The following is a 119122-nucleotide window of genomic DNA, read 5'->3' as shown; positions in this document are numbered from 1 at the left end:
TGAGGCCAATTTGGAGCCACTAGGACAAGCCTATTTCCTCCATTCTCTCTCTCTGCAGGAGAGGTGGAAGGAGCATGAATGTGGGGAAAGCCTAAAGCAGGGCCTTTAGCCATGGGTGAGCAATGGCGTCCACTCCCAAAGGAGGACTGTCTTTCCCTAGCGAGAAGATCAGGGGACAGTGGGTGGATTCCTGCAATGCAAACAGATCGACTGCGGCTCGTCCAAAGTGGTGCCAGATACCTGCAACCAACTGAGGGTGTAGTCTCCAACCTCCTGGGTCTGAACCCCCCCTTTACGACAGCAGAAACACTTTCCAGCAGCAGGACACGTGAACTGAGCACAGACCTACTATAAACACACAATGTTTCAATACGTGATAAATATAAAAAAATTAAATTCATTGTAAAATTCAAAAGCAAAAACTCTATTAATTATAAACATATAAATACAAAATTATAATAATGGGCAAATTATATTTTTATATTAACCTGTTATCCTCTATGCCTCTAACACTGGGATATGGCCAAAGCCACAGCCGGTGTGCCAGTTTGCACAGGCGTGGGGAAGACAGGCCACCCTGCCTGTTGATGTAGGCTGATGCGGTCACATCGTCTGTCCTCACCAGCACATGCTGACCTTGAAGATGTGGGAGGAAATGGTGAAGGGAAAGGTGGACCACCTTTAGCTCCAGCATGTTGATGTGACTGCCACAACCTGTCAGCGAAGCATCTGTCTCCAGTAGCTGGTGATGTGTCACTGGGCCCAGTATGCTTCCCCTGCAAATATTCGCCCTGCTCTCCCACCAACGGAGGGCCAACCGCATCCGTCTGGTGACAAGCACAGTGGTATGCAGCTGTGGCTCAGTTGGTAGAGTCGTCATCTCTCAACGGGAAGGTCGACGGTTCGTTCCCCAGCTCCTGCAGCAACAGGTCCGATGTGTCCAATTGCTCCCGCTGCTTCGGTGGTGGCGTATGAATGTGTATGAATGGGATTAGTTACTTTTGATGGTCTCACTACATAGCAATCACTGCCATCAGTGTGTGAATGGGTGTGAATGAGTAGGTGTGAAATGTGGTGTAAAAGCGTTTTCAGTAGACTAGAAAAGCGCTAGCTCAAGCCCATTTACCATTATGCAGATGGCTTCCGGGGCTCAACCCTAGACCCAGGAGACACCTCTGCACTGGGCGCATATGCAAAAGGGCCAATCCTGGACCTATGATGCCATAAGCCCCAGGAGGCGGAGAGACAGTCCCCATGTGACCCTTGCCCCCAGTTTGAAATGTGAGAGACATCCCCTGAGGGCCACCTGTCTCTCCTGACTCAATCAAGTTGTGCAGTCTGGTAATCCGTTATGAGGCCCAGAAACTGCGTCCTTTGTGGTGGCTCCAGCCTGCTCTAATTCCAGTTGAGATGCAGGCCTAGATGCTGTAGGTGATCCAGGAGCAAGGACAAATGAGCCCGACATTGCTTCTCAATTAAACATGTGAACACCGCGTGCTGAACACTCAGCGCAATACATAATTAGACCAGTAGGTGTCAGTAACAGAGCATAGAATCTGAACACATTTCAAAATAAAACATATTCTGTGCATTGTGTCATCATGACTTCAAAATGGAAAACAATAGCTTCCCGCTTATCTCTACTAACTCACCAAGAAACTACCCAAAGCTCTCAAACTCTCAAATTTTACTGAGGGAGAGATAGATTCAACAGTAGAGAACTGATATTGATAACACTCATTCTTAAATGCTCTATGCAGCTCACTCACCCTTGACTATTGTTTTGTAGTCAAGGGTGAGTTTATTTGTGCTAGTTTATTTGTGCTAGTGTATAGTTATAGCAAATTATACATTTGTCTAATAGTTCAAATGTCACCCTTTAAGTCGGGGTGAAGAAAAGAGCGGGTTATCGCAATTACATTCTTGACAGCAAGAGAATTAAAGAAAAAGAAAAACATAGATGCTCCTAAATCTGAGCCTGTTTATTAGTGTATACTATAAGAAAGCAGAAAATCATCATGGTCCCCTGAAAAATAGTTTTTTAACAACCAAAGAATCTATTCAGTGAAATTTCTATTTACTATAAACATTAAGTCAAAGGTTAAGCATAAGCAGGGAGGAAGGGAAGAAATAGCCCAATAGCACAATCCATTAGTCTAATTGTCCTGAAACTCCTCATGCACGCTCCTCTCCGCCTTGTATCTTTGCTGCCGTTCCACCTTGGATGCATGCCTTTTAGAACAATGACATATCTCTCAGAAATGTTTTTGAATCCTCAGGGTTTCTTCTGAAAACTGTTATGTTTCTCAGAGACTGAATTGAATATACGTTCTGTCTGTAACATGGCTATACAGAAGATTGTTGTTTTTTTCCCTACAGGTCTAAAGCACAACAATTCTTTACAGATGTAGTTGCTATGCTATTAAAGACTGTAGGGTTTCAAATATAAACTCGGATCATTAACTTTGGTGACACCTTTGCATCATATCAGATATGTTATACTTTGATGTGCTGCTGACTATGTAACTCTAACTGCTGGTTGATCTACAAGCACTCTACAGTTCACACTTCTTGTGGTAAAGAAATTACAGTGTGTCGTACTATATGTGCCAGCCTGCCTATTAATACACACACAAATATCACCATAAATCATAACTCACAATAACCAGACAAATGTAGGCAAGTCTTTTGGGTAAATATTTATTCATTAAAGTCTTTCCAGACGACTAAGAATCTGGGACAAGTTTTGTCACTAAAAGGTGAAAAATATTTTTCCATGGTCTAACATGTTTTTTTTAATGAAATCCTTGTAAGAGATTAAATGCCTTTCCCAGTTAAATTTGTGTAACGATGAACTCATTTATGGGTCTCTGTAAGGCGAACTCAGAGGGCACAGACCAGCAATCCAGTGTCAGAGCAGAGGCGATACTGTAGTCAGCAGTTGTGGATCTTCAAATAAAAACATAAAAGATCTTATATTAGTGTATTAAAGCACTCTCAAATAAATCATTTTGTTCATAATAACACAGAACAATGGTACTTTTCTTAATGTTGCCAAGTCCTGGGCTGGATTAATGTTGGGGCTTTCTGAATAATATAACAAAGAATATGTACTTGACATCCTCTTTTTCTAAAGTGTCTTGAGATAACATTTATAAATTGGAACAATGGAAATAAAATTGATTGATTGATCGATTTAAATATTGATTGATTGATTGATTGATTGAACAAAACGTACCTGGTAGCAATGACCTCCATGTTTTGGATCTTGAGTATAGTTGAGGGGGTTTGCTGTACCTCTTCATAAACTGCTGGCTTTAGAGCTAAGGAAAATCAAAAAATAGCACAATATATTAGTGAATAATTATAACCTCAATAACAGCGAGTGAGTGCAAACATTGATTGAATATTTTATGTACCTGATATTAAATCATGCAAACAAATCCACCCACCTAAAATCCCTGTAACATTGGTGTCCATTGGCTGTTGTCTTATAACAGGCCAGAGATAAAAGTTGCCTTCCTTCTCATGAATCAGGAAGACAATACGTGTGTCTCCACTTACAACATCTATTTCTTTGGCCCGCCTGATCACTGTCACACTAGAAAAGAAAGCACAGATCTTACATTTCTAGTGGATTTGCGCCCCTGCTCTTGTTTGGGCCAATTAATGGTGTGTGCAGAAATGTTAATGTAAACATCAGTTATTAAGTGTAATCTACCTTAGTGATGACCATTTTAAAACTATAATTATTAGTAAAGCTACAGCCAGCGGCATAAAGACTGGAAACAGGTGGAAACATCATTCTGAGCACTGTTCAATAGTGACAGAGCTCATTTTGTAGCTCATAAGAGTTAAAGTTTTCCTTTAAGACCAATTGGTGACATCATGGGGGGCTACATTTCTTATTTAAACACGCTATTGTGCAAATTCAACAAAGTACTATTTATTTCTCTTTTGATCCTCTCCTCTACAAGTCACAGCAACGTCTCAATGAAGTTACAGTTTTCCTTTAAGAGTTGCTCTGATTTGATCTTAAAACCTGTCTGTGCACACAGACAAAGCAGTAACCCTTATGTATTATCATCTATGCAGGTCAGAAAGTCTGTTTGATCATGGTGTAATCATAACTGAGATTATAATACAAAGTCACCTATTACGAGAAACAACTATATCCTGTTGAAGGTACTCTACTGTGGACTGTCCATCTTGTACAATGGTTTTCATGGCATCAAACTCAAAGTGTGCAGCAGCTGTATGTATGGCAATCCTTTTGAATCCTCCAAGCAATACTTCATCAAGCTCACCATTCACAAACAGCGCTAAAGCAAAAGAGAACAACAATGTAACTCAACATTATAATCAAAACAAGCAGAGGTGGAAGAAAATATATTTTGGACTTGGATAGAGTCAGATGGGACGTGTACACTAACCACTATGCTAACGTCGCCCCTGTGAGGGGACTTAAAGTAATACTGATGCCTCTGTATGACAAAAGCAAACAAGACTATCAGAAAACAAAACTGAGTATTCCTATATTTGCTTTTTCTGACAATTAAGTTTAATATAGTAAAAGTATGAAGATGCTGAAAGTACACATAATTTATAACTGCTGCAAGGATACTGAGGAGAGGCAAGAGAAGAAAATTCTGCTATTACAAAGGTTGTAAACAAAGGGTTGAAATATCAAAGGTTTATTAACCAGACTGTTTTTGAGGCTTTCTAACAATTTTCACAAAGAGAAAAATGACTGACCTTTATTGGGATGGTGAAGAAGTTTAAGGCTGACAACTCCATAGACACCATAACAAAGTGGGAGAGACAGGCTCTCAGTTTTAAGCAAAAACTGGTGGACAAGCTGTCCAGGTAAGATAGAAGGATGTAAATCATTGTAGACAACACTGGACACTGAGGAACCTCGAGATAAAGAGAGCAACATAGTCATACAGTAAAGCCACAGGAAACACTGAAAACAAACATCAAACAGCATCAAAACTAGCTCCCCGTACTCTGACAATACAAAAAAGGTTTTAAAAAAAATACATGCAATGGTTTAAATAAATTTGACAAATTTTCCATTGAGAATTTCTCCATTAAAAGATTAAAAACTATCTTTGGCCACTGATGAAAAGACATTCTTAACTGAAAACTTTTATTAAACATCTTTGTTAAGAGTTCACTGGAAAATCTGTTTCTGTCATAAGATACTTCGCACTTTCACTCACATATCAACAGCAGTTTTCAAGTTGCATCTGAGGTAAATTGGATCACTAATGCAAACAAAATGTATGAGATTTAAGTATTTGTTGTTCAAGTATTTGTTTATCTGATGCACTCTGTGAGCCGTGGTTTGTAATTCTCAGGCAGTAATGGTAAACTGAACATAAGATTATGTACCAAAGTTAGGATGTTTGGAAACATCTGGCTAAAATTGTGCAGAGTGTAAATGTAGTTGTTTGAGTGGTCTATTGTTTGCATCTAACATGTTGCAATAACAGGCAACTTCAAATATGTAGTGATGACGCCATGAGCTGGATGGGCTACGATAACTTTGGCTGGACAGTAGGGGCGGATACAAGTGGAGGGCAGGGTGGCCAGGGCCCCAACAGGCTGCGAGGATAGTGTTTAAAAATACAAAGGTTTGAAAATTGTGATGAACTGGAACTGATAATCAAAGCCTCTTTTGTTATTGATCTTTGTTTTTGTTTTTTAAATCAATGACAGCACAATTTAAATAGGAACATGAATGACATCTATTTAATATTCCACTGTACCTATAGTTGTTCCCATAGTAGCAGTTGGTGGCCCATATGTAGCATGGATTTCTTCTTCTAGTTCAACAGGAAAATCTGCTCACACAAAATAGTTACACTTTAAGCAAGTAAAATGGGATTTTATGACAAATCTTAATAATAATCAAAGCCTCTTTTGTTATTGATCTTTGTTTGTTTTTTTTAAATCAATGACAGCACAATATGAATAGGAACATGAATGACATCTATTTAATATTCCACTGTACCTATAGTTGTTCCCATAGTAGCAGTTTGTGGCACATATGTAGCATGAATTTCTCCACTTCCTTCTTCTGCTTCAAGCAAATCTGCTCACACAAAATAGTTACACTTTAAGCAAGTAAAATGGGATTTTATGTCAAATCTTAAAAAGATTTCAGGTGTTTTTCCAAACTGCTTTTAAAGTGGTCCATTTAGAAAAAAAAATGTAAGGATCTTTTGTTTTATAGTTCTCAAACTGAAATGCACAAATTTTTACAGCCTTCTCAGCAAAACAATTTGCACATGTAAATCTATACATCTCATTTTTTGAGTCTGGTCGAAAAAACAGGATGTTTGGTGAAGGGAAGCTGACATTAGAGTGTTCTTCATAACATCTCGGTGTTCTGCCCTGTAAGTTTTTCTTTGAGCGAAGTCTGTGTAATCATCTGAAACTGGAAAATGAGATTTTTTGTCTTGCATGTAAATTTTATTTAAAGGTTCCATATTATGCTTTTTCTGGTTTTATATGCCCTTTAGTGTGTTTTCCAAGTGTCCTGTGCATGTTTAGGCACATCTATGTGCAAAAATGCAAAGTCTGCGGAAACGCGGCTTCTCCTGCGTCCTCCTGTTAGCTGTAGCATTAGCTGCATGTAACGCTCGGTTCTAGCCCCCCTCGAAAAAAATGTGTCAGTCCGACGTCATTGTCAGTGTGAGATCACTGATCTAAGCACATTGGCTCGTTGTGGCAAGCCCTGCAGCTCATGTTGTACACCCGTTAACTTCTGTAGCACGCCCACGATATGCCGTAGCCTGCGGTAGCACAGTAGTGCTAAATTGCTAATGTTTATGCTCCCCTCAGACGGAGCCAGTGGCTGCATTCCCAATATGTTAAAAGAGGCGGGACATTTCCGAGAATCGTGCTGAGCGACTGACCAATAACGACAGAGCGGATCGGCAGACCAATCAGAGCAGACTTGGCCCACGTGGGGTCTAACAGTGTGGGCTCAGCAGAGTGTAGAGGGAGCAAGGAGGAGCAGTACATGAAAACAGACATGTTTTTTGGACTTTACCTATTGTGAACGTACAAAAGTAGGTACATAGATTAAATATACGAATCCCAAAAAGGGCATAATATGGGCTCTTTAAAACAAATATTTGTTGATGCTTTGTTCTAACAATATAGAAATACCAATTTCAAGTGACTGCAGTCTTTCCTTACATCAGTCCCATGTGAGTTGGATTCAAAGGGGACAACAAGGGATGTTTTTACTTTCCTTTTTTTTTCAGACTCTTTTCATGCCAAGAATTATGACGTCTGAACTTGTAATTGGCACAGATTGTTAAGAAGCATTTTGGGTGAAAGTCTAAAACTCGCCTTGCTACACAGAATGAAAACAACGTTTGTGCTGACATGATTCAAAGAATAAAATTATTAATTACAGGCTTTTAAATGAATAATCACATTGTGTGAATTATTGCATGACAGGTAGACTTACTGCATTAGCCTATTTTTTATTTCTAACTTCCTATGACTTTATGACATTTTCACTGTTCTCTTTTTTCCTACTTTTCATCTTTATTAAGATTTAATAATAATTCAACACAAGAAAGGAGCTGTAAGAGTCATAAACAAAGCTGGTTACTATGATTCTACTAATCCATTGTTCATAAGGTCTTCTACCCTTAAATTTGTAGATATCGTGTATTTCAAAACATTAACAATACTTCATCCATCTAATAACAAAAGTCTTCCTGTTGTTATTCAACATTTTTTTAAATTACGGGAAGGCAATTATAATTTAAGACGGTCATGTGTGTTTGTAACATGCAAAGCGAGAATCAACATAAAATACATAGATGCGCCTCAGTTTGGGGAGTCAAATTATGGAACAGCCTTAGTGATGAGTTGAAATTGTTTAGTTCTCTGTTGAGTTTTTAAAAAACTTAAAATGCAAATTAATTCATGATTACAACATGAAATTATGAATAATTAAGAAATACTGCTTTTGTTTTTGTTTTGTTTTTGTTGGATTGTTTATGTTCTGACTTATATGAAGGATTTTTACAGGATAGGCAGAAATAAACCTTGGGCTTCAGCCTATTCCTGTTTTGGTCATTGATTTATTTGAATTTTAATGTGTGAAATGGACAAGTTTAAGCATGTGAAGTTTTTTGTTTCTGTTTCTGTAAGTTGACTATTTACATAAATATTTTTAACTCTTGATATTCTTTAATGAATGACCAAAATAAAAAAAACATTCATTCATTCATTCAATTCATAAACTTCTTCAATCTGATTAGTTGATTAGCTTCAGTTTGACAACATAATCTGAACTAAAAGCCAATTAAATTTGTGGGAATGAGTTTCCTTTTTACAAAACGGTGGCATATGATCAGTGACATGTGTAAAATGTTAAAAGGACTTGAACTTGTGTAGCGTTTTTCTAGTCTTGTGACTGCTCAATACACTTTTTACAGCTCAGGTCACATTCACCTATTCACACCACATTTACACACTGAGGGCAAAGACTTCAGGGTGTATTAACTAATCTCACAGTGGGCACAATGGGGTTAGGTGTCTTGTCCAAGGACACTTTGAAATTTGACTGCAGGAGCTGGGGATTGACCCCCTGACCTTCCTGTTGAGAGATGACTGACTCTACCGCTGAGCCAAAGCTACCCCATATAAACATCATGTTCTTTTTGATCTTTTCAATATGTCATTAACAATAATCCTCCTCAGCTAGCATGTGTGTGTATGTGGAGAGGAAGGTTGGTAAGGTAATCCGATTTTAGATACAGTTTCAGGGAATAAAGGGAGCATTTAAGTGAACACTTAATTAAGAGAAGAATAGAGTACAATTACATTATAAAGGTAGACATAACCAATTGTAAATAGTGTTTAAATTTGCGATTGAATAATCACAAAGCCTATCATTAGATTTTTTTATTTGCTAAAAAGAACTTGTTATCAAATATTTAATTGAAAACTGTGAATTAATAATAAATTATTTAATGAAGTGTTTATTAATTGTCGATTAGTTAAGTCACATAATTTATTTTGTTGAAATCCACACGTACATTTGAAATTATATCTATACAATTAATTTACTGTTTTGCACTGTGTTTGCTGTTCTGTTCACATTTGTGTTACTCACCATCATAAGCCATGACAATATCACTTACAGTAGGCATGAGTCCGTATTGCCTCGCATTAGAGGTTGGGGTCTGAGGTGCTTCACCTTCCTTGGGTTTATGGAGCACATCTGAGCTCTCCCCAGGAGGCTTGGTGACCACCATGGATGTGAGTGGGGTCACAAAGCTGTATTTCAGCGACAGCTCCAAGGCCTCTTTCTTAGCGCTCTCCTTCTCAGGTCCAGATAACCGCAGTCTGTGGCACAAGTTGTGTATGTTTGAAATCAAGAAGAAGAAGAAAAATGCTGGGGGTTTCCAGTCACCAGTATCGTTTTACCACCCAGAACACCCAACATATACCTGTTTTTTTTTAACATTTTACAAACACTGTATTCCACTTCCACATCCAGTAAAAAAGTTTTTCTAGGTTTTGCTTTTGTATGCAAAGCTCTTGCATTTAAGTCGCTGAACAGTCAGTTGCCCTGCAAGGTGTGAAATAGCCATAAGCCTGCAGGCTACTACATGTCTGGTAAATTCTGTAAGGGACAGTAACGATATTTGCCACCAAATTAAAGTTGTCAACCGTGTATATCTACTTTTGTTTGGCTTCTATGGCTAAAGTGTAAGACCTATTTTTAAAATTACACTTTAAACTTTGGAATTGTAAATCTTCTTACCTGTCCTGTGAAGACAAAAGGCTTGACTGACTAGTAAACAGTCCCAAGGGCTTAGGTAATGGTTGAATGAGTGACAGCTAGTTAATAAGATGATGTTTCAGTACTTTCTTTTTTCAATTTCATTACATTATATTATGTAGAAAACAGGGTTTGCATTTAATTAATCAAATCAAACTATGAGGGGTTGTAGCCCTCCAAAAAAACAGTTGTTGGAAATAATGGATAAATAATATTTATAAAAGATGTTGGACATCACACTCACTCTTTCTCTAGAAGCTGTTTCACTGTGAGGTAAGCCCAAACTCTCTGGATGTTACTGTCAGCCACATCGGCTGACTCCACTGTAACATTTGTTCCAGGAAACACCACCTTTCTATTTCTCTGTTATTGAACAAATACATTCAGATGTCAGTTATTTTTTACATTTTACATAGTGCTAAGAAATTGAAAGCTCATGTGAGTGTGGATTTGTCCTTACCGAAACGGCCACAACTTGTGGAGTGAAGGTTCTGATGTCGTTGTCAGTGATCTGACCTGCCACAACAATCTCAGAGCCATTATAATACTGGCTGAAGTTAGTCTGGGTTAGATTAATCCCACCCTCATAAACCATTGTCACATCTGTTAACAAAGGAGTTGCCACCTCTTCATAGAAACCCTGTTGACATACAGTTTGGACTCTGGTTTAATGTCTAGTTTTGCCACAGCAGAGTAAGAGCAGTTTTTCCATTGAAATGTAACAAATATTTATAGTGTGAGGGATTTAATTGACCTTGAGTTGTAACTCAGCATCAGAGTCTTCATAAATCCGTCGAGCCACACCGTTGTTCTGCAGTGACATCTTTTCAAGGAACTCAAAATTGACATCAAAACCAAAACCGAGGCAGTAGAGAGGGAATTCACCTGCAATAGCCTTTCTTACATTTGACTGAATTACTTCCAGATTTGTCACCCCTGCAGACAGAAGACCAATATGAAGTTTGACGATTAAAACTGAACTCAATTTCCCTTTGACAGTAAAATCAAACCACTAATCTGTGATGAGCTCATAATGGTGTCATCACAGAATGCAGTTGTTATTATGAACATCACACTGTAATAAACACAAGTCACACAAGTATGGAGTTTAGCCAGCAGAAAGAAGATGTCAAGCCATTGATTGTCATCTTAAAAATGTAAGATAGTATTTTTAGAACGCTCTTAATGCAATGCATATATCTGACATGCATGTTTTTTTTATTATAACCTGAGGTTGGGTCTCCATCTGTGAGCAGTATGAGAATAGATGCTGAGCCTTCTCTGGGATTTGCATTCAGCATTCGTGCTCCTTCTAAAACTGCTTGGTTAATGTCCGTGGCTGAAATAGAACGACAACAAAAATGCTTTAACGCTAACATTCTGCTGTCAAATGTGACTGTTTCATAAAAAAGTATTTTCCCTACAAAAAAAACCTCACCTCCTCTATCTTGAATCTGCAGTGCAAAGGTTTTGGCACTAGCCAGGTTTTCTTCCGTAGCCTGAACAAGTTCTCGTTTCCAGTGAAAAATGGAGCTATCAAAAGTGATCAGACCAAAGTGGTCTTCTTCTGCCAGGTCATTCAAGATACGAATCAATGCAGTTCGGGTCTGGTTAAAAACAACATTCAAACATTACAGCTTTTGTTCATCTCAGAAGATTTTTATTTGTAGTCGGTATATTAAATGCCACAGGCTGAAAATTAAAAAATGCCTCAAAGTTCTTGTAATTTGTCACAAAATCACACTCTCATAAACTGTACCTGTTGTATTTTTCTGCCATGCATTGAGCTACTTTGATCAATAACGAAGGCCACATTTTTTGGTATTCGGGCGAGATTAGATGGAGCAAAGTGATGAACGAAGTACCCTGATGATTTCTAAGGAAGAGTAAGATGAAATTCCGGCTGGTTAGAAAAGATTGTTGGTAAGGCAAAGGCAAAACTGCCATACATATGAGATGCTGCGAACAGTTTCATTAAAAGTCTAAATTCTTCAAAAAAAAATATAGGACTCTTGCTGTACCTTGATGTCTCCAAATGAGTTGTCCCTGTTGACGTCATAAACAATAACCAGATCTCCATTCATACCTTGCTCTCCACAGCGGTCACACGTCTTTTGTTGGTCCTCAGTTGGGTAGAAATACACCCACGCCTGGTAACAGCAAAATTCAGATTTATTCACCCTTGACAGGCTGAGAAATAGGCCAGAATAAATGTCAAATACCATCAGAAAACCATTGGGGGCAATGGGTTGAACAAAGATCAGACTACTACCTGTGTGTCTGAATGTGTTTTGGTGATGGCATTAGCCATGGCATTGGTGCTTAGTCCACCTTTAACCTCCATGATATTGATTCCAGCTTTCTCATGTATGTACACGTCAACCTGATTTAGAGAAATAAATGAAATAGTTATGGAGATGTTATCACTCAAGTATTGTTTTCCTGGTTCATCCATGAATAAAATACCAACAGAATGTTCAAACCTTGAAGTCTTTTACAGGCTGCATTGGTCGGGCGTGGATTTGCAGCTCGTACTTGCCCAGTTTGCGTTTCAGTAGTTCCTCATATGTAAGTTCAAAAGTGACCTTTTTGTGAGCTGCTACATTCACAGAGGTCTTGAATTCTTCGAGAGTCCTCCCTACAGAACTTTTACAGAGAGGATTATCATGGCATTAAAGCAGTGGGTCCCTTAAATTAAAACAGTTCGTACATCTGACCCTTCATCAGGAGTAAAGCAAATGGAAGCAATTACAATTATTCTTCTTAGATTGTTTAACTTGAAGGATTTTAACATCAAAAATACATATCTAAGAAAAGTCAGAAAAATAACTTTTCTTATATTTTCAAGAATATTTTTCACTTTGTTCCTCTTTAATCAAAAGGACACACAAGATCTTATAGGGTATATAATCTAGAAATCATTTGCAGAAGACCTGGCAATATACTGTTTCAGTCTATTGATCCATGTACCTGACAATCCCAGCACTCTGGCCTTGTGACACAGCATCAGTGTACTGCTGTTTAGCCGCCCCCTTAGATTTCACAACCCCATCGTATGCCTGGCCATCTATAAACCTGAAGACCGAGGACAAGCTTATATTAGTATAAATATTAATAATGACCCATGATTTATTTCATGATTAAACGTTTACATTTGTTGTTAATGAATTAGTCATTATGTACACACATTCTGAATTTACTGATGAAGGCATTCTTGGGAATCCGGACTTGAAATTCTATTTCCTTTGACTCGTCCATTCGATTGGCCACACGGCTTGTGATGACTGTGGTTGCGTAACGACTGCTCACTGTTGAGTTGATGTGAAAGCTGTAGATGTCCCAGTCATCCTGAGCAAATACAGGAGGCCCATTTCACAATCAAGTAATTGGCTTGTTTAATCTCTCTGGCCGAGGACCAACAAACCAAAGATCAGATGATGATGTTAAGCAAAGGCAGACGGCATTGGTAAAATGTTATTGGTTTAAATGCTGAAACACCCAGTTCTTTTTTTCCATCCAGTAATTTCACATGGCACACTTCCTTTATCCCTTAGGTCTTACTTAATGATTAACATTATGGGGGAATTTTTATGTCTTTAAAAAGGGGGATTAGACCCCATAATGTGACTGTATAAACATATTCACACACACGCACACACACACAAACAAACCAACAGAAACACATTTTTGTAACTTATCTGAACTTTTAAATGTCAACTTTCAACAATTCCTTTTAGCATAGTTACCAAACCTTACTAAATGCCAAGTCAGAAACACACAAACATGAAGCAACACTCAAGTTATTGAGCCTGCAGGCATTTATCAGGACAAAGTTTAGTGTGATGTAACATACAGAAAAATAAGAACACCAAAGCCTCTGAAATGTATAAATTCATTGGTTGGATTGATTGTATAGTTTCTATGCAGCTCTTTTACACTAGGTAATATAAGTATCTTACCTTGTTTGGTAGTGTGGTTACCAAAGCCAGCAGCAGCCCAAAGAGGGTGACTTGCACCACAGCTCTTGCCATGATCGGGCTTACAAGAGTGTAAGCAAGACAGCTGAAATGGCCTTTTAAACTCAGATGGACAAGGACAGCATTCGTAAATATTTTTTTAAAGCTCAAGCTGTTCTCTTCTCTCTCTCACTGGTACACAGGATAAAAACACACCCACCCACAAAAACACACTCCCGCCCACGTGAACACATTGCATACTGCCGGGAATCACACACATAACTAACCAAAATTAACAAGTTCAGTGAAATAAATAAATGAATTCAATGCCATGGTGTCAAGCAAAAAAAAAGTTACTGCTACCTGATTCCAAAGCACGAGACGCTACCAAGGCCAACCAGTCTGAGAGGTTTCCACTCCGAACAGCCACATCAGGCTGACAGACAAGGAAAAATTACACTTTTGGGGAGAAATGCTGGATTCAGCTGCAGGACCACCCCTGACCCCTCTGGTGGGATCCTGCAGAGGTCCGCATGAATGGAGAAAAGCCTGAAGCTCTCCAATCCGCCTGGTGGTGGCCAGTGCCAGCAGTAGGGCAGACTTAAGGGATAACCACTTCAAGTCAACAGGATCCAGGGGCTCGAACGGAGTTCATTCCACAGCCTTTAGAACCAGCTCCAAGGCGAGAGAGAAGATCTACACTGATGGCCAATATGCCTTCTGGCCCCCTTGAGGAATTGGGACACAAGGTTGCCAACTTCCTCAGATAATTGGCATCCTCCTATACGGGCTGCCTTGATAGCCGCCACCATACCCCTTAGGGTGGAGGGTGACTTCACCGCATCCCTGAGCTTCTGCAAAAACCGCAGAATCTCCAGGGGTGAGCATGCCAGAGGATCTACCTGATGTTCCCTGTAACATGTCATAAAGACCCTCCACCTGTGACCATAGAGCGCTCTCGTTGCGCTTCAGAGTTTGGTCCACCGACTGTGACAGCCGTATGGCTAACAGCTCTTTTCCTCTCAAGGCATTGAACAGAGTCCTGTTTGGCAGCAAATCCTGCCGCACTGGAAGTTCCCAAGGAGTCCTGTCTAGCAGTGGCGGGACCATATCACGTGAGGCCAATTTGGAGCCACTAGGACAAGCCTATTTCCTCCATTCTCTCTCTCTGCAGGAGAGGTGGAAGGAGCATGAATGTGGGGAAAGCCTAAAGCAGGGCCTTTAGCCATGGGTGAGCAATGGCGTCCACTCCCAAAGGAGGACTGTCTTTCCCTAGCGAGAAGATCAGGGGACAGTGGGTGGATTCCTGCAATGCAAACAGATCGACTGCGGCTCGTCCAAAGTGGTGCCAGATACCTGCAACCAACTGAGGGTGTAGTCTCCAACCTCCTGGGTCTGAACCCCCCCTTTACGACAGCAGAAACACTTTGCAGCAGCAGGACACGTGAACTGAGCACAGACCTACTATAAACACACAATGTTTCAACACGTGATAAATATAAAAAAATTAAATTCATTGTAAAATTCAAAAGCAAAAACTCTATTAATTATAAACATATAAATACAAAATTATAATAATGGGCAAATTATATTTTTATATTAACCTGTTATCCTCTATGCCTCTAACACTGGGATATGGCCAAAGCCACAGCCGGTGTGCCAGTTTGCACAGGCGTGGGGAACACAGGCCACCCTGCCTGTTGATGTAGGCTGATGCGGTCACATCGTCTGTCCTCACCAGCACATGCTGACCTTGAAGATGTGGGAGGAAATGGTGAAGGGAAAGGTGGACCGCCTTTAGCTCCAGCATGTTGATGTGACTGCCACAACCTGTCAGCGAAGCATCTGTCTCCAGTAGCTGGTGATGTGTCACTGGGCCCAGTATGCTTCCCCTGCAAATATTCGTCCTGCTCTCCCACCAACGGAGGGCCAACCGCATCCGTCTGGTGACAAGCACAGTGGTATGCGGCTGTGGCTCAGTTGGTAGAGTCGTCATCTCTCAACGGGAAGGTCGACGGTTCGTTCCCCAGCTCCTGCAGCAACAGGTCCGATGTGTCCAATTGCTCCCGCTGCTTCGGTGGTGGCGTATGAATGTGTATGAATGGGATTAGTTACTTTTGATGGTCTCACTACATAGCAATCACTGCCATCAGTGTGTGAATGGGTGTGAATGAGTAGGTATGAAATGTGGTGTAAAAGCGCTTTCAGTAGACTAGAAAAGCGCTAGCTCAAGTCCATTTACCATTATGCAGATGGCTTCCGGGGCTCAACCCTAGACCCAGGAGACACCTCTGCACTGGGCGCATATGCAAAAGGGCCAATCCTGGACCTATGATGCCATAAGCCCCAGGAGGCGGAGAGACAGTCCCCATGTGACCCTTGCCCCCAGTTTGAAATGTGAGAGACATCCCCTGAGGGCCACCTGTCTCTCCTGACTCAATCAAGTTGTGCAGTCTGGTAATCCGTTATGAGGCCCAGAAACTGCGTCCTTTGTGGTGGCTCCAGCCTGCTCTAATTCCAGTTGAGATGCAGGCCTAGATGCTGTAGGTGATCCAGGAGCAAGGACAAATGAGCCCGACATTGCTTCTCAATTAAACATGTGAACACCGTGTGCTGAACACTCAGCGCAATACATAATTAGACCAGTAGGTGTCAGTAACAGAGCATAGAATCTGAACACATTTCAAAATAAAACATATTCTGTGCATTGTGTCATCATGACTTCAAAATGGAAAACAATAGCTTCCCGCTTATCTCTACTAACTCACCAAGAAACTACCCAAAGCTCTCAAACTCTCAAATTTTACTGAGGGAGAGATAGATTCAACAGTAGAGAACTGATATGTCTCTGATATATCAATGATATTGATAACACTCATTCTTAAATGCTCTATGCAGCTCACTCACCCTTGACTATTGTTTTGTAGTCAAGGGTGAGTTTATTTGTGCTAGTTTATTTGTGCTAGTGTATAGTTATAGCAAATTATACATTTGTCTAATAGTTCAAATGTCACCCTTTAAGTCGGGGTGAAGAAAAGAGCGGGTTATCGCAATTACATTCTTGACAGCAAGAGAATTAAAGAAAAAGAAAAACATAGATGCTCCTAAATCTGAGCCTGTTTATTAGTGTATACTATAAGAAAGCAGAAAATCATCATGGTCCCCTGAAAAATAGTTTTTTAACAACCAAAGAATCTATTCAGTGAAATTTCTATTTACTATAAACATTAAGTCAAAGGTTAAGCATAAGCAGGGAGGAAGGGAAGAAATAGCCCAATAGCACAATCCATTAGTCTAATTGTCCTGAAACTCCTCATGCACGCTCCTCTCCGCCTTGTATCTTTGCTGCCGTTCCACCTTGGATGCATGCCTTTTAGAACAATGACATATCTCTCAGAAATGTTTTTGAATCCTCAGGGTTTCTTCTGAAAACTGTTATGTTTCTCAGAGACTGAATTGAATATACGTTCTGTCTGTAACATGGCTATACAGAAGATTGTTGTTTTTTTCCCTACAGGTCTAAAGCACAACAATTCTTTACAGATGTAGTTGCTATGCTATTAAAGACTGTAGGGTTTCAAATATAAACTCGGATCATTAGCTTTGGTGACACCTTTGCATCATATCAGATATGTTATACTTTGATGTGCTGCTGACTATGTAACTCTAACTGCTGGTTGATCTACAAGCACTCTACAGTTCACACTTCTTGTGGTAAAGAAATTACAGTGTGTCGTACTATATGTGCCAGCCTGCCTATTAATACACACACAAATATCACCATAAATCATAACTCACAATAACCAGACAAATGTAGGCAAGTCTTTTGGGTAAATATTTATTCATTAAAGTCTTTCCAGACGACTAAGAATCTGGGACAAGTTTTGTCACTAAAAGGTGAAAAATATTTTTCCATGGTCTAACATGTTTTTTTTAATGAAATCCTTGTAAGAGATTAAATGCCTTTCCCAGTTAAATTTGTGTAACGATGAACTCATTTATGGGTCTCTGTAAGGCGAACTCAGAGGGCACAGACCAGCAATCCAGTGTCGGAGCAGAGGTGATACTGTAGTCAGCAGTTGTGGATCTTCAAATAAAAACATAAAAGATCTTATATTAGTGTATTAAAGCACTCTCAAATAAATCGTTTTGTTCATAATAACACAGAACAATGGTACTTTTCTTAATGTTGCCAAGTCCTGGGCTGGATTAATGTTGGGCTTTCTGAATAATATAACAAAGAATATGTACTTGACATCCTCTTTTTCTAAAGTGTCTTGAGATAACATTTATAAATTGGAACAATGGAAATAAAATTGATTGATTGATCGATTTAAATATTGATTGATTGATTGATTGATTGAACAAAACGTACCTGGTAGCAATGACCTCCGTGTTTTGGATCTTGAGTATAGTTGAGGGGGTTTGCTGTACCTCTTCATAAACTGCTGGCTTTAGAGCTAAGGAAAATCAAAAAATAGCACAATATATTAGTGAATAATTATAACCTCAATAACAGCGAGTGAGTGCAAACATTGATTGAATATTTTATGTACCTGATATTAAATCATGCAAACAAATCCACCCACCTAAAATCCCTGTAACGTTGGTGTCCATTGGCTGTTGTCTTATAACAGGCCAGAGATAAAAGTTGCCTTCCTTCTCATGAATCAGGAAGACAATACGTGTGTCTCCACTTACAACATCTATTTCTTTGGCCCGCCTGATCACTGTCACACTAGAAAAGAAAGCACAGATCTTACATTTCTAGTGGATTTGCGCCCCTGCTCTTGTTTGGGCCAATTAATGGTGTGTGCAGAAATGTTAATGTAAACATCAGTTATTAAGTGTAATCTACCTTAGTGATGACCATTTTAAAACTATAATTATTAGTAAAGCTACAGCCAGCGGCATAAAGACTGGAAACAGGTGGAAACATCATTCTGAGCACTGTTCAATAGTGACAGAGCTCATTTTGTAGCTCATAAGAGTTAAAGTTTTCCTTTAAGACCAATTGGTGACATCATGGGGGGCTACATCTCTTATTTAAACACGCTATTGTGCAAATTCAACAAAGTACTATTTATTTCTCTTTTGATCCTCTCCTCTACAAGTCACAGCAACGTCTCAGTGAAGTTACAGTTTTCCTTTAAGAGTTGCTCTGATTTGATCTTAAAACCTGTCTGTGCACACAGACAAAGCAGTAACCCTTATGTATTATCATCTATGCAGGTCAGAAAGTCTGTTTGATCATGGTGTAATCATAACTGAGATTATAATACAAAGTCACCTATTACGAGAAACAACTATATCCTGTTGAAGGTACTCTACTGTGGACTGTCCATCTTGTACAATGGTTTTCACGGCATCAAACTCAAAGTGTGCAGCAGCTGTATGTATGGCAATCCTTTTGAATCCTCCAAGCAATACTTCATCAAGCTCACCATTCACAAACAGCGCTAAAGCAAAAGAGAACAACAATGTAACTCAACATTATAATCAAAACAAGCAGAGGTGGAAGAAAATATATTTTGGACTTGGATAGAGTCAGATGGGACGTGTACACTAACCACTATGCTAACATCGCCCCTGTGAGGGGACTTAAAGTAATACTGATGCCTCTGTATGACAAAAGCAAACAAGACTATCAGAAAACAAAACTGAGTATTCCTATATTTGCTTTTTCTGACAATTAAGTTTAATATAGTAAAAGTATGAAGATGCTGAAAGTACACATAATTTATAACTGCTGCAAGGATACTGAGGAGAGGCAAGAGAAGAAAATTCTGCTATTACAAAGGTTGTAAACAAAGGGTTGAAATATCAAAGGTTTATTAACCAGACTGTTTTTGAGGCTTTCTAACAATTTTCACAAAGAGAAAAATGACTGACCTTTATTGGGATGGTGAAGAAGTTTAAGGCTGACAACTCCATAGACACCATAACAAAGTGGGAGAGACAGGCTCTCAGTTTTAAGCAAAAACTGGTGGACAAGCTGTCCAGGTAAGATAGAAGGATGTAAATCATTGTAGACAACACTGGACACTGAGGAACCTCGAGATAAAGAGAGCAACATAGTCATACAGTAAAGCCACAGGAAACACTGAAAACAAACATCAAACAGCATCAAAACTAGCTCCCCGTACTTTGACAATACAAAAAAGGTTTTAAAAAAAATACTTGCAATGGTTTAAATAAATTTGACAAATTTTCCATTGAGAATTTCTCCATTAAAAGATTAAAAACTATCTTTGGCCACTGATGAAAAGACATTCTTAACTGAAAACTTTTATTAAACATCTTTGTTAAGAGTTCACTGGAAAATCTGTTTCTGTCATAAGATACTTCGCACTTTCACTCACATATCAACAGCAGTTTTCAAGTTGCATCTGAGGTAAATTGGATCACTAATGCAAACAAAATGTATGAGATTTAAGTATTTGTTGTTCAAGTATTTGTTTATCTGATGCACTCTGTGAGCCGTGGTTTGTAATTCTCAGGCAGTAATGGTAAACTGAACATAAGATTATGTACCAAAGTTAGGATGTTTGGAAACATCTGGCTAAAATTGTGCAGAGTGTAAATGTAGTTGTTTGAGTGGTCTATTGTTTGCATCTAACATGTTGCAATAACAGGCAACTTCAAATATGTAGTGATGACGCCATGAGCTGGATGGGCTACGATAACTTTGGCTGGACAGTAGGGGCGGATACAAGTGGAGGGCAGGGTGGCCAGGGCCCCAACAGGCTGCGAGGATAGTGTTTAAAAATACAAAGGTTTGAAAATTGTGATGAACTGGAACTGATAATCAAAGCCTCTTTTGTTATTGATCTTTGTTTTTGTTTTTTAAATCAATGACATCACAATTTAAATAGGAACATGAATGACATCTATTTAATATTCCACTGTACCTATAGTTGTTCCCATAGTAGCAGTTGGTGGCCCATATGTAGCATGAATTTCTTCTTCTTCTAGTTCAACAGGAAAATCTGCTCACACAAAATAGTTACACTTTAAGCAAGTAAAATGGGATTTTATGACAAATCTTAATAATAATCAAAGCCTCTTTTGTTATTGATCTTTGTTTGTTTTTTTTAAATCAATGACAGCACAATATGAATAGGAACATGAATGACATCTATTTAATATTCCACTGTACCTATAGTTGTTCCCATAGTAGCAGTTTGTGGCACATATGTAGCATGAATTTCTTCACTTTCTTCTTCTGCTTCAAGAAAATCTGCTCACACAAAATAGTTACACTTTAAGCAAGTAAAATGGGATTTTATGTCAAATCTTAAAAAGATTTCAGGTGTTTTTCCAAACTGCTTTTAAAGTGGTCCATTTAGAAAAAAAAATGTAAGGATCTTTTGTTTTATAGTTCTCAAACTGAAATGCACAAATTTTTACAGCCTTCTCAGCAAAACAATTTGCACATGTAAATCTATACATCTCATTTTTTGAGTCTGGTCGAAAAAACAGGATGTTTGGTGAAGGGAAGCTGACATTAGAGTGTTCTTCATAACATCTCGGTGTTCTGCCCTGTAAGTTTTTCTTTGAGCGAAGTCTGTGTAATCATCTGAAACTGGAAAATGAGATTTTTTGTCTTGCATGTAAATTTTATTTAAAGGTCCCATATTATGCTTTTTCTGGTTTTATATGCCCTTTAGTGTGTTTTCCAAGTGTCCTGTGCATGTTTAGGCACATCTATGTGCAAAAATGCAAAGTCTGCGGAAACGCGGCTTCTCCTGCGTCCTCCTGTTAGCTGTAGCATTAGCTGCATGTAACGCTCGGTTCTAGCCCCCCTCGAAAAAAATGTGTCAGTCCGACGTCATTGTCAGTGTGAGATCACTGATCTAAGCACATTGGCTCGTTGTGGCAAGCCCTGCAGCTCATGTTGTACGCCCGTTAACTTCTGTAGCACGCCCACAATATGCCGTAGCCTGCGGTAGCACAGTAGTGCTAAATTGCTAATGTTTATGCTCCCCTCAGACAGAGCCAGTGGCTGCATTCCCAATATGTTAAAAGAGGCGGGACATTTCTGAGAACCGTGCTGAGCGACTGACCAATAACGACAGAGCGGATCGGCAGACCAATCAGAGCAGACTTGGCCCACGTGGGGTCTAACAGTGTGGGCTCAGCAGAGTGTAGAGGGAGCAAGGAGGAGCAGTACATGAAAACAGACATGTTTTTTGGACTTTACCTATTGTGAACGTACAAAAGTAGGTACATAGATTAAATATACGAATCCCAAAAAGGGCATAATATGGGCTCTTTAAAACAAATATTTGTTGATGCTTTGTTCTAACAATATAGAAATACCAATTTCAAGTGACTGCAGTCTTTCCTTACATCAGTCCCATGTGAGTTGGATTCAAAGGGGACAACAAGGGATGTTTTTACTTTCCTTTTTTTTTCAGACTCTTTTCATGCCAAGAATTATGACGTCTGAACTTGTAATTGGCACAGATTGTTAAGAAGCATTTTGGGTGAAAGTCTAAAACTCGCCTTGCTACACAGAATGAAAACAACGTTTGTACTGACATGATTCAAAGAATAAAATTATTAATTACAGGCTTTTAAATGAATAATCACATTGTGAGAATTATTGCATGACAGGTAGACTTACTGCATTAGCCTATTTTTTATTTCTAACTTCCTATGACTTTATGACATTTTCACTGTTCTCTTTTTTCCTACTTTTCATCTTTATTAAGATTTAATAATAATTAAACACAAGAAAGGAGCTGTAAGAGTCATAAACAAAGCTGGTTACTATGATTCTACTAATCCATTGTTCATAAGGTCTTCTACCCTTAAATTTGTAGATATCGTGTATTTAAAAACATTAACAATACTTCATCCATCTAATAACAAAAGTCTTCCTGTTGTTATTCAACATTTTTTTAAATTACGGGAAGGCAATTATAATTTAAGACGGTCATGTGTGTTTGTAACATGCAAAGCGAGAATCAACATAAAATACATAGATGCGCCTCAGTTTGGGGAGTCAAATTATGGAACAGCCTTAGTGATGAGTTGAAATTGTTTAGTTCTCTGTTGAGTTTTTAAAAAACTTAAAATGCAAATTAATTCATGATTACAACATGAAATTATGAATAATTAAGAAATACTTTAGAGTTTATCTGCTTTTGTTTTTGTTTTATTTTTGTTGGATTGTTTATGTTCTGACTTATATGAAGGATTTTTACAGGATAGGCAGAAATAAACCTTGGGCTTCAGCCTATTCCTGTTTTGGTCATTGATTTATTTGAATTTTAATGTGTGAAATAGACAAGTTTAAGCATGTGAAGTTTTTTGTTTCTGTTTCTGTAAGTTGACTATTTACATAAATATTTTTAACTCTTGATATTCTTTAATGAATGACCAAAATAAAAAAAACATTCATTCATTCATTCAATTCATAAACTTCTTCAATCTGATTAGTTGATTAGCTTTAGTTCGACAAAATAATCTGAACTAAAAGCCAATTAAATTTGTGGGAATGAGTTTCCTTTTTACAAAACGGTGGCATATGATCAGTGACATGTGTAAAATGTTAAAAGGACTTGAACTTGTGTAGCGTTTTTCTAGTCTTGTGACTGCTCAATACACTTTTTACAGCTCAGGTCACATTCACCTATTCACACCACATTTACACACTGAGGGCAGAGACTTCAGGGTGTATTAACTAATCTCACAGTGGGCACAATGGGGTTAGGTGTCTTGTCCAAGGACACTTTGAAATTTGACTGCAGGAGCTGGGGATTGACCCCCTGACCTTCCTGTTGAGAGATGACTGACTCTACCGCTGAGCCAAAGCTACCCCATATAAACATCATGTTCTTTTTGATCTTTTCAATATGTCATTAACAATAATCCTCCTCAGGTAGCATGTGTGTGTATGTGGAGAGGAAGGTTGGTAAGGTAATCAGATTTTAGATACAGTTTCAGGGAATAAAGGAAGCATTTAAGTGAACACTTAATTAAGAGAAGAATAGAGTACAATTACATTATAAAGGTAGACATAACCAATTGTAAATAGTGTTTAAATTTGCGATTGAATAATCACAAAGCCTATCATTAGATTTTTTTATTTGCTAAAAAGAACTTGTTATCAAATATTTAATTGAAAACTGTGAATTAATAATAAGTTATTTAATGAAGTGTTTATTAATTGTCGATTAGTTAAGTCACATAATTTATTTTGTTGAAATCCACATTTACATTTGAAATTATATCTATACAATTAATTTACTGTTTTGCACTGTGTTTGCTGTTCTGTTCACATTTGTGTTACTCACCATCATAAGCCATGACAATATCACTTACAGTAGGCATGAGTCCGTATTGCCTCGCATTAGAGGTTGGGGTCTGAGGTGCTTCACCTTCCTTGGGTTTATGGAGCACATCTGAGCTCTCCCCAGGAGGCTTGGTGACCACCATGGATGTGAGTGGGGTCACAAAGCTGTATTTCAGCGACAGCTCCAAGGCCTCTTTCTTAGCGCTCTCCTTCTCAGGTCCAGATAACCGCAGTCTGTGGCACAAGTTGTGTATGTTTGAAATTAAGAAGAAGAAGAAAGATGCTGGGGGTTTCCAGTCACCAGTATCGTTTTACCACCCAGAACACCCAACATATACCTGTTTTTTTTTACATTTTACAAACACTGTATTCCACTTCCACATCCAGTAAAAAAGTTTTTCTAGGTTTTGCTTTTGTATGCAAAGCTCTTGCATTTAAGTCGCTGAACAGTCAGTTGCCCTGCAAGGTGTGAAATAGCCATAAGCCTGCAGGCTACTACATATCTGGTAAATTCTGTAAGGGACAGTAACGATATTTGCCACCAAATTAAAGTTGTCAACCGTGTATATCTACTTTTGTTTGGCTTCTATGGCTAAAGTGTAAGACCTATTTTTAAAATTACACTTTAAACTTTGGAATTGTAAATCTTCTTACCTGTCCTGTGAAGACAAAAGGCTTGACCGACTAGTAAACAGTCCCAAGGGCTTAGGTAATGGTTGAATGAGTGACAGCTAATTAATAAGATGATGTTTCAGTACTTTCTTTTTTCAATTTCATTACATTATATTATGTAGAAAACAGGGTTTGCATTTAATTAATCAAATCAAACTATGAGGGGTTGTAGCCCTCCAAAAAAACAGTTGTTGGAAATAATGGATAAATAATATTAAAAAAGATGTTGGACATCACACTCACTCTTTCTCTAGAAGCTGTTTCACTGTGAGGTAGGCCCAAACTCTCTGGATGTTACTGTCAGCCACATCGGCTGACTCCACTGTAACATTTGTTCCAGGAAACACCACCTTTCTATTTCTCTGCTATTGAACAAATACATTCAGATGTCAGTTATTTTTACATTTTACATAGTGCTAAGAAATTGAAAGCTCATGTGAGTGTGGATTTGTCCTTACCGAAACGGCCACAACTTGTGGAGTGAAGGTTCCGATGTCGTTGTCAGTGATCTGACCTGCCACAACAATCTCAGAGCCATTATAATACTGGCTGAAGTTAGTCTGGGTTAGATTAATCCCACCCTCATAAACCATTGTCACATCTGTTAACAAAGGAGTTGCCACCTCTTCATAGAAACCCTGTTGACATACAGTTTGGACTCTGGTTTAATGTCTAGTTTTGCCACAGCAGAGTAAGAGCAGTTTTTCCATTGAAATGTAACAAATATTTATAGTGTTTGGGATTTAATTGACCTTGAGTTGTAACTCAGCATCAGAGTCTTCATAAATCCGTCGAGCCACACCGTTGTTCTGCAGTGACATCTTTTCAAGGAACTCAAAATTGACATCAAAACCAAAACCGAGGCAGTAGAGAGGGAATTCACCTGCAATAGCCTTTCTTACATTTGACTGAATTACTTCCAGATTTGTCACCCCTGCAGACAGAAGACCAATATGAAGTTTGACGATTAAAACTGAACTCAATTTCCCTTCGACAGTAAAATCAAACCACTAATCTGTGATGAGCTCATAATGGTGTCATCACAGAATGCAGTTGTTATTATGAACATCACACTGTAATAAACACAAGTCACACAAGTATGGAGTTTAGCCAGCAGAAAGATGTCAAGCCATTGATTGTCATCTTAAAAATGTAAGATAGTATTTTTAGAACGCTCTTAATGCAATGCATATATCTGACATGCATGTTTTTTTTTATTATAACCTGAGTTTGGGTCTCCATCTGTGAGCAGTATGAGAATAGATGCTGAGCCTTCTCTGGGATTTGCATTCAGCATTCGTGCTCCTTCTAAAACTGCTTGGTTAATGTCCGTGGCTGAAATAGAACGACAACAAAAATGCTTTAACGCTAACATTCTGCTGTCAAATGTGACTGTTTCATAAAAAAGTATTTTCCCTACAAAAAAAACCTCACCTCCTCTATCTTGAATCTGCAGTGCAAAGGTTTTGGCACTAGCCAGGTTTTCTTCCGTAGCCTGAACAAGTTCTCGTTTCCAGTGAAAAATGGAGCTATCAAAAGTGATCAGACTAAAGTGGTCTTCTTCTGCCAGGTCATTCAAGATACGAATCAATGCAGTTCGGGTCTGGTTAAAAACAACATTCAAACATTACAGCTTTTGTTCATCTCAGAAGATTTTTATTTGTAGTCGGTATATTAAATGCCACAGGCTGAAAATAAAAAAATGCCTCAAAGTTCTTGTAATTTGTCACAAAATCACACTCTCATAAACTGTACCTGTTGTATTTTTCTGCCATGCATTGAGCCACTTTGATCAATAACGAAGGCCACATTTTTTGGTATTCGGGCGAGATCAGATGGAGCAAAGTGATGAACGAAGTACCCTGATGATTTCTAAGGAAGAGTAAGATGAAATTCCGGCTGGTTAGAAAAGATTGTTGGTAAGGCAAAGGCAAAACTGCCATACATATGAGATGCTGCGAACAGTTTCATTAAAAGTCTAAATTCTTCAAAAAAAAAGATAGGACTCTTGCTGTACCTTGATGTCTCCAAATGAGTTGTCCCTGTTGACGTCATAAACAATAACCAGATCTCCATTCATACCTTGCTCTCCACAGCGGTCACACGTCTTTTGTTGGTCCTCAGTTGGGTAGAAATACACCCACGCCTGGTAACAGGAAAATTCAGATTTATACACCCTTGACAGGCTGAGAAATAGGCCAGAATAAATGTCAAATACCATCAGAAAACCATTGGGGGCAATGGGTTGAACAAAGATCAGACTACTACCTGTGTGTCTGAATGTGTTTTGGTGATGGCATTAGCCATGGCATTGGTGCTTAGTCCACCTTTAACCTCCATGATATTGATTCCAGCTTTCTCATGTATGTACACGTCAACCTGATTTAGAGAAATAAATGAAATAGTTATGGAGATGTTATCACTCAAGTATTGTTTTCCTGGTTCATCCATGAATAAAATACCAACAGAATGTTCAAACCTTGAAGTCTTTTACAGGCTGCATTGGTCGGGCGTGGATTTGCAGCTCGTACTTGCCCAGTTTGCGTTTCAGTAGTTCCTCATATGTAAGTTCAAAAGTGACCTTTTTGTGAGCTGCTACATTCACAGAGGTCTTGAATTCTTCGAGAGTCCTCCCTACAGAACTTTTACAGAGAGGATTATCATGGCATTAAAGCAGTGGGTCCCTTAAATTAAAACAGTTCGTACATCTGACCCTTCATCAGGAGTAAAGCAAATGGAAGCAATTACAATTATTCTTCTTAGATTGTTTAACTTGAAGGATTTTAACATCAAAAATACATATCTAAGAAAAGTCAGAAAAATAACTTTTCTTATATTTTCAAGAATATTTTTCACTTTGTTCCTCTTTAATCAAAAGGACACACAAGATCTTATAGGGTATATAATCTAGAAATCATTTGCAGAAGACCTGGCAATATACTGTTTCAGTCTATTGATCCATGTACCTGACAATCCCAGCGCTCTGGCCTTGTGACACAGCATCAGTGTACTGCTGTTTAGCCGCCCCCTTAGATTTCACAACCCCATCGTATGCCTGGCCATCTATAAACCTGAAGACCGAGGACAAGCTTATATTAGTATAAATATTAATAATGACCCATGATTTATTTCATGATTAAACGTTTACATTTGTTGTTAATGAATTAGTCATTATGTACACACATTCTGAATTTACTGATGAAGGCATTCTTGGGAATCCGGACTTGAAATTCTATTTCCTTTGACTCGTCCATTCGATTGGCCACACGGCTTGTGATGACTGTGGTTGCGTAACGACTGCTCACTGTTGAGTTGATGTGAAAGCTGTAGATGTCCCAGTCATCCTGAGCAAATACAGGAGGCCCATTTCACAATCAAGTAATTGGCTTGTTTAATCTCTCTGGCCGAGGACCAACAAACCAAAGATCAGATGATGATGTTAAGCAAAGGCAGACGGCATTGGTAAAATGTTATTGGTTTAAATGCTGAAACACCCAGTTCTTTTTTTCCATCCAGTAATTTCACATGGCACACTTCCTTTATCCCTTAGGTCTTACTTAATGATTAACATTATGGGGGAATTTTTATGTCTTTAAAAAGGGGGATTAGACCCCATAATGTGACTGTATAAACATATTCACACACACGCACACACACACAAACAAACCAACAGAAACACATTTTTGTAACTTATCTGAACTTTTAAATGTCAACTTTCAACAATTCCTTTTAGCATAGTTACCAAACCTTACTAAATGCCAAGTCAGAAACACACAAACATGAAGCAACACTCAAGTTATTGAGCCTGCAGGCATTTATCAGGACAAAGTTTAGTGTGATGTAACATACAGAAAAATAAGAACACCAAAGCCTCTGAAATGTATAAATTCATTGGTTGGATTGATTGTATAGTTTCTATGCAGCTCTTTTACACTAGGTAATGTAAGTATCTTACCTTGTTTGGTAGTGTGGTTACCAAAGCCAGCAGCAGCCCAAAGAGGGTGACTTGCACCACAGCTCTTGCCATGATCGGGCTTACAAGAGTGTAAGCAAGACAGCTGAAATGGCCTTTTAAACTCAGATGGACAAGGACAGCATTCGTAAATATTTTTTTAAAGGTCAAGCTGTTCTCTTCTCTCTCTCACTGGTACACAGGATAAAAACACACCCACCCACAAAAACACACTCCCGCCCACGTGAACACATTGCATACTGCCGGGAATCACACACATAACTAACCAAAATTAACAAGTTCAGTGAAATAAATAAATGAATTCAATGCCATGGTGTCAAGCAAAAAAAAAGTTACTGCTACCTGATTCCAAAGCACGAGACGCTACCAAGGCCAGCCAGTCTGAGAGGTTTCCACTCCGAACAGCCACATCAGGCTGACAGACAAGGAAAAATTACACTTTTGGGGAGAAATGCTGGATTCAGCTGCAGGACCACCCCTGACCCCTCTGGTGGGATCCTGCAGAGGTCCGCATGAATGGAGAAAAGCCTGAAGCTCTCCAATCCGCCTGGTGGTGGCCAGTGCCAGCAGTAGGGCAGACTTAAGGGATAACCACTTCAAGTCAACAGGATCCAGGGGCTCGAACGGAGTTCATTCCACTTTAGAACCAGCTCCAAGGCGAGAGAGAAGATCTACACTGATGGCCAATATGCCTTCTGGCCCCCTTGAGGAATTGGGACACAAGGTTGCCAACTTCCTCAGATAATTGGCATCCTCCTATACGGGCTGCCTTGATAGCCGCCACCATACCCCTTAGGGTGGAGGGTGACTTCACCGCATCCCTGAGCTTCTGCAAAAACCGCAGAATCTCCAGGGGTGAGCATGCCAGAGGATCTACCTGATGTTCCCTGTAACATGTCATAAAGACCCTCCACCTGTGACCATAGAGCGCTCTCGTTGCGCTTCAGAGTTTGGTCCACCGACTGTGACAGCCGTATGGCTAACAGCTCTTTTCCTCTCAAGGCATTGAACAGAGTCCTGTTTGGCAGCAAATCCTGCCGCACTGGAAGTTCCCAAGGAGTCCTGTCTAGCAGTGGCGGGACCATATCACGTGAGGCCAATTTGGAGCCACTAGGACAAGCCTATTTCCTCCATTCTCTCTCTCTGCAGGAGAGGTGGAAGGAGCATGAATGTGGGGAAAGCCTAAAGCAGGGCCTTTAGCCATGGGTGAGCAATGGCGTCCACTCCCAAAGGAGGACTGTCTTTCCCTAGCGAGAAGATCAGGGGACAGTGGGTGGATTCCTGCAATGCAAACAGATCGACTGCGGCTCGTCCAAAGTGGTGCCAGATACCTGCAACCAACTGAGGGTGTAGTCTCCAACCTCCTGGGTCTGAACCCCCCCTTTACGACAGCAGAAACACTTTGCAGCAGCAGGACACGTGAACTGAGCACAGACCTACTATAAACACACAATGTTTCAACACGTGATAAATATAAAAAAATTAAATTCATTGTAAAATTCAAAAGCAAAAACTCTATTAATTATAAACATATAAATACAAAATTATAATAATGGGCAAATTATATTTTTATATTAACCTGTTATCCTTTATGCCTCTAACACTGGGATATGGCCAAAGCCACAGCCGGTGTGCCAGTTTGCACAGGCGTGGGGAACACAGGCCACCCTGCCTGTTGATGTAGGCTGATGCGGTCACATCGTCTGTCCTCACCAGCACATGCTGACCTTGAAGATGTGGGAGGAAATGGTGAAGGGAAAGGTGGACCGCCTTTAGCTCCAGCATGTTGATGTGACTGCCACAACCTGTCAGCGAAGCATCTGTCTCCAGTAGCTGGTGATGTGTCACTGGGCCCAGTATGCTTCCCCTGCAAATATTCGTCCTGCTCTCCCACCAACGGAGGGCCAATCGCATCTGTCTGGTGACAAGCACAGTGGTATGCGGCTGTGGCTCAGTTGGTAGAGTCGTCATCTCTCAACGGGAAGGTCGACGGTTCGTTCCCCAGCTCCTGCAGCAACAGGTCCGATGTGTCCAATTGCTCCCGCTGCTTCGGTGGTGGCGTATGAATGTGTATGAATGGGATTAGTTACTTTTGATGGTCTCACTACATAGCAATCACTGCCATCAGTGTGTGAATGGGTGTGAATGAGTAGGTATGAAATGTGGTGTAAAAGCGCTTTCAGTAGACTAGAAAAGCGCTAGCTCAAGCCCATTTACCATTATGCAGATGGCTTCCGGGGCTCAACCCTAGACCCAGGAGACACCTCTGCACTGGGCGCATATGCAAAAGGGCCAATCCTGGACCTATGATGCCATAAGCCCCAGGAGGCGGAGAGACAGTCCCCATGTGACCCTTGCACCCAGTTTGAAATGTGAGAGACATCCCCTGAGGGCCACCTGTCTCTCCTGACTCAATCAAGTTGTGCAGTCTGGTAATCCGTTATGAGGCCCAGAAACTGCGTCCTTTGTGGTGGCTCCAGCCTGCTCTAATTCCAGTTGAGATGCAGGCCTAGATGCTGTAGGTGATCCAGGAGCAAGGACAAATGAGCCCGACATTGCTTCTCAATTAAACATGTGAACACCGTGTGCTGAACACTCAGCGCAATACATAATTAGACCAGTAGGTGTCAGTAACAGAGCATAGAATCTGAACACATTTCAAAATAAAACATATTCTGTGCATTGTGTCATCATGACTTCAAAATGGAAAACAATAGCTTCCCGCTTATCTCTACTAACTCACCAAGAAACTACCCAAAGCTCTCAAACTCTCAAATTTTACTGAGGGAGAGATAGATTCAACAGTAGAGAACTGATATTGATAACACTCATTCTTAAATGCTCTATGCAGCTCACTCACCCTTGACTACTGTTTTGTAGTCAAGGGTGAGTTTATTTGTGCTAGTTTATTTGTGCTAGTGTATAGTTATAGCAAATTATACATTTGTCTAATAGTTCAAATGTCACCCTTTAAGTCGGGGTGAAGAAAAGAGCGGGTTATCGCAATTACATTCTTGACAGCAAGAGAATTAAAGAAAAAGAAAAACATAGATGCTCCTAAATCTGAGCCTGTTTATTAGTGTATACTATAAGAAAGCAGAAAATCATCATGGTCCCCTGAAAAATAGTTTTTTAACAACCAAAGAATCTATTCAGTGAAATTTCTATTTACTATAAACATTAAGTCAAAGGTTAAGCATAAGCAGGGAGGAAGGGAAGAAATAGCCCAATAGCACAATCCATTAGTCTAATTGTCCTGAAACTCCTCATGCACGCTCCTCTCCGCCTTGTATCTTTGCTGCCGTTCCACCTTGGATGCATGCCTTTTAGAACAATGACATATCTCTCAGAAATGTTTTTGAATCCTCAGGGTTTCTTCTGAAAACTGTTATGTTTCTCAGAGACTGAATTGAATATACGTTCTGTCTGTAACATGGCTATACAGAAGATTGTTGTTTTTTTCCCTACAGGTCTAAAGCACAACAATTCTTTACAGATGTAGTTGCTATGCTATTAAAGACTGTAGGGTTTCAAATATAAACTCGGATCATTAGCTTTGGTGACACCTTTGCATCATATCAGATATGTTATACTTTGATGTGCTGCTGACTATGTAACTCTAACTGCTGGTTGATCTACAAGCACTCTACAGTTCACACTTCTTGTGGTAAAGAAATTACAGTGTGTCGTACTATATGTGCCAGCCTGCCTATTAATACACACACAAATATCACCATAAATCATAACTCACAATAACCAGACAAATGTAGGCAAGTCTTTTGGGTAAATATTTATTCATTAAAGTCTTTCCAGACGACTAAGAATCTGGGAGTTTTGTCACTAAAAGGTGAAAAATATTTTTCCATGGTCTAACATGTTTTTTTAAGGAAATCCTTGTAAGAGATTAAATGCCTTTCCCAGTTAAATTTGTGTAACGATGAACTCATTTATGGGTCTCTGTAAGGCGAACTCAGAGGGCACAGACCAGCAGTCCAGTGTCGGAGCAGAGGCGATACTGTAGTCAGCAGTTGTGGATCTTCAAATAAAAACATAAAAGATCTTATATTAGTGTATTAAAGCACTCTCAAATAAATCGTTTTGTTCATAATAACACAGAACAATGGTACTTTTCTTAATGTTGCCAAGTCCTGGGCTGGATTAATGTTGGGGCTTTCTGAATAATATAACAAAGAATATGTACTTGACATCCTCTTTTTCTAAAGTGTCTTGAGATAACATTTATAAATTGGAACAATGGAAATAAAATTGATTGATTGATCGATTTAAATATTGATTGATTGATTGATTGAACAAAACGTACCTGGTAGCAATGACCTCCATGTTTTGGATCTTGAGTATAGTTGAGGGGGTTTGCTGTACCTCTTCATAAACTGCTGGCTTTAGAGCTAAGGAAAATCAAAAAATAGCACAATATATTAGTGAATAATTATAACCTCAATAACAGCGAGTGAGTGCAAACATTGATTGAATATTTTATGTACCTGATATTAAATCATGCAAACAAATCCACCCACCTAAAATCCCTGTAACGTTGGTGTCCATTGGCTGTTGTCTTATAACAGGCCAGAGATAAAAGTTGCCTTCCTTCTCATGAATCAGGAAGACAATACGTGTGTCTTCACTTATAACATCTATTTCTTTGGCCCGCCTGATCACTGTCACACTAGAAAAGAAAGCACAGATCTTACATTTCTAGTGGATTTGCGCCCCTGCTCTTGTTTGGGCCAATTAATGGTGTGTGCAGAAATGTTAATGTAAACATCAGTTATTAAGTGTAATCTACCTTAGTGATGACCATTTTAAAACTATAATTATTAGTAAAGCTACAGCCAGCGGCATAAAGACTGGAAACAGGTGGAAACATCATTCTGAGCACTGTTCAATAGTGACAGAGCTCATTTTGTAGCTCATAAAAGTTTTCCTTTAAGACCAATTGGTGACATCATGGGGGGCTACATTTCTTATTTAAACACGCTATTGTGCAAATTCAACAAAGTACTATTTATTTCTCTTTTGATCCTCTCCTCTACAAGTCACAGCAACGTCTCAATGAAGTTACAGTTTTCCTTTAAGATTTGCTCTGATTTGATCTTAAAACCTGTCTGTGCACACAGACAAAGCAGTAACCCTTATGTATTATCATCTATGCAGGTCAGAAAGTCTGTTTGATCATGGTGTAATCATAACTGAGATTATAATACAAAGTCACCTATTACGAGAAACAACTATATCCTGTTGAAGGTACTCTACTGTGGACTGTCCATCTTGTACAATGGTTTTCACGGCATCAAACTCAAAGTGTGCAGCAGCTGTATGTATGGCAATCCTTTTGAATCCTCCAAGCAATAGCTCACCATTCACAAACAGCGCTAAAGCAAAAGAGAACAACAATGTAACTCAACATTATAATCAAAACAAGCAGAGGTGGAAGAAAAGATATTTTGGACTTGGATAGAGTCAGATGGGACGTGTACACTAACCACTATGCTAACGTCGCCCCTGTGAGGGGACTTAAAGTAATACTGATGCCTCTGTATGACAAAAGCAAACAAGACTATCAGAAAACAAAACTGAGTATTCCTATATTTGCTTTTTCTGACAATTAAGTTTAATATAGTAAAAGTATGAAGATGCTGAAAGTACACATAATTTATAACTGCTGCAAGGATACTGAGGAGAGGCAAGAGAAGAAAATTCTGCTATTACAAAGGTTGTAAACAAAGGGTTGAAATATCAAAGGTTTATTAACCAGACTGTTTTTGAGGCTTTCTAACAATTTTCACAAAGAGAAAAATGACTGACCTTTATTGGGATGGTGAAGAAGTTTAAGGCTGACAACTCCATAGACACCATAACAAAGTGGGAGAGACAGGCTCTCAGTTTTAAGCAAAAACTGGTGGACAAGCTGTCCAGGTAAGATAGAAGGATGTAAATCATTGTAGACAACACTGGACACTGAGGAACCTCGAGATAAAGAGAGCAACATAGTCATACAGTAAAGCCACAGGAAACACTGAAAACAAACATCAAACAGCATCAAAACTAGCTCCCCGTACTTTGACAATACAAAAAAGGTTTTAAAAAAAATACATGCAATGGTTTAAATAAATTTGACAAATTTTCCATTGAGAATTTCTCCATTAAAAGATTAAAAACTATCTTTGGCCACTGATGAAAAGACATTCTTAACTGAAAACTTTTATTAAACATCTTTGTTAAGAGTTCACTGGAAAATCTGTTTCTGTCATAAGATACTTCGCACTTTCACTCACATATCAACAGCAGTTTTCAAGTTGCATCTGAGGTAAATTGGATCACTAATGCAAACAAAATGTATGAGATTTAAGTATTTGTTGTTCAAGTATTTGTTTATCTGATGCACTCTGTGAGCCGTGGTTTGTAATTCTCAGGCAGTAATGGTAAACTGAACATAAGATTATGTACCAAAGTTAGGATGTTTGGAAACATCTGGCTAAAATTGTGCAGAGTGTAAATGTAGTTGTTTGAGTGGTCTATTGTTTGCATCTAACATGTTGCAATAACAGGCAACTTCAAATATGTAGTGATGACGCCATGAGCTGGATGGGCTACGATAACTTTGGCTGGACAGTAGGGGCGGATACAAGTGGAGGGCAGGGTGGCCAGGGCCCCAACAGGCTGCGAGGATAGTGTTTAAAAATACAAAGGTTTGAAAATTGTGATGAACTGGAACTGATAATCAAAGCCTCTTTTGTTATTGATCTTTGTTTTTTTTTTTTAAATCAATGACAGCACAATTTAAATAGGAACATGAATGACATCTATTTAATATTCCACTGTACCTATAGTTGTTCCCATAGTAGCAGTTGGTGGCACATATGTAGCATGGATTTCTTCTTCTAGTTCAACAGGAAAATCTGCTCACACAAAATAGTTACACTTTAAGCAAGTAAAATGTGATTTTATGACAAATCTTGAAAAGATTTCAGGTGTTTTTCCAAACTGCTTTTAAAGTGGTCCATTTAGAAAAAAAAATGTAAAGATCTTTTGTTTTATAGTTCTCAAACTGAAATGCACAAATTTTTACAGCCTTCTCAGCAAAACAATTTGCACATGTAAATCTATACATCTCATTTTTTGAGTCTGGTCGAAAAAACAGGATGTTTGGTGAAGGGAAGCTGACATTAGAGTGTTCTTCATAACATCTCGGTGTTCTGCCCTATAAGTTTTTCTTTGAGTATGGGCAAAGTTTGAACAACTAATTTAATTGACGTAAAGCCACTTCATAGTAACTCATTAAATATGAAATCAATCCATTTTTTTATTTTTTTCCCCCCTACAGTAATGTCTCTTACAAAAAAAATGTGTGTGATTAAAGATGAAATACTGATTTTACATCAACATTTGTATAGACCTTTTCTATTTAGTTATTTGATTCTTGCACATATGAATTGTAACCTTTCCCTTTGTGTGTTACGATACAGATACAGGAAGTTTCTATTCATTCACTTTTCATGGGCCAAATTAGGAGGACACACAAATTGATGGAGGTATGTGTTGACTTCGTGCTTTTTGTCAGAAAGAAATAGAAAAGAAAAATATTACCAAAATCCATGATCGATCGGGAAGCCAAGTCTGTGTAATCATCTGAAACTGGAAAATGAGATTTTTTGTCTTGCATGTAAATTTTATTTAAAGGTCCCATATTATGCTTTTTCTGGTTTTATTTGTTTAGGCACATCTATGTGCAAAAATGCAAAGTCCGCGGAAACGCGTCATCTCCTACGTTCTCCTGTTAGCTGTAGCATTAGTTGCATGTAACGCTCGGTTCTAGCCCCCCTTGATAAAAATTTGTCAGTCCGACGTCATTGTCAGTGTGAGATCACTGATCTAAGCACATTGGCTCGTTGTGGCAAGCCCTGCAGCTCATGTTGTACACCCGTTAACTTCTGTAGCACGCCCACGATATGCCGTAGCCTGCGGTAGCACAGTAGTGCTAAATTGCTAATGTTTATGCTCCCCTCAGACGGAGCCAGTGGCTGCATTCCCAATATGTTAAAAGAGGCGGGACATTTCTGAGAACTGTGCTGAGCGACTGACCAATAACGACAGAGCGGATCGGCAGACCAATCAGAGCAGACTTGGCCCACGTGGGGTCTAACAGTGTGGGCTCAGCAGAGTGTAGCTGACAGACTCAGAGCGTAGAGGGAGCAAGGAGGAGCAGTACATGAAAACAGACACGTTTTTTGGACTTTACCTATTGTGAACGTACAAAAGTAGGTACATAGATTAAATATACGAATCCCAAAAAGGGCATAATATGGGCTCTTTAAAACAAATATTTGTTGATGCTTTGTTCTAACAATATAGAAATACCAATTTCAAGTGACTGCAGTCTTTCCTTACATCAGTCCCATGTGAGTTGGATTCAAAGGGGACAACAAGGGATGTTTTTACTTTCCTTTTTTTTTCAGACTTTTTTCATGCCAAGAATTATGACGTCTGAACTTGTAATTGGCACAGATTGTTAAGAAGCATTTTGGGTGAAAGTCTAAAACTCACCTTGCTACACAGAATGAAAACAACGTTTGTACTGACATGATTCAAAGAATAAAATTATTAATTACAGGCTTTTAAATGAATAATCACATTGTGAGAATTATTGCATGACAGGTAGACTTACTGCATTAGCCTATTTTTTATTTCTAACTTCCTATGACTTTATGACATTTTCACTGTTCTCTTTTTGCCTACTTTTCATCTTTATTAAGATTTAATAATAATTAAACACAAGAAAGGAGCTGTAAGAGTCATAAACAAAGCTGGTTACTATGATTCTACTAATCCATTGTTCATAAGGTCTTCTACCCTTAAATTTGTAGATATCGTGTATTTCAAAACATTAACAATACTTCATCCATCTAATAACAAAAGTCTTCCTGTTGTTATTCAAAAATTGTTTAAATTACGGGAAGGCAATTATAATTTAAGACGGTCATGTGTGTTTGTAACATGCAAAGTGAGAATCAACATAAAATACATAGATGCGCCTCAGTTTGGGGAGTCAAATTATGGAACAGCCTTAGTAATGAGTTGAAATTGTTTAGTTCTCTGTTGAGTTTTAAAAAAAACTTAAAATGCAAATTAATTCATGATTACAACGTGAAATTATGAATAATTAAGAAATACTGCTTTTGTTTTTGTTTTGTTTTTGTTGGATTGTTTATGTTCTGACTTATATGAAGGATTTTTACAGGATAGGCAGAAATAAACCTTGGGCTTCAGCCTATTCCTGTTTTGGTCATTGATTTATTTGAATTTTAATGTGTGAAATAGACAAGTTTAAGCATGCGAAGTTTTTTGTTTCTGTTTCTGTAAGTTGACTATTTACATAAATATTTTTAACTCTTGATATTCTTTAATGAATGACCAAAATAAAAAAAACATTCATTCATTCATTCAATTCATAAACTTCTTCAATCTGATTAGTTGATTAGCTTCAGTTTGACAACATAATCTGAACTAAAAGCCAATTAAATTTGTGGGAATGAGTTTCCTTTTTACAAAACGGTGGCATATGATCAGTGACATGTGTAAAATGTTAAAAGGACTTGAACTTGTGTAGCGTTTTTCTAGTCTTGTGACTGCTCAATACACTTTTTACAGCTCAGGTCACATTCACCTATTCACACCACATTTACACACTGAGGGCAGAGACTTCAGGGTGTATTAACTAATCTCACAGTGGGCACAATGGGGTTAGGTGTCTTGTCCAAGGACACTTTGAAATTTGACTGCAGGAGCTGGGGATTGACCCCCTGACCTTCCTGTTGAGAGATGACTGACTCTACCGCTGAGCCAAAGCTACCCCATATAAACATCATGTTCTTTTTGATCTTTTCAATATGTCATTAACAATAATCCTCCTCAGCTAGCATGTGTGTGTATGTGGAGAGGAAGGTTGGTAAGGTAATCAGATTTTAGATACAGTTTCAGGGAATAAAGGGAGCATTTAAGTGAACACTTAATTAAGAGAAGAATAGAGTACAATTACATTATAAAGGTAGACATAACCAATTGTAAATAGTGTTTAAATTTGCGATTGAATAATCACAAAGCCTATCATTAGATTTTTTTATTTGCTAAAAAGAACTTGTTATCAAATATTTAATTGAAAACTGTGAATTAATAATAAATTATTTAATGAAGTGTTTATTAATTGTCGATTAGTTAAGTCACATAATTTATTTTGTTGAAATCCACACGTACATTTGAAATTATATCTATACAATTAATTTACTGTTTTGCACTGTGTTTGCTGTTCTGTTCACATTTGTGTTACTCACCATCATAATCCATGACAATATCACTTGCACTAGGCATGAGTCCGTAATGCCCCGCATTAGAGGTTGGGGTCTGAGGTGCTTCACCTTCCTTGGGTTTATGGAGCACATCTGAGCTCTCCCCAGGAGGCTTGGTGACCACCATGGATGTGAGTGGGGTCACAAAGCTGTATTTCAGCGACAGCTCCAAGGCCTCTTTCTTAGCGCTCTCCTTCTCAGGTCCAGATAACCGCAGTCTGTGGCACAAGTTGTGTATGTTTGAAATTAAGAAGAAGAAGAAAAATGCTGGGGGTTTCCAGTCACCAGTATCGTTTTACCACCCAGAACACCCAACATATACCTGTTTTTTTTTAACATTTTACAAACACTGTATTCCACTTCCACATCCAGTGAAAAGGTTTTTCTAGGTTTTGCTTTTGTATGCAAAGCTCTTGCATTTAAGTCGCTGAACAGTCAGTTGCCCTGCAAGGTGTGAAATAGCCATAAGCCTGCAGGCTACTACATATCTGGTAAATTCTGTAAGGGACAGTAACGATATTTGCCACCAAATTAAAGTTGTCAACCGTGTATATCTACTTTTGTTTGGCTTCTATGGCTAAAGTGTAAGACCTATTTTTAAAATTACACTTTAAACTTTGGAATTGTAAATCTTCTTACCTGTCCTGTGAAGACAAAAGGCTTGACCGACTAGTAAACAGTCCCAAGGGCTTAGGTAATGGTTGAATGAGTGACAGCTAATTAATAAGATGATGTTTCAGTACTTTCTTTTTTCAATTTCATTACATTATATTATGTAGAAAACAGAGTTTGCATTTAATTAATCAAATCAAACTATGAGGGGTTGTAGCCCTCCAAAAAAACAGTTGTTGGAAATAATGGATAAATGATATTTATAAAAGATGTTGGACATCACACTCACTCTTTCTCTAGAAGCTGTTTCACTGTGAGGTAGGCCCAAACTCTCTGGATGTTACTGTCAGACACATCGGCTGACTCCACTGTAACATTTGTTCCAGGAAACACCACCTTTCTATTTCTCTGCTATTGAACAAATACATTCAGATGTCAGTTATTTTTACATTTTACATAGTGCTAAGAAATTGAAAGCTCATGTGAGTGTGGATTTGTCCTTACCGAAACGGCCACAACTTGTGGAGTGAAGGTTCCGATGTCGTTGTCAGTGATCTGACCTGCCACAACAATCTCAGAGCCATTATAATACTGGCTGAAGTTAGTCTGGGTTAGATTAATCCCACCCTCATAAACCATTGTCACATCTGTTAACAAAGGAGTTGCCACCTCTTCATAGAAACCCTGTTGACATACAGTTTGGACTCTGGTTTAATGTCTAGTTTTGCCACAGCAGAGTAAGAGCAGTTTTTCCATTGAAATGTAACAAATATTTATAGTGTTTGGGATTTAATTGACCTTGAGTTGTAACTCAGCATCAGAGTCTTCATAAATCCGTCGAGCCACACCGTTGTTCTGCAGTGACATCTTTTCAAGGAACTCAAAATTGACATCAAAACCAAAACCGAGGCAGTAGAGAGGGAATTCACCTGCAATAGCCTTTCTTACATTTGACTGAATTACTTCCAGATTTGTCACCCCTGCAGACAGAAGACCAATATGAAGTTTGACGATTAAAACTGAACTCAATTTCCCTTCGACAGTAAAATCAAACCACTAATCTGTGATGAGCTCATAATGGTGTCATCACAGAATGCAGTTGTTATTATGAACATCACACTGTAATAAACACAAGTCACACAAGTATGGAGTTTAGCCAGCAGAAAGAAGATGTCAAGCCATTGATTGTCATCTTAAAAATGTAAGATAGTATTTTTAGAACGCTCTTAATGCAATGCATATATCTGACATGCATGTTTTTTTTATTATAACCTGAGGTTGGGTCTCCATCTGTGAGCAGTATGAGAATAGATGCTGAGCCTTCTCTGGGATTTGCATTCAGCATTCGTGCTCCTTCTAAAACTGCTTGGTTAATGTCCGTGGCTGAAATAGAACGACAACAAAAATGCTTTAACGCTAACATTCTGCTGTCAAATGTGACTGTTTCATAAAAAAGTATTTTCCCTACAAAAAAAACCTCACCTCCTCTATCTTGAATCTGCAGTGCAAAGGTTTTGGCACTAGCCAGGTTTTCTTCCGTAGCCTGAACAAGTTCTCGTTTCCAGTGAAAAAGGGAGCTATCAAAAGTGATCAGACCAAAGTGGTCTTCTTCTGCCAGGTCATTCAAGATACGAATCAATGCAGTTCGGGTCTGGTTAAAAACAACATTCAAACATTACAGCTTTTGTTCATCTCAGAAGATTTTTATTTGTAGTCGGTATATTAAATGCCACAGGCTGAAAATTAAAAAATGCCTCAAAGTTCTTGTAATTTGTCACAAAATCACACTCTCATAAACTGTACCTGTTGTATTTTTCTGCCATACATTGAGCCACTTTGATCAATAACGAAGGCCACATTTTTTGGTATTCGGGCGAGATTAGATGGAGCAAAGTGATGAACGAAGTACCCTGATGATTTCTAAGGAAGAGTAAGATGAAATTCCGGCTGGTTAGAAAAGATTGTTGGTAAAGCAAAGGCAAAACTGCCATACATATGAGATGCTGCGAACAGTTTCATTAAAAGTCTAAATTCTTCAAAAAAAAAGATAGGACTCTTGCTGTACCTTGATGTCTCCAAATGAGTTGTCCCTGTTGACGTCATAAACAATAACCAGATCTCCATTCATACCTTGCTCTCCACAGTGGTCACACGTCTTTTGTTGGTCCTCAGTTGGGTAGAAATACACCCACGCCTGGTAACAGGAAAATTCAGATTTATACACCCTTGACAGGCTGAGAAATAGGCCAGAATAAATGTCAAATACCATCAGAAAACCATTGGGGGAAATGGGTTGAACAAAGATCAGACTACTACCTGTGTGTCTGAATGTGTTTTGGTGATGGCATTAGCCATGGCATTGGTGCTTAGTCCACCTTTAACCTCCATGATATTGATTCCAGCTTTCTCATGTATGTACACGTCAACCTGATTTAGAGAAATAAATGAAATAGTTATGGAGATGTTATCACTCAAGTATTGTTTTCCTGGTTCATCCATGAATAAAATACCAACAGAATGTTCAAACCTTGAAGTCTTTTACAGGCTGCATTGGTCGGGCGTGGATTTGCAGCTCGTACTTGCCCAGTTTGCGTTTCAGTAGTTCCTCATATGTAAGTTCAAAAGTGACCTTTTTGTGAGCTGCTACATTCACAGAGGTCTTGAATTCTTCGAGAGTCCTCCCTACAGAACTTTTACAGAGAGGATTATCATGGCATTAAAGCAGTGGGTCCCTTAAATTAAAACAGTTCGTACATCTGACCCTTCATCAGGAGTAAAGCAAATGGAAGCAATTACAATTATTCTTCTTAGATTGTTTAACTTGAAGGATTTTAACATCAAAATTACATATCTAAGAAAAGTCAGAAAAATAACATTTTTTTATACTTCCAAGAATATTTTTCACTTTGTTCCTCTTTAATCAAAAGGACACACAAGATCTTATAGGGTATATAATCTAGAAATCATTTGCAGAAGACCTGGCAATATACTGTTTCAGTCTATTGATCCATGTACCTGACAATCCCAGCACTCTGGCCTTGTGACACAGCATCAGTGTACTGCTGTTTAGCCGCCTCCTTAGATTTCACAACCCCATCGTATGCCTGGCCATCTATAAACCTAAAGACCGAGGACAAGCTTATATTAGTATAAATATTAATAATGACCCATGATCTATTTAATGATTAAATGTTTACATTTGTTGTTAATGAATTAGTCATTATGTACACACATTCTGAATTTACTGATGAAGGCATTCTTGGGAATCCGGACTTGAAATTCTATTTCCTTTGACTCGTCCATTCGATTGGCCACACGGCTTGTGATGACTGTGGTTGCGTAACGACTGCTCACTGTTGAGTTGATGTGAAAGCTGTAGATGTCCCAGTCATCCTGAGCAAATACAGGAGGCCCATTTCACAATCAAGTAATTGGCTTGTTTAATCTCTCTGGCCGAGGACCAACTAACCAAAGATCAGATGATGATGTTAAGCAAAGGCAGACGGCATTGGTAAAATGTTATTGGTTTAAATGCTGAAACACCCAGTTCTTTTTTTCCATCCAGTAATTTCACATGGCACACTTCCTTTATCCCTTAGGTCTTACTTAATGATTAACATTATGGGGGAATTTTTATGTCTTTAAAAAGGGGGATTAGACCCCATAATGTGACTGTATAAACGTATTCACACACACACACACACAAACAAACCAACAGAAACACATTTTTGTAACTTATCTGAACTTTTAAATGTCAACTTTCAACAATTCCTTTTAGCATAGTTACCAAACCTTACTAAATGCCAAGTCAGAAACACACAAACATGAAGCAACACTCAAGTTATTGAGCCTGCAGGCATTTATCAGGACAAAGTTTAGTGTGATGTAACATACAGAAAAATAAGAACACCAAAGCCTCTGAAATGTATAAATTCATTGGTTGGATTGATTGTATAGTTTCTATGCAGCTCTTTTACACTAGGTAATATAAGTATCTTACCTTGTTTGGTAGTGTGGTTACCAAAGCCAGCAGCAGCCCAAAGAGGGTGACTTGCACCACAGCTCTTGCCATGATGGGGCTTACAAGAGTGTAAGCAAGACAGCTGAAATGGCCTTTTAAACTCTGACGGACAAGGACAGCATGTGTAAATATTTTTTTAAAGGATAAACTCTTTTTTTCTCTCTCTCTCACTGGTACACAGGATAAAAACACACCCACCCACAGAAACACACTCCCAACCCACGTGAACACACCGCATACTGCCGGGAATCACACACATAACTAACCAAAATTGTCATATTTAACGCAAATCTCACTGCCAATGAGAGCTTTGCCATTAACATTGACGGTCCAGTGAACTCATTGCATGGACTTTGACATCAAATTTAAGTCTTTATGCAAAAAAAGACAGCATTCGAAGGAAAGTTACATGTTCAGTGAAATAAATAAATGAATAAAATGCTGTGGTGTCAAGCAAAAAATTAATTTATTATTTCTTACTTCAAGTATGTACAGCTTTTGTGAGAGTAGGCCTACACCATTCTGATAGGGTCGGGAAATGGCTGAGAACAGGCGATACAGCAGGCAAAAGCAATCAACTACCAGGCTTTCGTTGCAAGCACTAAAGAGATCAAAGACAAGAGCTGTGAAAAGCACAATAAAAATAGCTGAATAGAAGATGAATATCAGGGAAATAAATGTAAATGTCATCATGGAAAGACTTCTGCCTTTAAAACGATGGAGTGGAATCAAAAGATTGTCGCATTTGTGCAAACATGGAAGTGTTTAAAGAGGGGGAATCTATTGATTATACACTCAAAATTGTTTCTCTTACTCAAGCAGAGTTATTTAGCTGGTCTTACCTTTTTGCTTTTGTTAATTGTCTTCTGTGGCTCTGGAAGGAGCTTTCAAAATAGAAAAAAATGTCCTTACTGAATAATGCATCTAGCTTCCAAGCTTCTCTGCTCAGGATATATTGGCCTCTGCTGAATCATTTTTTTTAATCTGTCTCTTGTGAAATTGCCGGATTAACCCTTAAACATATGAGTTAGGAAACTAATCCCTCTACTATAGCTTTCTCAGTTTAAAGACTCGACTAAATAGATTTTTGCCATTGCTTGGTTTTGAAAATACATACAACACTGATGCATTAATCAAACTATTCTTTAGAGGGAGTTATACAAGTTTTAAAGAGAAGTACGTATCGAGTGTGTTAATTCTGAGGCCATACTGCTGACATAACTTAAAACAGTGGTAGCACAATATTTCTTGGACATATTTGGATTAAGTCAGCCATTTTACATACAATAAGCAGTAAGTGATAGATGACGCTGTGTAGCCAGTATCTAACAAACAAAATTTAGAAAATCTACGCGTTGTACAAATAACAGTTGTGGCTTCTCAACAATTCACATTCTTCACGTGTCCTCTTACATCCCCATATCATTTATCAAACAACAACCAACCTCACAGTAATCTCTTAAAAACCACAAAGGCAACAATATGTAAAGCTACAGATTGCATTAGAAGAGGTATGGTATGATTATGATTTTGACTCCTATGTTGAGTACTTAAGCCCTCCTTGTTGTTTGGTTCCATTGCCAGTTTCTCTAAACAGTTTCCTCCTCTAACACACCACATCAACCTGAGCACATTCAGAATATCAGTGTATTCATGCAGGCGGTGGTGTAGGTGTTCTTTACAATCTGTGATATCTCGTGAACTTCAACACCACCAGATTATAGTTTGATAATGTTTTGTTGCTAAATCAAATACGTTTCAGTCCACATTCATTATTCAAATCAAATTATTTACCATTGAAGGTGAATGCATATACAGAATATCTAGTTTCTGCTTTGAATGTAGATGCTTTTCTTCATAAAATTGAAACTGATATTCAAGGCACTCTCACAGGTGTTCTTTCACCTGCAGATAAAGTTCAAGTTCATTTAAATCTCTTAAGGAATATTTCAAGCGCTTGTGCTGGAAGCATTCATTGATGAAGAATGAAACCTTTCCCCTGACAGAGAGCAGAATACAGCAGCTGGTCCTAGTGACCAGGATGTCAAGTCCTCACAGTGACGGCATGATGGTGGCTAATAAGGTGTTGCACTAAGACACATATCTGCAGCACCAACTTATAGATTATCTAATGTTATCTGTACAAACACAGGCGCTCCTATATACAGACTGACAGGAGTTATTATATACAGATGGCAGCTTATATATGTGGGGTGATATGAGCAACACAAACATTAACTACTTTTATAAACACAGCATAAATAACAATACAATATGTACATTCAATGTGTAAGGTACATACATAAGCAATGACAAAAATCTGCACTTTTAAACCAAATTGGCTAAGTATGCATCATTTAATGTACTACCACCTTTACACTGCACTCAAGGATTTTGTACTGTAACATGGACATGAGGTATGTTGCTGCAAATGAAACAAAAATTACACATTACTCATGACTGGAGACAAATATGTACATATGGTTGAATTCATGCTGGTTAAATATACACAGCATATGCACATACGATTGACTAGACCTATAATGAGATTTCTTTTTGGTAAAAGAATTGGAAGACACAATGCTACTCAAATTAGAGAGTCCTGGCTTTGGGGTCAGGTGGCTGATATGATGGAGCTGGAGTGGTGCTTGGGGTGTCCTGGGCTGAGGGCAAAGCAGGAAAGGCAAAAACTCCTGAAGGAAGTGGGGAGAGAAACCCAGGCCACTGGCCAACGGACACATGTGAGGACAGTGCCCTGAAAGGAGGGGCCAATGGCAGCTGATCACATGGATGGGGCCCTGAAGAGGGGCAGGTCTTCATTGTTGACCCTGGACTGTCCAGCCATGACAGGGGAAGACTGCAGGCCTCTCGATCAGCGACTGTCCATGATGTGGCCTAAGAGGTTTACAGTAGATGTTTGAGTAAACAACAATGCATAAAAACATAAAAATATAGCTGGAAGCATTTCAAGCGGCCCATTATAAACTTTGAAATGTAAGTCTTTTTTTTATTTAATTCAATGGAACAGCTATAACTGTAAAAGAAAGGGTCCCTGAAAGTTAAAATTATCTTTAAAATAATAGCGTTGGTTGCATGATGTGATTTATTTTAGCTAGTTCAAGTGCAGTTATTTAGGTTTCTAGTGACAGGGGCATCACTTAGAAACAAAAGAGTAAGGGCTGAGAAAGCTGGTGATGACAAACGTGGGAATCCTCCTTGGAGCAGGCCTACTTATTTAAATTGAACCTGAACGTTCTCATAGTGCGTAGAAGCTATTTTTATTTCTATACATGGTTAATTTTTACTGTGTTTGTTATTTAATTTTGTGTGAGCCCTCCACAGGTGGTGAGAGCACTAGTGTATAAGTTGCTGTGCATAGCACACCTGGGCGGAAGGAGGATGAAAGCGCATATTGTCATTGCAACATCAGAAGAGTAATGTTAATGATAGGCATTTGCATTAAAAGGTTTAAGAACATTCCAGTCATATTTTCAAATGTAGCTATAGTTCTTGTTGCAGTATACCACAAGCAACTTTAACCTCCAACTCTCACTGGGATAGTCTGTGGGTGTGATGAACTGTACTTGTACTTTCCCTGTGGGAAAGTCACAAGGACAGTTACAGGATGGACCTAATCTTTTTTGTTTTTGCCACTTCATAAAATCCTAGTTGCCTCTGACAGTTTAACTCCACAGCTAATGTTAAGACTTAACCTTCATCAGAGGAAAAAGGCAGCCATGTGAATATGGTTATTACAATGTAGAACTACTGTTTGACCAACAGCACACTAAAACTTTTCTGTTTTTGAAAAGCTTTTGGGTATCTACTTTGTATATGTGTATGAGGTTCTTTACAGTCATTTGAGGGAAGGTTCTGTTTTGGTATCAACTTCCCCCCCTTAAGGCCTTAGCTAACCATTTAGCAAGTAAGCAAGCCACACACTGCACCTCTTTAATGAACTAAGTGCTAACAAAAACTGCTAAGAGTTAAACCATCTTTTAAATGACCACAGGGTGGAACCCAAATTGATTCATGATAGGCATTAAAAACTCACATATCTAGCACTAGCCAGTTGCTCTTGTGTTCGAGGCACAACATGATCCCAAAGCTGCTGCCCGCTGATGCTCAGAGAGTCAGTGCCTGGCCTGTGGGTGACAATCAGGACCTCCTGGGCCCAGTCCTCCATCAGCCGCTGCAAGTCCTCAGGCAGGTTGTTCTCATTTGCACACATGGGATAACCAGTGTATGTGGCTGTTTTGTTGTTGCTGTTATTGGCCTGAGCCTGAGCCAGTCCCATCACTGGCTGATGAGAAGGAGGAGTGGCACCCATAGGCGGTTGCTGTGATTGATTAGAAGCCCCCGAGCTGGCTCCAGACCCTGAGAGGATACAAAGACACACGCTACACAACTGATACGACTGGTATTAACTTAAATGATTGATTTAATTAATTTTCCTGAGTGGTGTAGATTTACATACTGCCACGCTCTTTGCCAAGACACAGTCGCTTCAGCGTTGTCCCTGCAAGACAAAACATTTTTTTTTTAAACGAAAAGTCATTCCCATTAGCTGGTTATAATGTTTAATAACAGGATGCAATGCAAAGCAAAGCTGCTGAAGACTGCCACAACATAAAGGACCAAACTAAAAGCTAAGGTGCACAATGCAATCACTCCCCTGAAACAAGGCAGAACATTTATTAGCAAACACATGCAGATGATCCAGGTGAGGACCAAAGTTCAGAGTCAGACAAAAGAAGGCAGAGAAGAGAGAGGGAGAGATAGAGAGAGAGAGTGTTAGAAAGAAAGAAGTTAAGAAAAGGATCAGAGATTAGAATAGAAATCAGATTGAGCTGCATGTGACATGCAAAAGGCAACTGCTTAGAAATGCTTAGTGGATAAGTCACAAAAATATGTATGTATGTAAACCTGCCATGTGAGATGATGTCCATTCATGTTTATATTATGAACCTTGATTATCCAAACCTCAAACCACTGAAACGAGGCAAACTTTCCAATGAAAACAAATGTTTTACTAACTGAAAATTGAGTAGGGCACAATTTGGTGTGTGAAAGAAGATGTATTTAAAATTATATCAAAAATACTTCCTTATGATATTTCACTCTTCATTGGTTTGAATAAGCAACATATTTCTGTGCAAAAATACGAGATTAAGGCAAAAAGTGATGACGGCGCGGCAAAGCAAAAGACACATGGTGAAGAGAAGTTTTGCAAAGACAGAGAAATAGATATCAATGAGATTAAAGTAGAGAAATAGAAAACATGGAAAACAAAAATGTGAAGCTATGCTGGAAGAGAGAAGATACAAACAGATAGACAAAGACACAGGCCCACTGAGAAATCTAGCTCGGGGCTTGCTACTCGATTTATTGGTCACTCTCTCAGATGTTTGAGGGTAATTAGACCAGCCTGTAGAGAAGTATAACCAAAGAGGGAAGGAGAAACTGTGATTAAGAAGGATAAAACAAGTGAAAATATCCAGTGTTTTTATGACTTTTCTGAATTTTGATGTTCATTGCGTAAGTAAAAGGTTGTTAAGAGGATCTGTTGTGTGCTGCTGGTGGTCACCTTGTCCAAGGGGCGCTTGTGTGCCGGTGCTATCTCCATGCAGTCCGGCGTAAATATTATCAGAAGACAAAGAGCCCTTAAGGGAACAGGGCTGCTGAGTCTGAACAGGCTCTGAGGTAGAGCTGGGAAGGTGGCTGGTGCATGAGCCCGTCCTGCCGTGAGTTGGGAGAGAAGCTTTTGCTGGAGAGCCGTTTAAACTCACAGTGGGCTCAGCCGTTCCTGTAGCAGCACCTGAATACACAGAGAAGCATCAAAATGGTATACTCATTGTTCTTGTTATTTACATTGAATTTGTCATTGAGGAGCTAATGAAAAGTTGCTTACTGGATTTGCTGGAGTCACTAGATCTAGTTGTGACATTTCTAAACTGTTGAACCAGGGGGCTAAGAAGTTTGCCAGGCTTCAGTCTGTGCTTGCCGGACCTTTTTCTGCGGCTGGTTTGTGGTGCAACATGCGAGAGTCCCAGGCCAGACGGAGGGGCTTTACCAAGACGGTGATACAGCAGCTCAACTTCCCCTCGCTGATTGGCCTGCAGCTCAGAAATTTCCCTCAGGTGTCTGAGAGAAAGGACGCAGGGATAAACTTGTCATTTTCAAGCTAAATGACAAACATTTTAATGAACAGAGGCTAAATAAGGCAAAAAGTAAAGCACTGGCTCTACTAACTTCTCCCTGAGTCTCTGCAGTTCCCTCTTCATGTCTGAATCCTCCATCTCTGAGTCATTATCGCTGCTGGCATAGGCTGAGCCATGCACTCCTCCATGCCTACTCGGTGAGTCAGAGCTCTGCAAGCTGCTGCTGCGCCCTGAGCGGCGGAGGAAGGCCACCGCCCTCTTCATAAGGTCGCTTCCTCTGCGCTCAGAGCGAGTATGCTGAGACGGGGTAGCGGGAGCCATTTTTGCAGGGCTGCTCTCAGCCCCTGAGTCCGAGGAGAGGAAACGAGCATGGACCGTGACATCCACAGGGACAGAGGGGGAAGTCAGGGCGCGAGGCAGAGAGCCCCGCTTGGCCATAGAAGGAGGCGTGTCCAGATAGAAATCAGGAGGTGCAGAGTAGCGGCTGCATCGTGTCCTTTGGGTAATGTCATCTTCTGTGCTGACCACAGAGAAACGGCCAATAGTGGTGGAGGCAGCCATGGCCCCGGACTGAACAAGGTCCTCAGGGTATCCTGAAGGATGTGCTGGTGATGCAGCGCTGCTCCAGCTCCTTTGTTTTACATCTCGCCTGTTGGCCACTTCAGGAGGAACGGAAATTAGCTGCAAAATATAAATCAGGTGGAAACAGAGTATCAGGTAGTGATCTGTGACAGCAAATGCCGATAAAGTCAAATGTGAGAAAGATTTCCCTTTTTTACCTTAAACCTTCCTCTTGTTCCAGAGCAGGAAGCAGAGTGAGGAACGTGTCTTCTTGACAGGGACGCTGCAACAATATTAGCAACCATGAACAGGTTGGCACTCACATAATCAGCAAACAGTTTCACTAAGTTAAGTTAGAAGTTAATGATGGCAGTCTTGTCATATTGATTAGTGTATGCTGTACATACCACACACGGCTGAGTCACTCAGTGTGCTCAAACTATCCATTCTCTCTGGAATTTGAGGCTATTAGAGGTGACAGGGTGAGAGATAACCAGAACAGAGTCATAGAAAAACTTCACTAGAATCAATTAACCATTGTCCTATTATATAACTTATATTTATAGACTGAATGTTGATGACAATGTCTAAATAAATGTGATCAAAAATATTCTACCTGTAATTTCAGTACAATTCGGCTGTACTTTTTTTCTTAAAATACCGTATTCAACCTAAATTTCAAAGCTTATAAAATAAAAATAATACACATTTATATTAACACTATATCTATCAATATGGAAAACTAAATATTTAAAACCAGCAATTGATACTTCAGAAGCACTAAACATAGAATTGCCTGATTTGCAACTTATATGAAAAAAGTGTCATTAAAATACTGCACATCTAGACAATTAGACAACCAAATGTGAAGTACCTGTATTCTAATGCTGCGGAAGGTTGCTTTCTAGCAAGTTTACTTTTTCAATAAAACTCTTAAAGATTCACAGCTTTAAGAGGTGACATTATTTTTGTCATGTGCAGAATTTGAACTAAATGAAAAGTTTATTTCTTTCAGAGTTTTTGGAGTAGTTCTCTCCATTGTTTGCTTAATTATTAAGGGTTTGTAAATAATGAAATGCAAACCCCACCTGTTGAGGAAGATTGTGTTATATCACTCGAAAGCTAAGGAACAGATGTCAACAGACCTTGGTGCGTGATTATTTTGTCAGCTGCTGTTTTCATTTTCAACTGTATGTGAAGAGACTGCAGCTTTAGTTCATTCAGAATATGTACATAGTTTAATAAGTAACTGATTAATGTTCTAACCAGTTGCTCTCCTGCTCTGTAGCGTCCCTCCCCCATGGGCCCTGGGGTGCTGTTTCCTGACCCCCCTGTGGCGCTTTCTGGACCAGGAGGAGACTGGATGTACTCGGTGCCGGAGCCCGGTGTCTCTGCAGTACTTCCTGATGGATACATGGGGGCGTACTCCTGGTAGAGCAGATTCCTTAGTTTCTCATCCAGTGTTTTTATGGTGCTATCCACAAAGCCACCACGGCCCAGGCGTCCCTCTCCGTCTGACTCTGCAGGCCCAGCACCATGCTGGGAAGGTGCTGGACTCTGGGGCAGTGAGGGAGCTTTGGTCCCACCAACAGTGGAAAAAGGCTGGTGGAGAACCACAGGCTGCTGCGAGCGCTCGCTCCGCGTTGCAGAGGTGTAGGAGACTGACAGCGGCTCTTTGGCTGAGCCGGATTCCTGGAGGGGCAGAGGAGTGAGTGGAGACCCCACCTGTAAAGCGCTCACATCCAGGGACAAGGGCATCACTAGGGGGCAGCATGGCATCTCGCCTGCCATAGATACAGGACATGTCATGTTGGGTAGCTGCTGGGCTGCATGGATCGGAGACACGGAGCCCAAAGGGGATCCATGCGACTCTTCAATCGGAAAAGATGTATGTCGGGACGATGGAGGCAAAGTTTGAGCTCTGGCTGGCTGCGCCTGATGAATGCTGGGCTGCATCGCGCTGCCTGTAGGCTCCACTGAGGACACTGACTGAAGAGTGGGGGGAGCAGACACAGGGGGAGACAAAGTAGCTAGGAGTAGAGGGTCTGTGTTCGACATTATAGGAGGGCTGCAGAATCCATACACATCGTATGTGAAGCCTCCACTTCCTCCAGACATTGTTGAGGATGACCCCTCTTCTGGTGGAAAAAAAATATAACGAAAAGAAAAAATATAAAAGATTCATAAGTAGACCAACTTTTCTATTGACATTTCTTTTTAGATAAAAACTGCACACAAGGGTTGTGGGATATAATTCTCTTAGTTGCCACAAGGTGGTGCTCTTGTTCTGTGAAATGATCAGATTTTGGCTGAATTTTTCCTGAAGAAACAACAGTCACCTCTGGATGCAGATGGCCTGGCAGTGCCACTATCAGCAGGCTGGGTAGTGGTAGAACTCCCAGGAGACTGTGTGGTTGTACCATCAGACGGGGTGTCCTGGCTGGATGTGGGCGTTTCTTCTACGGGGCAGATTATGAACCATCTCTTTCCTGTGTGGAGAACTGCAAACCAAGAGTTTGGATTTACATTCTGTTAGAATATTGCAAAAAAACTGCAAAGATGTCAATGACAGAAATTGAAATAAAATCATAGAAAGAGATATTAGATTTACCATTCTGCTGATAGACGGGCTGATGTGCTCCTTGCTGCTGACTCTGTGGAGCGATGGATAAATGTTGGCAAAATGAATATGCTACTGGCTACTTTGCATGTATTTATTTAGAGTCATTTCCATTGGTATGTCTCAGATCATGTTTTAACTCTGTATAAGCATCATAAGATGGTCTGCAGAGTGTATATCTATATCTATCCTGTCTTACCTCTCCTACCAGCCCTTCAGAAATAATGCCTTGCTGAGGACTGCAACTCAAAGTGGAAGCTCTTTCACCCTCCACGTCTTCATTCAGCATGTCCTCAGCTTTATCAACAATGTCCTTTAGCTGGTCGATGAAGATCTCCTTCTCTAACAGCAGGATGAAGCCATTCTCTACCTGCAGGACAATGTTTTAATGATGTTAACTAATGTTATACATATAACCAACAGACAACAAAAACTGCAAAAAGGTTGAACTAACCATGTATGTAGCTATTTCCTCTGGAGCATCTCCATCCAGATCAAATTTAAATGTCACCATTTTGTGGTTGTGAGTCTCCAGCTGGCATTCCACCATTTTATCTCCAGTGTTGCAAACCTGTGAGGACATAGGTGACCCTTTACAATCAGACATGTTGAGATTTTTTTAAACATGTGCGAATGTGAGAGATAACACCCTGACTCACGTTGAGCATGCTCAGTTTGGGTTTGCTGGTCTTCTCTTGTCGGGAACGCGTGCGGGCAGACTTGCGGTGGTGTTTCCTGGGTTTCCCGTCCCCCTTCCCTCCACTTGCCAAGCTGTCATAGCCATCGCTGGTTTCCTTACCAGACGCTACATCAGAGTTGAGACTATAAAAGGAAGAGATGAAAAGACTTAACCCCCCACAAGGACGGTGTCACAATGTCAAAACACAAAGGATAAAGGAAAGGGAACCTTTAAAGATCTTAAAGTTAGTGAAACTGTAGCACAAACCTGTCATAGGCATAACTGGGTAAAGATAATGGTTTGTCCTGAAGTACATCCTGATGACAAAAAAAGAACAAATGCACACATTTGGAATCTTTGAATACAGTTATTGTGGGCTATAAGGATGAGATTTGTATATAAAACATATGTGAATGTGATGTAAAGACCAAATATTTGTCCATAAAGTCCAACCTAAACTTGATTTTTGAAAACATAATTTGACAGATTACTGGTATGGCTGGTGATATAGTGACTTTTTTGAGCTGGGATGAAACAAACCTTTTTTTATGTGTTGTCCACCTATTTTGCACCAAGATAATATTACATATACAATGTCAACCTGTTCACAATGTCTGCTCTGCTGTGACACTTTGGAACACTGCTGCAGACAGTGCAGACGGTATTGTTAACAATACAAAGCTTAGCAAAATATATCAACATCATTTCTAAAATACCTAAAGCATTATATATGCCCTGTCAAAAAAGTTTTTTTTATCAGAATCAGATTCAGAAATACTTTATTAATCCCCAGGGGGATTATAATGATAGAATTATAGAATATATTATATTAGCACATAACAGGAAATATATGTATCTTGGATATGCCCACATTGTCTTAATAATAATTAATAATATTGTCATATAGATCAGGCAAACTCTAGATTTTTGAGTAACTTTAGATGCCACTGATTTGGGTCAAAAAGAAGATTTTCTGAAAATGCATATTGTTTAAAATCAGTTTTATAATTGAAAATTGACAAACTTTGACTTAAACAGTACCTCTAAGCAGGGCTCTAGATGAAAGGGGCTGGATGTAGATGTGGACTCCAGGTTTTGCTGAGCTGCGGCCAGGCTTGCACATTCAGACACCGAGCCTGCTGTCTGAGTGCCATCAGGCTGCAGAACTGGAGCCTGGTTTGAAGCTGCGAATGGAGCTGGAGATTTAGCAGCAGCTGCAGACTGAACAGAGGCTGCTGGCACTGGGACTGGGGCTGAGGCTGAGGCCAAGCCAGATATGTCCGAGCTAGTAGAGGGGCCTTTTGGTGGTTCATAAGAGTGGCCTGGTGCAGACACAGGTGCTTGAACTGTTGTGAGGGTTGAGGCTGTAGTCTCATGGATGGCTGTGGCTTGAGGAGACACTGGGACTGAGGGTTGGTATTGTGCTGTGACCAGAGCTGGAATATCTGCTGGGGCTTGAGCTCCAGGTTTTTCTTGAGCTGAAGCTGAGATAGAGTCAGGGGCTGGAGCTTTTCCTGTCGATGCTACAGGTAAGTCCTGGCCAGTTGCAGACGATTCTGTGTCCACTCCACTTTCCCAGAGAGGAGCCTGAACAGCAGGCAACCCATGCTGGACCATAGTCTGAATCTAGAAAAAAAAAAAGCCAAATATAGGGAGTTTTCAATGGGTAAAACAAATATTGAGCATCTCTAATCCCTTTATGCATGCCTGCCATGCATTATATTAATAGTAAGACATATTGCCTCCTTAAAACTACAGATTTCCCATGACCACAACAGTGAGAACTGAGCTGCATATTCACCTGGACAGGCTGCTCAGCCAGTTCCTGCTCAGAGTAGGGGGTGGGGTATGGGGTGGGTTGTACCTGGGAGAGAGGTAAGGGATGCATGGTGTGGTAGCTACCAAGGTTAGCCTGAGATACGGGAGAGCCGTCCTGCTGCTTGGGGACTACAGGGGACATGGTCATGGTGAATAGTGGCATATGGAGTGCCACACCAGGCACGTGCTGAGGTGTGGACAGGGGGGTCTGAGGGGAGCCGAGGGAAGGTACAGAGGGGAAGACAGTGTGAGGGCTCAGAGGGAGGGAGGGATGCTGGGGTGAAGGTGAGAAGCGGGAGCTGGACAGATGAGGGCCACTACTGCTGTAGGCACATTGCAGAGGAGCTGGGGGGTAAGAGGAGGCGTTGATGCCTCCTGTTTGAACAACAGGATATGGGGAGGGGAACTGGGGAAAAAAGGGAAAATTATATAAAATAAACAACCAGTGGAGAGAAAAGGCACTCACACAAGCCCTGTTACCATTGTAATAGCTAATTATTACATGGTTTTTCCAACACTACCAAAACACACCTGTGTGCTGAACTGCAGGGGCAGGAGTGGAGGAGGTGCACCAGAGATTGACTGTGGAAAATGGGTTGCTATGTCAGGAGGACTCAGGTGAGATGTGCTCTGGTCAGCAGGTAAAAGCTACGAAGGGAAATCAAACAAACATTTTTTTCATTTTGACTGGAAAATATGAATCTTACCATGATAATACAAACGTTTTTGGAATTAAACTGATGAGATGTCTTAGTCTAGGAGCCTGGCTAATAAAGTGAGCTGCAGGGCAGGTAATGTGATTCAATGATCCTGTGTGGTTTGAAGTGCAAGTACTGAATTCTGTAGTAGAGATGATGACAATGCATGCAACAGGACAGCAGCTGGATGGAGATGGCAATAGTAGGAGGATAGATGAACGGGAAGGCAACTCAAAATCTATGAAAATCTATTTGTATACACACAAACACATTGTTTTCAGATAAATATTGCTTCTAACCTGTACATGAATCATCCCCGTATGTTTGCAATTTCAGTGAATTATAGAAAACTTGAAAATTGACACTGAATTCCAACAATCAAATTGGTAATTTTGAAAGCCAAACAAGCATTAAACTCTGTTATTACAGGTTTTAATTGGAATAAGAAGGAGCCAAAAATTGGGATTTCCCAGGCCAGCAGATGAGGATGGGAATACCTCAGTTATATTTTAGGTCATGTCATGTTCATGCTCTCTCCTTTTAGACTCAACCCTGAAGCACATTCTGAAAAAAATGATTTGGGTACATTGGGTATATGGAACAAAAATCATGCTATCCCACATCTCGTACTGCCTTTGTGTTCCCACCAATGCCTCTTTCTTTACACTTCCCATTCACAATCCCATTGTAACACAATCTCTGAAAATACAGCCTACTATTAGAAACTACGGATGGCAAAATGGATGTTTGTTGTGTCCGAGCCACCTCTTCTTTTGAAACAGAATGGCATATGTAACATAAAAATAATTTTTAGTTATTATAAAGCTTATGTGTCATAATTTCCTAACTTGCCTGATGAAACACCCATGGAGTCTCTATTTTCCCATGAGCCTTTTGAAGAGGGGGAACATATCATTCGTCTGTAATTTTTTCTCTAACTTTCATGACCTCTGATTGGATATCCTTAGATCTACTTGGGAGGGGTACTTAGGGATGGCTTTGACGGAGGAAGAATGGAGAAAATCCCCGGAGGGGGGTCCAAACTGCCTCAATTGGTGCCAGACATGACCTCATTCAATTTAAGGTGCTGCATAGCCTTCATTATTCAGAAGTCACTCAACCTGTGACAAGTCTCACCTGCCGCTTGAGCACACTCACTCTGGCATTGCCCTAATCTGCCGACCTATTGGAACTCAGACTTCCAAAATACTATCAATTTTCTTCAAAATGACAGTCTACCACGATCCCTTATTGCTATTTTATGCATAGTTGGAGAAAAAAAAAAAAAACCTTTCAGGCACCTGACTAAGAATAACAAAATTTGTAGCCTTCTTAGCGCAGAGACATAGCCTTGTCCAGTTGAAAACTCTTAATACACCGAGCTAGATGCATTGGCTGATATGTGACGCAACACCTCAAGCTTGAAAAACTAGGACTTAAAATGCATGGCTCATGATACATTTTAGAAAACATGGAAACCCTTTAAAGACTATATTAAAGTTAAGCCTAAAGCTCCACCATGCTGAATGTAACTAAACAAAAGATAAGTCACATCTATAACCATTCATGTATTGCTGCAATTGTAACCCATCACCTAAAGTGAGATTTTGATTCCTTATTTTATACAACTGCCTTTGCGTCAAAGTTTGTTTGCTCTTTAGTACCGGTAAATGTTTTATGGATGTCCTATTTTGTTTAAAAGGAATAATCAGTCAAAATACATGTTAAAAAACGTATAATCACATGTATACAGCTGTCCAGCCTTAGTGGAATAACCTCTCAGCACATAATGCAGCTCTCCCACATTCCAGACATGCAAAGTCATTGGAAACAAAACAAAACGTGTTTAGTTTGGATCAACCAACAATCCAAACAGGCTTATGCTAACATGGCAGGCAACTCTGAGAGAGCAGCAAGAGGTGGAGCTGAAACTACTTCTGCTATTTGAGTCTCATACAGCTGTGGTCAGGGCCTGTCACAGCTGGATGCCACTAGTACCTGCTCCTGGCTGGTTTGGGCAGTAAGCTGTGTCTGGAGCGCAGGTGCTTCAGCTTGGAAGCTCTGTGCTGTTTGTCTACTCTGGTGCAGAGCTGGGGCTGGTGTAGCCGGAACAGAAACTGTCTGTCAGAAACACATTGGAAAGATAATATGACATTATCATGTGTTATTTTTGTTTTGCGACAAATCAAGCTGAAGGTTAAGATGTTCAGTGTGTCAGGAAAGGGCGTTAAAGCAAGATCGCAGAATTGTTTGCAAACTACGATAAGGCAAGCTGGAAAGAGGGAAGTTGGAAATGAATCTTTGGTGGACAACAGCGCCAAAACTGTGCGGGCAAGTTAGTCTGTTAAGTTACTGCTTATCTCATATTAAAGCTCCTGTGAGAAGTTTTTAGTTAATTATGGAACACACTGAAATCAATACTGATATCTCTTAATAATCTAAAAACACAAACAAACCATGAGATACAAGATTGAGTATTTCTATAAAATTATTTGTAATGTCTGAAACCGCTGTCAGGGAAGGTGTCAAACAAAGTGAACAACTCCACAATGCAGCAACAGACTTAATTTGACAAATTTCTACAACTAAGATTCCCAGCAAGTGATACATTTGACTGTTGAAATAAAGCCGGGGGAATTTCTGTTAAAAACTAGACTCACATGTAAAGGATCAGCAAAGAAATATGAGGTACTACTTTGTCCAAAGATGTCACCAAAAACAACACAAAAGTTCCTCACAGAAGCTTTAAACAGAAACACAGCTTAAACCTTTATCTTGGTTGAGGAAGGAGCTGGGACTTGATGGGGTGCAGCTTTGCTGTAGCAGGACATAGCCTACATGAAGCCTCCTTCTCAAACATACCAGTGGGTCTCGTCTGCTCTCATTGTCGTGTTGCAATAACAGCCGCTGCCTGTCCAGATTTGGTCTGGAGAAGAGGGGAATATCCAGGCTCTGTGTCTTGTCTACGTGCTGAAATACTGAAGAGGTTTTACACCCAACCCCCTTGAGGCTGTGCATTGGATGATTAGCAGAAAGAGCAGGGGAACTGATCCTGCGATTGACGATGTGATGGAGACAGTGGTTGAGAAGAGTGAGATCTTCACTTTCATAAAATCTCCCTGGTGGCAATAGGTGTGGGTGAGGTGATGTGCTTGAGCCATTCTTAAAGTCTGAAGTAAACTGTGCAGATGTGGAGGTGGAACATAAATATGTTTTTCCCAAAGATACACATTCCTTTTCCCTGTCCCTCAGGAGGACAGACACGCAAGCCTTGCAGCAGTGGTGTGGCTCCGAGGGAGGTTGTAAATTCAAAGGAAGCAGAGGTGAATTGAAATTACTTGCTGAGTCATGATGAGTGTGCTGATTTGGGGGCCGGAGAGGAGATAATGATAATGGAGTCTGGGCAGAGTTAGAGGACAGGTAGTCTGTAGCATGCACTGATTTCTCTTTGTTTTTTAGTGAAGCCGTATTCTGTGATGGACACAAAGAGGGCCTTGGGTGCATTGGCTTTGAAAGGGAGTGTTTCCTACAACGTAACATCTCCACCAGGGAGCAGCTTCCACGCCTGAAACACACTCTGCACTCAGAAGTGAGCAGGCTGTCATGGTAAACAAAGGGTTCACTGTTGTTACGCTGGTCATGTTTTATTCCAAAGAAGAAAATAAAAGTGTAATTTTAGAAAGCAACTCAGAAAAGCTGGAGGATTTAAGAAAGGAGAAACGGTTTCACTCACTGTTTGAGACTGAAAAGGCCCTTGGTGCAGCTGGGATGCAGGTTGTTGATATGCCCCAGGATGCAGCTGACCTGTGGTTTGCTGGTGGGCTCCCTGGTGTAATTGAGCGGATACGTGTGTGTAGTTTTCCTGTGAGGCCTGTACTGTGGGTTGCTGGTAGGGCCCCTGGTGCAGCTGTGGGTCAGCCTGCGCAGGAGGACTGTAGATTATCTGAGCTGTGGAAATGGGCTCTGGAAGGGACTGGTAGGGTCCGTTTTGCTGATTGCTCAGATCATCTAATTGCATGGCAGAGCTCACTCCACTGTCAGCTGAAACAAGAGAGTGAATCAAACATTATTATTCACTATGATGCCCTCTGTGGGAAGGACAGACAGAGGAAGAAAAGGGGGAGAAATGAAGAGGCATCCAATTAAAATTCAAAAGCAGGGTGATGTCTAGTTTTGACTCAGCAGACACTGCAGCCGCCTTTTTCTCTAATTCATTCATAAATACTAGTTTTACAGATTAAAGTCATTGCTTGGCTAGATTAATTATCAACTAAGTAGATTTTATTACAACCTATGCCAATCTGTTGCCAGTTAACCTAACTGATTGTGAGAAGTTCCTCAGGTGTTTTCTTTAAGCACTTCACAACTTTTCCTGTTTTGTTACCACTGTTCCAACTTTTTGAAAAGATGTTGAGAAAAGATTAAAAGAGGGAATATTTGTTTTCTAAACACAAAAACAGTTTTCAGTTTCAACATTTAATATATTGTTGTTGTGATATTTTCAATTAAATTTGAGGTTTTCAATGTTTTGAATATCTTCACATTTTGTTTTATTTATATTCTACACAACGTCTCAACTTTTTAGGAAACAGGGGTTGTATGTGATTTATTAATGTATGCTTCTAATTGCAGCTTCTCACATGTGGTAGATGTTGTGGCTGGTACGGTGCAGATCAGGGTCTGCTGCTCTATCTCTTGGTCCTCATAATCCGTAGTAGAAAACGTGGCAGCCTCTGGTACACCTGAACCGGGAACCTGCAGTAGGTTCGGCTGCATCTTCTTCACAGCTGACTCGCCGTTTCCTGACAGGACAGTCCGCTCCCTCCTCCATTTGATAAGTGCCACGCGATCCCGGATGGACTTCCCTACTATCTTCACATCACAGTCCAGGAAAAAACCTGATTCAACCTACAGGACACAGATAAGTCCAGGTTTTAATTGACAACCTTGTTTAAAGGATCAAATAATTTGTGTTTTTAGCCTCCACTTAACTATTAAAGAAGTGCCTGTGCTTTGTCAAAGATCAACTGATCAGTTGCTCTAGTTTCAATCAATACAGTTAATGCTTCCAATATCATTACAGACATGACCACTGACTAACATCCTGTTACATTACACCTAATCGAAAGGCGGGTCAGAGGTCGAATCCACAGTAAAGGCAGCTGCATTGTTAAAGGACATTTTTACATAACCTCAGAAGTGGATTAATACTACATATGTAATAATCAAGCAGCAATCTTGGGCTGAAAATGTAGTCAATGCAGAATGCCAAAGACTGCAGTCCCTTGAGTTGCCACATGAGGATGGCTCTGAAAGTGAGTCATTTTTTCAGAAACCCCCATGTTGAAACAGCCTGACACAAAATAATTTTTTGGTCTCTAAGCCCTAGAAATCATTTCCCCATTTGTGATAACTATAAAGGTGGTCATTTTTTTTAATTTAATTCACAAGTCTTAATTATACAGATCCTTAAAATTATGCTAAATTATACCCAACTGGTACCATGTCCTGACATTAGCACACGCTCTAGACCTGGAAATAGTACCCTGAAAAATAAAGCCAAGATTAGTTTCTCCTTAGTTATACTGTATGTCTTGCCCCTTGATCAGTATGCGACGGAGAAGTCATTGAAAACTGTGGCAAAAGTTGAACTATTTTGAATTAAGTGGCTGTGAGCACAGCGTCAAAAAACACCTGATGATGATTGCGTTTAGGACTCTGAGCCCTGAAAGACTGAACTATATTGGTTTGTATAAGAAAATAGGTCCTGCTAGCATTTTTTAAGGTTTCATCTCAGCTTATTCTAGTCACCACACGTGACCTGTTTGATCTTTTTGTCGTTTACCTTCTGCTTCACATATGATTGCTCCTGGCCTCACAAAACCAACATGCAACAAAACAATGGATGACATCACACTTTCTATGGACAGTCTATGGTAATAATCCACAGGTACATGACCAGATATATCAAACATAACCTAATATATTTCTTTTGTCACAGCTGTGTCACCATCCTTTATTTCAAACTTTTCTTGCAGTCAATTTAAGAGGAGGACATTGCACAAAGCAGAAGTCCTGTTGCTATGGTTACCTATTCCTTATGCAGCGAAATGGGACAAGTTTTGAAGTGTCGATGGGTTTATCAGACGAGCAAATGATACCCGAGTATTTCCCAAGACTGAGTCGACAAATGAAGCCAGCTTGTGGAACACAACACTCAAATGATTTACTCACCATTTCTTGGGCGACAACCTCTGGGACCTCCCCGACCAAGTCAAAGGTAAACTCGATGGCACCAGTGTCCTTGTACTTCCCCTTCAGCTTTTTAGGATCTTCAACCCACAGCTTCAGAGCAATAGAGGATTTCTTCCCATCATCCTCTTCATTGAGCTCCACCCTCACGCCTGTATCCTCTGCAAAGAATGCATGATTTAGGAGGTCCTTGATGGAGTACCTGCAGAAAACACACACTAGTTACTGTACAAGCCCCACTAAATGTCACAGTGACATAAAATCCTAATCACGCACAACACACAGAAACATCAACCTTGACAGAGCCAAATACTGGTGTTAACGTCACAGTGCAGGAACAGAAACAAAACAACACTGTGTTCAGGTAAGCGTGAACCTCTGACAATAGACAAAATAAGTCACAAGCGTTCAGACACAGTCACAAGTCATGATCTACTTACCTTTCCTCCCATTTGTGACAGATACATTCCCCTATTATTTCCTTGATTTCTGGGTCACTGATTTTACTGTAGCTGGCAGGTTTCACACCCTGCAAAACAAAACAACAATAAGATGTCAGAACTCTCCAATTGACAAACTCAGAACATTCTCATGTGGTGCAAGACTGTAAAACAGAAGAAGTAAGAACTATCAATTTAGAATATGAGTTTTATATACTGCTGCACAGGGTTACTTTAGAATAACGGGAGCAACAAAGAATATGCACACAGAAATAAATGCTACTTGATTGTGATGACTGCAAGTAAAAAAGGCATATACAGTTAAAATATAGACAAACTCTACCTCTTAAATGTTTTAATAGGACCACTAGCATTTGTGGCTATTGTTAGCAAACTTACTATTGACATGTAACACATGATGAGTTAATTTCACTGAAGACTCTTGTCCACATGTGTTACTGTAATAATTGACATCATAGCTAGTCTTTAAAACAAGACCCTTTTATTTAGTTTTCCCTTTTAAAGTAATATACTGGTCATGTGTTGGTTGCTGGTCAGACTTAGTACAATATTTTAAAACTGTTTAATGTAGCTGTAGCCTACTGTGTGGTCATTAGAATTAACAATATAAATATTGGTTGGATTACAATTTCAATAAAATGTCAGATTAACCATCAAGATTATCTTTAGTTGCAACCTCTGGATGTCTCCAATCTCCCCATAATGCAAATAGAAATGTGCTATAGACAAGCCTGGGTCTTAAATATTTTTTTTCAAAGACAGACCTCACAGTGGCAATAGTAATGTGAGATTTAAACAGCTTCATACGTGGACTCACACTGGTCACTTTGCGGTAGATCTGAGCAGCGTTTTGACACTCTGAGTAGGGGTATTCAGAAGTGGCCATCTCCAGCATACACATCCCAAACGCATAAACATCCACAGCCTCATCATAGTGCTCCTCATACATCTCTGGGGCCATGAACTCCGGAGTTCCTGGAGAGTTCATTTAAGAGACAAATCAGCATCTCAGATTCAGTTTTCAGTGTTTCATCCTATTTCAGCAGGATCAATACCAGTGTCAAAGACTGAAATTCAACACAGCTGCTTAATCATGACGACAACACATTTCCATTCTCTCAAATGGAAGACAAGAATTTAAAAACATGTGTTAGACATTCTGTTGTTCTGAGCTTCTAACACATTACTGTAATATGATTCATCGCTTTCATGATTATTTCGATTTAGAGTACTTAAGAAAATCAAACCGCTGTGGCCTTAAAGCCAAAACCATAACCCAAAACCCCCCCCAAAAAAACATTTTGTGAAAATACAGGCTATTGACTCTCCTAAGGTAAACTGACATTATATGAAACAAAGTTTTCTGGAGTGCAGACCTCAAAGTATCTAGTGATAAAACATTTTTGCAATGTCTCAATTTGAAAAACATTGAAGCATGTAACAGTTCAAAAGTCATGTTAAAATACCTACAAATTGCCATCTAGACTTTAAAGGAGCTTTATCAATGGATCACAACATACTAAAGATATTTTTCAACAGTAGTTGGTGAGACCAAAAACAGAGGTAAAAGAAAAGTGAATATTTGAGTCAAGTTACCAGAAACATTATTGATTAAATTATTGAATACAGCTGGTGTTCTCTGTGTCTTCTGGAAGTGTAAATAGTAAAATGTTCACAGTATTAACCAAGCTTTTCTCAAGGACACCTTGGCAGTTACTCAGCAGTGAAATGGCATCTCTCCAGCAACCAGATCAATTTTCTACAATTCATTTAGCAGTTCGATCGGACACACAGGTGCTGACAGGCAGTGCACAGAGGCAAAGCACTTTTTTTTAAGTTAATATATAGCGTCATCAACAATGTCGACAGCTGTGCTGGAGATTTCTAATCATCATCAAGTGCGTAGATGTTCATGAAAGAGCTGGGTCTTTAGCTTTTTCTTGAAGGTGCAAAGGGACTCGGAAGATCAAATGCAGTTTGGTAAATCGTTCCACCACTGGGGGGCGACAAACGAGAACAGTCTTGCTCGAGACTAAGAGTCCTATTGTGAAGGTTGGATTAGACACCTTTAATTGGCGGAGCGTAGTGCGCAGGAGGGATTGTGGACCTGTATGATAGTTTCCATACATCATGCATTCCATTCTGGTCTGTAGCAGGACTTGAACTAGCGACCCACCTGTTCCCAACCCAAGTCTTCACGGACTAAGCTACTGTCGGCCGGTTAAAATCGATATTGTGGTATACATTTCAATAAATTATTTGAATGACTAACCTATAACACTTTTAGCAAAGGAGGCCCTCTTCAGAGTCGCCAGGCCCAGGTCTCCTATTTTAACAGAGCCTGTTGGACCAGTGATGAAGATGTTGTCACACTTGAGGTCTCTGTGGATGATGGGAGGAGCCCTCGTGTGGAGGAAGTGGAGGCCTTTGAGGATTTGTCTGCACCAGCTCCTAAGGACTTTGGGCTTCATCACCTTAAAACGCTTCAGGTAGCTGTGGGAGAAAAAAATAAACCATGACAAAGACGTTCCAGTTGTCACTAGGTAAAGAGATAATTATTAAACACACTGAATGGTTGCGAGCATTTAAGGTCTGCCCGCCTCCCCCAGTTTGTTTAGAAGTTTTCTCTTGAGCTGTTAGTCTGTTGAATTGTTGTAGCTTAATTAAGCTGCAAAACACACAGTCAATATATGAATCCCCAATGACTCTACTCACAAACTAATCTCTTCATACTGGCTTTCTCATTATGTTGAATTATTTATTGTTCTTAAGTAATTAAGTTTTTGAGAAAAAAAGAGCAAAATAAAACAATATTGTTCCTATTTTAAACTAACAGCATATTTGAGTTTCAGTCCCCATGCAGTATTACTTTACTATATTGGTGTCATTTAATTGGTATGAACCTTTTACACATGCAGGTTGTCTGAAACTGCCAAACAAGAGGAGCAATAAGAAATTAACAGAAAACCAAGTCATCTTATACTTTCTGACTCACGTTTTTAGCGTCCCTGAGGTCATTAACTCTGTTACCAGAACGATACACTTCTTCCCTTTCATTGGCGATTCCCAGAAGTCGTAGAATCGCACGATGTTGGGGTGCTGCAGTGCCTTTAACATCTCCGCCTCCTCTTTGAACCTCTGTCTCTCAGCTTTGGACAGTTTCCGTTCCTGGGGTAAATGGAGAAAGACAATTAGCTCTTCAAGTTGAGAAACAATGACTTTCAAGGTGGCCCACTGATTGTTTTATTTCTTTTCATTGATTATACAGGAAAACAAAGGTTACAGTTAAACAGGCCTGACTCAGTTCACAGCAGGTTCCTGTTCTGCAGCACATAAAAAACAAAGATCACATCAGACAAAAGAAACAACCAACCATCAGACTAAACAACAGATTAGGGGGGGTTTTATCAGAGCAGAAGCTGCAGCAGTGATTAGTCCAGATTTAAGCATTTTGATCGGTTTGTAGCAGGGAGGGGCTGAACCATATCACTTTCAGTGTTTCTCTTACCAGTGTTTCCCCTACCATTATATTGGGGGGGGGGCGGTGTTTGTGTCGTCGTGTTGCAGTGTCGGCATGTCGGCTTGTCCCCACCCCCCCAACGCTGTAAACCTAGGGAAAACACTGCTTACCTAAAGTGGTAACAAAGACATACAATTCATTCGTGTTTAACCTCTGTTAAGTAGCCTCGTGTTTAATCAGATGTGGAGTTCTGTTAAAACAGTCCCAGCTTGTGTTGTAAGTGGACACAAACATGGCATTTTTGGCAGGTAAACATGGGGTTTCTGAAGTACCTCTTTATGTCACAACTGAGTACAAAATAGACGGCCAGTCGAATCGGGACTACATCTTTCGGAAAAAACAAGTAATCTTATTTTATTTTGTTTTCGGATACAGACAGAGACTAAGCGGTCAGAACAGGAAGAAAAGATTAAACTGTATTTTTAATCTGGAAATGTGCTATGGGTGAAAATAAAGACCACACGTGTTTATAAAAGCAGGCTTAAGTTAAGTTATTATTATAGTTATAAAGGCCAAACATTTTTTTTGGTTATTGCCCATAAAGATCAGTTTAAATCTTACATGTTTGAGAGTATACAGGCTGAGGGAATTTGTGTATACTGGATCAATATTTTGGCCCCTGCCTTCCCTGAACTGTTGTATAAATAGTAAAAGCGCTGACAGCGAACATCCTCTACATTTTTGTTTCTCTCCAGTCAGCACGGCAGATACAAGCCGACTGCTTCAGACACGACAAATGCTACATGACCTCCAGATTTTCTCTGCTGCTGTCTGGATATACACATTTTTAACTACAATACATCTCTGGACAGGGATTACTGACTCATGCTAGAGAATCAGATTACATTCACAGCTCAAGGCGACCTATGCAGCCTGATGCATCTTAAATTACTGTGAAAGATAAACCTTTTTCTTAAACTGCATTCATAATGCTGATTCTAATGAAATATTTGAGATGCCATGTCTATTCTTAATTTACAGATTATTAATGATTCTTTGCAGTGAGAAGATAACAGGGTGTGGCACCTACAGCACATCTGCTTTCGTGAAAAATTATTTTGCACAAAAAAACTGAGAGAGAAAATACACAGGCAGATCTAATATTTTGTATCAAATGGAGTGTGTGAAGGGGTAAGGACAGACTATGCTGCATTTAATATAAACATAGGGCTTTTATTTTGCTGTGTAATCAGATACTACACATCTTACACAGTGTCCTGAAGTGAACTTATCGTCTCCCTTCTCTCTCTCTCTCTCTCTCTCTCTCTCTCTCTCTCTCTCTCTCTCTCTCTCTCTCTCTCTCTCTCTCTGTTGGTGCAGAGGGCTGCATCAGCAGGATTCACTCTTCAAAAAAACACAACACTGTGGTAAATCCTCAGCGCTTTAAATCCACATTTAGACTCATTACTAAGCAATCAAACAAGACAAATAATGATGTCAGACAGTGAGATGAGCTCTCATGGGGGGTAAAGGGTTTTACTGAATCATGTTGCATCATTTGCTTGTTTCTAGTAAACAACTCGCTCAGCAGATGTTTGAACATCATTTAGAAGATAAATAAGTAACAAGATGAGCAGTTTGGTTTGATCGACACAGGGCACAAGATCCTCTTCAAATCAGATTTATACGACTCTGCGAGGATCCATGTTTTCTGCTGTCTCATGCTTAGCCCTACCCCCAATCGCACACACACTCCCTCGGACACACACACTTGTACACAGCATACACACACTGTTTGAGTTACACTGGCTTTTTGTGAGCGAGGTCACACAGTCACAAAAGGCTCTGAAGGGCAAGGCCTCACCTCCAGAGACTGAACGCTTGAATCATCACCAGTTCTCCCTTAAGAAGCTGCTCAATCGCACACAACCTGCACACAGACGATCGCTGTAGAGAGATGATCTTACAATGAGCCTAGTTTTCCTGATGCAAATTCAAAAAAGATTTTGGCTAATAATGTAGAAGAGTTTAAAAATGCCAATGGAATACCAGACTTGAAAGCTAAATTCATGTTAAACTCATATAAGCAACACATGACAGCATACTGAGTCATTACATTTAAGTTACAAATGCAGCTAGCTGAGGCTGATTCTCAGGATGTAACATGGAGACAATTACCTCACGCACGATCGATAAGGGACTCACTTTGTTCATTCCTACGAGGATTGATTGAAGCTTTACATACAAATGAGCCTCATTACATGTATATTAGGGTGCAAACGTTACTCTTGGACTCACTGGATGTGTGTTGTTGCCATAAAGAGCGGTAAGATAAGCGTGTCAGAGTAATTACATTCTAAGTCTGAACCGTATCCAGTCAAGCTGTAAATTTTGATCTTTCCCTCTGGCCAGACTGGGTGAACCTCGATTCTGAGAAAGCAGAAAGACAAAAAAAAGCATCACTTTTGCTTGTGCTGAAGCTGAATTGCATCTAGAGGTCCATTCTGCAACGTGACAAAGTCACAAACCTGACTCTCATTAGGATGACTTGATGTAAATTAAAGGTTCATATAATGATGCTGAGGCGATGACTCAGGCTGCAACAGAAAGCTAATCAAAGTTTTGTCCAATTAAATGCTGAGGGAAAGTACTTTCAGAACAACATTGCTGAAATTCCTCGGGGGGGAAAAGAGTCTAAGAAAAACTTTAAGGACAGACACTTGCATGTCAGCATGATCTGTTATTAATCCAGGTGACTGTGCTGCTGTTTTATTTGAGAACACTTCAGAACAATGCACATGTTAGGCACATAATAAAGTGTTTTAACCCTCAGGCATCAGTTTAGTTTACTACTTTCTTAAGTCACTAAGGACAACCACTGTAACCAGGTCTGTCTCCATGTTCATTTGTACATCATATGGATAACATCTAAACTGATCATTTAGATCACCACATACAGTAGATTAGTTAGCCTTTATATTTAATTGTCACTGTTATGAAGCTATATGTTTAAATTAGCCTCATTATAACCTCCTGAGTCATACAGTGTTCATCTGCTGGCAGCATGGATAAGGCCTGAATTCTGTTTAGGGGAGCAGAATGACTTCCAATCAATTCTAGAAAGACAAAAAAGAAAAGGACAATGGACACACTGTATTAAAGTCACAGCTGAGAACTATTCGAGGGAAAGCTGGTTCAATGTGATCGTTGACAAAAAGTATAAAGCTAGACTCATAACTCTGGTGAGAAACAACACTGAACAATACTTCTGAACTCCAGCAGCTCTCAGATGACAAGTAATATTTCAAAGTTGGCTCGACAGGAGCATAACAAAAAGATGATAAGGGATGTCACCCTGTGTGGTGCATAGTACAACACTTATAATGTACTTCTATTTGATATAGTATAAAAACTGAAGAAAACCCTGTCTTCAATAAAAAAGGATGAAACAATAATGCCCATAACTTCTGACTGGTAAATGAATGTTACCAAAGACGAGTGGCTGACCTTTGAGAAGAGACCAGCAAAAGGCAAAAAAAAGAAAAAAAAAAACATTATAATAAAACAAACAGATTAATCCACCAATAATCTCTGCTGGATGTTGAGCCACCAGATGTGTGCCCCTCATATGGGCTAAGGTTTTGATGAATGGGAATAGGTAGTGCTCTGTGTGTCCAGGTGGTACAAACAAATTAGTCAATACACATCTCAGTATAAAGTGTATTTGGATTTCGTTTTATGGGAAACACATTCAATAAGACCCCTGTGTGTTGTTTTTAGCCTGCAAACAGTGCTGACCACTGTCTTTAAAGGTAGCCCCCTTTTTTAATACACAACTTCACATTTTGCTACAAAGACGGGCCAGTAGTTTCCTGAGTAATGTTACAGGCCTACGTGAACCCACCTGGAGTTCACACCATGCCACTTCGACCCAGGTGTCGGTGTCCAGACCTTTGTAGACCGTCTTGAAGGACCCCCTGCCCAGCTCAATGTCAAACTTGAGGAAGCGGCCCCCAGGTGAGGTGGACACCGCCTTCGTCCCCGGCTCTTCTTCGTTCTCATCACTTCCCGCTTTACCTGTGACGTCAGAGGGCACGACCTCTGCCTTTGGCACGCTTTCTCTCCTGCCCACTTTCTCCTCCTCAGCGCTCGCGCTCTCTGTGGCGCTGTCCTTTAAGCCCACCTGGCTCTCTGTGCTGGAGGTATCCTGGAGGCCAAGACGAGCTCCGTGCTGGGACCGGGTCCGACTCCGGTCCACGATGGTCCGTAGGTCAATGTTAAGTTCCGGGCTTCTGTTGACACACTCCGGCGGGTCGAGCGGCTGCTCCTCGGAGTCTGACACCCAGAGGCTCCGGCGGATGAACCTCTGGCGGACTAGCCCCTGGTAGTCAGTGGACGGGTAGGCGCTGGGGTCACTTGATCCTCGCAGGGATTCGTTCTGGATGTTGACATTGTGGTCCGTCCCGTTTTCATAAACAGCCCTGTGGGCATTGGCGTTAATGTCCGAGTCTAAATTGGGCGCTGAGGAAAACGTGGAACCCAGCGGCGGATCTTTCCTCGAATCTTCCGCCGAATCCATCCCGGTAACTTCTCAAACACTTACCGGCGCCATGGTGCAGGGAGGAGGATGAGCACGCGCCTCTCCGGTGGTGGGAGAGTTTGCTGCCTACCTGCAGCTCGCGCATGCAGTGACGCAGTTCTCCAGCTCAGGATGTATGGCCTTATAAGCCTTGTGTTTGTTTAGGATACATAGCATCCCCGCAAAACGTCCAGCTCGGAGGATGCGTGCATTGCTTCCTGCCACCTCCTCATGCGCCTGTGCACCTTGCTGCAATACAGCGCAGAGATACTCAATTTAAGCCTGATGTCATCCCCTGAGCTCAAGTTAGCACTTTCCTCCACACTGCATAAGGTCTCCTCTGTCAAAAATTTGGATTGTTCCGCGACTACACACTGACAGTGGACAGGCCGGGATGTTTAGGCTGTGCCACGCGCTAATCCCCCGAAAGACGCGTCACGGGACGAAGTGCGCAGCTGTCATCCCTGTAAACACGCACCGAGCCGGGATCCGGTTCATGCAAATAAATCGCAGGTGTTCCGGGTTGAAATCTGAAGTCCCATTAAGCGTTACCTCAGCTCCTCTTCATTCTTCCTTTGACCATTCTCGCGCACTTGTATTCCCCCCTCTGTCTGTCGTTTAGGTGCGGAGCACAGGATGGGTTGAAGCTTATCAGATTATGCCACTGCGGCACACTTCCCCTCAGGTTGAACCAGGAAGCTCTCAGCGCATCTCTTATCCAGCTGATGACACTATTGTCCTCCTGAAATTTTTATCTTTTTTTCTTATCTCCGGTTTGAGGAAAAGTAGCCTAGACAATTTCACGGCACAGCCCACGCCCCTAGCAACAACACGTATCCAATAAGTCTTCACGCTTTTAGGCGGCACCCTCATCCTCCCGTGACACAGGCTGCGTGGACCACACTGCTGTCCGCCCTCTCTGTGACGCTCATAGCCTCCAATGGGAAGGTGTCTGTTAAACCTATACCCGCCACAAGGGACGCTGCTTGGAATTATGGGACACCGGATAAGACGCACAGGTCCACGTCTTTATATTCATCCACACAAAAGCAGGGAGAGTGAGGGAGAAAAGAGCTTTTAGGATTATGAAATGCCTTCTCTGGGATTTTTCCACTAGAGTCCATGCACACGGTGTTTTAATTCACTGTGTGTTGCAGGTTGTTTCAGAAATTTTTGAGGAATGGCCTCTAGTCACACTTGTATCCTTAGATACTTTTATGTGAGTGTTGCCTCTTGTTTGCACGTAGGCTACTATTCTTCATTGTTCCAGTAAAGTTATTATTTAAATAGATTGGAAAAAACTTCAAAACTGTTTTTTAAATCAGGATATCATCGACTAATGAAATTGGGGTGATTAAACCTCTTGTAAGGAGATGTTATGAAACAGACTAACATTAAAACGTATGCAACTTTATCTGATACAAAAACAAATGAGACCGTCAGTGAAAAGATTTGTTTCAAGAACTTTTTTTTAATGCCTGGAAATGATGCTGAAGGGTAGGTGTCATGAGGAGATTAGCACCATGCTGCATTAATACCTGTTTTTAAATACATTCTGCAGATTTAAGAAGATGTACTGCTTCTTCCAAAGGGTTCAATATTTGTTTCAAGGCCTAGGCATCTTTTTCTCCATGGGAATAAAGCAAGGAAGGTTTTCAACTTTACGGGGTCAGCCTTGGAGGTCAAACCTGCCCAGATCTCCATGGAAACGGTTAAATAAAAGGTACCATTCAGAGGCCTTGGGGGGTTGGTTGACAATGCAAATAATAAATGTGATGGTTGGTGTGTGGTCTTCATTTCCTTGTGACACATGACCATATGCATTTTATAGATAAGACTTTTCAGTGATCATGCTGCCGTTTTCTCTTCTAGTCAAATTTGTTTTAAACACATACAATCTTTAAGGATATGGTTTATTGGAGATTAAAAAAGACCCAATTCTTGTAGTACATAAGGAGCCATGACTACTCATTGAACTTTCTCTCTGAAGTTTTGTGTATGAGACTTAAAGGAACTCTTGAAATGGCATGGCTTCAGCTCTAAAGATCTTCTTGTTTTCCATATAATAGTTCTTTGAATTGTCATCGGCCCAAGGTGGAAATCCTTATTGTGCCATGTAATAATCATTATCAGGTAAGAATGTACTTGAATGTATCCATAAATATATTGATATGTTTTGATCAACTGATCTATTTATTTACTTAGCTGGATCCAATCACGTGTTATCAAATATTGGATCCTGATAAAAGCCAAAGTAGGATATTTCCCAAGGACGCTTTCTAAAGGGCTTTCATGGGCCCTGTAAATTATATATAACACTTTGAGTTATTTACATCCAAAGGAGTATCAATACTCTTAAATGTGGGGCCAATAAAGGGGCTTTCTGTCCAAATATGTTTGACCTATAGTACTGCATATGTTTACATTGCAAATTATTCCACAAATGATTTCTTAATCAATGGTACAACATAAAGTGGTTGGCCCAATTTTATTCCAAAATACAAATATATTTATTCAAACTGGGTTTATATTTTTGTTAAACAGTGCCCAGAAGTGTCAGCTCTTGTCTCTCATTTGATATCTGGTGCAAGCAGTTCATGTTTTATATTTATGAATCATTCCAACATTTTAGTAATGGCACTATCAACAAATCATTTCGTATGACAACAGTAGAATTCGTATGAAAAGAAAGAGTTTTTAAAAGGCTGTTCGCATTTTTATACTTACACATTATATCTAGTTAATATTAATTTGATTTATTGACCAGCATAAATTGCCAAGTTGCGTTTCCGGTTTTAGTGGCACCAGCTTGCAGTACCACTTTAACACGCGTGATGGCAGCAAAGAGTCATGAGCGTGTCCCTGCCTGCAGATAAGACCCCAGTTACAGTCCGAGTAAAGCCATTGGTTGACTCATAGCAGGTTTCAGTTTAAGTGTGGGAAACACCCCATTATTAAATATCCTATTGAGAAGCCTTGCTTGCTCACACTTCCCCAAACAGCCCACAGGTTATAGTTTAAACACAGCCGTCCCCATGCTGGAGGGGCGGTAATCTGGAGCTCTTCTACCCTCTCGTCGTCACGACAGGCTCTTGTATATAGTCTGTGCCTCTGCCCTCCGGCTGGACCACCGACTTTTGTGAAGACCACGGTCCGGGATTGTCCTCGGTTTTTTTTTTAACAAGATGCCTACGGAAAGCCTGGAAATGAACGGTGATGCTGACCGAAACGGCGAGGCGGAGGTAAGGCAGCGGCGGCACCCCTGACAAAGAACAGCGTGTGTCCAGCTAATCTTTCCACTATTATGTCCACTCATTTCCTGCTAAGACTCAGCCGGGGGTAAATCACCCGCAGAAACATTTCCAAGTCTTAGTGGCATAGCGGCTCCTGAAGAAATGGATGGCTCCCTCATCCTTTTCAGACATTGTTGTTGAATGAAAGACAAAAAGGCTGAACAAGTGTCGAGTGGTTTCATACTAATTGAGACCGGTTTGCGGCTTTGGATAAACTCTATTTTCTATAGTTAAATAAGTTACGACTTGTGTTATTGTGCGATGGCTCATTTCCTCTGCTATTATCTACCAAGTGTCAGATTACACATAATGATAGACGATACAGAGGACCATGTGGGAGGAGGGTACAATATATGCTCTCGTGGCTCTGCTCTGTCTGTGAACCAAATAAAGGCTATGATTTGACGAGATGATGGGTTCAAAGTACTTTTTAAAGAGGTCACATTCATGAATGCACATAGCCTACCAGCTTAAATTGGCTCTCTTAAACAATACACCTTTGTTTGATGAAAAAAAAGGAAGCTATAATACCCATACAAATACCTGTTACTTTGGCTAATAGCTTAAGTTGGGCATCTGTGACCTGGTAACTATAGTCTTACAAAATATCAAAACTTTTTGAATTAGTTTTTGTCTGGCTCACCTACTCACTAACAGTTTTACTAAGAAACTGGAAGATAAATAAAAAATAAAAAAAAATCTGGTAAAGTCAGGTGGATAAATAGCCCGTTTGTGTTCACACATGAAGCGTTACCGTGAAAATTTGGGGACATTTGCAGGAGTTTTGCAAATGTGTGAAAACAGCTTAGGCTATGTCTTGAATTGGTACCAGGAAAAAAATATCGGAGAAGATCTCTGAATGCTCAAGGTTAAAGACCTGCTTGTTTCTGACATTTGGGAATTTGGCGTAGTTTGGTGAGTGTCTGATGTTTTATCAGGATTTTCTGGCTATTGAAAGGAAGCTTTCATGTTTTATTAATAAACATGACAGGATGTAGAGTATATGAACTCCAAAGAGCATACATTAAGTAAGGTAAGGCATCCTTTCTTTGAAAACTGAGACAGTAATAGTGGGAAACCCCATCATCACGTAAAATGAGTCAATGAACCCACACAGGGAAACTGAAACTAGCACTACGTGGAAAACTTGAAGAAAACTCCATGGGGGAAGGAAACTACAGAAGGTGAAAATGGAGCTGAGGCAGTATACTAGCTGTGAAAGCGAGAGAAACAGCGGTTGATAGGATTTGCTCTCACACTCATCTGCTGGTCCACCACATAAGCACTTTTTTCCTATGTGGCCTGGCACTCCCCCAGAGGAGTGGAAAGAGTAACGCTTTGACCAGCCTCAGAGTGTTTATGCCAACATGGGCATAACGGGGACATTATTGGAGAGCTAAACTCCACTCCACCCCGATGAAACCCTGAGCACTGACCTCAAATATGAGTGACAGGTGTCTCGTCAGTGACCCTGGTTTCTGCGGTGTTTATGTTGTGACTTTAACCACATTCTCATATCATGTGAAAGTGAACATTTTCCTTGCTTTGTGCGCTCAGATGTTTCCCCTTTAAGGCATCTGTGACATTTAAACTTTAAAGTCATAATGAAAACCTTTCATAGGGAGGTGTGCTCTAAAATAAACAGCCTTAATTATTGTGAAACTTTGTAATAACTGCAGGTTCACTTCTGTATTTTGTACCAAACTTTCAGTCATACTTTATTGATCAACAGAGGGGAAATTCGGGCGTTGCAGCAGCACAGACAAGCTCAAACTTAATTGAAGAAGTAACTTTAAGACACTTATGTTATGACAGTTTCAGTTATTTATATGAAACATCTTTGGTATTTTGGTTCTAAGTTGGATAAAACAACTCATTTGAAGGTTGTTATCTCTTCATAATCATGTGTCTCACGAGTCGATTTCCATTCTTGGGGACACATTTCGATTCCCATTCTTTTTTCGATTCAAAACGATTCTGGATTCATGATTCAAAGACTATTTTTTGAATGAGTACATACTTCAAGATCTACTCCAGTCATCTGTGAGACTGGCTGAATGTATTGCTGCTCCATTTGGCATTCTACTGAGTTAAAGAGCTAGCCTTAGCACTTAGCAAGGAGTGCTTAGCCAAAAACAAAAAAGAAAAGATTTTTGGAAGTTATGAATCTATTATAAATCTCAGAAGATAAGAATCTCAATTTTTACATAAATGGATTTTTTCCCACCTCTACCACTGAGTGTCTGAAATGCCTCGACACATAAATCTGAAACATGCAATCTATTTGTTTCTTCTTCTCCGAAACAGAAGACCACTCAGCAAAAACATGTGCACCCGTGTTTACACTGATGGGATGTTTGTGTTGTTAATCACCTTTGTATTTCACATTTAAGACATACAGAACTCTTTTACTTTTCTACAAATGCACAAAGGGAAGTTGATTCTTCGACATGTCCTTCGTTCTTTCTTAACTTAAAATGACGGATGTATAACTCTGCCCCTGTGACATTCCACAGCAAAACATGTTAAATGTATTATTCATCTAATTGACTATTATCTAAAAGTAATACAAGTGAGCGTAGTTATTGCAGTGTACACATTCATGCACACTCTGTTTAATGTTTTCGTTGTGTTTGTCTCTTGTCCATAATTGTCTTTGGTCACTTTTTCCCTTTGTGTTTGGGTGGAGGCCATCCTGGCACTCATTGTGTGTTTTTAATGTTTAAACTGGTTAGCTGAACCTGAACGACTTATTTTTAACCTCTCATTGAGTGACCTGCGGGGTCATGTGTGTTCCTGTTTAATTTAGCCACTGAACACTTTCACTTCCATTTTAAACCACAGTTAACAAACATATTACTATTGCACAAATCTAGGTTTAAGGATTATTGCACAGTTATCAGTTCTGGATCTTTCTTCATTTTTTTCCTTCATTAAATTGAGTCCAGTTGTTTTGGTACTAGCAACTAGTACCAAAAGTGATGAAACACTCAAACTTTACTTAACAGTTACCCCTGTTTAAAATGGTATTGCTACAGTGAACACAAACTGCCAGTTACATTTGATAGTCTTCTATAAATAAGCTAGTAACCATTATTTATAAACCCCTCTTACAGGCATCAGTCACAGAGGCTTTACGTGAACAAAAGAGAAGATGAACTGTATTGTCCTGGTCGGAATTTTTCCTTGGACTTGAGGCCACCAAGAGACCTCGGGTCAAACACCATCTCCTCTGTTTGTTTGTTTTTGGGTGTCAAGGAGGAGACAGTGTTTGTCGTCACACCACTGCACAAAGTTGATGAATGTATATTTATATGTGTGAATATCTTGGTCAGTTTGCATGAGTTTGAGGTTAACAGTGTCATCTGAAAATAATGTATAATAATGTGTACCAGCAATAGTGAAAGTGTAATACACTTTCACTATTGCTGGTACACTGTGACTGATTTGTTTGGGGAGTGGACAACACTGGCTAGCTAACACACCCCTGGGGCACTCCGTTGCTGATTGTTGTGAGGTCTGACACAGTTCTGTTCACTTTGACTTGCTGAGTTAGTGAGAAATGAATGATACTATTTAATAATAAATGGATTGACACTAAGCTGGTGTAATATATTGAGTAGTTTGTGAGGCTGCAAGGTGTTAAAGGCTAAACTAAAATCAACAAACAATAGTCCAGTGTAGGCCTTGGTATGCTCCAGGTGTTTGGTGACCATGAGCCACATATTTAAAAGAGTGCCAAATGTAGAATAATTATAGAAGATCGAGCTAATATTAAGGCAGTACGCTCATACTATATTGTCGTATGTGAATGTAGATAACTATCTGAATCATTGTTCTCAGTTAGGAGTGTTGTCTTTGATTTATAGTTTGTGTATGAGTTGACACACTTAAGTGACACACAATGCTGAGTGGCACCTTTGATTCCATGATGTACTTCCGCACATTTTGATGTGTCAAAATGTGATTTCCAGTTAGTCATTCACATAAATTCATAGAAATCCAGAAGTGCCATCAGCTATCTCGTTCTCCCTGTTTTAGTAACTAAGTAAATACAATGTGTTCACGATTTCAAGGACAAGAGAGAAGGTGCTTCTGCAGTATGAGTTAACAGTGGTGAAAGTGAGGAGGTTTTCATTTTGGTTTAAATCACAGCAGCATACTGTTTTGCTCTCAAGAAAAATGAAAAAGATGGCACAAATGTAATGACTACATTTCAATGTCTGTGGCATCCTTCATGTAGGTCAATAATAAATCCTGCACTGACCTGACCTTTTTAAGTATTACGGTACTAGCAGTCACTAAAAGCTTGTGTCATCCTCTGAGTCATAATGATGTCATTGTTTGTGTTCAGGTTCCGTTGCGACGTCGCTTCAGGAGGCTGCAGGGCCCTGAGGGTCCTCAGGGCCCTCTGAACATGAACCACTATGCTAACAAGAAGAGCGCAGCAGAGAGCATGCTGGATGTGGCGCTGCTGATGGCAAACGCCTCACAGCTAAAGGCCGTACTGGAGCAGGGACCAGACTTCACCTTCTACGTGGTCCTCATCACACTCATAAGCATCTCTCTTGTCCTGCAAATCCTGGTGGGAGTACTACTCATCTTCATAGGTACAGTAAGTCAGGACTTTGTCTATTTGACAAAATCTCTGATTGGCTTGTTAGCTTTCAAATATTATACACATAAACTAAAGTAATGCAAATAAAAATCATAAAAACATTGTTTTTACCCTGCACTACATTTTTTGTTGAATGTCATTATATTAGTTATATTATTGTGATATTGGGTTTACTTTTTCTAGACAAGCAGAAGAGTTAGCTCAGTCACACAAGCAGTGAGGTTCAGCAAAGAAAATGTACTGTTTGAATTTTGAAAATAAGTGCCCAAACAGTGCTACACTAATCCTTTAACATCAATAAGTTACAAGTTACCATGCTTTAACTTATCCGTTTGAGTATTTGTGACTTCAATGTCACACACATTATGAAACACAATCATGTTTCAGTGTGTACTAAGATGTTAACAGCTTTTTTTAACACATGGTTTTCAGATTTTGCATTTCCTCACTGTTGATATAATGGCACATGGAGAAATTTTACTTGAGTTGTCAGTTTTTAACTAAAAGTTTTGTCTATAAAGCTAAATAACTTACATTTTTAGTTTTTCACATGGTACTGATAGGAGAGTTTGAACAAAAAAAGTTGTGTATTTCACAATTTAAAAATCCATTTCAGCTTTTTTTTTTGTGCCCATACATAAGGGTAACTGTTTCGGTAAATGTGTCAGGACGGACCCTCAAACAGTACAAAGTTTGTCTTCCCAAACACAGATGTGCTCCCTCCCCCCCTCCTGACTTGGTCCTTATCTTATCCTAACAGAGAATACTGTTGTGATGGATGGTCGAGTTTAGAGAGCTGCAGCAGGAAGGATGTCTTGTCAGCTGCTTCTGTTGCTGCCAATTTCAAAGTTAGCCTCCAAAAAATGTTTCGACACATGAAATTTGCAAATACTAAGAATCCAAGTAAAAAAATATCTGTCAACATCACCTCAAACCAGTTATGTATGTGATGCCCTAATGAAGGCAAAAGCTAATCATACACCTGAGGGCAGAGCTGTCAGAAGCTGTTAATCTATATCAGTGCTTATTAATGATTACTTCACTACTAATCTGACATGAGTCTCTGTGCTGCCCTCTTGTGGGGAAAAGAGGTCACTCCCACTGACTAAGCACAATTCCTTAATATCTGTAAACATGTTTTATTTCTCTGTTACTAGTGAAGTGGAACCTGAACGATGAAAGCATGCACTACAGGCTGAACTTCCTGGAGAATGTGGTTACATCCTTCGTCTTTATCATTGTCGTGGTCAATGTCTTCGTCACAGCCTTTGGTGTCCAGCAGCCCAAAACATACGGCTGATCTACCAAATGGGGGGACTCTTCATGCTGATCAACTCAGTAAAAATTGGCCTCTGCGTTATTTTACAAACTGGACAGGATGTTTAATTTATTCACCAAACCGAATGCCATGCATGTGCATTTGTTTTAGTGTAATACAAGGACTGAGGAGATCAACAACAGCGCTGAGGATCAGGTGACATTATGTGTGTGTGTGTGTGTGTGTGTGTGTGTGTGTTAGAGGGGTTTACGTCTTCTCTAACCATGCAGTTATCTCTTATGATGCTCAGGCCACATGCCTTTAATCAGAAAACAAACATATCTGGAGCAATACACTGTGTGACAGTCACATACACGTGAATGTTTCCTGAGAAATAAATTACATTTTGTTGTTTTGTTTTGATAGTACCTATGTCAGTTTTAGCCTAATGTTTGCCTTTATCTTCAGAAGAAAAACCCATCACCTCAGCATAATCCAAATGAAATACTTAGTATGTGCGTCAATCAGGAGCCATCTTGGCCTTCGCTGCTCGAGGCATTACCGGACATAACAGCTTTATTATGGGGGAAATTGACTGTTAACAGTGTTACAAAGCTCATCCTTTTAATGAAGTGGACCTTACGTAGTGATTTTAGTGCTATGCAAAATCTTGTGTGTACTATTTGTAATGATTTACCTGTATGTTTTAGTTAAAGTGTTATTGATTTATATAGTTTATGTGTACTTTGAGTATTTTTTAATCGCTTTTTTAAAATACCGAAACGTTCATGCCTTTTAACATATGATCTTGTACGACACACTGTGATGTATATTTTAAATTAATTTTATAAATAAAACAAACATTGCAATATTTTTTGGGGATAATTTGTTTTTATTATCTTGTTTAATTTCATCATGCATGATTTTTTATTGTACATAGAAAAAAAAATCTACATCTTAAAAACGATGGCACTTGAATGTTTAAGGCGCTGTTAGACACAACAGTAGGTAGAGTATGTGACAAACTGTTAGGCATTGACATCAATGAGGAGACATTCATTGAAAATCATCAGCATCATATATCAAAGTTTCATGGTAGAACAACATCAAAGATTGTTGAGTAAAAGAGGCAACAACTTGGCTGTGACAGTTCAGACATTGGCTTCTGATATAAAGTTTGACCACAAAGAAATACAGTTTAACAAAGCACCACAATTTTAGTTGCGATCAGAGCCCTTCTCTATGTTTTGTTCAAACAACATCCTGAGAAAAAACATCAAATTATATCTACCATTTTATTAATTGTCTTTGGATAAATCAGATATGCACTCATTAATGTATAGTTGAAAAAAAGGCCAACTAATATCCACACATAAGGATATAGTAACTATCAATAGCTGGGGTTCAACTCTCAAACACTCAGCCAGCTTCTTCTGTGGGATAAAAAGCACCGACTTTTACATTTTTGAGTCGTCCTGAGTATTTGACGCTAAAATGACTACAGGCTGACAGGAAATATTACATTTTCCACCCTGCCCAACCCAACGGAAACAAAGACATGGGGAAGTATTCAAGGCATGCTTCCGGACTAAAAGTATTTGTCTAGAGCAGAAGACGAAATCTGTGGTGAGTATAAATAAAAAATAAAATTCAGAGATAGAAAGGCACTCGATACATAGAATCTGCGTACATTGTAAATAAAAAAAAACTTGGTTAGAGATGCCACGAAGTAGGTGGCAATGCCTTAACCGTATATGTGTTGAAGGCCACTAGGGCCTCTTCCATCCTTGTCAAGGGGAGTGCTAACCTTCTCTCCTTTCATACAACACGATGAGAACAAGGACGACGTCACTATATATACCAGCTATTTCGGAAGACACATACACTCACGGTGCCATTTCTGATTTCATCCGCGGTATAACGACTTAAACACTGGTCTCGCGTTTTCATTTCAAAATGAATTTCTAGATAGGTGTTCGTAGTTAGTCTTTGTTACTAAGTCTTTTGTCAATGTATATTTTGGTTTGGGTGTAATTCTACCCATAATGCAACGCGCAGGGAGAGCAGAATATCATTGGTACAAATAACCATGTGACTACAAAACACACAATAAACTCGTCTAAATTGTTGAAATACGGACCCAGTTCAACAAAATTCGGACTGTTTAGATGACTTGTATCTTTTTTCGTGTGTCTGTTTTCGAGCAACGGGATTTTGGGAGGCACTTTAGTGACTAAGACGAGACATTTCTAATAATATTGTTCCCAAGTAACCACCAGAGGGCGGTATTGTCTTGGTTTCCTGATACAATTTAGGGAGTACGTTCATTGAAGTGTTTTTTAATATGTATAAAAGCAGAGGTAAATAACCAGAAGAGTAGGTGTATACCCCCCCCCCCCCCTCAAAAAATGTATGGCTCAAGGAATACATAGAGCGCTCTATGAACCAACATAAAAGTAAAAAGAATAAGGCCTGAGTCTCTACACCGAAGTGCAAGCAAGTAAAGGAAAATTATTGTAGTATTGTATGTACTGATGAATGGGAGGTTATCATTTCTGTAGTAATAGAATATATAATCTGAACCTATAAGGTTATATTTTTGCATGTTTATTTTGGTCTGCTTTTTGTCTAACTTGGAAGATTTTTAGGAGAGAACGTGGTCAAATCATCTTGTTAACTTGGATTTTGCAGGAGCCCAACCCAACCGGCTGATCTTTATTTGGGGACTCTTCATGTTGATCTACCCTTCCATGTGTTTACTTCTTTTCAGCAACTAGGTATCAACATTTGGAGAATTACGAGCTAAATGAAGCCCTAATTTTCCTCATATTTCCCACTTTTCATCACAAGAAAAATAATATATGAGATGGAGTACAAAATAAGCATTCAACTCTTGCAAAGAGACTTGCTGTGCTTGAGTGCAGGTATCATTCATAAGAGCAGTACTGCTAAAGCACCTTGTGTGAAGGAGTCCCCTCTTACTTCAGGAGGCTTTCCTCAGTATACCATATGAGAACCTCCTGTGCCTTCTTTTTCAAACCCAGAGCAGCCAACCCAAGGGCCCGGCTTCCTCCCGTCAATTTATCCTCTGTAAAACAAAGAACCTTCTTAGTAAACCTGAGATTACCAGACATTGAATAATATTGTTTTTCAGTGAACAGTCTAAAGATGACACGCGTAAGCTAGAAAATAATATTGACAATATCTGATTATCACCATGGCAATGTCCAGTCTTGTAGGCTACTCACCACTATAGTAATAAAGTAAAGCCATTCCCACTGCAACGCTGAAACAGCCCAGAAAGAAGAGGGGATCTGGATAGAAGTTAAAAAAAATAAAGAAAATCTTATTATCAGGTGTGCTTATCAAATCACACCCAATAGAATAGAAGATAATAGATGTTTACTGTCATTTGCACAGGTACAAGACAGTACAGGTACATTGGTATTTGTATGCATTGGTGCAAGTCAGCTTTGTGAAATTTGAAAGATAGAAAGGCAGCAACTAAATTACAGTCATTACAAATAATACACATATACAATATAACACACTTTAAATTAGATATAAAAAGTACACACTTTCTAAGTAAAACAATAAACGGAGACACTGTATTAGGCTGTGAAATAGAAAAACATATACATTTTATCTATAAATGTCTTAAGAGTTGTTATTTTTTACATCAGTTTTTGCACTTGGGACAATTTTAATCATGATACCCATATCATTAAGGGTCACCAATCATCAAATCTTTGTTTGTTACGAATCTCTGCGGCCTAAAATCCAAGGATGTGGTACTGAATGCAACATTGCACACACTTTGACATAGTCTGTCATTTAAACATCTTACCTCTGTCATTCAGAACATATCTCTGATGGTACACACGAGGATGGGTGAGTGGATCTAAGGAATCTGGAAGCAAGACAGAAGAAAAAAACCCCACTGTAATACATAACTGCGTATGTGTAATCCAGGCTTTATAATACATACAATATCAAATATCTCAAAGGGATTATATATGTTATAGAGGAGCAGATTTGGGGACTAACCTCTGAGGCGTAGCCGTGTAGGCAAACTGTAGTAAACCTCCTCTACATGCAAGTGAAGAGCTCTGTAAAACTCCCGGCATGCGTCGTCTCCTTTCCCCTGCAGGTGTGTCAGGAGCTCCCCCAGGCGAACACTTGTAGGCACATCCAAGTTTCTGAACTGGGGAACAATAGGAACAGTTGTAATGGGATATTTGAATCCCAAATGGAACAGATATTTCCAGGGATGCTTGCTTATACAGCTTTCCCCAGCCAGAATGAATCATTATCCATATAGATTCTTAAGAATTGATTTCATTTATTCAATTAAGTGCTTTTTTTATAATCGTTTCATACAATAAAACACATTTTAAATCTTACATCAATTATTTACTGCTTGAGGTGCTTAATAAAGCATAGGTGTAAGGCTCTTTTAAAGGAGGAGGATTAAGTACCAGACTGCAGTGGCATATTCATTGTTTCTGTTCATGAGCGAGGCACTGACAGCTGGATCTATTCTAGACAATTTTGTGGGAACAGGGTGAAGGTGTGGAGGCCTTCATTCTGTTCACAGTGATACCAGTGACACCCTATAGTCATTTTTCTCAGAGCTAGGCCTAAAGCAATTACACTTTGAAAGGAAACTTTGCATTGAAAACCTCTGATGTCAAGCATTAAATAGGCCTAATGCTTATAAATGAACACACCAGTAATATTAAATGGAATACAGGTTAACTTCAAACAGGACAGAGGGCATTTTGCAGCAAGATGGTTATCTGTATTTATCATACAGTTTCTAAATTCGACTATTGATTTTTTTAATGCTAATAAAGGGTAGCTTATTTTCACATCACACCATAGTGTTACTTTTACTTGAAACTTGTGTTGCATGCGCTCAAAAGTTGGGGGGAAAAAAAAGTAATTGTCTGAGGACTTACTTTAGTGGCCTCCTTGTCTGAGAGGACCTGGGGGTAGATTCTGTTGAGCTGCAGGGTGAGTTTGTCCACTAGCTCCGTGTCAAGTCTGCGGTCAGTTCGGAGGAAGGCACTGTCCTCTATCAGCTGCTCGTGAAAACTGTCTGCACTCGTTAACAGGGAGAATATTTGAGAACAAGACTTAGTAGGTTGGAGAAACAATTGTAAAGACTGTACGATGAAAGGCTAACCTCTCATTGATACGGCACGCTACTGAACGTAAACATATCAGTACGCCTCGACAATGTCTGCAGCGTTTCCTCGTCACCCTGGAAGGAGAGAGGGGGTAGGCTACGAGGGCATGGGGAAACTGGAATGCTGCTTGAAGAACATTTTGATGTTCAATAAAGTTGCGTTTTGGTTGCGGGTTGGGCTATGTTAAAGCTTTCGCTCCTGGTAAATGTATCTTAATGTAACAAACTTTCAAAGACCTCTACAAGCTTGAACAGAGACGTCATTGACAAAGCGGGGTAACCTTTCACGTCGTTAATGCTGTGGAAATGTTCCTCATTTTGACCTGTGGGCTATGAAAGACGTATGAGTGAAACAAATGGCTACCAGGTAGTAACCTATTTATTTTAAGGGTTATTTATACTTAAAGAAAGACACGAACCTCCCATTGTGGAGTCCCCTCTGTCCTTTGTTGGGCACGCCCTCTTACGTCACCTCCCTCGCAGCAGGGAGTGGCTTACGGTGGTTTACGTCACAGACAAAAAACTTTCAACCGGAAACGTAAATTAACGACGAAAATAAGAAGATAGGCAATTTATTTTACCACTGCAACGACAGTGTTAAAATAGACAATGTATAAATGAATGGATTTTAAAATATATAACAGCTTGTCTGTCCTCAATAAATAAATAAAAAATAGTAATATAGTGTATACTACATAAGGGTTTTGGAATAAATAAACATTTTTTAAACACTTTGTCTATAATAATGTAGCTTGCATTTAGCTGCTGAATAATATGTGTACTTAATAAAGTAGTTAGAGTATTGTTTTATATTTTTCATTAAAAAAAAAAGAACACAAACTACAGAATTGTGAAAGTTATATTTATTTCTTCACAAGCCATAACTGTTAGCAACCAATAGCAGGCCGCAGTCATGAATCTTAGCACAAGTTCAGTCGTATCGATACTCTGACCAGCTACCTCTTCTGAAAACTCCCTCGTGAAACCAAAAAAGGACAATGACATCCTGTAGTCTGAACAGTGTCAAATAAATACAGCTGTGGTTAAAACAAAAACATGTAAAATTCATTAGGACCATGTTTGGGAACAACAATGTGTAAAATATATATATATTTTTTTTAACAATTACTCCTTGCCATTTTAATACATTGCACTTGCTTAATAAACAAATAGAAAATGGCACTGAAGGATTACTGTTGGCAGAAATTATTTGACACAAAGGCTGTATTAAAAAAAACTGCATAAAAAACACAAATTCACAAATAAAAGTTTATGAATACTATTAACATCCGACCTTAACTTAGAAATATTTAAATAATATTTGCATTATTCTTCCATGTTCATAAAACCTCTGTTTTTGTAACAACTGGATATGTAACAGCTCTGTCATGTGTACAAAAAAAGAGTCCAATTGTACTGAATCAAGTTAAAAAACTTAATTAGAATATTAATACTATTTTGAATAGTATGTGTTAGAGGTTTTTTATGAGCCAAACACAAAGTATGGTAAACAAAAATCCTGACAACCACGATGCCATGTGTCTCTGGACTGTCAGAAAAGGCACCCAAAATAAAATCTAAGGCCAAAGAAAAACAACTAAGGCATGAAAAGCTTCTTCTCTTTTGTTTCATTTCAACCAGTGAGTTGAAAGGTGTGGTCTAATTTAGTAACAACAAAATCTCTGGTTCTCATTCAAAAATAAATAGAGATAAAAAAAATGTTGAAGCACTCGATAATGTCGTAGAGAATCTAGACATACAGTAAAAACGTTGATAATATTTGACACAATTAGTATGGTTTTAGAAAGAGGAATAAACTAAGAGCAAATCGGTAAAACAAAAAGTGCTCATTCAGAGTAACAGGCAAAAAGCAATCAGCGAAACACCCATCTTGATTCTGTCTCTGGTTCAGTTAGAATAGTGGTTCCTTTTGTTGGAAGACTGAAGGACTCCAGTGGGCAGCTGACACGGTGAGTCACTCTCTCTTTACTTAAAATGTTTTGACAGAATGTGACATAATTGTTTTGGCACTCTAAAACAAGGCCCCTGGAAAAAAAAAATACTGCTGGATATGTTCCTGTGTTAGCGATAACACGATTAGGATCATGATTAGAGAGTGAAGGAACCAGGCGCAAAGGTGATTGGCAAGTGTCAGACACTCAGACGGACCCACTGTAGGACACTTGGCAAGATTGATTTACTGCAAATGGAAAGATAAAACAGAGGATAAATCACATTAAATCGATTGTTGAAATTTCATTTCCACTGAATGAGAGATGGAGTTGAAAAATGGAGTTAGCAGCCATGAAGGTTAGATGGAAGCAGGAAGCAGAGGACTGAGCATGCAGTGTTATGCATGCAAGAGGCAATGAAAGTCAGATACTGCGTAGTATGTTTCAGGCAAATATTTTAGAAAACCTTTTTAACAAGGATGACTTTTCTAACCATAATCTTCTATGCCACAAACCTTAAAAATATAAATCATTTCTGTTTAAGAACATAGTAATTTATTTTTAAATAAATAAAACAATGGTAAATGTGCAAACAGTAATTGTATCTTTGTTTGGCTTTGATATTACATTTTCATCATTAGCCATGTAAAAATTCACAGTGCCATACTGATTGTTTTAGAATCAGATTGAGATTGAATTAAAAAAACAAACAAACTGTTTTTAGCAATAAAGAATCAGAAGAGAAAAACAGAAAGTACTATGCTAAGACTGGCGGTACAACTGTAGGCTAATAAAGCTAAAGAATGTTGTCTAGTTCCTTACTTTAGATCCTATATAATAAAAAGTTAGAAAAACATAAACAGCAAAAAACAAAAAGGAAGAAAAAAAAAAGTTAACCTTTCACAACTAACTCCTCAAAAAGAAAATCCCAGTCAACAGTTGCTAAATACAGGTGTAAACCGGTATTATCTTCTTCATTTTTCCACCAACACACTCACCCACCTATTAACTTATCACTGAACTCTGAAATAGACGGCATGATAAATTAAGCCCGATTATAATTATCACATCAAATCTGAAAGGGTGGCAGCCTGAAAGCAAGTGTCAGACGGAATAAAATTAGCAAGAAGGTGTCCAGTGTCATTCGGTTCTCAGGCCAAATAAGGATAAAAATTGTAAATCAAAAAAAAGCTTATACCCCATGCTTGTGCAATATCTGCCAAATCGATCAGTTTTTTATTTTATTAGGAAAACAACAAATATTGAATATTCAGAAAAAATACAGGAATTGTTTCACAAAATGACAAAGAGCAGCACAAGAGAAAAGGATGGTTTAGGGCTAAAGTAGTAATTTTAGTATACAGTTAGTATAAGAGGTGTTAAGGTCATAGGAACAGAGAGCTTAGAGTTAGAAGAAGGGGGTGTAAGTAAAGCCTCAGAGAGATGCAAATCTTGTAGATAAATAGATACATGAGATATAGAATTTTATGAAAGCCAAGGAAAGCTTTGCAGATGAACCTGTGGCGTCTGCAGACGCTCAGTGGCTCAGAGTGGTTTCTGTAGCACAGCCTCCGACTTACATGGTTGGAGGAGGCTCCCTTGGCCTTTGTTTTGCCCTTTCCTCCCGCCGCTGTGGAACGGCGCGCCTGCTCATGGTCAAACTCCAAATCCTCCAGACGCTGAGTCAATGCAAGTTTCTGTTGGATGGCCATACGTAACAAAGAATTCAAGGTCTTCTTCTCATCCTCTGCGGCAGCCAGCTGCCTCTGCATGTCATCCAGCTGGGTGACATACTCATCACACCTGGGAGGCAGATTTGAGGAGAAAAAGAAGCACGAAGAGATTTACTTTCTTTCCAGCAGATGGAGCAGTTGTGCTTGAACTGCCTCTGCTGCTGTCACATGTTTTCTCCATTGCCCAGACAGCATTTCCAGATGGGAGGATGAAGTCTCTGCTAGCTGATTCACACAAGTATTACATCAGACTGTTCCCACAAAGAATTGTGTCTTTCTTATATTCTGACATATAACAAAATAAGCATTCTTTTTTCAACTATCTCTTTCTTTAACTAGAAAAAGATGCTAAAAAGAGGTAGATTTAAGAACATATTTAGCTCACATTTTGTTATATTTCCAGTTGAAGACACAGTTAAAATAGATGTCATGCATTACATTTTAAGCCCTGGACCACCTGGATGTCACATGATGGTTTATTTAAAGTATGTCAGGAATAAGCAAACTTGGGATCCTATGGAATCATACCTTGTGGCAAACATGGCTCGAAGAGAGGAGAACGTAGCAGCATCCTCCTTCAGAGCCTTCAGTTCATTGCGGAGCTTCATTATCGTCTCAGTCACCATGGCCTTCTCGCTTTCATATTTACTCTTCAGGTTGGCCAGGGCAACCTCAGCAGTCTAAAAGGAACAAAATCGTATATAATTATACATTTTCTTAAAGTTTTACCTCATCTAAACTCAGCAGTTATTTTCAGCTGGGGCAAATGTTTCCCCTTTTGTTTGAGAAACATCAAACAATGAATATCCTTCCTTTCTTTATCACACACACACACACACACACACACACACACACACACACACACACACACACACACACACACACACACACACACACACACACACACACACACACACACACACACACACACACACACACACACACACACACACACACACACACACACACACACACACACACACACACACACACAGAGAGAGAGAGAGTGGTCCTCTGACCTGTTTGTTGGCTTTGAGCACAGCTCGGAGAGTGGCGATCTGCTCCCTTTTGGTGCTCAGCAGGGACTTCAGTTTGAGGATCTCTTCCATGCAGGCCTCTTTGTCTTTGTCTGCCACTGTGCTCAGCTCCAGATTGGCGAGTCTCTGCCGTGACAGGTCAGTGGTGCGATCCACTGCCTGCTGAAGGTGGCGGATCTGGTCTCTGATGATGGCTACGAGATTGTAGACGTTCATGGACTCGGGCCGGTGCTCGGGGGGTGGAACTGGGGTGACTTTAGTGGTGCTGGAGTCTGCCTTTACAGACTCAGTGTCAGTGATAAGCCCATTAGAGAGAAGTACAGAAGACTGGTGCTCCTTGCCTTCCTGACCTCGTCTTACTTTGGCCTTACCTTCTTTGTAGTAATCGAGCATGACACGGTTTGGCGTCTCATTGTTGCACATGCACACATGGTTGTAGAGATTAGCCAGCTCTTCGCTGAAAGCTATGAGCTCATCCTGAGCCACATTGAGGCTGCCCAGTGATTCTCCTGCAGCCTCACTGACCAGATGGAGCTCCTTCTCCAGACGAGCCACCTCTGCTTTATCAGCCTGGCTGATCTTTTCCAGGGACGCAAATCTTGACCTCAAGTCCTGAATGTCGCAATCCAGCCGGCCTCGCTCGTCTTCATACTGTGTCCGACACTCCTCGTATTTTGCTCTCAGAGACTTCAGCTCATGCCTCAGCTCCCCAGCTTCAGACACCGCCACAGTGTACTTACACTTCAGGATCTCAGGTCCATTTATGTCCAGCTCATAGTAGTCTCCATCATCGTGGCTGTCTCGGTCTTTTTCACTGTCCAGGGCAGACTGGCGCTCCTTACTGGCCTGCAGTTTCCTCATTGCGCTGAGATTTTCAGTCAGCCTGTTGACAGTTTCCTTCTGCTCAGACACAGTCCCGTAGGCCTGTTCCAGGTGCTTCTGGTTCTCCTGGAGGGAGTTCATCAGGGCGACTTTCTCCCGCTCCACCTAATATAAAGACAAGGTATTAAAATCCATCAATCAACTTTATTACTTATTATCCATAAACAAATACACAAAAACATATATCAGTAACTCCACAGATAGCATCTTAAAATGTTCTACGCAATTGCTATGGCCTTACATGATCATGTATTTACAATGTAAGCAAAGGGCAGCTCTTATTCACACTTAGAGTGGACAGTCAGTGTAATTACAGTGTATCTTCGATTAATGAGACTTGTGTGTATGGCAAGTATACGATTCAAATATACAGCATGTTGAGCTGAAAGTGAAACCGACTCTGAATGACTGTATTGAAACATGGGTGCTACAACAAACTGCAGTAATTGTGCTAGTTAGTACTGGATGGTCAAAGAGTATCTCATAGACTTTATACCTGCATCAGCTGCTGTTTGAGTTTCTGGATCTCAGAGATGTTGAGCTCACTCAGCAGGTCATCCACCAAGCTCGGAGCCGGCATAAAGGCGTCCCCTCGCTTGTTCCCCAGGGCTCTGTTGTCATCGTCACCTTCACCTGCTTTGGCCAGGCCGTTCTCAAAGCCTCTGATGAGATCGTCGTTGTCAGGCTCGGCGATGGCAGAGGGGTCATCGTGGAGTTTGAGGTTGTCGATGGAGATGTTGAAAGAGCCGTTGTACACAGAGCCACCGATGGTCATGTAGTGGGAGAGCTCCTTGCGCAGGGTAGCCTTCTGCTCGCGCTCTGTTTTTATAGTTTCTAAGGCTTCCGCCAGCTGGCGCTCTGCAATTTCTCTTAGACCCACGGCTTCGTCCAGCTGGCTGTGTAAGCACTGGGAGTCCTCCTCAAGACGGCGGATCTCGTGCTTTAGACCTTCAAATTCCACCTATGCAGATGTTCACAATAATGAATAAGGCTGTCAGTAGCTTTACTCAGTTCAATGTTATGGGTTTTTCTGTGACAAAGGAGCCTAAAATTGTCCAGAATGACCAAAGGAATATTTTCCAGTGATCATTAAACAATACACCTCTCACCTGGCTCTGTCTCAGCACAGACACTTGTTTCTGCAGAGAGATGTTCTCCTCCTCCAGCTCACTGTAGTCCTGCAACAGACGAGCCTCCCGCACCTTGTACTCTCTGATGTCATCACGCAGCTGACCACGCTGCAGTTCTGCCAGATCGGAACTCTGAAAACCACAGGAGAGGGGAAAGAGATGGCACATTATGTTGAATTGCATCAGAATAAACTCTAATTAAGATGCTTTATCATTGATTGCATAAAAGATCATTCGTCCTCGCAACTTGTCTGGTGTGTCTGTGGGTGAACCCAGGACCAGCGTGTCAGCATGTTTCACATTCCACAGAGGCGAGATGAAAGTAACGACCGGAAGAAGGACATGGTCCACTTCTCAGTCCACTCTACAGAGAGCCCTGGCAGAGAACATCCTTTGTGTCACTCCCAGTGGACATTACATCATCTTTCCTGCTGACTGACCCTCCCCCACAACAAACTTCAACACTCTCACAACTCCCTGTGACAGCTTCTGCTGGGGTGGTCCGGGCCTCCAAGTCAATCTAAACTTCCAGAAGCTTCACTAACCTTCTCTTCTATCCTATTTTGCTTGAAACTGTGACATACAAGGAGTCCTTTTTTTTTATCAAAGTAATTTGATTCAAATACAACTGTGGGCCAGTTTTAAGTTAGACAAAAGTAACATCTCATTGAAAGTACTTTAAGTTTTCACGTTTTACGACTCAAAAGGCTTGACTGAAAACACACCACAAATGTAAACAGTGGATGGAGGTTTCAACAAGATGCAGAAGAATAACCTGGCAAATCCTATTTTTTATCTAAATATAGGGACTTTGTTAAAACAGACGACGTTTTTGTTTTTACATTGGCCAATTTAAACCATTACCTCTCTCATCTCAAGGGCAATTGATGACAGGCGTTCATTTTCAGATTGCACACTGGTGAGTGAGACTTTGGCCTGTCGCAGCTCACTCTGCAGCTCGAGGACCTTCTGTTGATACAGAGCCTCCTTACTGGCAGACTCCAGGATCAGCGACTCTTCCCTGCTTTCCCCATCTGCTGCCACCTTCCTGTGGGTAGAGTGAGCTTGTCCAAAGGCCTGAGGGACAGACGGAAAAGAGAAATAATAAACAACAACACTACTTTAATCTGTCAAAACACACAAACAGGTGTAATGAAAAGATTGCTAAAGATAAGTACAGATAACGGTCTATAAAAAATACCTGGCCCTGTGATTAACTGCATTTATTACTGGCTGTTTGATTGCCTGGTGTGTTACAGAGAGAGACCATTGGCTCACATGTGCTGTGTCAGCCTGCAGCTATGTTTTGGTGTTATATCAAGTTGATCACATTACACACTAAACAACCTTGGAAAGATATTACTGCAAGCACTAAAGTCATCCAGTGTTTCACACAGCACTTTGTAGTCAAGGCAGCCGCCTTAACAACACGCACCCTCCACCTTAACTTCTTTTGCAGAAAAAAACCTCAAAATTGATTCAAAACATTATCTCTTTATCTCTCTAAGTGAAGACCAACAGCAGCTCCAAATGTTCTTGAATGCTCCGTTGGGATCCCCCAGCCTGCTGTAGTAGCAAACTTTTAGGCAAACAAACCCCGATACAGAGCGCTGTTTGGTCCAAAAAACCTAAGGTAAAGCCCCTTAATGCACGCACCTCCTTTGCTGTTTGGTTTGACTACACAGCATTTGCTTCAGCTGCAGCCAGTGCACAGACACACACACATCTGCTAAATGAACGGAGTGTTTGTTTATCGTGTTACATGTCCAACATTGTGTAAGCTTATGAGAACGTGTTTCTGTTAGTAACTGCAGACTTATTGTTCACAGAAAGGTTACTTTTTCATTGTATTGTAAGGTTGATACCTCTGATGGGGGTTAAGAAATACTGTCATTGAAATGATGCAGCTGTTCATATTCCATTCAGTTGTACTCAGATTTTTAAAAGCCCTTTTTAAGTAAAACAGGAGTTCAGGCTGATCTAACTGCTTATATTTATCTTATTCAGGGCTGTCAGAATTGCTTTGTTGTTGTTTTTTTTGTATTCACTTTCAGAAATTGACAACAGGTGCAGCCCCAAGTAAGACAGCCCCAAAAAGAGAAAAGAAAATAGGTTTTTCATGTGGTGGCCTCAGAGAGTTGCTCTTTCCTTGTCCTTCCATGGGTGGATACCAAGCAAAGCTTACAGTCAAGTCAAATCACTAACAGTTCACATGAGGGATAGGTGGATATCTGATTCCCACAGGAGACTAACTCAGACTTGTAAAAATCCATAACAGAGCCAAACGGGGTAATGTTTCAGTTAAACTGACGAGCTGTGGCCGGTCTGGTATGACCTGATCTTACAGCACAGTTGGCCTTGATTTATGATTCATTTTCCAACATCAGCCTCACTGACAGACACTACTGAAGAGAGAAGTAAGTCATGAGGTACCAAGAAAATGACAAGAACAATGAATCATGACGTGACTGGACCGTGAGCTGCACCATGAATAATGTAATAAGGACAAAAAAAAAAATCCCCTATAACTAAAATTAATCAACGAAGCATCCATGAAAACTCCAGTTTTCATCCAGTAAGGATACAAGTCAGCTCATTTTCACAGGAAATGTGATTAATGTGTTGACAAAAGAGCTGTAACAATATGAGTCTTGATCAATCACTCATGATTATGATGGGTAATCATTTCAGTATATTTCAAGCTAAAATGCAAAACATTCTGTATTTGCAGTTTTGGGTGGATTTCCTTCTTTGTAATTATTATAACTTAAATGTTAAAATAATTTGACTGATATTTCCAAGATTTAGTAAGATTCAAATGTTAAGTCCAAATGTTAAATCAATTAATCAATAAAAAGGGAAGATAAGTTGATTATGCAATGCACATCCATGTGATTGTAATTGGACCCAATCATTATGACCTTTTTTTCACTATTTACATAAGTAATCTGATCAAAATGATTTGCCTTTGTGGCTTTCTGGCTACTCGTGAAACAACATAAAATATCTCAAAACAAGAATTCATTAATAGTCGTGACAGCGGATGGAAACCACAATTGCTGATCGCTAAAGCCCACGAGGAAGTGTCTCAGAGTGCACTTCCCATTAAGGCTGATAAACTTACGTCAAACATACACAACTCTGACCAAAATGAACTTCAGGGAAAATACAGACTTCTCTCTGGAAATCAAGTCTCATTTTCACACAAGAAAAAAAGCTCAGAGATTTATAGTTATAACATTTTAACACTGAATATATGGTTAAAAACCAATAGGCATCTGAACGAACTGCAGTCCAGTTTAACTGTGCAAGCATTATAAGATGGACTTAAACTAAAATGTATATTGATAGTTTTAATCAAACTGAACACGTTATCACATATTTGTGGTGGCAGAATAAACAACTGGACCATTAATGTTGTCAAAATGTCTCATACTGTGATACTTTTTCTATAAATGTAAAAACAAAAAAAACAAAAAATGATACAGTCTTCTGTATTTTAATGATTGAAAAAACTGAAAGGCTTTAAGATAATAGATCTAAACCACAAAGCTTCTGCGATCTAAACTGCACAAATACATTGACCAATGCAGTTTTTGACAGTGTGAAGAAGTTTGCTTGCACTTTAAACAAATAATAAAAATGATTACTCCAAAATTGGCTGCCTATTACTTCTATTTTTGTTGCTGTGGTATAAAAAAAAAAAAAAGGTACTGAAATCATTGAGGTTTACTATTATCACATCACATTAAAAATTCTGGTAGTAGCCCTTTATATTACACCCAATAAAATCACAGCAAGTTTGCCACACTGGCATGTTAATATGACATAATACTGCAGCTGCAGACGTCATCAGTACACACCTAAGAGCAAGTACAGACAAGTGATGAGAAAGTAACTTGTAAATAAACCATTATGCCACGTAACAATTGTTTTCCTCGGGGGAAAAAGCGTGAATATGATTTCAACCAGTTTTCGTTCTTCTTAATAAGACGTGACTTTTAGCTTGTCAACTTTAAATTTAAGGGCAATTACATACTTAAAAGTTTGCCTTGAAAGAAAGCCGGCAGATGATCGACTGACCGATAACTCCAACACGGTTCTGTTTATAGACTGAGGGGCTGACACGTTCAAACCCGTCGGAAACTAGAACGTTCAACATTGCAGAGGCTACTTTTTGACCGTAATGCTAACTGGATTCCTGCGGCTACCGTCACATACCGAGTGTCCTAATTCTGATACATTAAACGCTACACCCGCTGAAGATATTTCTAAAGCGATGGGTTGCGTGGCTGTGACCCAAGGTTACCTCCTTCAGCTGGTCCAGCTCATGTCGGACCGTCTCGTACTCTGTCTCCAATTCATCAAATCGCTGCTTGAGCTGCTGTTTCTCCTCCAGCACCGCGAGCCCGTACTCAGCCGCCTGGATCTTCTCATGGGTCGTTTCACGGAGCTCCCGGGTAAGACGCTCGACCTCGGCCCGGAGCCACTGCGGCCCGGCCTCTGTCACCAGCACCGCCTCGGCATACTCCTTCTCCTCCATGGACATCTTGGGGAGCCGACGACTCCCAACTGGAACTTAACGGGACCCAGCCCTGTCTAGCAGGGGCTGCATATAAAAACCGCCGAGACCGCAAATCACTGCCTTCTTTGTTTGAACCGCATTGTTGGAACTTTAAATTGCGTTTCGTTCCCTTTGTCCCTTTCCGACACAGACTTCGACTAAGCTCAACGATACATTAGTCATTCTCATGGAGTTTTTCTTTAGCCTCTTCACCAAGTTGTCATAGGGAACTTGAGATCATCGATTAGAAAAAGCTACCCCTGAACGACATTCAAATCTGTTTGAGTGTGACGGGAAATGTAGTTCTAAACTCTACGGCAGTATCTCCCTGAAGAAGCACTGTGGCTTTCATATTGCCTTCAAGTACCAGAATGCATTTCGCAGGCTGGAAGGGAGCCGGCTACGAATTTAATATGTCAATACAACGCTGCCACCTAGAGGCTTCCTAATGAAACTACAACTGCACACAAGGCAGATTCAAAGGCCTATTTGTTTTTATATTAAAGGGACCGTCTATGTTTTCTCCTTCATTTTTTTTTTTTTTTTTTTTTTTTTTTTACAATTCTCTGTCCAATATTTCCAAAAGATTGGTAATAAATGACTTGCCATTGAGCTGTCACCTGTCAAGTTCTCTGATGACACAATCATCGTTGGGTGTGTTTCTGAGAAGAACGAACAGGAATGCAGGCAGGTCATAATGAACTTTGTTGACTGCGTGAGCTGAACGCCCTTCGGTCTATAACTGAATCACTAGTGACCAATACTTAATTTAAACTTAGTTGCATATGCCTTATCCAGTGTGCAGTTAGCCTACATAAATTATATTTTCAGTGATTCTTCACATGTACAATGTTTATGGCACTATATTCACTTTATCATATCAACATGCTACACACTATTTGTGTGTTTTGAAAACTGGTTCATATCTTCCCTCAAGTGAAGGTGTACATACATGTTATTGTTATTATACTATATCTTTCTTGTTGTATTTAATTATTGTTAGATGGTTTTAATATTTTTTCATTTTGTTGATTACCATCGCCCTCTGCTGTTGTGACAACAAAATTCCCCCACAATGGGGAAAGTAGGCTATATCTTATGTTATCTTAAATTCCCAACTCCTAAAATATGAAATAGGTAAATAAAGAAAGTGAACACAAGGCTGTAGCCAACTTTTTTGCTTTAGCATTTTTTCTAAGTTTATGTATCGTTAAAATGTATGGATTCCCAAACAAAACCTTTTAATTTTTAAAGATGTAAATGTGTCTATGAAATGCATAAATAAAGCTGTGAAGAAAAGTTTCCACATATTTCCAATGTTCTTAAGCCTTTAAACTTGACTTTAAAATCAGTCAAATGTGAAAGCAGAACTATCTTGTCTGGGACTTTCCTTTGTCTGTGTTGTTGGAGGAGTTTGGACTTTGCCTTCCTGAAGTTGAATTTCCTGTTCTTATTTCACCTGCCCAGAGAATCAAGCTGCTGCAGCTGAACAGAGATGGTGAGTTAACTTGTGTTTCTGGATCTTTCACCTGTCCTGTTGTATATCTCTCTCTAACTGTATATTTATATTACTATTTTTCTTTACAGCTCTCTCTCCTGTTTGTTTGTCTTTTAAAGTCTCCCTCTGTTTCTCTAGCAACAACCTACTCAATTCAACAGTTTGTGTTGATCTGTCTCTGCCAAGTGATCATGATAATGTTTCTCTTTCAGGCATACGTAAAGAACCTATTTGTAAACTTTTATCAACACTGTATGTACATCAAACATTACAAACTCAGGGTGGTGGTGGCACATTATACCATAAAAAGCAATTCAACTTCATTAGCTGGTTCTCCCTCACATTAATGTTCACCTCTGGACATTTTCAGACAAATATTGCCATTTCTTTTCAATCTGCTTCGGTCTGGGGTGGGGAACAGCACTCTATAGTCCCTTTCGTTGTAAGTATATCAAGAATCACTTGTGTTTTAACATTCTGCATGGATTATGTACATTGGAACTACTCTATAACAAATCTACATAATTGAATAGTGTTTGTGTCGCATTTCAGCTATAGTTGAGCCATCAGTTGTTGCTGCAGTTTTCACCCTACTGTTTCAGTTTGTAAGCCCACTGTTCGGTAAGCTGAATTTACATGACACAAATGTTACAGAGAGAAACAGCCCTCGTTTCATTTGAGAAAATTCCCTGATTACATTGTTCCAGTGGAAATAACATCAGTGTTCATGTTGTATGTTTCCTTTCAGACATACAGGCCCATACAAAGGCATGTAAAGGCCCTCCCTATGACAGAGGAGGTACACATTTACTAAATGATATCGTAATGAGCATTTTGTTGTAAAACTGTAACAGATTAATCATCTTTTATATCTATTTCTACAGACTTTTTTAAATTTAAAATCTTAGCCCATTCATGTAATATGGAGAGTTTTCAAATGTTGAGTGATCAATATTTAGACACTGGAGTAAGTAAGTAAGAATACTACCAACATTTAAAATGCCAACGTCAGCTAATAGTACAAAAACTGGATTTTTATCTTATTTTGAACTACTATCCAAGTTAAAAAAGTAACATCCCCTTCCAACTCTTTAGATGTTTACTTTGGATTTTTTTCTGCACTCCTTGTGGCCATCCTGAACTTCAAATCATATGATGGTAAAGCCACATGACTTCACAGCATGTGAAATATGCAAAACACCCGGAGATTAAAAAAAGAAAAATCTATGCTTACATATTGTTTTTTGTTCCAGTTTTCCCACTGTCTTATGGATGTGGACTTATAATGTTTTCCCTCTGTGGAGCAAAACGGAAATCCAGCTCTCTAAGGTAGGCATGCTTACAAATGCTGTTTCAAATTATGCACATTTGTTCATCTTTTACACAGCTTGAATTAAGTGCTTGAAAGTTGAAGTCATAGTATTTGTATCATCTGAGTGTTATTTGTGTCTCTGGAAAGGAGGCTGAGAGAGCAACAGCGCCCCTGGTGGTAGAAGGAATCTACAATCACACCTGTGTTATCTACACGGTCAAAGAGAAGAGTGTGTTAGATGTATTTCACTGAAACAGTAAATCTACCACAAAACAACCTCATACATACGGAAGTGAATGGCATTCACACAAGAAAACTTTTTTTTAGACCTCTGATCTCATAACTACAAGATCATGATCTCAAATTTACGGGATCTTTTCTCGTGATTTTGAGTTAAGGATCTGATAGATGAGTTCCTGAGAACAAACATTTGAAATGGACATTTTTAGAGGTGCTTCATCACCTCTAAATTTCACCTCAGCAACCCTAAAATAATAACAGGGACATGAGCCCCACATGATATTTGACAGACATTTTAAAAAATATCTAAATTTCATATTTTAGCTATCATTTTGTATAATGTGTAGTAATAATCAATAATACATAAAGTCAAACATAATCATTTGCTTGGTATTAACATCAATGTATTAATGCTTTTGATGCAATTCTGAAAAACAATTGTACTTTTAATCAATCTCCCAAGTGTGAATAAAGAAATCATCCCTATCAGCATATCCACTGTACAGACTTTTCTTGGTAGAAGTAAAAATAAGTCATTGGCACGAGTGAGGCCGGCATTTTGATCTGTAGCAGTCTAAAGAATTCAATCAGTAAAATAAATCATAACAGACAACACAGCGTTGGCAAATTTGATGCAATCCATTGATTTTCAAGGAAGAAATGTGTTTGGAATAAATCTTTTACTGGATTTGGATCGTGGGGACCCTATGATCGGGAGAGAATAGTTAATCTTCATGGTAAATCAATACAAGGTTTCTTTGTCAGTGGTCTCACAGATGCGTAGATTGTGGCTGTTGTGGTGAATCTACACACACACTGATGCTCCCACAGATTGGCCATCATTGTTACTTTACGTGAAATAGCACACAACTATGAGATCAAGGCTTATAGACATCAATTCTGCAGGCAAGGTAACACCAACGTCAGCACAGAAGCATCCTGGGAGAAATAATGTCTAAACACACACTAGATGATCATTCAGATGTGAGCTTTCTGTCTCGGAAATACCAACATTATTTTACCCTGCTCGAGTTAAACAACAAACATATAGCGGTGAGTTGTAGTCTTTGTGCAAGAAGAAAAACGTTGTCCACCTGCAGAAACAGCCTTGTTTTATATAGGAAAGAAAGTGACAGACTATCACAGACACAGTATCAAATGCAGAGGGCTTTATTACATGAAAGTAAGGTACATACAAAATTTCAAGTAACAAAGAAAGTGTTTGTTCTTGGGTTCACAAGTCAGATGTAACACTACCTTTACACTCACAGACAGTCATCCTCTCCTCTCTTCAGCACTCCAACTTGTGTTTAAAAAAAGACGATGTCACTATCATCACACTGTTGCTACCCTCCAGATGTCTGACTAGCACAAATGAACATGGAGGTGTGTGGGTTGATGGTAAACTCAGAAACACACAGTGCTGAAGAGAAATGATACAACTATTGAAATCACAACAGTTTGTGTAGTCTTAAGATGTGATTTTAAGTGACTGCTCTTTACGACCTAACTACATTTGTTTGATTATTTTTTTCCCACTACCTTCTACTAAACAACAACTCATCTGTCTTTTTCTGACACTGTGGTCATGATCAACACTTACTTTGAAGCTAGGCCCCACCCATTTTTATAAAGGGCTACATCAGAACAATATAAAAACATTTCCAGATTAATGTCATCAAAGAGCTTTTTTAAAAAAAACACACACACACAAGAGCATCACAAAGTATAGTTATTACTGCCACATTTTGATTTCTGTATGATGAGGATATGTGCATATCTCTGTCCTTTGGTGTGGGGTGATGGATGAATGAAAGAAGGGTCAAAAGGTGGAAATCTACTTCAAAGTGTAAAGCACAAAATCACATTACTTCAGTACACACTTAAGGGCATTCACAGTGAAGGATTTTTTTTTTTTTTTAAGAGCTGGGTGTCTTGTGAATCAAAAACATATTCGACGGTTAACCATCAGCTGCAGGGGTGTGATCAGACAGGTGGGTGGGGCAGGGAGGAAAGTTACTTGGCGTTGGTGGAGCTGCTGACCATCTTGCGGACGGCCTGCACAATGGCGTCCCGGTCGATGCCGTGGATCTTGAGCAGCTCATGGGGTTTGCCACAGCGGGGGACGTGGGACACGGCCAGACGGTGCAGATTGAAGCCGGACTCGTTGACCATAGCTGAGGAAACTGCCTCCCCGAGACCACCTGTGGGAAAACATTTGAAAAGTTATTAAAGGAAAACGCCCCCCGTCAATTGTCTCATTGCTCATGCTTTGATATAACAGAGGGATATTTATCTGTAGTAGTTTGAGTTTGACCTTATCTTTAAACTGTTTTAAACTAATTTAAACTTATGATATCATTTTATTATGGATTCATTTGCTGCTGATAAACAATTTTGTGTAAACGTTATGAAATACTCAGAAATGGCATTAAAATGACCAACGTTTTTACCATCAATAATCAAAACCAAAAAATTACTATCATCAATAAATACTTTACGCTTTTACGTACTTATAATATAAGTAGTGAATAAAAAAGCACTAAAGCACTAATTTGACATCTTTTAAAGAATTAAAAATATATATTTTTATCGTATATTTGATTTGATTTGAATTCTTTTTTTTTTCAACAAAACAACAAAACGTTTTGAAAACACGTAGAATTGAACCAATAAATAGAGAGATCAAATTGCCTTGAAAGGTTTAGAGCTTTACTGACATCAAAGATGAGGTTGTAAATATGCATAAATGCATTACATGCAGTATCCACAGTAAATAGACAGGACAAGAAACCATTACACACAAGTTTACATGTTAACACTACACCACCATAATATGATCCAGGTTTAAATGAAACTGAATGTGATGATATCCCAGCATCAGACTGATGCCCAGTATCCTTTGTCTAGTGGTGTCCATGCCATCAGCCTTCCCCTCTCTCCCTCACAGACACGAGGCCTGGCTGTCTGTTCTATCTAGGTCACAGAGAGCCCCACGGGCACACGCACAGTTAAGGAAATCTGACAGCACTCTGCCTCTCTGGCTCTCGCACTTACAAAAATGCACCACAAATCCGATACCTTGTCTGCACACAACAGTCAGCTTCCTATAAGCCAATAGACAAACGCCACCGCACTGCGTCCCCCTCACTGAACCAATGAAAATGTGCCACCGCAACACACCCGAGGATGTGGACCAATGATGGCCAGCTACATCATGCTGAGGAGCTTGTTGCTGCTGAGTTGGCGTTGGTCATACATTATGTAGAAGCTGAACAGTATGAGCGTCTTAAATGCAGACCTTCATAGTAGTGGTCCTCCACGGTGAGCAGGCGTCCTCTGGTGGAGCGTGTGTTGTCCATGATGGTTTTCACATCCAGAGGTTTGATGGTGAAGGGGTCAATGACCCTGATTGAGATCCTCTCTGGAAGGTTCAGGTAATTCAGATGAGAACCCAAATATATATGGTGATACCATTAATGACATCATTGCAACTGGAACATGCTGTTTAAATAATATCTCTAAGGTCAGGATATCCAAGTTCAACATGGGTTTCCACAGTAACAAGAAATCAAAGTTAAATTAAGACGATGGATGTACAAGACACAACAGTGAAACAATTAAACCACAAACTGTATTAACTATTACTTAAGGTGTTTTTTCAGATCAAGCAGCCATCATGTATGCAAGTGAGAGCATAACAAAAGGCCGGACTGCATGCTGGGAAGAGTGTCAGAAGACAATTATTGAAGGAGATATGTTTCTTTAAAATTCAGAGAAATGTTTCAGAACTAAAGGCGTTAAAACTGAAGAGTCCAACCTTACTAAATTGTTTTAAATTCAGAAAATTGGCGGTGTTATTTATGGAAACAAGTACAAATTCTGGCTAATCCTAAAATACGTTCATACAGCATTAAAGTAAAACATATTGCATTTTCATTTGTTTGATATGTCTGACGTTACATGGAGTGTTTATTTGTTGTACTGCACCTTTCTTTAAGTGCTCAGCTGCAGCAAGGGCCTCGTGCAGAGTCACTCCAGCTGCAACCACAGTCACTTGGTCCTCTTTGCCCTGAGACACCACCTGGCATCAAGAAATGTGTTATCTTCTGTTTCACATTACAGTGCCTATAGTGTTTGGCTTGATACTGTTTTTTTTTGTTCCGTGTTTTCCTGATTTTCCTCACACATTTTGCAAACTGCTATGCAAGCACAAGCACTTCCTCACCTTGGCCTGTCCAACATGGAAGTCCTCGTTGCTATTGTAGATGATGGCACTGTCTTGGCGGCTGGTTCGGATGTAGCAAACACCCTAAATTACGAGATAAAATAAATGCAATCACCAGTGGGACTTTCCGAGAGAAAGTAAATCTTCCAGAGCCTGAACACTGTGTCGAGATCTTACCTTTGTGGATGCAGCCAGTTCCACAGCTTTCTCTGTGGACACACCATCACAGGGGTAGAAGATGGTTGCTGTAGGAAGAGCCCTGAACATTGCCACGTCCTCCAGACCCATCAAAGAGGGGCCTTCCTCTCCTGTGATACATTAATGGTAAGCTTCATACGCCCAACATTCAGAATATCTGCATAAGTAACTGTGAGGTCAGGTGAGTAGATGCATGCAGATCCACAAACATATAGCCAGACTTTACATGCAGTATACCTGCGCTAACAGAGGAACACCTGCTCTCCTGCTGACAGCTTCCAGGACAGGCAGGAAGGGAGGAAAGGGGGGGGAGTGAGAACTAGCTGCAAGGCCAAAGTGATGTAAAGGTGAGGAAATCACAGGATTTACGGGAAAAGAGAGGATTGCACTCACAAACACACTTTTTTTTTTAACTAACATATTAGGGATATTGTGTGAAAATGTCTGGCTTCATTGTGAAGGGAAAGGAAAGGAAAATTGTGTGAAGGTTTGGGTGGGTAAGGTGGTTGACTGAGGTTGTGGTGAGTGGAGTACAAACCGGTGGAAAGGCCACAGTGGGAGCCGCACACGTTAATGTTACTCTCAGAGATGGCTGCCATGCGGAGCTGGTCGTAGGCGCGGGTGAAAAAGGAAGAGAGAGTGCTGGCAAACACGACGTTCCTCTCACGGGCGGCACAGCCCATGGCGACACTGACCTGGGAAAGGAGTTCATCGTTACTATACATATAAGAGCACAAACAATACAAACAAACCTCATATGTCAGATAACATGGAGACAGGTTAAACAGGCCTGAACTCAGAAAGATCACCCAAAAGGTCAAACATCTGCAGGACAAACCTTATTGAAGGCTTTTTTTTTTTTTTTTTTTACTTAGGGGACATTAAGTAGAGAGTTGTGGAGGAGAGTTTTCTCTAAATCTCCAGAGCTTATTTCCCCATATGGATGGATCAGTGGCATGCCTCCTCTTACAAATAATTTCCTCTGTCCTATCTCCCAAACTCTGCACAATCCAGCTCTTTTCATGCTTTCCCAGAAACAATATCCAAAAATCCATGGAGTGCAAAAGTGATGTAAGGTAAATGCTTACAGATACAATCGGAGAAACAAACTGCTTCTGAACTGGCAGCTGCCCCCCCCCCCCCAAAAAAAACTAATTGTTGTTGACGATAAATTAAATAAATGTAGTAAAAGAAGTATTTCAGACGCTATTTTGTGTTGTAGTGGCAATCCCCTGATTTAAATGCAAAGCATTTTTTTCCCTATAAGCTGTTCAACTTTAGATTTTTCTCATGCATTGAGCCAGATGGCCCCACCCTTCTGCGCTTATTAATATTTTACCTCTGAATTCACTTGTCAAGTCTGATTATCATCACACACATGGCTGACCTACATCGGCTGCTGCTGGAGTCATAACAGCGCAAAGAACACATGTCTGATCGCCTTTCTCCAAATTATATGAGCTTAATCTTATTAGCTAAAATAATGACAGAGGGCAAAGTAATTGTGCTGCGTAACCACTGGTGTCAGCTGCAGCCACAGGGACCATAAGGAGGAGCGTATATTGTGTCTTTAAATTATGGATGGACAACTCATATATAATCAAATGAGCCGGAAGCATACTCACAGCTGTGAGATGAAAGACTGTACATATGCAATTCACCAAACAAAATCACCATACTAAAGAGAGACTGTTTAAAAAAATATTAAAAGATTATAGAGAATTTTAGAACAAAAAAATATTTGTAAATATAAAAAAAAATGTTTCTTAAAGCTCCTGTGAGGATTTTATAACTGGTTATGAAAAAGACTGAAAATAACATTAATGCCTTCTTATAAGCTACAGAAGAAAATGAGACCATCAGCATAAAGCTTGACTATTTTCAATAAGTTATTTTTGATAACTGTAACCGCTTCCGGGGATAGGTGTCAGACAAAGTGATTAAAAGCAAATGCTTTAAACAGCCTTTAACTTTTTAAGTTTTCCGGGGCAAAAATATTCCCAATGAGTGATACACAAAGGACATTTTGTCCACTTACATATTTTGCGAGACATATATACCTCTCAAGAGTTAAGAGGTACTGCTTTTTTCACGGGGGGAACAGACACAAATTGAATAGTTTTTCACAGGAGCTTTAAGGATTGTGAAAAGGGCAAAGTTCTTGAGAATCCTGGGGGATCGTACCATGTTCTGCTGAGCAATGTAGCACTCCACAAAGCGGCTTGGGTGCTCGTTCTTGAAGATCTCTGAGTAAGTCAGGTTGTTTGTGTCTCCATCAAGAGCCACCACACGGTTATTGTAGCGGCCTAACTTGGCCAACGCCACACCGTACGCCTTCCGTGTAGAGATCTAATAAGAGAGAAAATGAAAATGTATCGGTTCATCTTCAAACATTGTTCAGGAGTTGCCTCCGAGGTTTGAATTCTTTTGGAACACCGCTGAGAGTGGATGTTGACAAACCTTTTCTCCAGCCTTGTAGCTAGGTGCGCTTGGCATCCTGATGTTCCTCAGGCTGACAGGTGGGGAGTCCTCCATGGGAGCAGGAGGGTACAGGTGCTTGCTGCTGTTCATGATGCGGCTCTGCAGATCCTTCATGACCATCTCGGCCATATCTTTAGGCAGAGGTTTGGCGTGCCACCCGAGCTTATCCTCTGCAGCTGAAATACCAGACACATGGCACTGAATAGGCAGATCCATACACTGGAAAGGTGATACTGTGTGCCTTTGCCCATGGTATGCACTGAAGAGATAAGAAGTGAAAGCGACTTATGATTTGTTACCTGGAATGCCTTTGCCCTTGATGGTTTTAGCAATGATGGCGGTAGGTTGATGACGGGCCTGGCTGAGAGCTTTGCAAAGCTCCTCCACACTGTGTCCATCCACAATGATGGCATGCCAGCTTTACACACACAAACAGCAAAGACACACATTAGAACACACTTGGTACAGTTTGATCAGAAAGGTAAAGGGAATGGACAAAACTGAAGAAAATAAATAATGCTGTTGTATTTTCATCAATCTACCAGCAAATACAGGATAGTACACTGTTAGCCTCTACAACCATATATTTCTGTTCGATGCAGTTACCCAAAAGCTTCACAGCGCTTCTGATATTTCTCCACGTGGTGCTGCAGGGGTGCAGAGTCACTTTGGCCCAGACGGTTGATGTCCATAATGGCCACCAGGTTGTCAAGCTGGTAGTATGAGGCGAACATCATGGCCTCCCAGACAGCACCCTCTGACATCTCCCCATCCCCCAGCAGGCAGTACACACGGTAACTGAGGAGGAGAACGCACGCCACTGCACAATAAGTATACGGGTGTATATATGTGTATCTGAGGTGTTTGTTCACATTAGGGTGGGGTGCTGCGCTTTCAAGAGGATGCAGATCTTGTGAAAATGTTCTCTGACACTTTTCCAGTCAGATTGATTCTCTTTGCAGCATCTGACAGTTCAGTCTGTAAGCAGCTGTGACAGGAGGATAAAAGCTTACTGAGGGCCCTGAAGGCATGAGCTGAGTTTCACACCTGCCTCTGAATCATGTCTCACTTAAGAATCCCAGGGTTGTTTGAATGGGAAATATTATTTTATATAAAGAAAATGATTGTAATATATGTAGGGTATGTCATTTGGAGCATATAGTCCAAGATCAGCCGAATATGTCAAATTTAGATTCTCAATTCTCTCTCTTTTTTTAAACTGGGAACACATAACAAAGGAAAATGAAAAACATATCGTGTTGATAAATTAGAGTAAAAGACAAAAAAATAGATACATGGGTGATAGCACATTGCTTAAATTTGATCCTGAAAGCGGAGAATGAACTGCGTTAAAACTGCTGGGCCTGTGATTATTAGAGCAGAAGAATCGGGCGAGCAGAGCATGTAGCTGGAGCACACGCCCACAGAATCTGGAAAATCCTGAATGCTTAATCTTACACACCCAAAGCTCAGAAACCCCCCTAAAACAAAATTATGATTTGAATCTTTGACCGTGTCAGATTTTTCTATGCATTCATGCAAGTAATCTAATCTAAAGCTAACGAAATACGTAGAAAGCTTAAAGAAAATGATCAAATTAGTATCTGTTTTCACATGTGTGTTGGTGTGAGGGGGTTTTTTGGGGCATGTGTGAGATATTACCTGGAATTGTCAAAGTATTTCCCAGTGTAAGCCATTCCACAGGCCACACCAAGACCCTGACCCAAAGAGCCGGTGGCCAAATCCATAAACTGGTGCTTCTGAAATGCACACAAAATACACACATATTGTCAAATCTCAAGAAACTACACAGCTGGTATGATGTCTTTTGCTCCATGGTATGATCCCCCAGTGTGTGACAGTATGTTAGAGCTTACATGGGTTGAGTGAATGTCCATGGAAGAGTCCACGTGGCACAAACTGAGCATCTCGCTTTCCTTCAGGAAGCCTGCTTCAACCCACATGGAGTACAGGGCCGGAGCAGCATGGCCCTGTGAAAGAGAAAAAAAAAACAATCTGATGTTATCTTTTGCAATAAGAATGCTTGATTTATTCAGTTGTAAGGTTTACATTCGGGAAAGGGAGAAAAACTTGAGAAAATGGCCACCAGCAGGACTTTTTGACCCTCACCTTGGACAGGATGAAGCGATCGTTGTTGAAGTTCCTTGGGTCGTCGTAGCGGTACCTCATGGTGTGGAAGAAAAGCACCGACATGATCTCTGCCACACTGCAGCATGATGTCGGGTGTCTGCACAACAGAGGAGAGACAGTGCATTTACACATAGAGAAGACATGCTATGAAGCTAAACATGCACAGAGTGAACACAAAGACACACTCACTGTCTCACATTTAATGTTTCAGGTTAATACGTCAAGACTTATAATGAAAAAACAGCAAGAGAAGTAAAATAATAGCAATTGAAAAAAACCAACATCCTTTTGAGTGGAACGAAAACTAAATATTTGTGGTGTTTTATTGTTTTAAATGCCACAGTGCAGATCTGAATGTGTGTTAATGAGAGGATAATTCAACTTGTGGTATCAGAGGAACAACAAAAAAATTCCAATTTTGTTCAAAATTCTTGCTAAAGATGTCGAAATCCAAAGAATCCCAAACATTTATATGAGGGACCAGTCGTTTTTTTTTTTTTACTAAATGTGGATTCAGATACACTTCATGAAGACAATTTTTCAATGCTATTAGAGCATGTCAGAGAGCCTTGACAACATGCTGTGTGCTCCAAACAAAGGCCGTCAGTGGGTTAACAAAGAGAACTCAATTCTTTCTTTGTATTGCTGTTGTAAACAATCCTTACACATAAATGGTATAATACAACCATCAACTTCCAACATGACCACCAAAACCTTCAAACACTGGAACCTACGAAATATCTTGCACCCCTAATAATGATGCTAATTGGCCTTTTCCATGTGTAACACTGTTTTTCTATTTCACAACGTGATCAAAAAAAAAGAGAAGAATAAAGAATTAGAAGCTGACGTTATTTGTTGTTTTAACAAAGCAATTAATACTCAGATTATCTGAATATTCTCGGTGATGATTTTTTTTTCTTTCTCAAAATCCACTCAGTCTTACATCCCTTTGTTCTCAGCAAAGTCAAACTCTGCAGAACTGTGCAATAATACAATAACTCTGCACTACTCTTCTAAAACGTATGTTTAGTTCATTTCATGTAGCTGCTCAAACACTGACAATTATAGTGGGATAAAAACTTACATTATTGACTATTTCATTTCAGATTGAATGATATGATGTCACACATGGAACAATACAACAGCAGACTTTATACAAATCTATAAAAGGACTTCATATTCAATATATAACATTCGCTTATAAGTCATTTTCTTTTGCAAAACTGAAGCGAGCAAGCATGCACAGCATCTCTTCAGCACGCACACAAGCCAGCTCTGCACATGGTGGTCTATTGTGCGCAATACAGCAGAGAATGATATTTCAATTCCAAAGCCAGAAATACAGTCAAGTAAAGAAACATTTATCCTCAAAACCACTTATATATACAATTGTCAAATAATCTAAATGCACTCAACACCAGACAGTACATTATATTTACATTATTAGGCATTCTCTTCAATGTGAATCTCATCTGCAAAGTTTTCAGTCTAAATCTCTGTTTTTATACAAGTGTCTTGCAGTGTATGTGTATATAGCAACTATTCTCAAAAGAGTTACAAAAACAGTGTGAATTTCTGCAACACTTTCTTTTTCATATTTATCATCATCATGAGCACAAAAAGCTGTTTAAAGCACTTTATGAAGTGAAGATATTTTCATTTCATTCAGTTCTTAGTTGAAATATCAAAGCCGGCTAATTAAAAATTGAAGAGTGGATGTTGAAATGATTCAATCAGTCGACCAAAGGAGGAGAACAAAGGCAGGACATGTTGTTCCTTTGGCCCCTGACTTGCACACACACACTGCATGTCTGACTCTATGTGTGTGTGTGTGTGTGTGTGTGTATGCACATATTCAGTTCAAGAGCTGTGACTTTTTTTTTATCTGTGCATGCTGCAAAGAAGTTTGTACTCTGTTTGCAGACATTTTTTAAATATGTGTGCTTTTTGTATTGCATGCACAATATTTAAGCTGATGTGTGAGACACTTTTGGGGGACTCACCCGTTGCCCGCTGCAGTTGTTGCTTTGATGGCGTGGATTCGGAGGCGGTTGGCGATGTTCCTCAGCGCCTGCACTGTCTGCTGGTCTGGTTTGTGGTAATCCTCCATGAAGACAAAATACGAAATTCCTCAGCACCAGAAAAGTGGACCAACTAATACCCTCTGTTGGGTTTGTGTGTTTGAAATGTGTGTGCGTGTGTGTGTGTGAAAGATGGGTTTGCCAATGAGCAGCACCTGTGAGTGTGTGTCTGTGTGTGTGTGTGTGAGTGACAGAGCCACAGAGAAAGAGAGAGAGAGTGGAGGGGAAAGCTGGATTTATCCTGTCAGGCATGTGAACACATAGATGCACAAGGACACACACTGCACGCACATACACACATATACACACACATGCACACACACAGGAGGAGAGGAGGGGGAACCCAGTGACGTGAGCTGGGTGTTGATGCTAAAATCAAATAGCTTTCATTTCATTGGCTAGCATGTGACTGGGATGCTGGAGGTGTGTCACATATGTAGACCTTTGTATTTGTGTGTGTGTGTGTGTGTCTAAAGGGAGGGGCTGGATAATTGGATGAAGGAGGGTGGGACATCTGAAGCATCTCGCCCTAATTCACTTTGGCTTTACTGTCGGTACTAATAATTCAGATGTTGATGGTTAATTATCTTTGTTATTATTCACAGCACACATCACTAAGTTAAGTGTGTTTGAACTGAATTTTATTTCACAAAGATGATATGATGATGATTGATATTTGACTGATATACAAATAGAATTAACAATAAAAGAGAGAGAAGGTTTAGAGACATATTTTTCTGCAACTGAATAATTCAAGTTAACACACATTTTCAAATCTCGTACTTTGAACTCAGTATCCATACCTGAGTTTATATCCCACAAACATTGTTAAAGCAACAAAATGTATGTAAAAGTGGTGAAAAAATAAACAAAGAAATCAATAAAGAGATCTTTCTTAACAAGCTCAGTTCAACTTATCATTCCTAATAATAAATGTATCCATTCATAATAATAAATGTATTCAGTTGTTAATTTCATTTGTGTCAGTATCAAAGTAAGAAGAATGAAATAAAAAAAACAACTCTAATTTTCATGACATTGTATATTTTTGTGTTTGCTTTGTTGATGGATTGTTTTACTGTCATTGTGGTATAAAAAGTACAACAGGGGTGTTGTACAGTATAGTATATGTTGTATACTGTGGGACCGTAATGTTTTTTTTAATAGTGTAGTATAACAGTAATGTAATATACATTATAGTGTATTGTAGTTTAATCCATTTTGTGTTTTTTCCCCTCACATACTGAATTAATATTCTAACGTGTTACCTGTTTGCTGCATTAGTAATAATGTAGTTAGTTATTAAATTAAGGCAAATAGTAAATTAAATAAAAGAGTGGATGAGTCTGTGTATGACAGAGACAAAGACATGGTGAGATAACAAAGGAAAGAGAAGATTGGTGATGACCTTTCAACTGGAAATGTATGTACAGATGATAGCTGAATATGTCTCCTCCTATAGGTCCTGATCTCCTCCTTAATGTCTGTTTTCTTTCTGTCATCATGATGCTCAATGAGCCTGACCACTCTACACACTGAGGACATTTTGTTCTTCCTCCAGAAGCCGTCTGAAGAAGAGTTCATGGATATACAGACGTGCCTGGACATCTAGGAGAACGTATTGGGAAAAACCCTGCAGGGTGAAATGCAGCACTACACTAGTGCAGCATGTAGTTCTATTATCTATGACAGCTGTTACTATGACAATGATATACAGCACCTGAGATAATTAATCCTTTCTCTGAAATTAAAGACTTATTATACTTAATGAGATTTTTCTTAAAACTTTGTTGATGTAAACACACAGCAAAGTAAAAAAAAATCTAAAATCTAAAAACAGTCAACACTCAGCATATTCTACAATTTGCCAAAATGAAACTCATTGACTATGAGTTGAATTTTTATTTAATCACATTCAAATTCAAAATCTAAACTCTGAGAAATGTTTTACTCATTGTACGCAAACTCTAAAAAAAAAAAAAAAAAAAAAAGGTTGAAAATTCTCATTTATTCTTTAAAAAAAATCATTGAATGAATAATGAAATGTGTTTTAAAGTGTTTGCTGACGTGCTGGCGTTTGATTTGCAGCCTTTGCGCCAGGATTCATGCAGTTAAAACGGATGACTGGATTATCATTGTCGGGAGAGTTAACCTGCCATCTAGTGGATAATCTTAGATGGTACATCTGACCTGTTTCTATCGGTCACCTGCTGAGGCCAACATACCCACTGAAGTCATCACTACATTTGAGCCAAGCTAAGCAGTGTTCTGTGGCGGATTTCTTGGCAAATAAATAATAGATAAGACATTACGTGAGCGCAGTGTCACCAAATGACAGGGTATTTTAGCAACAGATTGTAAAGGGGGCACGTTTTTATTGAACAATAAACAAAAAAAAGCTCTGTCATGTTTTTATTTTTTTAAACAAATGATTAGAGATGACTAAGGAAGCTTTTATCCATGCTGCAGTTATGATGAGCAGAGGATACAGTTACTGAAATTGACAATGTGGTACAGTCCAGAATGCTCCAATGTGCTGGGGAAAAGGGTGGCATTAAAATATTATCCAATGTTTTTCTTGTTTGGGAGCAAATAGGGCAAATCAGCATAATGTTAAATTGGTAGCAAAAACAATGATGACTTTCCAGTTTCTATAATGATTTAGGATCAATTATCTTCACACTCTCTGTCTCTTGACATAATTAATCAAAACTCATGTTGACACTGTAAAACATTTTGATATTGTGAGGAAATATTGGCAGTATTGGCATCCTGTTACAGGAACATTGTGGCATTATTCCATCGCTCCATTTTGAGCTGCCTTTGCGAGCATGCATGTTGTACTCCCAACCCCAAACACTAGAGGGCACTGTCTCCTCATTAATGTCAGATGACAGCTTCTGCAAATGATTTCTTGTAGGTCCATCCATTTTACCAACAGAAAAATGGATTATAAGAAAAATAAGATATTAATTCAGCATAGGAATTTAAATTTTGACGTCTAATGGCAAAAATTGTTTTAATTCAAACTGAATTGAAAACAAATGGTCAGCTGAACTTTTAAGGTCATGACACACGCTCTCTTTATCATCTTCTCCTGTCCCTCATTCACTTTCCCCTTCACCTCTTCATCTGCCATGTGATCATCTCCTGCCCTTTCTTGAGCTGGGAGGTCAAGTACCAGCACCTCCACGCTCAAGGCCATGATGATGATGACACACACATACACACACACATACAAACACACACACACACACACACAAACACACAGCTCTCCTGGTCCCACTGACATTATCCTCCTCCCAGTTCTCAGCTTCTCCTCTGGGCTCCTGGGTCCTGTCAGAAAAGCTTTTCCTCGCAGAGCCCCACAGGTGCCAGCCAATGATCGCCTGGGAAGAAGATGTCATGTGACAGTGGGCGGCCAATGTCAGACACTCACAACTGCACACTTCCTGAAGGGAAAGTACACTCAGAGAGCATGAATGTTTCTATTTATAATGTCTCTGGCAGAAAAAAGAGGAGCCAAGAAAGCACTTTTGAAACAATGCCTTAATATAACACTGAGCATATGTGCAGCTCTTTAAACACAATGCAGGTAAACAAAAATGTATTGAGCATTGTTTTGCTTGAATCATTAATGTGGTTTGAGAAGCAGCAGAAATTCACAGGCCAACAAATGTACACATGCATTCGAGCATGCTGGTGCACACAGAAACACACAAATGAGCTGAGGAATATTCTTACTCTCATTTGCATGAAGTGACACACACACACACACATGCATGAATCTTTGCTTTAATGCCAGCCGCTCCTTCAGGCCTGAGCCTCTTCCACTCTGCTCTTATCACTCCATTTCCTTAAATCGCTCTGCAGTCACCATGATGACATAGTGCTTGCCCTTCTATCTGAGAGCTGTCTGTCACTCAAAGGCCCGGCCCCCTGAATGAGATATGAGCATAGGAAGACTGAATTATCTGAAGAGCATTCAGTCGTACAGCTGTTTACATCTGCACTAAGGAAGTATGGGTCGAAGTTGGGTTGAGGGGAACACATGGAAAAGGAAAGGGAAAATGAAAGGCAGGGATGATAAACCCATGGCATATCAGTGTAAATGAATGTAATGGATTCAAAGTGAGATAAGATACAAAGACTCAGTTGAGGAGCTGTAAAGAAGCGAAGAGCAGGTGAAGAGAAAGAGGAGAGACAACAGAGAGAGAGAGAGAGAGAGAGGGAGAAGACAGAGGAGGCGAAGGAGAGTGTGCGAGCAGGGGTTAAGGCTGAGCGTGTGTTGTGGGCTCAGCAGTGAAGTTGACGATGCACTGGGAGAACAGCTGCGCTGCAGGGCTTTCAGGCTCCATCACTACTGCTCTCCTTCAAGCAGCTCCACCAACACACATTCCCTCTCTATCACACACACACACACACACACACACACACACACACACACACACACGCACGCACGCACACATGCACACACATGCACACACAGCTCTCATGAACATGCAGAAGCACTGATTGTTGCATCAGTGCTTCTGCATCAGTGCATTCTAACCAGGTTTTATATGCCTGGTCAGGCCAGAAATTCGGACATGGAGTCACATGTGCCACTATTCAAATTTGTTTGCAAAATCCAGAACCTTTCACCACTATGTGTTATTAAAAACAATGATTTCGGATAATCAGCGAAAGATGCAGAAATGCTGAATAAAATTGGGATTAAAAGAGAACAGCCATGGAACGAAGAGGGCAGTTTTGCAGCTTAAGAGCACATGAGTGAAGCGCTCAAATAGATTTATTGCAATCAGATTTAAAATGAGCTGCAGAGAGAGGAGAGGAGAGGACAGGAGGGTGAGGGGGTGAGGCAAGGGGATAAAGGACATAGAGTAAAAGCTAAGTGCATTTACAAAGAAACAGAGAAACATAACAGCTGTTTGCTGTGAATTGCATGTGTAAACTAAACACATTCTTATTGAGTCAACACATTTTAATCCCCTTAGAGGTTGACAAAACACAACATTTGTACAGGACCTTTACCGCAGCACGGTTAAGAGCCAAAGATTTGCTATGTGCATTTGTCTGTCTGTTAATGCAGGCATTACAAAGAGGTTAGACAAAGCACCTCTGTTAGGGACCTTTTGGAAGATTAACTGAAAAAGCACTTTTGTAGCATGATTTTAAAGTTTCTTCTTGTCGTATTCCGTCAGATAAATGGTTAAACATAATTCTCCACATTTAGATCATGTTAAATTGGGGGAATTTTTAAAAGAGCAGAGAGTAGAAAGGCGGTTTAAATCAGAACTGGGGGCAGACTGCTGTCCTGAGCCAAATGGCATCCATGCTCCCCTGGGGGCCACTGCACCCTGATAGTTTTTACTCCATTTTTTAGTGAGAATGAACTGCATTGCGCTTTCCTACTGGGGACAACAGACTGAGTTTGTGTGTGTGTTTGAAAGGCACGGAGAACAAAACAAAAAAAGAGATGCAGTTTTCACACAATGGCAAACTAAATCCTCCACAACTGATAAATGAAAACCAGCTATGAACCCTGAAACATGAAACTTTTTTTTTTAAATCTACACAGTCACATGGAAAACATCTACACAGATGAAACCAGGTCAAATAGATGCCTACATGGTGAGGCTGGGATAAGGAAAAAAATGCTTTGATTCCTTATGCGACTATAAGCTAAAATCACCGCCTGAAAAGTACGGTCTACACATTTGGAGCTACTTAATAGTTAAAAAATATAGTTACACTTATTGAAGTTACGGAAAATGTTTTTACACAGCAAGAACCAGGAGGTAGACTATTGGCTTAGCTTGGCATGGTGACTTCAGTCGGGGGGTAAACATCAGAAAACTGAAGACAAAATCAAGTTGTTTTATCATTTGTTTGGTAAAGCTGAACAAAAACCAAAATGTGTTCCATGCATGAACTATTCCACGATGCCAAAACTAGTGACTTCCTGAACTCTTGCAGGCACTGGACATAAGTGACAAGAAGCAGAAACCATGTGTTGCTAACAAACAAGCTATCAAGTACAAGTAGAGTATGAAGTATAAGTGTTGTTAAGAGGTACATGGAAAGGTAAGCTTTTCATTCTGCTTCTGTGTTTATGCTAAGCTAAGAAGCTGAGTCTTAACTTGTCCAGGTGTGATAACTCTTCCTGTGAGTATCTTTCCTGAGGCAGTCTCTTACTTTCCCACTCTAAAAGTGCATGCGCTAATTCCTATTCACTCAGAAATAACTTGGCTCTTAAATACAATTTGTAGAAAACACAAGATCAAACCGTTATCTGCTACTTCACATGAGTAGCCCCACAATTGCCAGCAACAAACAGGCGCACACACAAAACGCACTCATGCTCACTCACTACACCGCATCCAGGTGAATAATTCAAGACGATTGAAGAAGAAACCATTATCCTGGGCAGACAGGTAAGGTGATACAGTGAAGCTGGTCCCTGCCTGCTCGCCTTAAGGTTGTCCAGCTCGCACGAAATAGGCACTGCTGCTGCTGCTGCTCACTTAATGACACGCTCTCTGTGGAATAAAGATGAGTGTTCTGTGCTCTTTGTCGTCAGCTGGGACGTATAGGTGAACTGAGGCCTCCACTCAGCTATTCTACTCTAACAGGTAAGACTTTTAAAATAATGACATTAATCCCTCAGCAGTATTTCACAGGATGTCAAAAAGGGCAAACTGCAACTAAATCATTTAACTATTCTAGTTGCTGTCTTTATGCTGGGCTACATGTGTGTAAATGAAATTTATAAACTCTAATTAGAAAAGCTATATTTGAAAGAGGTTGTTTTTGTTACTATTAAACTACAAAGAAAGTCCCTGAGTTGCCAAAGAGGCTTGACACCAACATAACAAGTGGATGAAAAAGTTTTTAAAGGGTCTCCTGTGGGTCAAAGCTATCATTTGGTCATTAGTTTTTTATAAGGGTGGGATTAATGTGTAGCTGAGTGCTTGACAGATGTGCCTTTTAATGCTGTTGCATTTACCAGACTGCCTTTTAAAAAGACATAAATTATTTTTTTTAGGTAGCATGGTAATAGGTCGTGTCTTTACATGACCTCATGTGAGATCCAAAGGTATTGAGATGGACTAATGATTTAATGTCATACAGAGTTGCAGATCTTAAGAGTAATGCCGGTCACAATATTTTGCTGCACCGTAGTCTCAAACATACACAGTATATTGTAAATCCAAAACTATGAAGGGACTGTTATGTTTCCATAAACATACATCTGCTGTATTCTAGAATTTGCTGTTTACAGAGAACAGCTGTGACGTGAGAGCTGTGATGTGTCACAACTAGACCAGGCAGGGTGGTGTTGACTTACTTTCTCATCAAGAAGCACGTCACAGAGGCAACTGGGTAATGTAGTTTAAAGGGAGCAGTATGAAGCACAGCAACATATTGTCGGAGAAACCTTTTAGTTGACTCTGGCATGAGAGACAATAATCAATAGAGCAAAATTAGAAGAATGCAAAAGCGTGAGGTGTCTGTAATAGAGTAAAAGCAGGGTTGATGTATAGAGTTGAGAATTGTGCCTCAAAGCTATACTCTTTACATTCCTTTATTATAATTATTTGTAATATGTTCTTTTTCTTTTTTTTACGTGAATCATGTGCCTCTCATCTGTATGAAGTTGAATGTGAGCCAAATGTTTAGTTGATATGTTCTGTCTTTCAATCAATACATACGTATTCAGCAGAAAATAAAATATAGAGCAAAAGCAAGCGTGTGTGTAATTACTACATTGGTTGAATGCCAAATAGCTTGGAAACTCACCATATTTATTATAGATTTGGTATACAGATTGATTTTTGTAAAGCTTCAATACTATGGATTTGTAAATATTATGAAAAAGAACATGAAAACATGTAACAATGTGGGTGTGCTCATGTTTTATTCAACTTGCAGATGTATCTGCACCTTGAGGGCATTCTCTCCTTTCTTATCCAAATGGGTCTGAAACTTTTGGCAGCAGCAGTGATTTTTTTCATGTTTTTCTAAAAATAAGAACTGTAATCAATATGCAGACCTCTATCTATATATAGGAGAAAGACATTTAATTTGTGCTAATAAGCTCAGTACGGACTGTGTTGCTGCTGTTTTTGTTAGGAAATGAGGGAAAGTGGATGCTATTAATGGTATTGCTCAAAGAATTCCAGCAATACAGTTGCTTATTTCAAACTTGGTGGAGACATTGCCACAAATACTGGATAATTTAGACTAGAAAGATGTAAA

General features: G+C 39.7%; 8 protein-coding genes and 1 non-coding gene across 17 annotated transcripts; 1 reads left to right on the top strand and 8 right to left on the bottom strand.

Annotated features, from left to right (window-relative positions):
- Positions 1–2679: 2679 nt before the first annotated feature.
- LOC136179220 (inter-alpha-trypsin inhibitor heavy chain H3-like) lies at positions 2680–13941 on the bottom strand. Of its 4 annotated transcripts, none has more exons than XM_065954830.1 (20): positions 13783–13941; positions 13011–13171; positions 12794–12898; positions 12307–12469; positions 12096–12206; positions 11845–11973; positions 11583–11699; positions 11262–11430; positions 11052–11162; positions 10578–10759; positions 10284–10463; positions 10068–10186; positions 9152–9384; positions 6020–6100; positions 5775–5849; positions 4756–4917; positions 4154–4322; positions 3453–3601; positions 3239–3323; positions 2680–2949 (listed from the first exon to the last, which is right to left on the bottom strand). In XM_065954830.1, the coding sequence occupies exons 1-20, from the start codon at positions 13852–13854 to the stop codon at positions 2835–2837; spliced, it is 2688 nt and encodes an 895-aa protein (XP_065810902.1). In that variant the 5' UTR covers positions 13855–13941; the 3' UTR covers positions 2680–2834. The 4 variants fall into 4 exon arrangements, with proteins under 4 accessions (XP_065810902.1, XP_065810903.1, XP_065810904.1 ...); XM_065954831.1 differs by having other exon boundaries at positions 4756–4908; XM_065954832.1 differs by lacking the exons at positions 5775–5849; positions 6020–6100.
- A 3655-nt stretch (positions 13942–17596) lies between these two features.
- Positions 17597–28868, bottom strand: LOC136179219 (inter-alpha-trypsin inhibitor heavy chain H3-like). Of its 2 annotated transcripts, none has more exons than XM_065954827.1 (20): positions 28710–28868; positions 27938–28098; positions 27721–27825; positions 27234–27396; positions 27023–27133; positions 26772–26900; positions 26510–26626; positions 26189–26357; positions 25979–26089; positions 25507–25688; positions 25213–25392; positions 24998–25119; positions 24084–24316; positions 20939–21019; positions 20691–20768; positions 19672–19833; positions 19070–19238; positions 18369–18517; positions 18155–18239; positions 17597–17866 (listed from the first exon to the last, which is right to left on the bottom strand). In XM_065954827.1, the coding sequence occupies exons 1-20, from the start codon at positions 28779–28781 to the stop codon at positions 17752–17754; spliced, it is 2694 nt and encodes an 897-aa protein (XP_065810899.1). In that variant the 5' UTR covers positions 28782–28868; the 3' UTR covers positions 17597–17751. The 2 variants fall into 2 exon arrangements, with proteins under 2 accessions (XP_065810899.1, XP_065810900.1); XM_065954828.1 differs by having other exon boundaries at positions 24998–25116.
- Positions 28869–32549: 3681 nt separating this feature from the next.
- On the bottom strand, positions 32550–43859 carry LOC109997382 (inter-alpha-trypsin inhibitor heavy chain H3). The gene is made up of 20 exons (XM_065954829.1): positions 43701–43859; positions 42933–43093; positions 42716–42820; positions 42228–42390; positions 42017–42127; positions 41766–41894; positions 41504–41620; positions 41183–41351; positions 40973–41083; positions 40499–40680; positions 40205–40384; positions 39990–40108; positions 39074–39306; positions 36333–36380; positions 35570–35644; positions 34551–34712; positions 33958–34117; positions 33263–33411; positions 33049–33133; positions 32550–32763 (listed from the first exon to the last, which is right to left on the bottom strand). The coding sequence occupies exons 1-20, from the start codon at positions 43770–43772 to the stop codon at positions 32649–32651; spliced, it is 2646 nt and encodes an 881-aa protein (XP_065810901.1). The 5' UTR covers positions 43773–43859; the 3' UTR covers positions 32550–32648.
- A 309-nt stretch (positions 43860–44168) lies between these two features.
- wnk2 (WNK lysine deficient protein kinase 2) lies at positions 44169–72001 on the bottom strand. Of its 4 annotated transcripts, none has more exons than XM_020651846.3 (28): positions 70336–72000; positions 65967–66139; positions 65244–65464; positions 63789–63946; positions 62951–63039; positions 62493–62712; positions 60899–61166; positions 59992–60299; positions 58257–58379; positions 56092–56208; positions 55544–55966; positions 54784–55368; positions 54010–54059; positions 53723–53885; positions 53518–53634; positions 53263–53433; positions 53055–53097; positions 52783–52944; positions 51710–52581; positions 50851–50908; positions 50662–50726; positions 49974–50563; positions 49633–49865; positions 49309–49539; positions 49051–49149; positions 48199–48240; positions 47776–48098; positions 44169–46616 (listed from the first exon to the last, which is right to left on the bottom strand). In XM_020651846.3, the coding sequence occupies exons 1-28, from the start codon at positions 71008–71010 to the stop codon at positions 46314–46316; spliced, it is 6882 nt and encodes a 2293-aa protein (XP_020507502.2). In that variant the 5' UTR covers positions 71011–72000; the 3' UTR covers positions 44169–46313. The 4 variants fall into 4 exon arrangements, with proteins under 4 accessions (XP_020507502.2, XP_020507504.2, XP_020507503.2 ...); XM_020651848.3 differs by having other exon boundaries at positions 49075–49149; XM_020651847.3 differs by having other exon boundaries at positions 51710–52578.
- A 1869-nt stretch (positions 72002–73870) lies between these two features.
- On the top strand, positions 73871–81050 carry ninj1 (ninjurin 1). The gene is made up of 3 exons (XM_020651863.3): positions 73871–74252; positions 78658–78913; positions 80079–81050. Exons 1-3 carry the CDS (start codon positions 74196–74198, stop codon positions 80219–80221), a joined length of 456 nt encoding a protein of 151 aa, XP_020507519.1. The 5' UTR covers positions 73871–74195; the 3' UTR covers positions 80222–81050.
- Positions 81051–85869, bottom strand: card19 (caspase recruitment domain family, member 19). Of its 2 annotated transcripts, none has more exons than XM_020651838.3 (6): positions 85790–85869; positions 85141–85280; positions 84227–84383; positions 84027–84089; positions 83428–83493; positions 81051–83267 (listed from the first exon to the last, which is right to left on the bottom strand). In XM_020651838.3, the coding sequence occupies exons 1-6, from the start codon at positions 85794–85796 to the stop codon at positions 83158–83160; spliced, it is 543 nt and encodes a 180-aa protein (XP_020507494.1). In that variant the 5' UTR covers positions 85797–85869; the 3' UTR covers positions 81051–83157. The 2 variants fall into 2 exon arrangements, with proteins under 2 accessions (XP_020507494.1, XP_029136589.1); XM_029280756.2 differs by lacking the exon at positions 85790–85869 and adding an exon at positions 85368–85773.
- Positions 81881–82008, bottom strand: LOC114921187 (U6atac minor spliceosomal RNA). Its single transcript, XR_003809479.1, has one exon. It is a non-coding gene; the product is annotated as a U6atac minor spliceosomal RNA (small nuclear RNA).
- Positions 85870–86218: 349 nt separating the features above from the next.
- LOC109997387 (protein bicaudal D homolog 2-like) lies at positions 86219–96905 on the bottom strand. The gene is made up of 8 exons (XM_020651859.3): positions 96414–96905; positions 92969–93181; positions 92084–92236; positions 91471–91935; positions 90075–91079; positions 89584–89735; positions 88903–89125; positions 86219–87570 (listed from the first exon to the last, which is right to left on the bottom strand). The coding sequence occupies exons 1-8, from the start codon at positions 96651–96653 to the stop codon at positions 87568–87570; spliced, it is 2454 nt and encodes an 817-aa protein (XP_020507515.3). The 5' UTR covers positions 96654–96905; the 3' UTR covers positions 86219–87567.
- Positions 96906–100872: 3967 nt separating this feature from the next.
- LOC109997375 (transketolase) lies at positions 100873–111085 on the bottom strand. Its single transcript, XM_020651837.3, has 14 exons — positions 110783–111085; positions 108756–108873; positions 108503–108616; positions 108288–108385; positions 107232–107423; positions 106925–107043; positions 106605–106801; positions 106329–106493; positions 104683–104839; positions 104124–104254; positions 103947–104030; positions 103709–103802; positions 103020–103142; positions 100873–101922 (listed from the first exon to the last, which is right to left on the bottom strand). The coding sequence occupies exons 1-14, from the start codon at positions 110887–110889 to the stop codon at positions 101735–101737; spliced, it is 1887 nt and encodes a 628-aa protein (XP_020507493.1). The 5' UTR covers positions 110890–111085; the 3' UTR covers positions 100873–101734.
- Positions 111086–119122: the final 8037 nt, after the last annotated feature.

This window comes from Labrus bergylta, chromosome 5 (assembly GCF_963930695.1).
Source record: "Labrus bergylta chromosome 5, fLabBer1.1, whole genome shotgun sequence".
Lineage (NCBI taxonomy): Eukaryota > Metazoa > Chordata > Actinopteri > Labriformes > Labridae > Labrus > Labrus bergylta.
Note: the sequence above shows the minus strand (reverse complement) of the source record. Positions and strands in the feature narration are given on the sequence as shown.

What these genes read in the sequence shown, in the direction of transcription:
- LOC136179220 (XM_065954830.1), bottom strand. Translation starts at nt 13,854, where the DNA reads ATGGCAAGAGCTGTGGTGCAAGTCACCCTCTTTGGGCTGCTGCTGGCT. An exon ending in TTCATCAGTAAATTCAGAAT is followed by an intron (nt 12,899 to 13,010) that starts GTGTGTACATAA and finishes CTCGGTCTTCAG; the next exon opens with GTTTATAGATGGCCAGGCAT. An exon ending in AAACAGCTTCTAGAGAAAGA is followed by an intron (nt 9,385 to 10,067) that starts GTGAGTGTGATG and finishes CTTGTGCCACAG; the next exon opens with ACTGCGGTTATCTGGACCTG.
- LOC136179219 (XM_065954827.1), bottom strand. Translation starts at nt 28,781, where the DNA reads ATGGCAAGAGCTGTGGTGCAAGTCACCCTCTTTGGGCTGCTGCTGGCT. An exon ending in AAACAGCTTCTAGAGAAAGA is followed by an intron (nt 24,317 to 24,997) that starts GTGAGTGTGATG and finishes CTTGTGCCACAG; the next exon opens with ACTGCGGTTATCTGGACCTG. An exon ending in CAACGTTACAGGGATTTTAG is followed by an intron (nt 18,240 to 18,368) that starts GTGGGTGGATTT and finishes GATTTTCCTTAG; the next exon opens with CTCTAAAGCCAGCAGTTTAT.
- LOC109997382 (XM_065954829.1), bottom strand. Translation starts at nt 43,772, where the DNA reads ATGGCAAGAGCTGTGGTGCAAGTCACCCTCTTTGGGCTGCTGCTGGCT. An exon ending in AGATGGAGACCCAACCTCAG is followed by an intron (nt 40,681 to 40,972) that starts GTTATAATAAAA and finishes TTCTGTCTGCAG; the next exon opens with GGGTGACAAATCTGGAAGTA. An exon ending in TATTGTCATGGATTATGATG is followed by an intron (nt 36,381 to 39,073) that starts GTGAGTAACACA and finishes CTCATTTTCCAG; the next exon opens with TTTCAGATGATTACACAGAC.
- wnk2 (XM_020651846.3), bottom strand. Translation starts at nt 71,010, where the DNA reads ATGGATTCGGCGGAAGATTCGAGGAAAGATCCGCCGCTGGGTTCCACG. An exon ending in CTTTGCTAAAAGTGTTATAG is followed by an intron (nt 63,947 to 65,243) that starts GTTAGTCATTCA and finishes TGAACTCTCCAG; the next exon opens with GAACTCCGGAGTTCATGGCC. An exon ending in CTGAAGGGCTGGTAGGAGAG is followed by an intron (nt 53,098 to 53,262) that starts GTAAGACAGGAT and finishes ATCGCTCCACAG; the next exon opens with AGTCAGCAGCAAGGAGCACA.
- ninj1 (XM_020651863.3), top strand. Translation starts at nt 74,196, where the DNA reads ATGCCTACGGAAAGCCTGGAAATGAACGGTGATGCTGACCGAAACGGC. An exon ending in ACCGAAACGGCGAGGCGGAG is followed by an intron (nt 74,253 to 78,657) that starts GTAAGGCAGCGG and finishes GTTTGTGTTCAG; the next exon opens with GTTCCGTTGCGACGTCGCTT. An exon ending in AGTACTACTCATCTTCATAG is followed by an intron (nt 78,914 to 80,078) that starts GTACAGTAAGTC and finishes CTCTGTTACTAG; the next exon opens with TGAAGTGGAACCTGAACGAT.
- card19 (XM_020651838.3), bottom strand. An exon ending in TACACGGCTACGCCTCAGAG is followed by an intron (nt 84,090 to 84,226) that starts GTTAGTCCCCAA and finishes TCTTGCTTCCAG; the next exon opens with ATTCCTTAGATCCACTCACC. An exon ending in ATATGTTCTGAATGACAGAG is followed by an intron (nt 83,494 to 84,026) that starts GTAAGATGTTTA and finishes ACTTCTATCCAG; the next exon opens with ATCCCCTCTTCTTTCTGGGC.
- LOC109997387 (XM_020651859.3), bottom strand. Translation starts at nt 96,653, where the DNA reads ATGTCCATGGAGGAGAAGGAGTATGCCGAGGCGGTGCTGGTGACAGAG. An exon ending in AGCTGGACCAGCTGAAGGAG is followed by an intron (nt 93,182 to 96,413) that starts GTAACCTTGGGT and finishes TCTGTCCCTCAG; the next exon opens with GCCTTTGGACAAGCTCACTC. An exon ending in TGCTCAAAGCCAACAAACAG is followed by an intron (nt 89,736 to 90,074) that starts GTCAGAGGACCA and finishes TGTTCCTTTTAG; the next exon opens with ACTGCTGAGGTTGCCCTGGC.
- LOC109997375 (XM_020651837.3), bottom strand. Translation starts at nt 110,889, where the DNA reads ATGGAGGATTACCACAAACCAGACCAGCAGACAGTGCAGGCGCTGAGG. An exon ending in ATCGCTTCATCCTGTCCAAG is followed by an intron (nt 108,617 to 108,755) that starts GTGAGGGTCAAA and finishes TCTCTTTCACAG; the next exon opens with GGCCATGCTGCTCCGGCCCT. An exon ending in AGCTGAGCACTTAAAGAAAG is followed by an intron (nt 103,143 to 103,708) that starts GTGCAGTACAAC and finishes TGAACCTTCCAG; the next exon opens with AGAGGATCTCAATCAGGGTC.